At 42.9% G+C, this 144,179-nt stretch overlaps 1 non-coding gene across 1 annotated transcript; it reads right to left on the bottom strand.

Moving 5' to 3' along the window:
- Window positions 1-17,599: 17,599 nt before the first annotated feature.
- Window positions 17,600-17,671, bottom strand: TRNAD-GUC (transfer RNA aspartic acid (anticodon GUC)). Its single transcript has one exon. It is a non-coding gene; the product is annotated as a tRNA-Asp (tRNA).
- Between the last annotated feature and the right edge of the window lie 126,508 nt (window positions 17,672-144,179).

Raw genomic sequence — 144,179 nt, 5'->3', positions numbered from 1 at the left:
ATAAGTCACTCTGTCTGACTTTTTTGGGTTATCCCAGGTTCTCTACACATATGCTGCTATGTATGATAATTCTATGTAACTATATTTGTGTATACCTGAATAAACTTACTTGCTTACTTACTTACCACAGACAGTAGTGGTGCTGAAGAACGACACCAGAGGCAGTAGAGGTGCTGAAGAACGGCACCAGAGGCAGTAGTGGTGCTGAAGAATGGCTCCAGAGACAGTAGTGGTGCTGAAGTACGGCACCAGAGTCAGTAGAGGTGCTGAAAAACGGCACCAGTAGCAGTAGTAGTGCTGAAACAGCACCAGAGGCGGTAGTAATGCTGAGGAATGGCATCAAAGGAGGTAGAGGCGCTGAAGAACGGCACCAGAGGCAGTACTGGTGCTGAAAAAAGGCACCAGAGGCAGTAGTGGTGGTGAAGAACGGCACCAGAGGCAGTAGTGGTGCTGAAGAACGGCACCAGAAGCAGTAGTAATGCTGAGGAACGGCACCAGAGGCGGTAGTGGTACTGAGGAACGGCACCAGAGGCGGTAGTAATGCTGAGGAACGGCACCAGAGGCGGTAGTGGTACTGAGGAACGACATCAGAGGCGGTAGTAATGCTGAGGAACGGCACCAGAGGAGGTAGAGGTGCTGAAAAAAGGTACCAGAAGCAGTAGTGGTGGTGAAGAACGGCAGCAGAGGCAGTAGTGGTGCTGAAGAACGGCAGCAGAGACAGTAGAGATGCTGAAGAACGGCTCCAGAGACAGTAGTGGTGCTGAAGTACGGCACCAGAGTCAGTAGAGGTGCTGACGAACGGCACCAGTGGCAGTAGTAGTGCTGAGGAACAGAACTAGAGGCAGTAGTAATGCTGAGGAACGGCATCAAAGGAGGTAGAGGTGCTGAAGAACGGCACCAGAGGCAGTACTGGTGCTGAAAAAAGCCACCAGAAGCAGTAGTGGTGGTGAAGAACGCCACCATAGGCAGTAGTGGTGCTGAAAAACGGCACCAGAGGCAGTAGTGGTGCTGAAAAACGGCACCAGAGGCGGTAGTAATGGTGAGGAAAGGAACAAGAGGCGGTAGTAGTGCTGAGGAACGGCACCAGAGGCAGTAGTACTGCTGAGGAACGGCACCAGAGGAGGTAGAAGTGCTGAAGCACGGCATCAGAGGCAGTATTGGTGCTGAAAAACGGTACCAGAGGCAGTAGAGGTGCTGAAAAACGGCACCAGAGGCAGTATTGATGCTGAAGAATAGTGCCAGAGACAGTAGTGGGTGTCATGAGAGGTTGCAGTGGTAGAGGAGGATGGCACTAGAAGTACTAGAACTGGTGGTGTATGGCACTAGAAGTACTAGAACTGGTGGTGGATGGCACTAGAAGTACTAGAACTGGTGGTGGATGGCACTAGAAGTACTAGAACTGGTGGTGGATGGCACTAGAAGTACTAGGACTGGTAGTGCATGGCACTTGAGGTAGGAGAGGTGGAGGAGGTTAGCACTAGAGATAGTTAAGGTGGTGGAGGATCGCTGTATACAAATTCTTGGCACACTTTATTGAAGGTTAGTCTCTCTCCTCGTTTACTCTCTCTCTCTCTCTCTCTCTCTCTCTCTCTCTCTCTCTCTCTCTCTCTCTCTCTCTCTCTCTCTCTCTCTCTCTCTCTCTCTCTCTCTCTCTCTCTCTCTCTCTCTCTCTCTCTCTCTCTCTCTCTCTCTCTCTCTCTCTCTCTCTCTCTCTCTGTCTGTCTCTGTCTCTGTCTCTTTGTCTCTCTGTCTTTCTCTCTCTCTCTCTCTCTCTCTCCCTTTTTTTTTTTTTTTTTTTTTTTTTTTTTTTTTTTTTTTTTTTCTTACACAGGGTTTGACAAGGTTAAGGATCCCTAGCTTTATTGACAGCTATTTACAGGTTAAGGATTCCTAACTTTATTGGCAAGCTAAGAGCTGTTACCTACATCAGCTCATTTGAAAGCATTTCATTGTTATAGACATACAATACGGAACAGGATGAAGTTGGAGCCATCTGTGGGCCAGCATTTTCATTTGATCAACTGACTTTATCTCGTTGACATCATTATGCTGTACGAATGTGTTCCATACTCGAGTCATCCTGGGTATGTATGATCTCAGATGGAGTGATATTCTGGAGAAGGGTACAGCCAGAGTAAAGTTGCTGCTTTCTGCCCGTCTTGTGGCATAAAAGCTTGTTTCACGCTGTCCTCGAAATGGATCCAAGTGTGGTATTTTGACAATATTGGCCTTGTACATAACAGTAAGGCCACCCACATCCCTCCTATGTTGAAGGCTCTGCTGAAATGACAGATCTATCCAGGATGGGTCCAGGCGAGAGATGAGACGTCTTGCTCTGTTCTCTACTCTGTCAAGCAGTCGCAGATGAGAGGGGGGCAGGCAAACCAAGAAAAGTGGAGCATACTCAAGGTGTGAGCGTACTTGTGCCTCGTACAGGATCTTGCAACCCTTACTGTCAAGTAGATGCGAGATACGGCGAAGTGCTGTAAGCTTCCTGGCTGCCTTGTTTGCAAGATTTACAACATGGTTCTTCATGGTTAGTTTGGAGTCAAATTTCACCCCAAGGATATCAACTTCTTCTCCAGGTGCCAACATCCTCCCATTCATCCTTACTACTGCACCAGCATTACCATCATGGTGCCTAGAGACGATCATCATTTGCGTTTTCTCAGGTGCAAATGTTACTTGCCATCTATTTCCCCAAGCTGATATAGCTCTCAGCTGGTGATTGATGTACCTTAGAGCAGCTGGCATTTCTTCTCTTGGATAAGTGAATGTCAGTGTACAGTCGTCTGCATATGCATGTGATTCTGGGATGAGATGAAGAAGGTCGTTGAAGTAGACATTCCATAACAATGGACCCAGCACGCTTCCTTGTGGAACACTTGCCCCAATAGGATGCCTTGCTGATTCCGCTCCATTGAGGACTACACTTAGAGATCTACCATGAAGGTAATCACTGAGGAGACATAGCGTAGAGCCTGCAATTCCCAGTGCTTGAAGTTTTGCTAAGAGGCCCTGGTGCCACACCCGGTCGAAAGCGCCAGCAATGTCCAGTGCTACCACACAGCTGACTTTGGATTCATCCAGTGACTGGTGTCACTTAGTGGAGAGGTTTAACAACAGATCAGCAGCAGAGTAACCTTTCCTGAAGCCATATTGACGATCACAAAGTAGTGAGTGGTAGTCAAAAAACTCTGTCATTTGTCTTGAGATTATTGTCTCAAGGATCTTACCAGTGATTGACAGGAGTGACACTGGTCTGTAGTTGCTGATTTCTGCTCTGCTCTTCTTTTTGTGAACAGGGACTACATTTGCCTCTTTCCATAGAGAGGCCATTTACACTGTACTACGCAGTGCTGAAAGATGCGAGTTAGAGGTGCTGCTAGCTGGTCTGCACATCTTCTCAACAATCTTGGGTTCAACTTGTCTGGGCCCTACAGCCTTTCTTGGTCAAGCGATTTAAGAAGAAAATGCACCTCCTCCTGCCTTATTGTCACCACTGACAGTTTTGACACAGTTCTTGCAGCTAGCCAAGGAGGATCCCTTGCTGGATCAGGAACTTGCATTTTGGTAGCAAAGTGTTCAGCAAGGAGGTCCGCCTTCTCTTGACTACTAGTAGAGGTGGTCCCATCCTGTCGATTTAGAGGTGGAATAAGTTCATCAGGCAGATAACCTTGTCTGTCCTTGACCAGGGACCACCAAGTTTTGGAGCCTACCCTACCTGATGCTAACTTTCTTTTAGTGTCCACCTCCCATTTAGCAATGGCCCACTTTTGAACATCACCCATATGCCTACAGGCTTGCATGTGCAAGTTCCTGTTATAGGTGGTAGGATGTCTCTTATACCTTCTCTCTCTCTCTCTCTCTCTCTCTCTCTCTCTCTCTCTCTCTCTCTCTCTCTCTCTCTCTCTCTCTCTCTCTCTCTCTCTCTCTCTCTCTCTCTCTCTCTCTCTCTCTCTCTCTCTCTCTCTCTCTCTCTCTCTCTCTCTCTCTCTCTCTCTCTCTCTCTCTCTCTCTCTCACTCTCTCTCTCTCTCTCTCTCTCTCTCTCTCTCTCCTCTCTCTCTCTCTCTCTCTCTCTCTCTCTCTCTCTCTCTCTCTCTCTCTCTCACTCTCTCTCTCTCTCTCTCTCTCTCCCTCTCTCTCTCTCTCTCTCTCTCTCTCTCTCTCTCTCTCTCTCTCTCTCTCTCTCTCTCTCTCTCTCTCTCTCTCTCTCTCTCTCTCTCTCTCTCTCTCTCTCTCTCTCTCTCTCTCTCTCTCTCTCTCTCTCTCTCTCTCTCTCTCTCTCTCTCTCTCTCTCTCACTCTCTCTCTCTCTCTCTCTCTCTCTCTCTCTCTCTCTCTCTCTCTCTCTCTCTCTCTCTCTCTCTCTCTCTCTCTCTCTCTCTCTGTCTCACGCATTATATTTACAAAATATTTACGACAAAGTAACATTACAGCAGGCCTATTGGTCTATCTCTCACCCACCCACACCCACTCTCACCCACCCACACCCATTCATGCACCCGTCCATCCTATATTTAAAGCTACAAAACGTTCTTCTTTTAATGACTCTACCAGAGTGCTTGTCCCATCCACCTACAATTCTGTTGTCAAACTAGTACTTCCCTAAATCCTTTCTAAATGTAAATTTATCCAACTTGAATACATTGCTGCGAGTCCTGTCTTGGTTAGGTATTTTCAAATAACTATTTATATCCCATTTATGTATTCCTCTGATCTGTTTGTACACTGAAATTATATTTCCCCTAATTCAACTCCTTTCCAGAGACAGTGTAAGCTCAGTACCTTCAGCTTAATTTTTTCCACAAATAAATTTTACAGTTATTCTCCCTCAGCTCATTTCAACGCCCAGCTTTATCTCAGCTAAACTACACGCCATTCCCACGCGCCCTCCTAGGGCGGGGAAAGTGCCAGAGCTTGCTATCACCTGCATCTCAAAAGACTGCTATTCCCACGAGCGTCCCTGGGGCAGGGAAGATGGCAGACCAGAGGCTAGATTCTCCTTATGAGCCCCGTGATGGCGGGGTATGGGGCTAGGCCTGGGGACGTTGGTCCCAGAAGATGAGGAGGTATTTGTACCTTCTCCCATGGCAGACATAGGTCTCAGACACTCCCAAGACAGGGAACCACGGCCGGGTCACCATCTGGAAAAGATCCGGCCGGGAGAGTACTGGCAAATCAAGAAGATAAGCTAAACTACCACCCCAAGGAAGCCACCCACAACAGTCGACTAACACCCAGTTATCTACTCACTGGTAGGTGAGCAGTCGCTGGTGTAAGGTAACATGTCCATTGTTTCCACCCGTGCCAGGGATCGAACCATGAACGCTCAACATGTGAGGTGAGCGCATTGCCAGCCGAGCCTGGAATATACCTGGGGAGGGTTTTGGGGGTCAAGGCCCCCAGCGGCCCGGTCTGTGACCAGGCCTCGCGGTGGATCAGAACCTGATCAACCAGGCTGTTACCGCTGGCCACACGCAAACCGACGTACAAACCATAGCTCGGCTAGTCAGGTGCCGACTTTACGTGCCTGTCCAGCGCCTTCTTGAAGACAGCCAGGGGTTTATTGGTAATCCCCCTTTTGTATGCTGGGAGGCAGTCGAACAGTCTTGGGCCCCTGACACTTATTGTGTAGTTTCTTAGCATACTCGTGGTGACCCTGCTTTTTATTGGGGGAATGTTGCATCTCCTGCCGAGTCTTTTGCTTTCGTAGGGAACGATTCTTGAATGCAAATTTGGGATTAGTTCCTCTAGGATTTTCCAAGCGTATATTATCATGTATCTTTCTTGCCTTCGTTCCAGGGAATACAAATCAAAGGACTTCAACCGTTCCCAGTAATTTAGATGCTTTATCGTACTTATACGTGCCGTGAAAGTTCTCTGTATATTCTCCAGGTCTGCAATTTTTCCTGAGTTGAAAGGGGCCGTTTGTGTACAACAGTATTCAGCCTGGTGAGAATAAGCGATATGAAGAGACTCATCATGGGCTTGGCATCCTTAGTTTTGAAGGTTCTCATTATCTATACTACATTTTTCTAGCAGATGTGGAAGATACACTGTTGTGAACTTTGAAATCGAGATCCTTCGATGTTAACTTTCCCAGGTGTTTTACGTTAGTTTTTCGCTCTATTGTATGGTTGGAGTTTTTATATTCCGATACAGTTTTAATTTCCTGGAGTTTTCCACAGCTGAGTAACTAAAATTTGTCTTCACTGAATTTCATTTTGTTTTCTGCCGCCAATTTAAAGATTTGATTTATGTCCGCTTTGATACTTGCAGTGTCTTTGATGGATGACACTGTCATGCAGATTCGGATGTCATCCGCAAAGGAAGACACGGCTTACATCCCTGTCTATCTCAGATATGATGATGAGGAACAGGATGGGAGCGAGTACTGTACCTTGTGGAACGGAGTTTGTCTCTGTAGCCGCCTCTCACTTTACTCTATTTACTATTACTCTTTGTGTTCTGTTTGTTAGGAAGTCATAGATCCATCTACCAACTTTTCCTGTTACACCGTGGTCGCACTTGTCGAAGGCTTTCGCAAAGTCTGTGTATACTACATCTGTATTTTGTTTGTCCTCCTTAGCGTCCAAGACCATAGTCATAGTGGTCCAGTAGTTGTGAGAGGCAGGAGCGACCTGCTCTTTAAGCTCTTGTTGCCCTGCGTTGTGTGACTGATGGATATTTAAGAAGGTGGCGATCTTGCCCGGATATAAACCATACCACGGGCGGGCATAGAACCCGCGATCAGAGAGTCTCAAAACTCCAGACCGTCGCGTTAGCCACTGGACCAGCTAGCAACAATAAGATTCGTCTAACTAGGTATATTTCTACACCATAGGAAGGTTAGCATAGGCTTTGAGGGGACTTGAGCTAGAGTTCGTCACGGCCACGCAAGCTGGAGATTCGTCTGTAAAAACTTGCATTTGTGGTCACAGTGGGGCCTATGCTAACCTTCCTATGGTGTAGAAATATACCTAGTTGGACGAATCTTATTGTGGCTAGCTGGTCCAGTGGCTAACGCGACGGTCTGGAGTTTTGAGACTCTCTGATCGCGGGTTCTATCCCCGCCCGTGGTATGGTTTGTTTGCAATCGTGTCATTACGATTTCGTGAGTCATCTTGCCCGGATATTTTCGTAGGAAAGGTTTTGTGCATATGTAATCAACTTCGCCATCCTTCTCTGTATATTTTCCAGTGCGTTCATGTCCATCTATTAATATAAACACCAGGGCTAAATAGACATGTAAAGTCGAAGTGCAACGTCACGACTAATATTATTTATACTTCTTAATATAAATCCAAGAATTGTATTACCTTCACTGCGAACACTTATGCACTCTTGTCTTAAATTTAAATTTCCGCTAATTAGAACACCTAAATCTTATTCGCATTCACTTTGACTAAGATATATATCTTTCACTTCATAATTATTTTCTTAATATTAAAACCTTCTACTTGTTTGCACTGCATCTGTCACTTCTCCGACCAAAACATTAACCTATTCAGGTCATCTTGCATATTTCTAGTTTTTTTCACCAGAAATTATTTGACGGCCTATTTTAGTGTCACTGGCAAACCTATTTATGTTGCTAACTGTTTATTCCTTCATCAATGTCGTTTATGTAGATTGTGAACAACAAGGAGTCCCAGTACTGACCCCGTGGACCTGTACTCGTAACAGATCCCCATTCTGATTTCTCCCAGTTAATGTAGACTTTACGATATCTATTGGTTAGCCATGTCTCCACCCAGGAGATAATTTCTCCTCTTATTCTAGGTACCACTGCTTTCTGAACGAGTCTTTTGTGTGGAACTTTATCAAAGACTTTACTAAGGCCCATATACACAATTTAGTATTCTTTATCTTGATCTACCCCCTCAAATACCGTAATGAAAAAAATAGGGTAGTAAAAACGCTATGCAAGAACTCCTTTGTAATAAACCGTGCCGAGATTCGTTGATCTAAATATATATTTCAGGTTGGCTTACAGTTAAATCGACATTTACTGATTACATCAATTTCCCCACAACTGAGTTTAGTATAACTGGTCTGTAATTTGAAGATAAGGGTCTATCTCCTGCTATGTATGGATACTACCAATACTTCTTAAAATATGGGGAATTCAAAAATAGCCTTTGTCATATTGGACCATAAGAAACACTGGATGTATATACCAAGAGATGCACTTCTCTCAGAGTATATACACTGAGTTTAGTTTAAGTAATCAATATAATAATAGGATTAGGGTATTCTTGTCTGAGGGGTGAAGAGGTTAGGTGGAGCCTTAAGAAATGTTGAGTACTTGATAGGCTTTAAACCACGTTAACCACTCATCCATAAGACACAAAACACTGAGGTGTAGGTCTCTCAGTACATATATGCCACGAGTTTACAGTAATGTTTACTTCAGGTTGTATGGTGATCAGTTTTATACATTGTGACGCCTTTCAAGTATGCGTGTGTATGTGTGTGTGTGTGTGTGTGTGTATAGTGTGATTGGTATTATTATGAGGAATCGGTATTTGTGGTTGGTGATTATTACATCCCAGGAGTCCCAAAGGCCTGTTATCCTGGGTGTAAAGGGAGCAAAATAAACACAACAGAAAAACTTTTGACTTGTATTATCCTTCACCAATTTAGAACAGAAGTATGTACACTATATACACTATGTACAGCAATAGGTATTAGTGCACTCCACGGTAAGCAAGGCAGAAGAGAAGCCACTAGAGAGCAGACCGTGCTTCAACCAGCTCTAGAATGGGAATAACAAGGGCAGACAGGTGAGTGGTACCCACAACACCTCTGCAATTGCCAAAACCATCTTCTCATTGGCTGGAGCCTGGGTACTGATTGAACGACGGGGCCCCATCATCAACCCTTAGTACCTGGTTCGCTGGTTGGGGGAGACAGCTTTTCAATGAGGGTGTGTACATGCGCCGAGTAAAGGTTACGTAATCTTTGTATGCTACAGTGATTTTGTTATTTACGTGTACTATGTATAGCTGGATATTCAACCAGCATGTTCCTTGCTTTGTTTGAAAAGTGTGACACATACGGAATGGCTTTTGTTAGTTAGCATGTTATTTAGAGACACATGGTGCCAAATATATATATATATATATATATATATATATATATATATATATATATATATATATATATATATATATATATATATATGCAATAAGATCACAGTAAACAGGTGATTTCAAAATATGCAAAACAACCACTCTGAAAGAATAGAGAAATTCCAAGCACTTTCGTGACTACTCACATTATCAAGGAACTATGAAAGTAAAGCATCCAAGGAAGCTATATAAGGGGTCTGGCCAACACCTCACTATCAGATCCCACAACGGTTAAACACCTGACGCGCGCCGACCCAACTTACCTGGAGGTTACCTGGAGGTTATTCCGGGGATCAACGCCCCCGCGGCCAGGTCCACGACCAGGCCTCCCGATGGATCAGGGCCTGATCAACTAGGCTGTTACTGCTGGCCGCACGCAGTCCGACGTACGAGCCACAGCCCGGCTGATCCGGCACTGACTTTAGGTATCTGTCCAGCTCTCTCTTGAAGGCAGCCAGGGGTTTATTGGCAATTCCCCTAATGCCTGATGGGAGGCTGTTGAACAGTTTTGGGCCCCGGACACTTATGGTGTTTTCTCTTAGTGTACCAATGGCGCCCCTACTTTTTATTGGCGGCATTTTGCATCGCCTGCCCAGTCTTTTACTTTCGTAGGGAGTGATTTCTGTGTGCAGATTTGGGACCATTCCTTCCAAGATTTTCCAAGTGTAGATTATGATATATCTCTCCCTCCTGCGTTCCAACGAGTACAAGTCAAGTGCTTTCAAGCGTTCCCAGTAGTTAAGGTGCTTGACAGAACTTATACGTGCAGTAAAGGATCTCTGTACACTCTCTAGATCTGCGATTTCACCTGCTTTGTATGGAGATGTTAATGTACAGCAGTATTCCAGCCTAGAGAGAACAAGTGATTTGAAAAGGATCATCATGGGCTTGGCATCTCTCGTTTTGAAAGTTCTCATTATCCATCCTATCATTTTCTTTGCACGTGCGATCGTGGCACTGTTGTGATCCTTGAAAGTGAGATCCTCAGACATTACTACTCCCAGGTCCCTTACATTATTTTTCCGCTCTATTGTATGGCCGGAGTCAGTAGTATACTCTGTTCTAGTTATTATCTCCTCCAGTTTTCCATAACGGAGTAGTTGGAATTTGTCCTCATTGAACAACATATTGTTTACCGTTGCCCACTGGAAAACTTTGTTTATATCTTCTTGGAGGTTAACCGCGTCCTCAGCAGATGACAGCCTCATGCAGATCCTAGTATCATCCGCAAAGGATGATACGGTGCTGTGGTGTATATCTCTGTTTATGTCTGATATGAGGATAAGAAATAAGATGGGGGCGAGTACTGTGCCTTGTGGAACAGAGCTCTTCACTATGGCAGCCTCCGATTTAACTCTGTTGACCACTACTCTTTGTGTTCGATTTGTTAGGAAGTTGAAGATCCATCTCCCCACTTTCCCAGTTATTCCTTTAGCACGTATTTTATGGGCTATTACGCCATGATCGCATTTGTCAAATGCTTTTGCAAAGTCTGTGTATATTACATCTGCATTCTGATTTTCTTCCAGTGCATCCAAGGCCATGTCATAGTGATCCAGTAGTTGTGAGAGGCAGGAGCGACCTGCCCTGAACCCATGTTGCCCTGGATTGTGCAGATTTTGGGAATCCAGGTGATTTGCAATCCTGCTTCTTAGCACTCTTTCAAAGATTTTTATGATGTGGGACGTCAGAGCTATTGGTCTATAGTTCTTAGCTAATGCTTTGCTGCCACCTTTATGGAGCGGGGCTATATCCGTTGTTTTAAGTGACTGTGGAATTTCACCCATGTCCAAGCTCCTCCTCCATAGTGTACTTAGGGCACGCGAGAGGGGTTTCTTGCAGTTCTTAATGAAAACAGAGTTCCACGAGTCTGGGCCCGGGGCTGAGTGCATAGGCATGTTGTCAATGGCTTTTTCGAAATCTATCGGAGTTAGGGTAATGTCGGAAATCTGGCATACATTTATGGAGTTTTGAGGCTCATTCATGAAGAAATCATTTGGGTCGTCGATCCTCAGACCGATTAGTGGTTCACTAAACACAGAGTCGTACTGGGATTTCAATATTTCACTCATTTCCTTGTTGTCGTCTGTGTAAGTCCCATCCTGTCTGAGTAAGGGCCCGATACTAGATGTGGTATTTGCCTTGTTTTTGGCATATGAAAAGAAATATTTTGAATTTCTTTCAATTTCACTAATAGCTTTAAGCTCCTCCTGCCTCTCCTGGTTCCTGTAAGAGTCATTTAGCTTAAGTTCGATAGTTTCCACTTCCCTGGTCAGCGCCTCCTTTCGTGTATCAGATATTCTAGCACTCCTGAGGAGCTCAGTGACTCTTCGTCGTCTTCTGTAGAGGGAGCGTCTTTTTCTCTCCAGTTTACTCCTGCTCTTCTTCTTTCTTAGGGGAATATGCCTAGAACATGCTTCGGCTACCAGGAAGTTGATCCTTTCAAGGCACTGGTTTGGGTCCATGTCATTTAAGACATCTTCCCAACATGTTTCGTTTAGGACATGGTTTACCTGGTCCCAGTTGATGTTCTTGTTGTTGAAATTGTATTTTGTGAAGACACCTTCACAGGTACATGCATTCTGCTGTTCAGGACCCCTATGCATGTACGTCTGGACTTCGATTAGATTGTGATCGGAATTAGTTGTTTTTGATATTCTTATGTCTCTTATCAGGTCCTCATTATTTGTGAAGATAAGGTCAAGTGTGTTTTCTAGTCTTGTTGGCTCCACTATCTGCTGGCTTAAGGTGTGTTTTTCGCAGAGACTTAGTAGCTCATGTGTGTGTGATCTTTCATCTGCACTACCTCCGGGGATTGTTTCAGCTATAACATTATTTGCTACATTTTTCCATTTTGTATGCCTTAGGTTGAAATCACCAAGCAGTAAGATGTTTGGGGATGGAGCTGGAAGGTTTTCAAACAGTAATCGATTTTCAGTAGCTGTTCCTTGAACTGTTGGGAGGTTGTATCTGGTGGCTTGTATACAACCACAATGACTAGGTTTTGGTTCTCGATCTTTATTGATAGAACTTCAACTACCTCATTTGTGGTGTTCAGCAACTCCGTGCAGATAAGGGACTCTTTGACATACAGCCCAACCCCCCCTTGTTGCCTGTTTTTTCTGTCGCATCTAAAAAGGTTGTAACCACTTATCCATATTTCACTGTCAAAGTGATCTTTTGTGTGAGTCTCTGTGAAGGCTGCAAACATTGCATTAGACTCCACTAGAAGTCCACTGATAAAAGGTATTTTGTTGTTGGTGGATGGCTTAAGGCCCTGTATATTAGCAAATATGAACGAGGTTGTATTCTGTGTTTGTTGGGGGGATTTTGTTATTGGCATCAGTAGTTGTAATTCTGGAGGGCCATGGGTGGCCACTGGCTGTGCCTCCAGTCCAACAAGGCTCCAAGGTGGTGGACTATTTTTGTTATTTCCTTCCATTTTCTTTTTTCGTTTCCTGCCACTAAAAAATCACCTGGAGTTGGGTAGTCGTAGCTACTATTGTTTGTCCTGTGGGGTCTGTGCCTCCTGGTCCCTTTTAGATGGTATGCAGGGCACTCGATGTTGTAACACTGCTTCTGGAGGACCGAGGAGTGGCACATTTTTGGGTGAAAGAAAGTACAGGAAGAAGAGCGACACACTCCTTTAGACAGGAGGTCGCTACATTTTTTTGGGATGGTCAAAGTTGCATGTCCCATTTTTTTCCCCTGTTATTCCATGCTTACAGATGCCCCAAGCATAATATTTGCACAAATTCACCTTTGGTTGAGAATTGTTGGGAGGTGTGTTGTCAATTTCTGCAGGTTCTGGGACTGCACTATAATCCTCAATATCCAAGCCAGGGCCACCCCGTCCTGGATTCCATCTACTTTCCCCAGTAGAGGAAGGAGGAGACTCCTCTCCAACATCTGTACTGTGGGCCACGGTCTTGTGCAATGATGGTTGTATATTTACTGTTTTTGTGGTGGTTTGGGTAGTGTCCCTAGGAGAGTCTGGGCTGGCAGTAAGGCTGGGGGCTGGGTCTGGGTCAGCACTGGGGCTAGGGGGTGGGGCTGGGGCTATGACTGTGATGGTTGCAGAAGAGTCTACTCGAGAGGAGGGCTCCTCTACTACATCTGTACTAGGGGATATGGCATTGGTAGCTGTGGAGGAGTCTTTAACTGAATCCAGATTTTCACAATGGCTGGGGGCTGGGTCTGGGTCAGCCCTAAGGCTGGGCACTGAACTAGCTGTTGTTTTTGTTTCCCGTGTTTTTTCTAGTGTGTATCTGCTTATTTTTGGGTCAGTTGTTGTAGACTGGGCATTCTCTGTGTTAGACTTTACTCCTCTCCTATCTTCCCATGCTCTATATATTCCAGGTAGACTATTCAATAGTTCCTCCTTTTTCTCGTGTTTATTGTTTATTAACCTCCTGAGTGTTTTCCTGATATCTATCCATAGTTCCACATCCCTGTTGCAGATCCAGAAACACCTATCTAGATAGATGTCATTTTTGGTTGCAGTGTTTATTCTTGCACAGGTAACATGATGTTTTGAAAAGCAAAGGTTGCATGTGATTCTAGATTGTTTCCCAAGAGCCTTTCCACATGTCCCACAGGTATACTGTACTGCCATCCTGCCTGTATCCTATTTGCAACTGGGTACCACAAGAGCTTGATCTTCACTTTACCTTTCAGCTCTGCACGCAGGTGTGGGTGTTATAGGTCAATACATGGGTATGTGGGATGTAATTAGCATGGAGACTTATTACCCATTAAAAACTTTTATGTTGTATAACATCATATATCATACATCCTACAGCATCTGATTCCTGTCATGATCACTGCTGTTTATCTTGTCCTGGACAGTTATATGTAGTGGTGGTGGCTGGGTTTCGGTGATGAAAGGTAGTTCGGTGGTCAGGAGAATGGGGTATGGGTGCCAGTAGGGGGGGTGAGGACCATCCCTTCTGGTTGGGGTGTCGGAGGGGGAGGGTTGCGAGAGGATTTGGTGGTGGTTTATCCTTTTCCACTATCCAGTCACTGTATGTTCACTGTTTCCCTGCACATCAATCAACTATCTCTTATTTTATTATTTCTACTATGGCTTAATACTTATCCAGTTTGTATCCCCACGTCTCCACTTTGCTTGGTTTGGTGATAAGTGGATAGGTCCTTTGCACAACTCACCCACAAACTATTCTACCCAAGAAAATTTAAAAATTATTATTTGTCCAGTGTATTATTAAATTCTTCCCAAATTCTATTAAATCCATTTATAATTAATAGAATTTGGGAAGAATTTAATAATACACTGGACAAATAATAATTTTTAAATTTTCTTGGGTAGAATAGTTTGTGGGTGAGTTGTGCAAAGGACCTATCCAAGTTGGGTCGGCGCGCGTCAGGTGTTTAACCGTTGTGGGATCTGATAGTGAGGTGCTGGCCAGACTCCTTATATAGCTTCCTTGGATGCTTTACTTTCATAGTTCCTTGATAATGTGAGTAGTCACGAAAGCGCTTGGAATTTCTCTATTCTTTCAGAGTGGTTGTTTTGCATATTTTTAAATCACCTGTTTACTGTGATCTTATTGCATATATATATATATATATATATATATATATATATATATATATATATATATATATATATATATATATATATATATATATATATATATATATATATACATATATATATATATATATATATATATATATATATATATATATATATATATATATATATATATATATATATATATATATATTTTGGCACCATGTGTCTCTAAATAACATGCTAACTAACAAAAGCCATTCCGTATGTGTCACACTTTTCAAACAAAGCAAGGAACATGCTGGTTGAATATCCAGCTATACATAGTACACGTAAATAACAAAATCACTGTGGCATACAAAGATTACGTAACCTTTACTCGGCGCATGTACACACCCTCATTGAAAGGCTGTCTCCCCCAACCAGCGAACCAGGTACTAAGGGTTGATGATGGGGCCCCGTCGTTCAATCAGTACCCAGGTTCCAGCCAATGAGAGGTGGTTTTGGCAATTGCAGAGGTGTTGTGGGTACCACTCACCTGTCTGCCCTTGTTATTCCCATTCTAGAGCTGGTTGAAGCACGGTCTGCTCTCTAGTGGCTTCTCTTCTGCCTTGCTTACCGTGGAATGCACTAATACCTATTTATATATATATATATATATATATATATATATATATATATATATATATATATATATATATATATATATATATATATATATATATATATATATATATATATATTGTTCTGCCTTTTTGAGGTAGAGGCGTTTATGTTTGTATGTTTCATTTACTAAGCTTTGTTTTAATTAAAATATAAAAAAAAATGTTTACTTCAGGAATTAAAGTATTCTTAGTCGATGGTGAACAGGTGATATACAGCTTAAATGATGTCGTGAAGTCGATAGGCTTCAAGCCCCATTAACTAGCCAACACAAGAATAAATGGACCACTACTGTAGGCTACAGCACAACAGGTGTCAGGCCCTGCCAACACTCTTCAATTTTTTAAGACATGCGTCTGGCTTACATAGACATGCATCTGGCTAACCTCATTTTAGACCTTGCGAAGGTACTGCCTTCAATGATTCTGCTAAACGAACGTCGGTCGGGAGTTTTGTGACTCTGATCACGGGTTCTAACCCCGCCCATGGTATTTTTCCTTTTTCCGATATTTGCTTTTATTTGAAACTACTGTTGAGAATTCTCCTGTGATTTAACATTAGCACCTAAATTTCAAACGTTTCACGTCTCATTATTCGTTTTTCAAGACAGGTGAACGTTTGTAGTCTATTTTTGTACGAAAACAAAGTCACGTTTGTCTCTATTCCTGTTACATGTTATTTCTGAAGACTCTCTTTTATCTGTCTCTCAGATATTTTTCCATCAAGAAAACAGTTATCAGATAGCCATACTACCTTCATGGAAGAAACCATAAGACAGCCATGCTGCCATTATGGAGGGAGCTATCAGACAGCCATGCTACCATTATGGAGGGAGCTATAAGACAGACATGCTACCATTATGGAGGGAGCTATCAGACATGCTACCATTATGGAGGAAACCATAAGACAGCCATGCTACCATTATGGAAGGAACTATCAGACAGCCATGCCACCATTATGGAGGGAGCTATAAGACAGACATGCTACCATTATGGAGGAAGCTATAAGACTCATGCTGCCATTATGGAGGGAGCTATCAGACATGCTACCATTATGGAGGAAACCATAAGACAGCCATGCTACCATTATGGAGGGAGCTATCAGACAGCCATGCTACCATTATGGAGGGAGCTATAAGACAGACATGCTACCATTATGGAGGGAGCTATCAGACATGCTACCATTATGGAGGAAACCATAAGACAGCCATGCTACCATTATGGAAGGAACTATCAGACAGCCATGTCACCATTATGGAGGGAACTATCAGACAGCCATGCTACCATTATGGAGGGAGCTATCAGACATGCTACCATTATGGAGGAAGCTATCAGACAGCCATGCTACCAATATGGAGGAAGCTATCAGACAGCCATGCTACCATTATGGAGGGAGCTATAAGACAGACATGCTACCATTATGGAGGGAGCTATCAGACATGCTACCATTATGGAGGAAGCTATCAGACAACCATGCTACCATTATGGAGGGAGCTATCAGACAGCCATGCTACCATTATGGAGGGAGCTATAAGACAGACATGCTACCATTATGGAGGGAGCTATCAGACAGCCATGCTACCATTATGGAGGAAACTATCAGACAGCCATGCTACCATTATGGAGGAATCTATCAGACAGCCATGCTACCATTATGGAGGAAACTATCAGACAGCCATGCTACCATTATGGAGGAATCTATCAGACAGTCATGCTACTATTATGGAGGAAACTATCAGACAGCCATGCTACCATTATGGAGGAATCTATCAGACAGCCATGCTACCATTATGGAGGAAACTATCAGACAGCCATGCTACCATTATGGAGGAATCTATCAGACAGCCATGCTACCATTATGGAGGAAACTATCAGACAGCCATGCTACCATTATGGAGGAATCTATCAGACAGCCATGCTACCATTATGGAGGAAACTATCAGACAGCCATGCTACCATTATGGAGGAATCTATCAGACAGCCATGCTACCATTATGGAGGAAACTATCAGATAGCCATGTGCAAATAATACAATAATAATTATGTGAGGGATACCAGTAATAACACGAATAATTCAAGAGGGATACCAGCAAAAATACTTAAACGCTCAGGGAATTCCAGATATTAATTGAATAATAATTATATTTTTACGTGATAATAAAAACAGGCTAAATTTTGACAGCATATTTAATACTTACTACCACATACATAAAAGATAAACATTAACATGATGAAAGGCCAAAAAAAAAAAATAAAAAGCCATCTCCCCGGCGGGGAATCGAACCCCGGTCTCCCGCGTGACAGGCGGGGATACTTACCACTATACTACCGAGGAATGTTGTAGAAGAAGTCTTGTAGCAAACTCTTGAGTGGATAGCAGCTGCCCAGGGTACCCAGCTGCCCAGGGTACCCAGCGGGTGCGTGATAATAAGTAAGTTTATTTACGTTCTGGTATATATAAATACAGTTACATAAATTATCATACATAACAGCACGTGTGTAGATTACCTGAGATATCTCAGGTAGTAGGTTGGTAGACAGCAACCACCCAGGGAAGTACTACCGTCCTGCCAGATGACTGTGAAACAAAAACCTGTAACTGTTTTGCATGATGGTAGGATTGCTGGTTTCTTTTTCTGTCTCATAAACACGCTAAGATAACAGGGATATCTTGCTACTCCTACTTACACTTTGGTCACACTTCATAGACACGCACATGCATATATATATATATACATACATCTAGGTTTTTCTCCTTTTTCTAAATAGCTCTTGTTCTTTTTATTTCTTCTATTGTCCATGGGGAAGTGGAAAAGAATCTTTCCTCCGTAAGCCATGCGTGTCGTATGAGGCGACTAAAATGCCGGGAGCAATGGGCTAGTAACCCCTTCTCCTGTATACAATTACTAAAAAAGAGAAGAAGAAAAACTTTATAAAACTGGGTTGCTTAAATGTGCGTGGATGTAGTGCGGATGACAAGAAACAGATGATTGCTGATGTTATGAATGAAAAGAAGTTGGATGTCCTGGCCCTAAGCGAAACAAAGCTGAAGGGGGTAGGAGAGTTTCAGTGGGGGGAAATAAATGGGATTAAATCTGGAGTATCTGAGAGAGTTAGAGCAAAGGAAGGGGTAGCAGTAATGTTAAATGATCAGTTATGGAAGGAGAAAAGAGAATATGAATGTGTAAATTCAAGAATTATGTGGATTAAAGTAAAGGTTGGATGCGAGAAGTGGGTCATAATAAGCGTGTATGCACCTGGAGAAGAGAGGAATGCAGAGGAGAGAGAGAGATTTTGGGAGATGTTAAGTGAATGTATAGGAGCCTTTGAACCAAGTGAGAGAGTAATTGTGGTAGGGGACTTGAATGCTAAAGTAGGAGAAACTTTTAGAGAGGGTGTGGTAGGTAAGTTTGGGGTGCCAGGTGTAAATGATAATGGGAGCCCTTTGATTGAACTTTGTATAGAAAGGGGTTTAGTTATAGGTAATACATATTTTAAGAAAAAGAGGATAAATAAGTATACACGATATGATGTAGGGCGAAATGACAGTAGTTTGTTGGATTATGTATTGGTAGATAAAAGACTGTTGAGTAGACTTCAGGATGTACATGTTTATAGAGGGGCCACAGATATATCAGATCACTTTCTAGTTGTAGCTACACTGAGAGTAAAAGGTAGATGGGATACAAGGAGAATAGAAGCATCAGGGAAGAGAGAGGTAAAGGTTTATAAACTAAAAGAGGAGGCAGTTAGGGTAAGATATAAACAGCTATTGGAGGATAGATGGGCTAATGAGAGCATAGGCAATGGGGTCGAAGAGGTATGGGGTAGGTTTAAAAATGTAGTGTTAGAGTGTTCAGCAGAAGTTTGTGGTTACAGGAAAGTGGGTGCAGGAGGGAAGAGGAGCGATTGGTGGAATGATGATGTAAAGAGAGTAGTAAGGGAGAAAAAGTTAGCATATGAGAAGTTTTTACAAAGTAGAAGTGATGCAAGGAGGGAAGAGTATATGGAGAAAAAGAGAGAAGTTAAGAGAGTGGTGAAGCAATGTAAAAAGAGAGCAAATGAGAGAGTGGGTGAGATGTTATCAACAAATTTTGTTGAAAATAAGAAAAAGTTTTGGAGTGAGATTAACAAGTTAAGAAAGCCTAGAGAACAAATGGATTTGTCAGTTAAAAATAGGAGAGGAGAGTTATTAAATGGAGAGTTAGAGGTATTGGGAAGATGGAAGGAATATTTTGAGGAATTGTTAAATGTTGATGAAGATAGGGAAGCTGTGATTTCGTGTATAGGGCAAGGAGGAATAACATCTTGTAGGAGTGAGGAAGAGTCAGTTGTGAGTGTGGGGGAAGTTCGTGAGGCAGTAGGTAAAATGAAAGGGGGTAAGGCAGCCGGGATTGATGGGATAAAGATAGAAATGTTAAAAGCAGGTGGGGATATAGTTTTGGAGTGGTTGGTGCAATTATTTAATAAATGTATGGAAGAGGGTAAGGTACCTAGGGATTGGCAGAGAGCATGCATAGTTCCTTTGTATAAAGGCAAAGGGGATAAAAGAGAGTGCAAAAATTATAGGGGGATAAGTCTGTTGAGTGTACCTGGTAAAGTGTATGGTAGAGTTATAATTGAAAGAATTAAGAGTAAGACGGAGAATAGGATAGCAGATGAACAAGGAGGCTTTAGGAAAGGTAGGGGGTGTGTGGACCAGGTGTTTACAGTGAAACATATAAGTGAACAGTATTTAGATAAGGCTAAAGAGGTCTTTGTGGCATTTATGGATTTGGAAAAGGCGTATGACAGGGTGGATAGGGGGGCAATGTGGCAGATGTTGCAAGTGTATGGTGTAGGAGGTAGGTTACTGAAAGCAGTGAAGAGTTTTTACGAGGATAGTGAGGCTCAAGTTAGAGTATGTAAGAAAGAGGGGAATTTTTTTCCCAGTAAAAGTAGGCCTTAGACAAGGATGTGTGATGTCACCGTGGTTGTTTAATATATTTATAGATGGGGTTGTAAGAGAAGTAAATGCGAGGGTCTTGGCAAGAGGCGTGGAGTTAAAAGATAAAGAATCACACACAAAGTGGGAGTTGTCACAGCTGCTCTTTGCTGATGACACTGTGCTCTTGGGAGATTCTGAAGAGAAGTTGCAGAGATTGGTGGATGAATTTGGTAGGGTGTGCAAAAGAAGAAAATTAAAGGTGAATACAGGAAAGAGTAAGGTTATGAGGATAACAAAAAGATTAGGTGATGAAAGATTGAATATCAGATTGGAGGGAGAGAGTATGGAGGAGGTGAACGTATTCAGATATTTGGGAGTGGACGTGTCAGCGGATGGGTCTATGAAAGATGAGGTGAATCATAGAATTGATGAGGGAAAAAGAGTGAGTGGTGCACTTAGGAGTCTGTGGAGACAAAGAACTTTGTCCTTGGAGGCAAAGAGGGGAATGTATGAGAGTATAGTTTTACCAACGCTCTTATATGGGTGTGAAGCGTGGGTGATGAATGTTGCAGCGAGGAGAAGGCTGGAGGCAGTGGAGATGTCATGTCTGAGGGCAATGTGTGGTGTGAATATAATGCAGAGAATTCGTAGTTTGGAAGTTAGGAGGAGGTGCGGGATTACCAAAACTGTTGTCCAGAGGGCTGAGGAAGGGTTGTTGAGGTGGTTCGGACATGTAGAGAGAATGGAGCGAAACAGAATGACTTCAAGAGTGTATCAGTCTGTAGTGGAAGGAAGGCGGGGTAGGGGTCGGCCTAGGAAGGGTTGGAGGGAGGGGGTAAAGGAGGTTTTGTGTGCGAGGGGCTTGGACTTCCAGCAGGCATGCGTGAGCGTGTTTGATAGGAGTGAATGGAGACAAATGGTTTTTAATACTTGACGTGCTGTTGGAGTGTGAGCAAAGTAACATTTATGAAGGGATTCAGGGAAACCGGCAGGCCGGACTTGAGTCCTGGAGATGGGAAGTACAGTGCCTGCACTCTGAAGGAGGGGTGTTAATGTTGCAGTTTAAAAACTGTAGTGTAAAGCACCCTTCTGGCAAGACAGTGATGGAGTGAATGATGGTGAAAGTTTTTCTTTTTCGGGCCACCCTGCCTTGGTGGGAATCGGCCGGTGTGATAATAAATAAAAAAATAAATAATCTCAAAAAACAAGTCAAAGTGACTTATTTAAATTGGGATCCTTGGAAATAATAATAATAATAATAATAATAATAATCTTTATTTCTACTAGTACATGAACAACGTATATAGAAACCCCTGGTTATGCCGAACATTCAGGCAAATTAGGTCAACTGAGTCCCCAGGATGCGACCCACACCAGTCGGCTAACACCCAGATACCTATTTTATTGCTAGGTGAACAGGGACATCAAGTGTCTTAAGTAAACACGTCCTAATGTTTTCACCCGTAGCGAGGCTTGAGTTCCATTAACCTCTCTTCATAGGACATTCTCATCAATGCAGTATAATGTGATCCTTTATTGATAACGTTTCGCCCACACAGTGGGCTTTATCAAATCACAAACAGATCTGTCTGGTGAATGGTTTTGAAAACCGACAAGTTGAAGAATTGAGACACTTGTGCAACACATGGGAATCTTTATTGAAGAAACCTTTCGCCACACAGTGGCTTCATCAGTCCAATACAAAGTAGAAATGGGTAAGGAGAGGAGGAGTTCGAGGTAATCAGTCCCTCAACCTGGAATCGATGTGTTCAGTCCATTACTCTTGTAGGAAGTGCAGCATAGGGCCAGAGAGGTGACTTATATACTGCAGCCAGATGAGTTGAAGCAGGAGGAGGCGGGATCACAGTGGGACCTGCCACTTGTGTAAGTAGGTCGTCGTCCAAAGGTTGGGCAAGCGTTGAAGTCTTTGTACCAAGATCCTATGATGTTGCAGTGTCTGACGGATGTGATGAATGGTTTTGAAAACCGACAAGTTGAAGAATTGAGGCACTTGTGCAACACATGGGAATCTTTATTGAAGAAACGTTTCGCCACACAGTGGCTTCATCAGTCCAATACAAAGTAGAAATGGGTAAGGAGAGGAGGAGTTCGAGGTAATCAGTCCCCATCCACCATCAACAAACACAAACCTTAGTCACCGTCTAAGGAGCGCAGGAAAAGAAGCCGTTCTCTCTTGACTACAGACACAGCGAGGCCACGACCCTCATACGCGCATTAAACACTGGAAAGCAATGGGCTCTTACCCTCTGTCCTCCGCAAACCTTACTGCATAAATTGAGCTCCTTCGCCGGAAATCCAGTGAAAGTTCGTCTGACACAATATAGAGGCTCTCAACAGGGGTAATATGGAATGCACCCATGCAAAGCAATGTTACTAGGTGTTGAACTGGGAAGAGCTGGCCGAGGAGTACACCTAACAGCCATACTCAAACCTGCAATGGCACAAGTCCACATACAGGCGAAGAATGTTTTGTTATTGGTTCGGGTTTATGAATTAGACACTTGTGTGCATCTTTACTGTGAAAACTTTTCGCCATCCTGTGACTTCCTCAGTCCAATACAGAGAAGAATAGTTGAAGATCAGGAGTTTGAGACAGTGTGTCTCTCAGACTGGAGTCGATGTGACCAGTCCACCAGTCTTGAGGAGTACAGCGTATGCAGGAAGGAGCTTTTGTACTGCAGACAGTTGAGGCGAAGCAGTCGTAAGCGGCGTCACGCTGGACAAATGATATCTACTGCTAACAGAGAATGACCACACCAAGGATTAGCACACGAAGACTAGGTTGTTGAACTTGGGACTGAGAAAAAATATGCAGCCACCATCTTTCAAGTTGAAAACCAGTAACGACATGTGTAGCACTAGGAATCTCTATTAACGAAACGTTTCACCTGCGCTGCAGGCTTCATCAGTCGGTGAAAGATGAAGTGGAAAGTTAGATGATGTTATTAGTCCATTACTCTTGGAGAAAGATAATTAGTCTTTTAGCCTAAAGCAGAAGTGGCCAGAGGCCACTAAAAGACCGATTATCTCCACGCTGCAAGTGGCTTTTGGCCACCTGCAGCATGGAGATGAGGTCTTCGGTGAGCTGGGTCCAAATGGGAATAGATTTCACGCTCTTTTTGAAGTAAAATTGGCAGATGTGCTCCAATACACTTGAATTCCACTCTCCTCCGGTGTTGAAATAAGAAACAACATTTTTTAACGTTTGAAGCTACGCCACAAAGAATTTTGGAAGTTATCAGATCCAATGCAGGATACTGCTGGTAATAGGATCAACAATTTTTGTCATAAGACACCTGCATATACCAACTGTTCCTAGAATCTTACCAATAGGATAAGGTCTTGGAGTGTAACGAGTGATTTAAAAACTAAAAACACGGTGAAGAGAAGAGTTTAGGCACCCAATTAAAGGTCGTCCTTCTGGGATACCTTAGAAAATACTAGATGTATTTTAATCGAAGTATCCAAGAAAGGTATCCCCAGTATCCCATAAGACCAGTCCTTTCCACCTCAAGCAATGCAAAAGGACTAGAATGGAGTGCAGCTTAACTTTGTAATACAACCAAATAAATGAATAATTTGATGGTCAAGGTCAACCTCTCAAAGAGCTCCATGAGCTAGAGCTTACCGCCCTTAAGTGGGCCATGAACTGGATCTCAACACAATCCAAATTGACCTCATCGCTTTATTGCCGTGAGGTTGTGCTGCGCACACGCTCCTGGTTGAGAGGCCTTCCTGCGCAGATTGATTTTCACAAGATGGCGCAGACTATCAGAAGGCGCGTCAACACTGTGTGCTTTGATTTAGTGCGGGGTGTAGTTACGCCTCAGTCCGCACAGGTGCTTCTACCTTTGATTATTCGCGACACATACGGCATTGCTGATCAAGATTTGTATGGAGTATCGCTCAACGGGGCTTACCGAATATTCGTTAAGCTACGATCGACGGCAGTGTATGAGCGCCTGGTGGAGCAGTATCAAGATGGCTGTGTGGACGTAAACTCGGCAATACGAGTTCGTTTAATTGACGTGTCGCGACACTACACTTGGGTGAAGGTACGCAACGTGCCTTTCGAAGCTGACGAGGCAGATATACGGAACGTTTTTGAACGTTATGGTACTGTGCATCTGGCAACGGCAGGTACCTGGGTGGATGGGGCGTACGCCGGCTGGCCGGAGGGTACGTTCAACCTAAAGATGACGCTGAGGCATCCCATCCCGTCGTTTGTCATCCTGGACGACTTTAGGACGCAAGTGATGGTGTATTACGCAGGGCAGCGCAAGACCTGCAGGCTATGTGGTGCTTATGACCATATGGCAGCACAGTGTGAGAGGCAGCAGCAACGACAGGTTGCAGACAGAAGGACGGAGCGAGGGCCTGACCCGAAGGCGGGGCCTGCCAGCGGGACGCCTGTAAAGGGCCATAGTTCGTCTTGGAGCGAGGAGGTGGAGAGAGAGTTCCCGACGGTGGGGTCGAGCCCATCAATGCCTGTAGGATCTACAGTCTCCGCTTTGGTGGAAGGGGAGACCAAGTTGAGTGGAGGAGAACGAGCAGAGGATGTGGCTTTGGAGCAGTTGACGGAAAAGTTTTTGGAGACGAAGAGAGCTGGAGATGATGTACAATCGGTGGTGGGACCTGAGGAGAGTGAGGACGAGAGGAGAGACAGCCAGCTGACTGCAGGTGCCTCTTCTACGGGAATGGTGACCGTGGTCGAGGTGGCGGCGGAGGTGCATTGTGAGGCATCCCCCGACCAGACCATGGATGCAGAGAGTGTTCGGCGGAAGAGGGCGGCAACGCACTCTGATTCCGATGATGTCTTGACCCCGGCGCAAAGACCGGGGAAGAAACCGTGGGCTGATGTGGTGAGTGGAGGCGCCACAGGTGTGTCCGGTCAGGTGTTCGACCGGGGAGGGAATAGAGCTCACTGTGGTGAGCATGGTGGGAAAAATAGGAAGGCTGGTGACGTGTCTATGAAAGGAGTTACAGGGCAGCGTGTAAAACCCTTCAAGAAGGTTTCAGGTGTATGACTGTGAATGTAAATGGGTTGTGTATGAATGTGAAGCGTTTGTGGCTCCAGGGGTTTCTGAGGCGTCATGCCATAGATATTGTATTCATGCAGGAGCATAACTTTAAGGCGGGTCGGGATTTGAATGTGGACGGATATCGTGTGTTTGTGGCATATTCGGACCGTTTGAAAGGTGGGGTTGGAATTCTGATTCGGGAGACAAGCCCGTTTGTTGTAATTAGATGTGAGGGAGGGGAGGAGGGTAGGGTACTCCGGGTAGATGGATGGTGGAGAGGTGAGCGACTGGCAGTGGTTTGTGTGTATGCGCCGGCGGAGCGTGATGTACGGGTGAAGAATGAATTTGTGCGTGATGTTTTGGTTTATTATTTGAGATCTCTTCCCTCGGTAACAATCGTGGGCGGTGATTGGAATTGTATAGTACGTAGAAAGGATGTGGAGCCACGGGGGGCAGGGTGTTTTTTGGTTAGCCTAAGGGATCTTTTGCTGGGCGTGGGGTTAAGGGATGTTATTGGAGGTGGGGACCTAATGGTTGAGCATACGTTTCATAGACAGGGATACGCGGCCAGGCTCGATAGGTTATATGTGACGAGAAGTGTGCGAGTGATGTGTGTGCGTACGGTGGAAGCTGTTTACACGGATCATAGAGCTGTTTATACGGACTTGACTTGGGCCAGCTTACCTAAGAGGTATCCAGGGTATTGGAAGTTAAATGTGAGACTTCTTGGGGTGGAGGAGGCGGGGTTAGATTTTAGGACAATGTGGGAGAATTTGTGGGGAGAGGGTAGGGATGTGGGTGACTTGCTGGGGTGGTGGGATGGGGTAGCTAAGGAGAGGATCCGGCGGTTTTATGTGCGATGGGGAAAGTACCAGGGTTGGATGACGTACGGGTTGCAGCAGTATTTCGAGGGTAGGTTGCAAAGTTGTTATGAGAGGGGCGTGCAGGCAGGGCAGTATCCCATGGAGGAAATCGAGTTGTTAAAAGGAAGGATTCGTGATTTGCAGAATGATAGATTTGATGCGGTGAGAGTGCAGGGTGGAATTGAAGAGGCGGTGTGGGGTGACCGACCATCGGCCTGTGTGTTAAGGGGACAGAGGCAGCGACGTATGGCTATGGAAATTGATAGGCTGGTGGTACATGAGGACTTAGGTGGATATAGGGCGGGACATGAGTTAAGAACAACGGAGGCAATGAGTGATTACGTGGATAGGTGGTTTGGAAAAAATTTACTGAGTGTAGGGGTGGATGGGGAGGCTTTCGGGAGGTTGGGGGAGAATGTATCTTGTGTGCTAAGTAGCAGTGATCGCATGGCGTTGGGGGGGGATATTGAAGAAGGGGAGGTGTGGAGGGCTTTGGAGGGGATGGCACGTGGTAAGGCTCCAGGTCTGGATGGCTTGCCCTGCGAGTTTTATGTGAGCCATTGGAATGTGTTGAAGTCCTTCTTAGTAGAACTAATGAATACGATGAAAAGGGAGGGGAGGATGGGCAGGTTGCAAGGAACTGCGGTTGTGGTTTTAGTGCCAAAAGGTAAGAAACAGGACACGGTGCGGGACTTTAGGATAATATCATTGCTGTGTGCTGATTATAAGATTTTTGCAAAAATTTTAGGAAATAGGATGAAGTGTGTGGTGGATAGAGTGGTTGCGAGAGGACAATATGGTGTGTCTGGGAGGACGATGTATGACGGGCATAGTATTATAAAGAATTTTGTGGAAGGGTCGGGAGGGGAGCAGGGGGGGGGTGTCTTAGCGTTAGATTGGCAGGCGGCATATGATAGTGTAGAACGTGAGGTATTGTGGTACATATTAAGGAGGCAGGGTTTTGGGGAGGAGGTGGTGCGTTGGGCAGAGACATTGTATACAGGTGTGGGAGTGTGTGTACAGGTAAATGGGAAGTTGGGGGAGTGGGTATCCATGGGTCGGGGTATTAGGCAGGGTTGTCCCCTGTCTCAATTGTTGTTTGCCTGTTTAACAGACCCTTTCTATAGAAAGGTGGAAGCGTGTATGGAGGTGGATTGGGGAGTAGGAAGTGGAGTGCAGGGAATAATAGGGTATGTGGATGACACGACAATACTCGTGCGAACGCAGAGGAGTTTACGTGCGGTTGGAGATGTTATTGATAATTTCGCGGGGGTTACCGGGTTAAGAGTTAATGTGGAAAAATCAAAATTACTGGTCTTAGGAGATTGGGTGGGAAGAGAGAGTTGGGGAAGGAATGTACGTTGGAATATGGTGGACAGGATAAAAGTGTGTGGAATAGTGTATATGCGTAGTGCGAGAGAGGCGAGGATGGTTAATTCTGGACTTGTTGTGGATCGAATGGTGGGGCGATTGGATGGGTTGAGACCAACTCATTTGACAGTACATCAGCGTGCGATTGTTGTGAATGTGTTGTTATACAGTAAAGTCTGGCACGTGGCTGCGGTATATCCGTTAGCAGGTCCGGATGTTACGAGGCTGTTAAAGAGGGTTTTCCATTTTCTTTGGGGTTCCGGGTGTGAATGGTTGAGTAGGAGTGTGGTTACTTTACCGGTCAACAGAGGAGGATTGGGGTTGATTGATTTACGGTTAAGAGTCAAGTGCATTTATTTGAAGTGGGGGTTACGCCGTGTGCGGGGTCATGCAGGGAGGGGCGTGAATGGCTTGCATGAAGAGGTGCGAATGTGGTGGGGAGGGTCGGAGATGAAAGTGTGTGAAGACGTGTTGCGGGCGTTGCTGCATGTACGGGACCCTAATAAAGTTCGAGTGGGTGTTTTAGAGCGTGTTGTAAGGGCGAAGGTAGTCGTGAAGGCTGAGAGTATCTACCCTATGTATGCGTGGAAGGATATATGGGAAAGATTACGGTTGATGCGCGTGCGTCCAAATGTGCGAGAGGTATTTTTCCGTTTTCTCCATGGTATACTGCCGTCGGGTGCTGCACTTAAGGAAAGAGGGTTGATGGTGGAGGGCGCGTGTCGGGTGTGCGGGGATGAGGAGACTGCGTTTCATGTAGTGTATTTTTGTGATAATTTGGGGAGTATCAGGGAATGGATGGGTAAGGTTCTGAGGACAGTGGGAGGAGGCGGGATATTAGTATTGAGGGCGTTAAGTTTGGACGTGGGAGGCGTCGAGGCGCCTGTGCAACGTGCAATCACGTATATAATTGCGGATTTTGTTTTTGTATCCTGGGCAATGAGAAGGAATGGGGATTGGGAGGTGCGCAAAAGGGTGTTGGCGGGGACCATTTATAGAACGTTGTGTTATAATCGGGAAATATATGGAAGTCGCTGGGACCAGGCTTTTTCAGCAGGGTACCGTAGTATGAGTGTGAGAGCATTGTTAACGTTGTGAAAGGGGGGGGGAGTGAATTTCAGGGGATGGAACGGGCTTGTCTCCGGGGTTGGGTATGCACAACAGCTGGTTTACTGTGTGTATCTGTGTAATGCGTGGTTGAGGAAAATGTGGTTGTGTGAGTGGATGTGGTGGTGAAGTTATATGTGTTATAGATGTCTTAAGTCAGAGTCTACTGCCTTCTTTCTTTGTTGAAGTACTTGATGTACCTTTCGGCTATGGCCTGGCAAACGGGGTTTTATGTGTTTGTACTGAGCATTTTATTGCTATATTATATAATGTGTATAGCCTGTAGATGAGTGCGGAATGCTTATGGCTATTCTAGTTTTGTGGCTGACTCGTAAGACTTGTGGTAAGGCGAGTATGTGTGACTGTAGGGAACTTATGTACTGGGAGTTAGGTGAGTAAGAGTATGTACTTTGTTTTATCATGAGATTGTGATGTAGGTTCTTTCGGTTATCGATTATTTGTGTTGGATGTGAGTAACCGATATATTTATATATTTATCATAATATTCTTCTTATTGTATTGTATAGTGCATTGGCAATATGTCCCAGTATATTATGTAAATAGTGTATACCCGAAGGGATTATGGTTTTATTTATATTATTGAACCTGCTACAGGGGTCACCTACATGTTATGTTCTTGTTGTTGTTCTTGTGTACATAGGGTTAAGATTGCCCATCTTCTTAATGTTATGTTTTGTCACAAGCGATATTTTCTAGTATAATTGTGTAACCTCTTGTGTTTGTTAATATTGTGTTTGTTATTTGCTATTGTACGTTCTGAGAGATTGTGTTTCAAAATGTGTTTATATACAATGTGTATCAACCCTAGTTTAAGGGGTTTTTATGTTAAGCTATGTATTGTATTTTAAATAAAATAAAAAAAAAAAAACGACTTCCTGCTGAGGTTACTGATAATAATGAACTGGGGAATGAATTAAGTTATTATTCTTGACCTCCGCTGGAAGGTTCTATTAATGTGTTTCGGTTCTCACTAAAATTGTCTGTGATTCGGTATATTTTTTCGATCCTTCCTTTCACACACACAACAGTTTATAGTGCATATCTTTTTGACGATTTTCTGAGTTGAATAAATTTAGAAAATTGTTTGGGGGCACAAACAGCATTGGTTTACTATCGCTTTATAACGATTTCGTTAGTCATAAAGCATTGGTTAGGTTTGGAAGATATTAAATTCTTCGTACTTCTAGCGTGATAATCTGTTATAAGCCATAAATGTATCCAGCATGTCTCTTGTAGCCATGTATTTATGTAGCATGACTACACGAGGCATGTCTGAGGAGTGGTACTTAGCGTTATTAATACTAATAATAGGCGGAAAGTAACAAGAGAGAGGTCGAAGTCTCGACTCGAGATTCATGAAAATCTTTGGAGCTCCGAAGCGAAACTTGTCAGAGGTACTTGTTGTCAGTATGTCAGGCAGCCCAGTTACTGACCAAGGGTTGTCAGTGTGTCAGGCAGCCCAGCCACTGACCCAGGGTTGTCGGTGTGTCAGGCAGCCCAGCCACTGACCCAGGGTTGTCGGTGTGTCAGGCAGCCCAGCCACTGACCCAGGGTTGTCAGTGTCAGCCAGACAAGCCAGTGAACCAGGATTGTCAGTGCGTCAGCCAGACCAGCCACTGACTCACGGTTGTCAGTGTGTCAGGCAGCCCAGTTACTGACCAAGGGTTGTCAGTGTGTCAGGCAGCCCAGTTACTGACCAAGGGTTGTCAGTGTGTCAGGCAGCCCAGCCACTGACCCAGGGTTGTCAGTGTGTCAGGCTGCCTAGCCACTGACCCAGGGTTGTCGGTGTGTCAGGCAGCCTAGCCACTGACCCAGGGTTGTCAGTGTGTCAGCCAGACAAGCCAGTGAACCAGGATTGTCAGTGCGTCAGCCAGACCAGCCACTGACTCACGGTTGTCAGTGTGTCAGCCAGACCAGCCACTGAACCAGGGCTGTCAGTGTATCAGCCAGACCATCCATTGAACCAGGATTGTCAGTGTATCAGCCAGACCATCCATTGAACCAGGGCTGTCAGTGTGTCAGCCAAACCAGCTACTGAACCAGTGCCATCAGGTCACTCTGATCTACATTAACAATTAATGTTACGTACAACAAGACGTGTATATCGTCTGAACGTATATACAGAGAGGTGTGTGTATCACTATGTACACTGAGAGGTGTATATCTGTGAATATATATTTACATGCAACGCTGTATCTCTGAATATACAGAGATGGGTGTTTATATATATACATTGAGAGTTTAATTCCCATTTCACTGATAAAAGCATCCTTGACCAGTGGTGTTAGTGTGACACATAGCCTTAATGACCCTCGTGTAGTCGATAGCCTTTAGCCTAATGATCCAATTAGCAAGCAAGACTAGTTTATTTCCTTTAACAGTGATTCAAGTGTTGATGAACCTCCTCTCTAGACTAATTATATGTGTAGTGAAGGTGATGTTTATAAGTGTTGGTGTTATCAAAGTTGTTATACGTTAAGTGTTTTTAAGCGTTGGAAACTAAGTAGTGTCGTAAAGTGTATATAAAAATTCATCATTGTCGTAAAGTGTTGATAAGAAATCATCGGTGTGGTAAAGTTTGTACACAAATTCATCAGTGTCGCAGAATGTTCATAAATATTCATCAGTGCTCGTAACAGTTGTGTTCATCAGCTACCATCATGAGAAGGCGAGTTGTAATGTTGAGAGTTGTAATGTTGAGAGTTGTAATGTTGAGAGTTGTAATGTTGAGAGTTGTAATGTTGAGAGTTGTAATGTTGAGAGTTGTAATGTTGAGAGTTGTAATGTTGAGAGTTGTAATGTTGAGAGTTGTAATGTTGAGAGTTGTAATGTTGAGAGTTGTAATGTTGAGAGTTGTAATGTTGAGAGTTGTAATGTTGGGAGTTGTAATGTTGGGAGTTGTAATGTTGGGAGTTGTAATGTTGGGAGTTGTAATGTTGGGAGTTGTAATGTTGAGAGTTGTAATGTTGAGAGTTGTAATGTTGAGAGTTGTAATGTTGAGAGTTGTAATGTTGAGAGTTGTAATGTTGAGAGTTGTAATGTTGAGAGTTGTAATGTTGAGAGTTGTAATGTTGAGAGTTGTAATGTTGAGAGTTGTAATGTTGAGAGTTGTAATGTTGAGAGTTGTAATGTTGGGAGTTGTAATGTTGGGAGTTGTAATGTTGGGAGTTGTAATGTTGGGAGTTGTAATGTTGGGAGTTGTAATGTTGGGAGTTGTAATGTTGAGAACCTCACTGACCACCCACACACACACAGAACGACACAGATACAGAGACAGACAGAGATGCACACAGAAAAATACACAGAGACACAGAAAGACACACAGACACATACAGAGACAGATGCACAAAGAGAGCGAGAGACGGGGAGAGCGAGCGAGAGACGGGGAGAGGGAAAGAGAGACGGGGAGAGGGAAAGAGAGACGGGGAGAGGGAAAGAGAGACGGGGAGAGGGAAAGAGAGACGGAGAGGGAAAGAGACAGAGACGGAGAGACAGAAACAGGCAGACACACAGACACAGCATGTCAGTTAGTTCCAGAGCTAAGGGGAATGTCCTACGAAGAAAAGCTAAGGGAAATTGGCCTGATGACACTGGAGGACAGGAGGGTTATGCGAGACATGATAGCGACATACAAAATACTGCGTGGAATAGACAAGATGGACAGACAGGATATTCTAAGAGTTGGGACACAGAAACAAGGGGTCACAATTGGAAGCTGAAGACTCAGACGAGTCACAGGGATGTTAGGAAGTATTTCTTCAGAGTTGTCAGGTAGTGGAATAGTCTGGGAAGTGATGTAATGGAGGCAGGAACCATGCAAAGTTTTAAGGGAAGGTAGGATAAAGCTCACGGAGCGGGTAGAGTGACTGAGTAGCGGCCAGTGAAGAGGAGGGGCCAGGAGCTATGGCTCTACCCTTGCAACCACAACTAGTCAAGTAGGTGAGTACACACACACACACACACACACATACACACATACACACATACACACACACACATACATACACACATACATACACATACACACATACACACACACACATACACACATACAGACACACACATACACACACACATACACACACACACACATATCGGCCTGACGACACTGGAGGACAGGAGGGTCAGGGGAGACATGATAACGACATATAAAATACTGCGTGGAATAGACAAGGTGGACAAAGACAGGATGTTCCAGGGAGGGGACACAGAAACAAGAGGCCACAATTGGAAGTTGAAGACACAAATGAGTCAGAGAGATAGTAGGAAGTATTTCTTCAGTCATAGAGTTGTAAGGCAGTGGAATAGCCTAGAAAATGACGTAGTGGAGGCAGGAACCATACACAGTTTTAAGACGAGGTTTGATAAAGCTCATGGAGCGGGGAGAGAGAGGACCTAGTAGCAACCGGTGAAGAGGCGGGGCCAGGAGCTAGGACTCGACCCCTGCAACCACAAATAGGTGAGTACAAATAGGTGAGTGTACACATACACACACATACACACACACATACACACATACACACATACACACACACATACACACACACACACACACACACACACACACATACACACATACACACACACACACACACACACACACACACACACACACATACACACACACACACACATACACACACACACATACACACACACACATACACACACACACATACACACACACATACACACACACATACACACACATATACACACACACGCACACAGGAATCGTTCAGGACCCTGTACACCGTGTACGTTAGGCCCATATTGGAGTATGCGGCACCAGTTTGGAACCCACACCTAGCCAAGCACGTAAAGAAACTAGAGAAAGTGCAAAGGTTTGCAACAAGACTAGTCCCAGAGCTAAGAGGTATGTCCTACGAGGAGAGGTTAAGGGAAATCAACCTGACGACACTGGAGGACAGGAGAGATAGGGGGGACATGATAACGACATACAAAATACTGAGAGGAATTGACAAGGTGGACAAAGACAGGATGTTCCAGAGATGGGACACAGCAACAAGGGGACACAGTTGGAAGTTGAAAACACAGATGAATCACAGGGATGTTAGGAAGTATTTCTTCAGCCACAGAGTAGTCAGGAAGTGGAATCGTTTGGGAAGCGATGTAGTGGAGGCAGGATCCATACATAGCTTTAAGCAGAGGGATGATAAAGCTCACGGTTCAGGGAGAGTGACCTAGTAGCGACCAGTGAAGAGGTGGGGCCAGGAGGTTGGACTCAACCCCTGCAACCTCAACTAGGTGAATACACTCTCTCTCTCTCTCTCTCTCTCTAACTTTTTTCTCTCACGTTTATGCGAGACAGAAAGAGTGTATGTGAAACATTGTAACCGAAACATTGTTAAATAATTTAGTTTCTAAATTCAACTTTGACATAGAAAATCCCAGTGTGGGGTATAAAGGAATACTTCATATATGGGAGGAGTAGAGGGAATAACTGGCGTACTTTCAACAGGTTGGGGACTGAAGGGTATACCCAGGGATACTTGCAGAAGGTGGGGGCTTAATGGTATACACAGGGGTACCTGGAGAAGATATAAGCTAGAGGGCATATCCAGGGATACTGTAGAAGGTGAGGGCTGAGAGGTATAACTTGGGATACTTGCAGAAGGTATATGCTGTAGGGTATATCTAAAGATATTTTCAGATGTCGACTGAAAGGTATAATCAGGAATACTTGAAGGAGCTTACTTTCACTTGTAACTAGGGATACTCGCGGATTCAGATGAAGGGTATACCTATAGATCTTACAGAAGGTGCGGGCTTAGGGATGTACCAAGGATACCTACAGTTGTGGGCTGAAGGATTTACCTAGAGACTGAAGGATATACTTAGGGACTGTGGGATATACCTAGGGACTCTGGGATATACCTAGGGACTGAGATATACCTAGGGACTGTGGGATATACCTAGGGACTGTGGGATATACCTAGGGACTGTGGGATATACCTAGGGACTGTGGGATATACCTAGGGACTGTGGGATATACCTAGGGACTGAAGGATATACCTAGGGACTGTGGGATATACCTAGGGACTGTGGGATATACCTAGGGACTGTGGGATATACCTAGGGACTGTGGGATATACCTAGGGACTGAAGGATATACCTAGGGACTGTGGGATATACCTAGGGACTGTGGGATATACCTAGGGACTGAAGGATTGACCTATGGGCATTTATAGAAGGAGCAGGCTGAATGATTTACCTAGGCATACTTACACAAGACGGGGGATACAGGGTATAACTAGAGCTTGGACTCGTGTAATAACAAGTACTGGTGTTCACTTTACAGGTAGGTCAGTGAAGGAAACCTGGCTGCTGTTCGTGGGTCAGATGTCACAGCATCACTAGGTAAGTGTTCCACGCCAGTTCTTATTATCGTTGTTTTCCACAGGAAACGAATTCTCGCAATGAGGATTAAAATGATCAACGAGTCATAGCATTATGAATTCTCAACCTGTGACATCTCAGGATATATACCTGGAGGGTGTTCCAGGGGTCCACGCCCCCGCGACCAGGTCCACGATCGTGCCACCATCCACCTCAGCAAGGTGGATCATACATCATATAAATCGTTAAGGAGGGTCAAAATATTCTTGGCCACCCAAGACATCATTCCTTAATTTGAATTATGTAGTATTTTTTTAAGGTAGCATCCCTGGATAAAAGTGATATATCTCTTTCCACCTTTTAATCATAACATTAAAGCGCCTGTTTCGTGAAAAATGCTCAAGTTACATTTCTAGACATATAAGAACATTAAACACGATCTTGAGCAAGATCAGGGGAGCTCACTCTAGTGTTTACATCAATGATTTTCCCTTTTATCTTGTCCACGACCCAGTATTTGAAATCACATTTGCATGGCATACTAAGTGGTACCTGTATCTACTTAACACCTCAGCAATTTGCTGTTATGCATAGCAATCGACCATGATGGTTACGAGTCTGGAGATTCGTAACCACCGCTACGAATCTCCAGATAAAAGTTAGTGAAACATGCCCCTCTCCTTCCTCCCCTCAATAACTTTAATCAGGAATCATTACTTCGAGATAAATCTCTATCGACTGAGGATCTGTCACACACCCGCGTCACTGTAGCCACCAGTGTACAGGTGTTCCTACCCTGACCTGTGTTGCTTGCAGTGTGCAGGTGTTCCTGCCCTGACCTGTGTTGCTCGCAGTGTGCAGGTGTTCCTGCCCTTGCCTGTTTTGCTCGCAGTGTGCAGGTGTTCCTGCCCTTGCCTGCTTTGCTCGCAGTGTGCAAGAGTTCCTGCCCTTCCCTGTGTTACTCGCAGTGTGCAGGTGTTCCTACCCTGACCTGTGTTGCTCGCAGTGTGCAGGTGTTCTGCCCTTCCCTGTGTTACTCGCAGTGTGCAAGTGTTCCTGCCGTTGCCCGTGTTGCTCGCAGTGTGCAGGTGTTCCTGCCCTTGCCTGTGTTGCTTGCAGTGTGCAGGTGTTCCTGCCCTGACCTGTGTTGTTCAGTGTGCAGGTTACAGTGGAACATTTTATCAGTGTGCCACCTGCTCCGACCATTCTACTCTCGCAATGGTTCTCATAATAACCTGGGCACCTGAAGGGAAATCGTCAACCTTTGAGAACCTTTTATCATTAAAAAAATAAATTGGGTTTTTAAACTGATGCAAGTTATTTTTATTTTGTGTGAGAGTATTTATCTGAGTTGTATGATTTATTCTTGTAATTTTTATAGCTTGCTAATTTTGTTTATTTTCCACGATATATTTCTGTAAAGCATATAGCGTTTAATGATTTAAACAGTGAACACTCTCTTCAGTATCAAAAATATCTACCCTCAGTAACTGGAGTTTGTCAGAATTATTCATAACCTGCTAATGTTTGAATGTGATATATCACTGTCAGGCAAAGCTTCACATTCGGAGAGAGGCGATCTTAACTGTGCAGGACAAGCCACGGGGAGGGGGGAAATCTTTAGCTCAAGTACTTTCACACTTGTCAGTGCGTCATCAGGAGCCATGCAAGGTTGCAACTGAATGAGCGAGGTTAAGTTTTTTTCCTCAGAATAGCGCAGAGTGGGCCTGTCGCCTTCTCCTGGCTCTTAGAATGTGGCCAGCGGACAGCGTCACACCCACTACTGCCACCATCCATCCCCCCATATGGGGTAAGAGGGTTTTGAGGAGTCAAGAATTTTGAAATTAGGTATAATAGTCCACCCTAAGCGTTTTCCAACTATTTAGAACAGATCCTGTGACCACAATTAGGTAAGTATAGATACACACAAACAACCACAAGGGGAAGTTGAATCATAGTTCTAGGCCTTTCGTGCTGCAGACAACACTCAAGAACATTCTATAGTGCAAAGAAGTGGAGAGGATACCAGGTAGGTGTGTCCATGAGGAAGCCTACGAGGTAAGCCGTGGGCAGCAGGCAAGACAGTGACGTGCCAGATTGCCTGATGCCAGGGCCGAGCAGCAGGCAGGGCAGCGAGGTGCCAGACTGGCTGATGCCAGGGTAGGGCAACAGGGAGGACAGTGAGATACCAGACTGCCTGATGCCAGGGCCGAGCAGCAGGCAAGACAGCGAGGTGCCAAACTGCCTGATGCTTGGGCCGGGCAGCAGGCAGGACAGTGAGGGCCAGACTGCCTGATGCCAGGGCCGGGCAGCAGGCAGGACAGCGAGGTGCCAGTCTTCCTGATGCCAGATGTTAAAAGTTAAACAAAGTTTTTGAGAAGCAATAGAAAAAGACAACCCAGGCAATAAGCGTTGATTTTGTAACAGTAAACAGGAAAAAATATATCTTATGACGTATGTAGAACGAACTATCTAACTTCCATACGTTTGTTATAAAGAACCAAAATCTCTTATTACATATGTTTGTCAGGGTATTAGGGTATTTTTTCGGAATGGTTGGTATATTGTCACTGTCGATAAAATGACATTTCTTGAACATGTGTGAGTAAGTTGTCTGTAAACTCATTAATTTGATAATATTCCAGTGTATACTGATCTAAGGTGTGACAATTTATCTGGCAAATTTTATACTTGGCAACGTCACTATTAGTTGGCTGCACAACCTCTCTGAAGTAATTGTAGTCCGGCTGAAGCCGGGAAGTAGTGACATCATTGCGTTTGATGATTTTGTAGGACGTACCATAGATATGTGGCTCCTCCTGCATGATAGAATAATTATAGTTGAACCGACTGATGCAACTCGCCCTGTTGTTTGGGAAGGAATTGGCGTTATCCTTGTCGGTGTCGCCCTCCACTGCTCTAAGAAAAAATGGGATCCATTATTTGTTCTAACACCTCCATCCTCTCTTTCTAATTTTATTTTTTACAAGTGGGCTGCTACTCTACCGAAAGCAGAAGTCTGTGGTTCTGGCTATTTCAGATCCAGATCAGGACTTCAGGGAAGCTGCAATCTACCACTAGGTCTGTGACGAGCTGCATCTGCAAACTGTTGGAGAGGAAGTTGAATGTCTCGTACGGTACTTGCAGATGAAATGCTTAATCTCGTCTGTGCCATTTTACTTCATGTTCCAGTCGATGATTGACCTCTTGTTTACGCTGACTAGTGATATCAAGGTTTGGCCAGACTTCATGTGTTGGCAATGTTCTTTTATGTGAAGGTAGCCTGTGACAAAGTGGAGGCCTGCAGTTCTTCATCACGAAAATCTGAAAATGCGGATTCTGATTTCAATTCCTCCAACAGTTTGTGTATAGAGGATCATTCATTGTGAGTGAAGTCATACTACTCGTGGGCTAGCCATGTAGTAGGACCCGGAGGGCAGTGTACTGCTTAGAATTTACTGGAGTGGCCTCTCAACTGCTTCAGGTGTCAGTGGACAATAATCACAGAGTGAGCTGCTGCTAATGGCTACCGATTTTCCACTGGAAAATGGTGGATGTCCATTTTTTTCAGTCCCTGGCTCAAGGTACTTCAGATGACATTTCTTGGGAGGATGTTTGATCGTCGCCCGATTTAGGCCTCGCATATGAAAAGGCGCAAAGTAGATGCTCTGTAGTTACTAGACATTATTAAGGTGCCCTGCGACCATACCTCGATATAGGAGGAATATGTTCCAACTAAATGCGGTCTTGTGCCATTCGAGGCTAGAGTATGGCTGTCATATCTATTCCTATTCCAACTCCTCTTGTTGAACTTTGTGCATTCCACATTGTACCTGCTGAGAGTTTCTATGCTGAGTTCAGCGAGTTTCCTTTGTATCTGTGCCTTGAGTTGCTACACGTGTATTTCGGCTTCGCTGGCAACTCAGTTTAACAATTTTTGCGGAGGGAAAAGACCGTTGCTCGTCATGTGTTTGGTGCTTGGATGGTGGCTCCTCTCCTGCATTGTGGCCTCGCTACGTTTGCAGAGAGAACAGTTTCTCTCTGCCCTCGTCGGATGGTGCCTGAGGTTCGAATGTATATATGGTGTCGAGCCACGGTGATGACCTTGGATAAATTCTTTGAGTGTGATTTGCTCTCTGACAGGTCAGAGCGGTGTTAACTTTCTATGATCCCTGGTGAGGATTTCTATTGTGCAAAGTTATCAAGTGAATCCCCTGTGTTCACTATGGAGATCCACACAATCCATGCTGCTCTCGTCCTGATAGTTGGATTAGCCCTGATAGCCGGTTCAGCATTTACTCAGATTTCCGGTGTGCTTTGTTTGCCCTTGCCCAGTATACTCCTGTTCACTTTGTGACTCTAAATATTCAGGAGTGGATAGCTCGTCTCCATGTACAGTACAAAGATGTTGAGTTCTGTAGATCCCAGGGTCATGTTGGGGTCTCTGGAAATCATTGAGTTAATGTCGAGGAAAAAGTTGATATAACGACCTCTTTGTATATTGTGACCTTGCTTAACGGTGACTTTGAGCCATGTGGAAAATTTTGATAATTTTCCTGTGATTTGTGTGTGGTAATTGATAGGAAAATTTTATGTAATAGTGTTGGTGTGTAGCTTTAGTTCGACATTGAAAAGGTGTTAAATCCTATTGTAACCTGTTAATGATGTAAAATGTAATTAGTGTAATTTTGAGGAAAGTAATATTCTGATTAGGAAAATCTACTACACACCTGGAAATGTCACTGAATGTAAGTAAATATGTATATAATATAATCGTGAAATAAGTGAATACAACGTGTATCTGGAAGAGTTCAGATATATTGTGACACGGTCATAAGGCATGTACTACAGTGTACTACAGTGTACTACAGTGTACTACAGTGTACTACAGTGTACTACAGTGTACTACAATCTACTACAATCTACTACAATCTACTACAATGTACTACAGTGTACTACAATGTACTACAGTGTACTACAATGTACTACAATGATTGATTTTCCCCTCCCAGTGTGAATTTATTTGCCTGATTATATATCACCAGGACCACAATTTGGTAAGATATATTTATAATGTAACTGAACCACTAATTAGTGTATAATTATTAATGAACAAGAAATTACTTGAGTTAAGTCACATTTTTTAAAAATTATTATACAGTCCACAACCTAAATTGCCAGTGTTACTGACTTAAATTTTCCTAATATTCAGGAACCATGTGTTCCTAATTTAAGATCCCAAAGTGTGAGTCGGGGAGCTGAGACAGTGTGCAGTGAAGGAGAAACAGTCCATACCACGGATGGGGTAGAACCCGCGATCAGTCATAAAACTTCAGACTGACGTGCTAGCCCAGTGGCTAGCACGTCAGTCTGGAGTTTTATGATTTTCTGATAGCAGGTTCTATCCCAGTCCGTGGTATGGTTCGTTTGTAATCGTGTCATTACGATCTCGTGAGCAAGGAATAACAGTGTTGTGACCCGTGGTCACTGAAGTCCCACATGTCTTCGAGGTACATTAATATCAGTACATACAATCTGTTTCAGATGTTCCAGAGTTCTATCCAGTTATATGGATGAAAAGTTAATTTAAAATTGTACTTGTAAAAATTCATCCACAAATTTCCTCACAATTGTGTCTTTTGGAAGTGGAAAGTCAGTTGCGTCTTACAGACGAGACGTGTTTGGCTCGCTCCTTCAGCAGGAGCAGTCACTGAGATGAATCTTTAACTAAGAATCGGGTATACACATTTCACCTATAACCACCTGTTTGCATATACCCCGGCTTCAATTTTTCAATGCTTTTGTATGGTAACAAGGACCACATTGAGGAAAAGGTATGGTGATACCGACAAGATGTGGAAAAAGACACTTATGTACAGTTCAGGACATTTATTAAAGGAAACTGAAGAAGCCACTCGTGGCGAAACGTTTCCTTTAATAAATGTCCTGAACTGTACATAAGTGTCTTTTTCCACACAAGGACCACATTCTATGAAGGAGGTGCGGGGTTAACAAAGATCCTGCGAGCTGAAGCTGGTTCGGACATTTAGAGAGGATGGAACGAAATAAAATGACTTGGAGATATAAATCTGTAGTGGATGGAAGGTGGCGTAGGGGTCGTCGTAGGAAAGGTTGGAGGGAGGGGGTAAAGGAGGTTTTGAGTGCGAGGGGCTTAGACTTCCAGAAAGCGAGCTAGTGTGTGTTAGGAATGAGTGGAGACAAATGGTTTTTATGACTTGAAGTGCTGTTGGAGAGGAAGCAAAGTAACATGAAGGAATTCAGGGAAACCGGTTAGCCGGACTTGTGTTCTGGAGGTGGGACGTACAGTGCCTGCACTCTGAAGGAGTGTAAGCACAAGTATCTGCACGCCTCTGGCATGACAGTAATCGAGTGTGTGACGATCAAAGTGTTTCTTCTTTTTCAGGTCACCTGCCTAGGTTGGAAAGGACCAATATGTAAAAAAAATGAAACTTGTTGTTGACAGTTTCAATGTACCAGAAATATGTCAGCTGCCAGTTACAGATCCGTTACACTTACAAAATATATTTATTGGTTTGTCTGATGTAGACACGAAGAATGATGTGAATAAAATTGGATCTTCCTTAATATTTAGGAGAGCGAGAGCCTATCTCTGTTCTTATGAAAATTATAAAATGAAAATCATATAACACCAAAATATAAGCAAAGTGGGGAATCGAAGATGACGTACAATTTACTTAATGAACAACACACAAACATTTGGTATTTCCTAACTGAATCAAAGCTAAGAAATCCATAAATATAAAAGAGAAGTAAGTAGTATAGATCTGGCCGTGATGCAGCCTGACTCTGATCCATAGTGATCAAGTGTTTCGTAATTACACATTCACAGAATCAGCAGAAGATTGTGAGCATCATACACCCGTGGTATTGAAGGCATGAACCCTAATGAAAGGTGCACGACAATCAACAAGGTGAAGTGTAGTTGAACACAGGCATGAGTGAGCAGTAACATGAAACAGTGAGAAAAGCTGGCTGGAATCTCGGAGGTGACGGGAGGTAAAGAAGAAACAGGTCGCAGGTTGAAACAGCTTCACACATACGATGTAGCCTTACACAAAGGATAAGAGTAAAGTTGAATAGCAACTCACGAACGTTTTTTTTGCCATAGTGAACGCAGCTCCGATAATCCCTGGCAGTCTCGCTGGCCCATCACAACACACGAGCTACCGAACAGAAGCATCACACAGCAGTTACCAACATAACATGTTCATTTACTCGATAAGTTTAGGGTTTTAAATGGCGAATGAGATAAACAGAAATACTCTAACGTTCCACAAATCAAGATAGGCAACAGCTGTAAAAATAAGAAAAATTAAGAGAAGAACGAATATTTATCATCATGGGAGAGCTAGGTAGCAAGTAAGTTTCTAACAAGCACAGCAACACACCTTCCACGCCAGAGTGCCAAGAGGCAGAGAGGCTGCAGTCGTGAATGCCAGTGGCCACCACGTACACAAACAACTCACACCACAGTCGTTCATATATGCACACAGTATTTGCAATTGCATGAACTTTTCCCCCATCAGTGTGTGTGCTCACCTATATGTAGTTAAAGGAGTCGATTCGCAGTTCCTGGTGTGTGTGTGTGTGTGTGTGTGTGTGTATGTGTGTGTGTGTGTTTGTGTGTGTGTGTGTGTGTGTGTCTGTGTCTGTGTCTGTGTCTGTGTCTGTCTGTGTCTGTCTGTCTGTCTGTCTACTCACCAAATTGTACTCACCCACCTAATTGTAGTTGCAGGGGTCGAAACTCGGCTCCTGGCCCCGCCTCTTCACTGAACGCTACTAGGTCTTCTCTCTCCCTGATCCATGAGCTTTATCATACCTCGTCTTAAAGCTATGTATGGTTCCTGCCTCCACTACATTGCTCGCCAGACTGTTCCACTTCCTGACCACTCTATGACTGAAGATCTGCTTCCTAACATCCCTGTGACTCCTCTGAGTCTTCAGCTTCCACGAGTGACCCCTTGTTTCTGTGTCCCATCTCTGGAACATCTTGTCTCTGTCCACCTTGTCTATTCCACGCAGTATTTTGTATGTCGTCATCATGTCTCCCCTATACCTCCTGTCCTCCAGTGTCGTCAGGCCGATTTCCCTCAACCTTCATAGGACATTCCCCTTAGCTCTGGAACTAACCTTGTCGCAAACCTTTGCATTTTCTCCAATTTCTTAACGTGCTTGATTTGGTGCGGGTTCCAAACTGGTGCTGCATACTCCAGTATGGGCCTGACGTACACGGTGTACAGTGTCTTGAAACATTCCTTACTTAGGTATCGGAATGATAATCTCAGGTTTGCCAGGCGCTCATATGCTGGAGCAGTTATCTGGTTGATGTGTGCTTCCGGAGACGTGTTCGGTGTTATACTCACGCCAAGATCCTTGTCCTTGAGCGAGGTTTGCAGTCGTTGGCCACCTAGCCTATACTCTGTTTGCGGTCTTCTTTACCCTTCTCCGATCTTCATGACTTTGCATCTGGCAGGGTTGAATTAGAGAAGCCAGTTGCTGGAGCACGTGTCCAGCCTGTCCAGGTCTCTTTGAAGTCCTACCTGGTCCTCATCTGATTTAATTTTTCTCATTAACTTCACATCATCTGCGAACAGACACCTCTGAGTCTATCCCTTCCATCGTGTCATCCACATATATGAAAAATATCACTGGTCCTAGGACCGACCGCTGTGGGACCCCGCTCGTCACAGGTGCCCAGTGTGTGTGTGTGTGTGTGTGTGTGTGTGTGTGTGTGTGTGTGTGTATGCGTTCATGCGTTCATGCCTGTGTGAGAGTCGGGTATCTGGGATTTGGCACCGACCCACCTCTCTGATGCCAACTCCTTCACCTACACGTACATATGAGTAATTATATACGTTTGTGTACTCATCTGATCGTTTTTTGTGCGTTTATATGAGTATACGAATGTATGTTAGTTACCATTTTGTCCTAGGCACAAGTCGATTAGACACTAGGCCTGTGTGTGTGTGTGTGTGTGTGTGTGTGTGTGTGTGTGTGTGTGTGTGTGTGTGTGCGTGCGCCGATTTTTATTTATATACCAGTATGGGCTCTGGTAAATTAATGTAATGTAAGGCAGTTATCCCTGCCAACCAACATCTTGTGGGTGTTGTTTAGTACAGGTGAAGTTGTTTGTTTCATGTTTACACTCGTCGTTTTAAAGTGTCGAGAGGCTATCTTATATATATATATATATATATATATATATATATATATATATATATATATATATATTAATGTATATACTTATTCTTAAACATTTTTTCTCTCCTCCATTCAACTTTGTTGCCCCGCACTGTGACGATGAAGAAATTTTCATAAAAAATCAATTTTTTCCCTGTGTATGGCAACCTTCCTGAGAACCGTAAAACAAGTCATAGTAATTCCAGCTGTGCTGGAACGAAACCCCTAAATCTGCCGTTGTTGCTGGACTTCCTTAACACTGTAATCATACCTCTACCGAGGTCTTGCAGCTCAGGCTGCCAGGTTCAACACTGTGTGACACACACCCTGTGTGGTAGAATTGTTACTTAGTTTTTATTTGGGCTCTGGATAAACAACATTGGAGAAATGTTGCATCTCCTGCCGAGTCTTTTGCTTTCACAGGAGGCCTGGTCACAGACCGGGCCGCGGGGGCGTTGACCCCCGGAACTCTCTCCAGGTAAACTCCAGGTAGTGATTTTCGTGTACAAGTTTTGTACTAATCTCTCTAGGATTATCCAAGTGTATATTATCATGTATCTTTCTCTCCTGCGTTCCAGGGAATACAAATTAAGGGACTTCAACCGTTCCCAGTAATTTAGGTGCTTTATCTTACGTGTGCCGTGAAAGTTCTCTGTACGTTCTCCAAGTCAGCAATTTCGCCTGACTTGAAAGGGGCAGTTGGTGTACAGCAGTATTCCAGCCTAGAGAGAAGCGATTTGAAGAGTATCATCATGGGCTTGGCATCCCTGGTTTTGAAGGTTCTCATCCATCCAATCAAATTTTTCTAGCAGATTATCACTCCCTGGTCTTTCACATAGTTTTCGTTCTATTGTGTGGGTAGAGTTTGTTGTATACCCTGATACAGTTTTAACTTCCTCAAGCTTTCCATACCTGAATAGTTGAAATTTCTCTTCATTGAATTTCATATTTTCAGTGGCCCATTTGAAGATTTGGATGATGTCCGCTTGGAGTCTTGCGGTGTCTCCCATGGAGGTCACTGTCATGGCAATTCGGGTGTCATCTGCAAAGGAAGACACGAAGCTATGGCTTACATCTCTGGCTATGTTAGATATGAGGATGAGGAATAGGATGGGAACGAGTACTGTGCCTTGTGGAACAGAGCTTTTCACTGTAGCTGCCTCACACTTTATTCTGTTTACTGTTACTTTTTGTTTTATTTGTTAGGAAGTTATAGTTACATCTACCAACTTTTCCTGTTATTCCTTTATCACGCAATTTGTGTGCTATTACACCATAGTCGCACTTGTCAAAGGCTTTCATAAAGTTTGTTCTGTTTATCCTCTAAAGCATCCAAGACCTTATCATAGTGGTCCAGTAGCTGGGACAGGCAGGAGTGACCTGCTCTAAACCCGTGTTGCCCTGGATTGTGTAATTGTTGGATATCTAGGTGGTTGGTGTTCTTGCTTCTTAGTACCCTTTCAAAGGTTTTTATATGGAATGTTAGTGCTATCGGTCTGTTCTTTGCAATTGCTTTACTGCCACCTCTGTAGAATGGGTTATGTCTGTTGTTTTTAGTGAGTGTGGGATGACCCCTGTGTCCATGCTCTCTTCCCATAAAATGGTGAAGGCACGTGACAGGGGCTTCTTGCAGTTCTTGATGAACACGGAGTTCCACGAGTCTGGGCCTTATTCAGACTAAGACCCGCGTCAGGAAACACTTTTCCTGCTTCCTAACTAATCTTACCTAACTTATTAATTTACGTATTTACATACATTAGATGCCAATCATCACATTCCTAATATGTGCAGTGGAAATCAATACAAATACATCTATTAAATCAAGGTTATAATACAACAATACTATAAATGAACTCTCGTGTCATACTGAAGCTTTAGTTCCATTATTAAATTGGTTTATATTTAAACTACTTTTGACACAAACAAGAATTCATTCCAATGCTTATGGCTAAGTAACAGGTGTCTGAGACCTAGCTAACTACTGTGGGAACTACGAAATTTTGTTCACTTTCCCAAGCAAGTTACTCCAAAAACTGGTTGTTAATTTTGTTTATATACAAGGGTAAATTACAGTTGTTTTTCTAGACTGCCACATTAGGCATATAAGTCTAATATAATACAGATTTCATTTTCTCATGGGACAAGGTCCATTATGTATCTCACCATCTTATTTTCGGTAACATGCAGTCTGATTTTCAAGATTTTTGTTAAAGCACCACATCATCAAGAACAAAGATAATCTATATTACGTGGTATAAATGCCAGACATAAACTGTAGCGTGGCTAAACAGGTAGGACCGCGCCCAGTCTAAAGAGGAACTCTAACCTTGGATCTGCTATTTTTACTGCAGTTCACCATCATTTCAGATGACATGCAGCGATATTTCACTAGAATAATACAGTAGTTGCTGTTGAAATGAATTCTCGTTACACAGTACATAAAAATATTAACAACTCTGTTAACATTACCAGCTAAATACAAGACAAATGTTTTTCCTTAGTGTACCGATAGTTACACAACCATTTAATGACAAGCAAATATGGCAAGGTTCTCTTCGTATTCTGTGACTATAATATAGACTAAGGAAGCTTCACATGTAGAGTGTATTTAATTTTGCTCAAAACAATTAAGCTGCGTATCTGGCGAGAGACAACACTGAGGTCGTGTGTTGAAGAAAGTTCAGTACTACCTGTGTTGAGCTAAACGTCTCCTTCAACCTAATGACGTTAGGCAAGAACTCTACCTACACCACCTCAACACTACGATCAATGCAATACTACCATTACTACATCAACAATGCATCATTACCATCTTTCCAGCATCAATGCAACAGTACCATCCTTACACCACCATTCTTACACTACCACTGTAACGATACAATCACGCAACCACCACTGCACACTACCATCCCACAACCACCACTGCAATACTACCATCCCTACACCACCAATGCAACACTACCATCCCACAACCACCACTGCAACACTACCATCCCTACACCAATGCAAAACTACCATCCCTACATCACCACTGCAAGACTACCATCCCTACATCACCACTGCAACGCTACCATCCCTACACAGCCACTGCAACACTACCATCCCTACACAGCCACTGCAACACTACCATCCCTACACCGTCACTGCAACACTACTATCCCTACACCGCCACTGCAACACTACCATCCCTACACCGCCAATGCAACACTGCCATCCCTACATCACCACTGCAACACTACCATCCCTACATCACCACTGCAACACTACCATCCCTACATCACCACTGCAACACTACCATCCCAACATCATCACTGCAACACTACCATCCCTACATCGCTGCAACACTACCATCCCTACATCACCACTGCAACACTACCATCCCTACATCACCACTGCAACACTACCATACCTACACCACCACTGCAACACTACCATCCCTACACCACCACTGCAACACAACCAACCCTACACCACTGCAACACTACCAACCCTACACCACCACTGCAACACTACCAACCCTACACCACCACTGCAACACTACCAACCCTACACCACCACTGCAACACTACCATCCCTACACCACCACTGCAACACTACCATCCCTACATCACCACTGCAACACTACCATCCCTACATCACTGCAACACTACCATCCCTACACCACAACTGCAACACTACCATCCCTACATCACCACTGCAACACTACCATCCCTACATCACCACTGCAACACTACCATCCCTACATCACCACTGCAACACTACCATCCCTACATCACCACTGCAACACTACCATCCCTACATCACTGCAACACTACCATCCCTACATCACCACTGCAACACTACCATCCCTACATCACCACTGCAACACTACCATCCCTACATCACCACTGCAACACTACCATCCCTACATCGCCACTGCAACACTACCATCCCTACAACGCCACTGCAACACTACCATCCCTACATCGCCACTGCAACACTACCATCCCCACGTCACCACTGCAACACTACCATCCCCACGTCACCACTGCAACACTACCATCCCCACGTCACTGCAACACTACCATCCCCACGTCACCACTGCAACACTACCATCCCCACGTCACCACTGCAACCCTACCATCCCCACGTCACCACTGCAACCCTACCATCCCCTCGTCACCACTGCAACCCTACCATCCCCTCGTCACCACTGCAACCCTACCATCCCCTCTTCACCACTGCAACCCTACCATCCCCTCGTCACCACTGCAACCCTACCATCCCCTCGTCACCACTGCAACCCTACCATCCCCTCGTCACCACTGCAACCCTACCATCCCCTCGTCACCACTGCAACCCTACCATCCCCTCGTCTCCACTGCAACCCTACCATCCCTACATCACTGCAACCCTACCATCCCTACATCACCACTGCAACCCTACCATCCCTACATCACCACTGCAACACTACCATCCCTACATCACCACTGCAACACTACCATCCCTACATCACCACTGCAACACTACCATCCCTACATCACCACTGCAACACTACCATCCCTACATCACCACTGCAACACTACCATCCCTACATCACCACTGCAACACTACCATCCCTACATCACCACTGCAACCCTACCATCCCCTCATCACCACTGCAACCCTACCATCCCCTCATCACCACTGCAACCCTACCATCCCCTCATCACCACTGCAACCCTACCATCCCCACATCACCACTGCAACCCTACCATCCCTACATCACTGCAACGCTACCATCCCTACATCACCACTGCAACACTACCATCCCTACATCACCACTGCAACACTACCATCCCCACATCACCACTGCAACCCTACCATCCCCACATCACTGCAACCCTACCATCCCCTCATCACCACTGCAACCCTACCATCCCCTCATCACCACTGCAACCCTACCATCCCTACATCACCACTGCAACCCTACCATCCCCACATCACTGCAACCCTACCATCCCCACATCACTGCAACCCTACCATCCCCTCATCACCACTGCAACCCTACCATCCCCTCATCACCACTGCAACACTACCATCCCCACATCACCACTGCAACACTACCATCCCCACATCACTGCAACCCTACCATCCCCTCATCACCACTGCAACCCTACCATCCCCTCATCACCACTGCAACCCTACCATCCCCTCATCACCACTGCAACCCTACCATCCCCTCATCACCACTGCAACCCTACCATCCCCTCATCACCACTGCAACCCTACCATCCCCTCATCACCACTGCAACCCTACCATCCCCTCATCACCACTGCAACCCTACCATCCCCTCATCACCACTGCAACCCTACCATCCCCACATCACCACTGCAACACTACCATCCCTACATCACCACTGCAACCCTACCATCCCCTCATCACCACTGCAACCCTACCATCCCCTCATCACCACTGCAACCCTACCATCCCCTCATCACCACTGCAACACTACCATCCCCTCATCACCACTGCAACCCTACCATCCCCACATCACCACTGCAACACTACCATCCCTACATCACCACTGCAACACTACCATCCCCTCATCACCACTGCAACCCTACCATCCCCTCATCACCACTGCAACCCTACCATCCCCTCATCACCACTGCAACACTACCATCCCCTCATCACCACTGCAACCCTACCATCCCCACATCACCACTGCAACACTACCATCCCCTCATCACCACTGCAACCCTACCATCCCCACATCACCACTGCAACACTACCATCCCCTCATCACCACTGCAACCCTACCATCCCCACATCACCACTGCAACACCACCATCCCTACATCACCACTGCAACCCTACCATCCCCACATCACCACTGCAACCCTACCATCCCCACATCACCACTGCAACACTACCATCCCCTCATCACCACTGCAACACTACCATCCCCTCATCACCACTGCAACCCTACCATCCCCACATCACCACTGCAACACTACCATCCCCTCATCACCACTGCAACCCTACCATCCCCACATCACCACTGCAACACTACCATCCCCACATCACCACTGCAACACCACCATCCCTACATCACCACTGCAACACTACCATCCCCACATCACCACTGCAACACTACCATCCCCACATCACCACTGCAACACCACCATCCCCACATCACCACTGCAACACTACCATCCCCTCATCACCACTGCAACACTACCATCCCTACATCACCACTGCAACACTACCATCCCCTCATCACCACTGCAACACTACCATCCCTACATCACCACTGCAACACTACCATCCCCTCATCACCACTGCAACCCTACCATCCCCACATCACCACTGCAACACTACCATCCCCTCATCACCACTACAACCCTACCATCCCTACATCACCACTGCAACCCTACCATCCCTACATCACTGCAACACTACCATCCCTGCATCACCACTACAACACTACCATCCCTACATCACCACTACAACACTACCATCCCTACATCACCACTGCAACACTACCATCCCTACATCACCACTGCAACACTACCATCCCTACATCACCACTGCAACACTACCATCCCTACATCACCACTGCAACACTACCATCCCTACATCACCACTGCAACACTACCATCCCTGCATCACCACTGCAACACTACCATCCCTACATCACCACTGCAACACTACCATCCCTACATCACCACTGCAACACTACCATCCCTGCATCACCACTGCAACACTACCATCCCTACATCACCACTGCAACACTACCATCCCTACATCACCACTGCAACACTACCATCCCTACATCACCACTGCAACACTACCATCCCTACATCACCACTGCAACACTACCATCCCTGCATCATCACCACTGCAACACTACCATCCCTACATCACCACTGCAACACTACCATCCCTACATCACCACTGCAACACTACCATCCCTACATCACCACTGCAACACTACCATCCCTACATCACCACTGCAACACTACCATCCCTACATCACCACTGCAACACTACCATCCCTACACCACCACTGCAACACTACCATCCTTACACCACCACTGCAACACTACCAACCCTACACCACCACTGCAACACTACCAACCCTACACCACCACTGCAACACTACCATCCCTACATCACTGCAACACTACCATCCCTACATCACCACTGCAACACTACCATCCCTACATCACTGCAACACTACCATCCCTACATCACTGCAACACTACCATCCCTACATCACCACTACAACACTACCATCCCTACATCACTGCAACACTACCATCCCTACATCACCACTGCAACACTACCATCCCTACATCACTGCAACACTACCATCCCTACATCACCACTGCAACACTACCATCCCTACATCACTGCAACACTACCATCCCTACATCACCACTACTGTCTTATGTTTTCCTGACAACCGAGTTTTATTAATTGAAGAGTATAATTCATTGTTATTTATACCTATTTAAAAATACAATTAACACAAGCATCGTAATTAGTGAAAGTCATATTGAATATCTTCCTAAATTGTTCTCTTTTTTCTATGCTAATCTAGTTTAAAAGTTTCCAATTAAGTTTAAAACGTAGATAAAACTGTTTTATATATTAATCAACTAGTTTATTGTATGTATACCTAACTAACCCCGTCAACACTACCAGTGTTTCTTTTTCTAAACTTGTTATGCAACACTGTGGTGATAACACTGTGATAACACTGTGATAACACTGTTGTGATAACATTGTGATAGCACTGTTGTGATAACATTGTGATAGCACTGTTGTGATAACATTGTGATAGCACTGTTGTGATAACATTGTGATAACACTGTTGTGATAACATTGTGATAGCACTGTTGTGATAACATTGTGATAACACTGTTGTGATAACATTGTGATAACACTGTTGTGATAACATTGTGATAACACTGTTGTGATAACACAACACTGTTGTGATAACACTGTTATGTCCAGTACACACCAACAACTTTGTCACCTTCAACACACAATACATGAACAGAGGAACAATACCGTGACTGGAACAATACATGAACAGAGGAACAATACCGTGACTGGAACAATACATGAACAGAGGAACAATACCGTGACTGGAACAATACATGAACAGAGGAACAATACCGTGACTGGAACAATACATGAACAGAGGAACAATACCGTGACTGGAACAATACATGAACAGAGGAACAATACCGTGACTGGAACAATACATGAACAGAGGAACAATACCGTGACTGGAACAATACATGAACAGAGGAACAATACCGTGACTGGAACAATACATGAACAGAGGAACAATACCGTGACTGGAACAATACACAAATAACCCTCACATAGGAGAGGAAAACTTACGACAAAGTGTGACTCTGTAAATGGTCCAAGTCTGAGCGAAACGTTGCCCTCAGCGTCTCCTATATGCGGGGTATTGCTATAAAACGAGATCCTCTCTAATGAGAAGTTCTGTCTGCTTGGCTGGTGCAAATGTGTTCTGAAATGACAAGGAAAACATTACTATTATAATTATTATTATTATCATCATTATTATTTATTCAGGGAACGTGTGAATGTTGAGCAAACATTATGAAGGAAACATTTGGGGGGATGGACTTTTATGAAAAGCTCCAGTTCCCTGGAACAAGAGCCCGTTACCATCTTTCAGTGTCAAGTAACTCGATCGCTGGCGCACTCATTTCACACACTGAGGTCCGGAGATGTAATACCGGTACGGCTGGAAACAGGACGTGTTTCCAGCCATCCATGTTCACCCATCAGTAAAATGGGTACCTGGGTGTTAGTCGACTGGTGTGGGTCGCATCCTGGGACAATGACCTAATTTGCGAGAAATGCTCAGCATAACTATCGTAAGGGTTCTTTAATGGAGATATCGTAGGATGGTAACTATATTGTCAGACTGAGATGAGGGATGGAGCCCAGTGCCTTGCCTGTCTTCGCCTGGATGGTCTGCCGCCGAGTGAGGCCGGGGCAGAGGTATGAGCCTACACATCTGTATCCCGTGACGTCATACAAAGCCACAGGCCTACAAGGGATCTCGTATCTAAAGCACATGGATGATACTAATATGCTATGCTATATAATACTGGGAATACAGGGATCAGCAACTATGCTGACATAACAAGCGGCTTTCTATATAGTAGGATGTCACTGATGTCAGCTAGGACTGTATACCTTGTACATGTACCTGTAGAAACGGATATCATTATTATTAGTATTGATATGAAGGCAACATACTGGAAAAAGTAGACACCCGGGTCTGGAAGGTGTCACCACCACCACGCCGTCAGTAAAAATACCACCACGCCATCAGTGCCACCATCACGCCATCAGTGCCACCATCACGCCGTCAGTGCCACCACCACCACGCCGTCAGTGGCACAACCATGCCTTCAGTGCCACCAACACAACGCAGTCAGTGCCGCCACCACCACCATGCGGTCAGTGACACCACCACCATGCCGTCAGTGACCCCACCATCATACTTTCAGTGCCACCACAACGCGGTCAGTGCCGCCACCACCACCGCGCCGTCAGTGCCACCACAATCACACCAGTGCCATCACACCGTCAGTGCCACCACCACGACGTTAGTGCCACCACCAGCCGTTACCCAGACTAAGGGTCGACAATCTAAATGAATTCTTTATGAACGAGACCCAAAATTTGGCCATCTCAAAAATCTCTGATATCTTAACACTACAAGACTTTGAAAAGGCAATAAATGATATACCTATGCACTCTGCCCAAGGTCCAGACTCGTGGAACTCCTTGTTCTTCAAGAACTGCAAGAAGCCCCTGTCACGTGCCTTCAGCATTCTATGAAGAGGGAGCATGGACACAGATATAGCCCCACTCTACAAAGGTAATTGCAATGAACCACAGACCAATAGCACAATCATCCCACATCATAAAAATTTTTGAAAGGGTTCTAAGAAGCAAGATCGCCACCTACCTAGATGCCCATCATTTACACAATCCAGGGCAACACGGGTTTAGAGCAGGTCGCTCCTGCCTGTCCCAGCTACTGGACCACTATGACAAGGTCCTGGATGCTGTAAAGGATAAACAAAATGCAGATGTATACACAGACTTTGTAAAAGCCTTAGACAAGTGTGACCATGTTGTAATAGCGCACAAAATGCGTGATAAAGAAATAACAGGAAAAATTAGTAGATGGATCTATAATTTCCTAACTAATAGAACACCAAGAGCAATAGTAAACGGTGAAGTCTGAGGCAGCTACGGTGAAAAGCTCTGTTCCACAAGGCACTGTACTCCCATCCTATTCCTCATCCTCGTATCTGACACAGAGATGTAAGCCATAGCTCCGTGTCTTCCTTTGCGGATGACACCCGAATTGCCATGACAGTGTCCTGCATCTTCAGATGGGCCACTGAAAATAAGATGAAGTTCAATAAAGAGAAATTTCAACTATTCATATATGGAAAACTTGAGGAAATTAAAACTATCAGAGTATACAAGAAATTCTAACCATACAATAGAGCGAAAAAGTAATGTGAAGGACCTGGGAGTCATTATGTCAGTGGATCTCACCTTCAAAGACCACAACAATGTATCTACCGCATCTGCTAGATAAATGATAGGATGGATAATAAGAACCTTCAAAACTAGGGGCGCCAATCTCATAATGATTATTTTAAAATCGCTTGTTCTCTCTAGGTTGGAATGCTGCTGTACACTAACTGCCCTGTTCAAAGCAGGCAAAATTGCTAACCTGGAGAGAGCACAAAGAACTTTCACGGCACATACTATGATAAAGCACCTAAATTACTGGGAACGGTTGAAGTCCCTTGATTTGTATTTCCTGGAATGCAGGCGAGAGAGATGCATGATAATATAGACATGGAAAATCTTGGAGGGATTAGTACCAAACTTGCACACGAAAATCACTTCCCACGAAAGCAAAAGACTCGGCAGACGATGCAACGTTCTTCCAGTGAAAAGCAGGGGCGTCACGAGCACACTGAGAGACAACACAATAAGTGTCAGGAGCCCAAGACTGTTCAACTGCCTCTCAGCATTCATAAGGGGGATTTCCAATAGACCCCTGGCTGTCTGCATGAAGGCGCTGGACAGGCACCTAAAGTCAGTACCTGATCAGCCGTACGTCGGTTTACGTGCGGCCAGTAGTAATAGCCTGGTTGATCAAACCCTGATCCACCACAAGGCCTGGTCTCAGACCGGGCCGAGGGGGCGTTGACCCCCAAAACCATCTCCAGGTACTCCAAATATATCACATCGTCAGTGCCACGACACCAGTGCCACGACACCAGTGCCACGACGCCAGTGCCACGACGCCAGTGCCACCACCACCACGCAGGCGTTCTTGTGAGTCATCTTATCGATTTGTTTTTGAGAGACTCGGCTGAATCCGGATGGGTGGCCCTCGACGTCACGGTGACGTCACCCAGACATTTACTTGCATGTGGAACACAGGTGACGTCAGTAGATGATGAAGAGGATCATTATATTCCCCTGTCCCATGGGTGCGTCTCACCATCCCACGCACCGTGGTATACCTGGAGTATACCTGAAGAGAATTTCGGGGGTCAACGCCCCCGCGACCCGGTCTGTAACCAGGCCTCAATCTAACTTATGTCACTAGTTAAAAACGTTTGTTTTTTTACTAGATTCCCAGCGTCAGTTTCATAAGGTTTCCTGTATCAATTCTAAGGTGGTTAAGGCTAGGTCATGCTAGGTTGAGTTGGGTCTAATTACGTTGAGTAAAGTTAAGTTGGGGTAAGATTACGTTTGATTACGTAGGGTTATGTTAGGTTGGGTAATGTTAGGTTAGACTGGGTAGCACTAAGTTAGGTTAGGTAAGGTGAAGTTAGTTAGGCTTAGGTCAACGTACATTAGGAAAGGTTCTTATGTTAGGCTAAGTTAGATTGAGTAAGGAATTTAGATTGGGTAAGATTGAATTAGACTGGCTTAGGACGGCTATATATAGGCAGGAAGAGGTGGTAGTAGTAGTACAAGAGTTGTATATAATACCGGCAAGATGAAATTAAGACACATGCACAACACCCGGGCATCCCCATCATAGACGTTTCGCCATCCAGCAAGCCACTGGATGGCGAAACGTCCACAACAAAGACAAAAATAGTGTTAGGCTTGCCGACACTAACAGTGCTCTTTTCTGTCACGTCAGAGATCGTAGCCATCCTATTGACTGGTCTTCTGCTAAAACTGTCTTCCCTACTTCCAACTCGAACAGTCGCCGTCTAGTTGAATCCTCTCTAATACACAACTTTCCTTGTAAGAACCTTAGCCCTGGCTTCGTCTCTGTAGATGCCTTCCTCTCCCACTACATTGTAAAATGCTCCAAACTTCAGAACACCCGTGACTTAACCTGAATCCTCATTTTTTCTTTTTCCTTTTCTTCTTCTTCCTCTTCCCCTTCCCCTTTCATCTTTCCTTTTCTCCTCTGGGTTGTCTTTCTCTCTCCTGTCTCGTGTTTCTGTTCCTTCTTCATTTATTTCACCACTTCCCCTTTCACGCACCTCTGTGCTCTTGCTCTCCCTCAGTGGGCACCTAGCTCTCTTGCAGTGCTCCCCTTCCTTTGTATTTGACTGGCTCGTCCTCCTTATTTCCCACTTCTACCACTACCACTACTACTACCTCTTCTACTACTACTACTACTTCTACAACTACTGATGAAATTAAGACACATGTGCGGCGTCTGGTTGTCTTTGTTTTGGACGTTTCGCCATCCAGTGGCTGGCTGGATGGCGAAACGTCTATGATGGGGATGCCCGGGTGTTGTGTATGTGTCTTAATTTCACCTTGGCGGTATTATATACCATTCTTGTACTACTACTACTACTACTACTACTACTACTACTACTACTACTACTACTACCACCACCTCTTCCTGCCTATATATAGCCGTCCTGCTCCACCTCTTCCTTCACCAATTACTCAACTTCACTAACCATAAACACCTAATTTATCTCGGCCCAGACTTCAATACCTTCTTCAATCACACGGGCCAAGGCAAACCAGACATCATTCTGGCAAACCGAGCCAGTTCTCTATTTCAACACTACATCTCACCTGGCCCTATTACAGGCTCTGATCACATCCCAGTCATCTTGCACATCTCCTCCAACCCTATCCTCATTCCAATCACACCTTCCTTCTCCTACAAGAACGCTGACTGGAATGCTTTCAAACAACACATAGACAATATTAACCTCACCTACGACTATAACAACAAACCTATCTCTGACATTGACACTCAACTTGCTCTCATCCAGGACACCATTACACAAGCAGCCAACAACGCAATACCAAAGAAAACTCACACCACTCGTTATTCCTTCAAACCGTCACTCAGAACAAGAAGACTAATTATCTGCTACCACAACCGCTTCCTCTACAACACACACAGATTTAATCAAGTTAGATTAGATCTCACTTACCTTAGAAACAACATTCTACACAGTCTAGACCAAGACCACAACAATCACTGGTCACAACTCATACAACAAGCTGACAAACAGCATATTAAAAACACTAAAGCCTTCTGGAACTTTATCAAAAAAATAAGAGGCACTACTCCCACCAACAAATTCAAACACATCACCCACAACAACACACACATCTCAGACCCGCAGGCTGCTACCAACATCTTCAAACACATCTGGGAGAACATCTTCCACCCTCACCGACCTCACCCAACGTTATTCAACACATTCAGAACATAGAACATTGGAACACTGCACACACACAAGATACAACACCAGATAGCCACATTCATCTAGACTCTCTTACCTCCTCCCAAGAACTCGACACTCCTTTCACCAACACAGACATTAAAACTCTCCTCAGACACCTTCCTCCCAAGGCTCCTGGCGCCTCTGGCCTAAACCATATTATCCTAAAACACCTTCCTGACTCTATCATTACTTCCTACACAAACCTCCTCAATGCCTCCCTTGCCTCTGGATACTTCCCTTCCCTCTTCAAAGCTGCTACTGCTATCCTCCTTCCTAAACCCAAAAAAGACCACTCTGATCCTAGAAATTATCGCCCTATCAGCCTCCTCGAAACTTTAGGTAAACTCTTTGAAAAACTCATCAACCATCGCCTTCGCAGATACCTGGAACACAACTCTCTACTTTCTGATGGTCAGTTTGGCTTCAGAACACACAGATCCACACAAGATGCCATTAACATCATTCTCAACTACATCCACATAAACACAGAACAAAGAAACAGGACAGCCCTGGTTGCAAAAGACGTTGAAAAAGCTTTTGACACTGTCTGGCACCAAGGGCTCAAGTACAAACTCTGCACTAACTTTAACCTGCCTCTCACTACTCGTAAACTCCTCTGCGACTTCCTAGACGGCCGTACCATGAGAATCAGATTCCAAGGCTGTTACTCTGACTACTTCACACTAAATGCCACAGTACCCCAGGGATCTGTCCTCTCCCCTACCCTCTACATTTTATACACTAACGACATTCCAACACCTGTATACCAAAACTCCATCACACTAGCCTATGCAGACGACATTACACAACTTATCACTCATGCCAATATAGATACACTCACACACAAAACAAAATGAGGTCGACAGGAAAGCCATCTGGGAACAAAAATGGAGGATCAAAACCAATGCAGCTAAATCCAGCATTACATATTTTAACTACAGAAAACGTGATCCCCCATTACCTGTCGAGCTCAGAACAGCTGACACCCGCACTTACATCCCCATGACACTATCTGTCACTGTCCTTGGCGTTAATCTTGACTACCTTCTACGCTTACACGGACACATTCACTTAAGGCCCTTGCGGGCCTCTACAAGCTGAAACATGCCTCTCAACGCACCAAACTACACCTCTACAAATCCCTAATACGTCCTCTGATAACTTACTCTCCTCTAGCCCTCTCTCTTGCAGCAAAAACAAACTTACTTAAACTGCAGCGTGTCCAGAACAAGGCGCTGCGCTGGGTGCTTGATGCCAGATGGGAGGACTTCGCCACAAGCGAGTCTCTCTATGCCCAATTAGACATCCCTGCGCTGAATCTGTACTGGAAGACGCTCAGTGACAGACAGATAGACAAACTTGAGATACGACATGACTACTGGACCTCTCTCCTTGACGAAGACATTCGCAGACCCACAAACCAACACAACCTTTTCTACTCCTTGCATGATCCTGCTCCTAACCCTATTTACAAATAACCTTGGATTTGCTGACAGGTACCTTCTATGACAGGTACCATTCTCTGACCCACATTCGCCTTAGCTTTTGGGTTAAGACATGGCCCAGTTCTACACACCTCTAGCTCTAAACACCGCATGTCCCTTCCTTCCCGCTCACCCCACCGGAGTCCCAACAGAAGAGCCTGAATTTCTCTTCTCAATATCTGTCCCACGATCGCCTTCCCTGCTGGGTTAAGCCCTGGCTCTATTTCTACGACTAAGAACACTCCTCTCCAGCACTATTCTTCGTCTGTCCCGTCTTCCCCGCTCATCCCATTTGGGATCTTACCTGAACTTTCGTTCATTCCTTCGTACCTCTGGTTAGTGTGACTTTGTCAATGGTCCAAGTCGGACCGAAACGTCGTCGTAAGCTTCTCTCTTTTATGTGCGGGTTATTTGTGTATCGTTCCAGTCACGGTATTGTGCCTTTTTTGTTATTTTTAGACTGGCTTACGTTAAGTTAGGACGCTGAGGTCAGTGGTCAGTACGCTGAGGCCAGTGGTCAAGTGCGGTCCTACCTGCCTAAGCTCTTGGGAGTTAGCGTGGGCTGTTACCAAGCACCATGGCTTGTTGTAGTGTTTTAGAATCTCAGGTTCAAGCGTTGAAGGAGATTCTACTTCTTCAGGAGGAAAATAGGAGGCTGAAGCTTCGCATAGATGAGTTTGGGAGCGAGTGTGAGAAGGATTTAGCTGGTAAGGGGGAAATGGTCACCAGCAGTGATAGTGGCAGCCGCTTTAAGTGGTAAGTGGTTCACAGCTCAGGAAGAAGGAAGATGAGAGTTAATAGAGAAGATGTGAAGGTAGGAAATCGATTCTCTGTTCTCCAAGACGAGTGTACTTCAGTGGTTAGTGAGGTTGAAGGTACCACTGATTCCCCTGCTAATCAATGTAAGAATATTTTAATAGTAGGCGATTCTCAGGTAAGATGTATGGACCGTACATTTTGTAACAGAGACAGAAAGGTCAGACAGAGAGTGTCTTCCTGGAGCTGGTGTTGGTGACATAGTCAGCAGGTTGGATAATATTATGGCAGGTAATGGGAACAAGCTCATTATCTGTCTTAGTGCTGGGGGTAATGACATTGGGAAGGGCAGGAGAGAGGAGCTGCTGGATAAGTGCAGGTCAGCCGTAGAAGTAGTTAGGTCTAAGGGAGGGATCCCAGTCATGTGTAGCATCTTGCCTAGAAAGGGAGTGGGCAATGAAAGGATGTCTAGGGCAATTGGTATAAATCGCTGGCTAGACAGGTACTGCAAGGAACTTGCAATCCCATTCATTGATAACTGGGACCTATTCTTTGGCAAACGTGATATGTATGCAAGGGATGGGGTTCATCTCTCTGGGGATGGAGTGGTTGCATTAGCCAATTCAATTGAGAGGGTAATTGATGACTTGTCTAGGAATTTAAACTGATAGATTATAGATGTATGGGTGTATGTGGGAAACAATCAGGCTGCAGCATTAGGGTTAAAAACGGCAGTTATTACCGGGATACCTCAACCTCAGGGATATGTTTGAAAGACAATATTCAAAATAAAGTTGCTAGTAATGGCAAATCAATTGATCAACAAAGAGGGATAGCAGAGGGCAACGAGTGACTAGCTCCCTTAAGGTTTACTATACAAATAGTAGGAATCTAAGAAATAAGATAGATGAGCTAAAATTACTTGCAAGTGTAGGTAATATAGATATTATTGTTATAACAGAGACCTGGTTCAACCTGAAAGATAGAGAAATGCCTTCTGAATGCAACATACAGGGTTATAAACTATTCCACACTGATAGGGTCAACAGGAAGGGTGGTGGTGTGGCGATGTATGTCAGAGATAATTTAAATTGTTGTCTTAGACATGATGTAAGATTAGAAACATCGAACACAGAATCGGTTTGGCTTCAGTTTCTCGAGGGTCGTGACAAATTAATTTTGGGTGTGATTTATAGGCTCCCAAACCTTGATAGGGAGTGCAGTAAGCTGTTATGGGACGAAATTCATAAGGCATCTAGATATGAAAATGTTGTGATAATGGGAGATTTTAACTTTAGACAAATTGATTGGAACAATATGACAGGAAATCTTGAGTCTAGTGACTTTCTTGATACGGTTCAGGATTGCTTTTTAGAACATGTTGTGACAGAACCAACTAGAGGAAACAATCTGCTTGACTTGGTTCTCGCCAACAAAGATTCAATAATTAATAATCTTGAGGTTAATGATGAGCTTGGGGAAAGTGATCACAAATCACTTAGTTTCAATATATCATGAAATTACCTAGATAACTGCAATCAAATCTCTGTCCCAGATTTTCACTTGGCCGACTTCATGGGACTGAAAAATTACCTGGGCGGGCTAAATTGGGATGTCCTGACTATGGGTCAGGTAGGTGATCTTGGCTGCCAATATGACGTTTTTCAGAGCTAAGTTCTAGCTGCCCAGACAACTTTTGTTCCGAGTAGGGAAATTAGATCTAACAAAAATGATCCCAAATGGATGAACAATAGATTAAAACATCTCATTGGTCAAAAGAGAAGCATATATAGGCGTATCAAAAGAGGGGATGGGCAGTTAAGAAATCAATATAGAGAGATATAAAAAAAAGGAATAAGAAAAGCAAAAAGAGATTGAGGCTAAGGTTGCAAGGGATTCAAAGACTAACCCAAAAGGGTTCTTTCAGGTATACAGAAGTAAAATTAGGGACAAGATTGACCCACTTAAGAGTAACTCTGGTCAGATCACTGACAGTGATAAGGATATGTGTGAAGTTCTAAATACCTACTTCCTCTCAGTTTTCACCCAGGAAAATACTAGCGATATTCCTGAAATAATAGATTACGTAGAACAGGATGATGATAAACTATGTACGATTGCGGTAACTAGATGGGTACGGTTAAGTTAGGCCGAGAGAGGCTAAATTAAGTTAGGTTAGATACATGAATCAATAAAAAATAATTAAACACAAAAGCATATTAAACAAAAAAAAAGGCCTCTGTCATCGTGGTGACGATGACAAATGAAAGACTTTTTCAACTACACGAGTACCACTAGTGCTGTTTAAATGGCTTCTGATATGTAAATGGTTTACTATTCCAAGTAAGAGGACTTGGAATAGTAAACTTGGAGGGTTAGTAACCCAGGATAACCCGAGAAAGTCAGAGTGTGTGGCTTATTTCCTTAGGATACCTGCTGTTACTGTCCATCTAGCAGCAAGCACCTGGGTGGTAGTCGACTGGTGTGGGTTGCATCCTGGGGACAAAATTAGCCTGTTGCCTGAAATGCTCTTACAACCAGGAGCTTTCTAAAGAGTATGTCACTGAAGTCAGCTAGGTTTGTATAAGTTGTATCGTGTATCTGTAGAATTAAATATTATTGTTATTATAATTAGTTATCTGTTTGCTAGGTAAATATGGGCAGAAGGTTTAAGAGAAACTTGCTAATTTTTCTAAGGTGTCTAAGCTGACCTATGTTAAACTAGTCAAACCTAAACCAGCCTAACATAAACCGACTCATTAGTGTTGAAGACAGTAAAAATCAACTGGGAGATAATCAGTCGTGAACTTTCTTAAATGTGCTGGAAAAGCAATATATGATTAACGTTGCCCTTAACCCGTATTTCAAGATGATAATGATGAGCTCAGTAGCACTAGAAGTATTCTCCAGACACATACCATTAGGAACATGATGATGCAGGTTGGAAAGGAAGAGGTGTTCACTCTACAGGCGAAGAAGACGAATAACAGCTCATATGGAGCAGATTTTCAGAAGAACGAAAAATGACACTGGTTAGAGAAATGGAAAATAATCAAAAAAATTCTCAAATGAAAAATCCTGAGTAAGGTAACATCTAGTATCTGGCCATTGATTAAATGAGATGGAACATAGTGATGATGAGAAAGAAATGAGTGAAATGCTTCTATTAGTGAGCCACTAATCGACCTAAAGATTGACGACCCACGTGAATTCTTCAAAAAATGAGACACAAAATGCCACAGACATCTCCCAGATTTCTGTTATCACCCTCGAAGAAGCCATTGATCATATCCTCGTAAACTCCACCCCAGACCCAAACTCGTAGAACTCCATATTCATCAAGAAGAATGGTGGCAAACTAGCAATTGAAAACTATTATAGACTGATAGCACTCGCATCCCACATTATCAGGACTGTTGAGAGAGTTTTAAGAAGCAAGATTACAAACCATATGGAACAGCAGCAATTGCATAACTCAGACCGACATGGGTTCAGAGCTACTTGCTCAAGACAGCCTGGACAAGAAAAAAAAAAAAGGAAAATTGCAGACATGGTAAAATCCTTCGACATGTGTAACCATGGGTAATTACACACAAAAATGTGTGCTAATGGAATAACTATAATTGTGGGCAGATGGATATTTAACGTCTAATAGAACCCAAAGAGTAATATTAGACAAAGTTAAATCAAGGGTTGCTACACAGTGAAAACTTCTGTGCCTGAAAACATGGTACTCACCCCCATGTCTCTCTCTCATTATCATATCTGACACAGACAACGACATAAACGTGTACATAAACATGTACATAACCTTCACGACTACGACAACTACTACAACTAACCCATCTCTTTGGGAAGGACCTACTTCCACTGGGGAATCCCGCCTACCAGTGACTATGCCCTAGTCTGTTACCCGTCCCATTTCCACCTGACGTTACTATATAAGCGTCAGGCGCCTCGCTTCTGCTTCAGAATCTCCCTTGATGTTGGTGAGGGGCTCTTGATTTAGGGAATTGGATCTGTGCTCCAGTTCCCCGAATTAAGCCTGAATGCCTTCCACATCCCCCCCCCCAGGCGCTGTATAATCCTCCGGGTTTAGCGCTTCCCCCTTGATTATAATAATAATAATAATTCAGAATCTCCACGAGTACGGTGCTCTTCGCACCTACTGCTAGGTTGAGGGACTGATTACCTCATCTTCTGTACATAGTTCTCCTGTCTTCAAGTTATGTCCTGGAATTTGTATTGATAAAGCCACTGGATGGCGAAACGTCTGCAATAAAGATACCCAGATGTTGCACATGTCTCAATTTCATCAAACCCTAGTGCATATCAGTGGTATACAGTACCGACAAGATGATGAATTAGACACCTGTGCAGCATCTGGGTATCTTTATGCTGTAGATATTTCTCCAACCAGTAGCATTATCAATACAATACAGAATGAAGAGGTAAAAGATGTAATCAGTCCCTCAGCCTAGGACTGATTACCTCGTCATCTGCATCTTCAGTGTTCTGTATTTTATTGATCAAGTCACTGGCTGGAGAAACGTCTACAGCATAAAAATACCCAAATGTACATGTGTCTAATTCATCATGAACCAAAATATTACATTATTAGTCTATTGTGAGAGACCTAGAAGTGATAATGTCAGATCTCTCATTCAAGAAACGTGTCTTTCCAGCTGCAAGGAAAATGAATGGCTGGATAACTAGAAGTTATAAACAAGTGATGCTACTCCATTGATGATACTTTTCAGAGCACTTGTTCTCTCTAGGCTGGAATATTCCTGTAAACTAATGACCCATGTCAAGGTAAGCGAAGCTGCAAAACGAAAATGCACAGAACTTTCATACCTCGTATTAACTTAGTCAAACACCTAAATTAATGGGAATGCTTGGAGTCCCTAGAACTGTACTCCTTAGAGAGTATGCGTGAAAGATACATCATAATCTATACCTACAAGATACCGAAGGAATTGGTTCCAAACCCGTACACTACATACGATAAGCTTGGCAGAAAGTGCAGGATACCTCCGGTGAAAAGCAGGGGAGCGATGAACACACTGAGAACTCACTAAGTGTAAAAGGGCCACGACTCTTCAACATCCTCCCCCCTCAAGGAAGGTTCCTTGATGTTGGTGAGGGGCTCTTGATTTAGGGAATTGGATCTGTGCTCCAGTTCCCCGAATTAAGCCTGAATGCCTTCCACATCCCCCCCCACAGGCGCTGTATAATCCTCCAGGTTTAGCGCTTCCCCCTTGATTATAATAATAATTCAACATCCTCCCTTCATGCATAAGAGGAATAGCCAACAAACCCATAGCTGTCTTCAAGAGGGATTAAACAAATTCCTCAAGTCAGTTTCTGATCAGCCAGGTTGTGATGCATATGTTGGACTGAGGACGGGGGGGGGGCACTAATAGCTTGATCCATCAGGCTAACAACCAAGAGGTCTGATCTTGGTCCGGGCCGTGGGGCAGTGACCTCTTAAAATGGGTACAGGTACGCTACAGGTAACGAAATCTAACCTAAACTAACCCAACCAAAATTAACTGATATCTAAACTCTTCTAAATTAACATCACCTTTATCAAGGCTCACCTAACCTAGCATATCCCAGCCTAACCAAAATAAAGCTAACCAAACCTAACATTTCCTAAGCTATCCTAATCTCAACTCATCTTAAGCTAGCCTAATCTAAGCTAATCAACACTAATTCATCAAAAACTTACAAAACGTGAACTAAGGTAATCTAAACTAAGGTAATCTAAACTAATCAGTGTAAACTAACTTAGTTTGACGTATCCTACTCTGTCTAGCCTAAACTAACCCACCCTAAATTATCCTAACAATCTAAGCTAACATAACCTAACTCGGTCAATCCGAAATAACCTTGCCTAACTTAATCTAATTTAACCTAACCCAAATTAGCCTTACCCTAAGCTAATCTAATTAACCTAACTGAACTAAGCTAAACTAAACTGACTGTGGCATGCAAAGAGTATGTTATAATTTATTCAGCGTATGCCACATTCCCATATAGGCTGCCTCCCAACCAGCAAACCAGGTGCTATGGGTTTAACGATCAATAGAGTACCCATCGTTAAATCAGTACCTTGGTTCATTGACCAATCACAAAGCTGAAGCAACGTGGTTCACATGCGGTAAGCATTGGCAGACTTGCCTACCTACTGGTTGAATGCAGTGCACTCTGACATTTTGCCATCTATCTCAGTGGTGTACACTAATTCTATCTGTACATATTGTACATAGTGTACATATCTGCATATAGAGGGTGAAGGCAAAATATACATTACAGTCTATTGCTGAGTTTGTTTGCTCCAATTCCCATTACGACCAGGTCTCACAGGTCATTCTTTACCTGTGTTCGTAATACTGACCTAATTTAATATAACCTAGTATAATGAATTAGACACCTGTGCACTGTCTGATTCCCAGACGTTGCACAGGTGTCTAATTCGTCATCCTGTCAGTACCTTTGATACAAATCTAGCATAACCTAATCGAAACTGAACTACCCTCACCTACCTGACCTAAACTATCCTAACTCGAAGATTATTAGCTCAAATTCAACCAAAAGGAGGAAAAAATCTTCGTAACTTGCTAATTTTAAGATTCACTGAGAGTGACCATTGAATACCAGTCCAAAATTTCCCTGGAATACCAGACCAAGGAAAACTTAAAATCCAAGATGTCCACCGTAATGAAGATTCGTACAAATATTGAAAGCTTTCTAACTCCGCATCAGGTGATCAAATTGTGTTGAGTACCTGGGTATATGTAGAGTTTAAAGCTTGTAGGATTCACTTAGGAACACGAAAATTTCCCGGACATTTTAAGGGGGCAATTGAGAGAAATGTCATTTTTTTGGTGTAATATATATATTTTTTTTTCGCTAAAGTAAATTAATAGCTGACACATTGTTCAAATAGAAAAAAAATAATTAGTTAATGAACAGCAGGTAAAATGCTAAGTAATTATAATTTTATAAAATGTGGAAATGTGTTGACAACGCCATTATCAAATCAGATGACATCACGAGACTAACACCTTCAATTATCTTCAGTCTTCATCATTGCATAATTGATACGACTCGGTGGACTCGTTTGAATGACATTGTCAGGTGCATAATATCTGCGTATTTCCTAAGACAGCATAGATTACATAACACTTGGTTAATTTTTAAGTACCCGAGTACAATCGGAACCAACTTGGGTGATAGAGCATGTAAGTCCGTGAGGGTGACTGCACATAACTGAGCAGTTTAACCTCACTTGTTTGCTGTTACAAGACCTACCACATCCTGTTTCGCAGCCACTGGCGATCATGTGTAACACACTGGCTGGGGTAACTGCGTATCTGTGTCTGTCTACCAATGTGCCAGTGGCTGTTCTTGTCCTACCCTTTCGAAAACACATTTAATTGGCAATCCACTGTTGCACATTATGATAGGAGCGGTTTGAATGATGTTTGGTAGTTGCTCTTGTAGGCGCCAGTAATTCGATCTTAAACAGAAAGGGCTGATGTAACGTTGTTAATTAAGTGACTTTGCTAAGTTTCTTACATCTCTGGCTTCACTACTAACTCTTGTATCTTTGTGTTGTTGTGTCATGTGTTGTGTCATGGACCCCTGTGAGTACCTCCAGCAAAACAGAGAGGGATACTATAAGGTAAAGCATGCACTCACTCTGTCAAGTTGTCTTTGATTCCTCTATCATGTGTTATGCTCCTGAAGTCTTCAGTAACCGTATTAACAACTGTTCAGTAGTATGATCAGAAGAGTTTCTTCCTCAGAAATGAGTTGAGTGGCAAATAATGAAGTACCGTCTCTCAGTAAACTTTAGGCACTCCTCGGAACTCATCCTCCTGGTCAGGTGAAGTGAAATGGTATAAAATACCTACACGATGGAAAAAAATAGACAAATGCGAGTCTTTATTGACAACGTTTTGCCCACGCAATGAGCTTTATCAGAACTGTTTTTGACTTGGTAAAGGCCAATGTGTGAGCGAAACGTTATTATTGAAGAATCGCATTATATTGCATTTGTCTCCTTTCCATCTTGGTCAGGGTTTCCAAGTCCTACATGTACACTATCATCGGTAGTAAATTCACCTGTCAGACATGCTTGATGTACTTCACGTAGATACATAGCTACCCCATGTCAGTCCCAGCTACACAACCAGAGGTATCCAACCAGAGATGTGCTTGTTGTGTTGTGTATACCAGTAACATACCTCATAGCTGATGGAACTCACGTATGTGGAAATCACCTAATCTTACACACCAGATGGGTCATATCTGGTGAACATGTCACTATCTCAGCTGCCTTGATGCAGAGTGGCTGGTCAAATGTCACCGGGCTTGTAGATTGTACTGGGTTGGCAGGATCTATATTGATGAATGACACTTATAATCCACCTTCTTACATGGTAACCTTTGCTGAGTCATTTACATAAATTCACTCTATAATGTGCCCATCATAGTGAGTTTATGCAAATGACTCTCAGCAAAGGTTACCATGAAAGAAGGTGGATTGTAAGTCTGGCTGGAGTCGTAAAGTGAAGCTATATTGCCACAGATAATGGCTTTGTACATTTTAAGGCAATTCGCTCTTGCTTATCAGGAGGCCACAGAGCTCCGATAGTCACAGATATGATTCCAGGTGAAACTGGTTTCTTGTACTGTTGAATACTGATTTGACCGAACATTCCTGCGAACTCTGTACATGGAATATCTCTGGGGCGATGACCTTTTATGGATGATAATCGTTCCAGAAGTGACGCAGTCTATTCATTCCATGACCTTTACTATAGAAACATTAAAGTCGGCATTAACAAAAATAAACTGTGAATCTTCCCAGACCGTAAACTGATTCTGCTCCCTGGACAAGTGTACTGGTGAGAATATAAAATTTTCTATATTTACTCGAGAACAAACTACTGAGTATTTCAATGAATTCATGAGATGTACGTTTCGTGTGGATATAAATGTTTATTGACAATAGAACTGGTGATACAAACGACCTTGGTCGACAAGCTAATACAATGCTGTGAGTTATTGTAATACATCGGCGACCAACAATCGCGTGTATCAGCCGTTTATTATATTATGCCATGGAGTAAGTGATCAAGACATTCATTTATCATCGATTTACCGTTGTTGAGGTCATGGATATCAGGATACTCTGAGCATTTTACACATAGGTTCTGATTTCCTCGCATTTAAATTTAGGTCTACCATCCCACTTCTTCCTAAGAATTTTATGCCCAGAATCACGAAACCTTGTATATTTTTTTTTAATCTTTGATTGAATCTTTTCCACATCATTACAGTGATTTTGATATATATATCAAGACGCTTAAATGAAGAGTATTGACACTCATAGTTATCTAAACATTCACACATCTTGTCAAAGGCCTCACTTTTCGGTACCAAAGAGTGTACCACTTACACCAGTGTCAGCATAATCCTCCTCCGCCACTCAGTCTAAAATTACCTGTGAATGCAATTTACCCACTGAACCCCATTTATCTCTCATCAGTTTTTTTTTTTAATAGAAGGTGATGCAGATTTTTTTACCTTAATTTATATCTTGCACAACAAGCTTAAAACAGTACATACAGTTTTTAAGTATTCCCTGATGGATGACCTGAAAGTAATTGCCAGAATTTTTTTTTCTATTTTCTTCCTCCAACCTGTTAATTTTATTTCGCTCATATCTCAAAAAATCAACTGATCAAATTTAAATTTTCAATACTTGTGTAAGGAAATGAGGATCAGGTTTCGAAGAACAATTGGCAAGTGCAGATGAAATTTTGAGTCCTATTTAAACATCACTTTGAAAACATATGCATGTTCCTCTTCGGAGTGACTTTAATATTGAATGGCCAGTTTGGAACTCACACCTCCAGTATGGGCCTAACGTACACGGTGTACAGGGTCCTGAACGATTCCTTGTTAAGATGTCGGAATGCTGTTCTTAGGTTTGCCAGGCGCCCATATGCTGCAGCAGTTATTTGGTTGATGTGGGCCTCAGGAGATGTGCCAGGTGTTATACTCACCCCAAGATCCTTTTCCTTGAGTGAGGTTTGTAGTCTTTGATCCCCTACATTGTACTTCGTCTGTGGTCTGCTTTGCCCTTCCCCAATCTTTATGACTTTGCACTTGGTGTGGTTGAACTTCAGGAGCCAGTTGCTGGACTAGGAATGCAGCCTGTCCAGATCCCTTTGTAGTTCTGCTTGTTCCTCGTCCAATTGGATTCTTCTAATCAACTTCACATCATCTGCAAACAGGGATACTTCGGAGTCTATTCCTTCTGTCATGTTCACAAATACCAGAAACAGCACCTGTCATAGGTGCCCGCTCTGACACCTCGCCACGTGTCACGACTCGTTGTCTTACTGACAGGTATTCCCTGATTCACTGAAGCGTCTTCCCTGTTATCCCTGCCTGGTCCTCCAGCTTCTGCACTAATCGCCTTCTTGCAGTCCAAGAAAATGCAATCTACCCACCCCTCCCTCTATCTTACTACTGTCACCCTGTCACAGAACTCCAGCAGGTTTGTGACAGGATTTCCCGTCCCTAGAACAGTGTGTGTACTCACCTATTTGTGCTCACCTATTTGTGGTTGCAAGGGTCGATTCATAGCTCCTGGCCCCGCCTCTTCGCTGATTGCTACTAGGTCCTCTCTCTCCCTGCCCCATGAGCTTTATCATACCTCGCCTTAAAACTATGTATGGTTACGTCACTTTCTAGGCTATTCCACGGCCTGACTACTCTATGACTGAAGAAATACTTCCTAACATCCCTTTGATTCATCTGAGTCTTCAACTTCCAATTGTGACCTCTTGTGTCTGTGTCCCATCTCTGGAACATCCCGTCTTTGTCCACCTTGTCTATTCCGTGCAGTATTTTATATGTCGTTATCGTGTCTCCCCTGACCCTCCTGTCCTCAAGTGACAAATACCATGCCTCTCGGTCATTCCTTGTGAATTCCCCATCACCCTTCCTCAGTCTGATTACCCGGTCCTTGACTGTTGTTTTCCTCCTGATGTGGCTGTACAACAGCTTCGGGTCAGTCTTGACTTTCGATGCTATGTCATTTTCAAATTGTCGCTGAGCCTCCCTTCTTATCTGTGCATATTCGTTTCTGGCTCTTCGGCTAATCTCTGAGTTCTCTGTCTTCTGTACCTTTTCCATTCTCTAGTACACCTAGTTTTTGCCTCCGTACACCTTTGGGTGAACCAAGGACTCGTTCTGTTCTTCCCATTATTTCTGTTTCTCTTGGGAACAAACCTCTCCTCTGCCTCCTTGCATTTTGTTGCCACATAGTCCATCATTTCTTGTACTGGTTTTCCTGTCAGTTCCCTCTCCCTCTGAATGTCTTGAAGGAAGTTCGTCATGCCTGAGTAGTTCCCCGTTTTGTAGTTTGGTTTATCCCATCCTATTCCTGCTACTCTCTCCACTTGGAGCTCAACTATGTAGTCGAAGTACAGAACCACATGATCACTAGCTCCCAGGGGCCTTTCGTACATGATATCCTCGATGTCCGAACTACTCAAGGTGAATACAAGGTCCAGTCTTGCTGGTTCATCCTCTCCTCTCTCTGGTAGTGTCTCTAACATGTTGATGCATAAGGTTTTGCAGTACCACATCTATCATCTTGGCTCTCCATGTTTCGGAACCCCCATGGGGCTCCAGGTTTTCCCAGTCAATCTCCTTGTGATTGAAATCACCCATAACTAGTAACTTTGCTCCCCCCATGTGTGCTCTCCTGGCCACCTCGGCTAGTGTGTCGACCACTGCTCTGTTGCTCTCATCGTATTCTTCTCTTGGCCTCCTGCAGTTCTGTGGTGAGTTGTACATTACTGCAATTATCACCTTATGTCCCTCTGACTGGATTGTTCCTACTAAGTAATCCCTTTCGCCCGTGCCATCCATTCCTTCCATTTTCTCCAAACCCCACTGGTTTTTAATGAGCAGTGCAACTCCTCCTCCCCCTCTCCTCCCTCTGTCTTTCCTGAGGATTTGATATCCGGATGGAGAGGTTGAATCTGTTATTATTCTGGTGAGTTTTGTTTCTGTGAGTGCTATTATGTCTGGGGATGTCTCCTTGATTCTTTCGTGCCACTCCTCATACTTATTTGTTATTCCATCTGCATTTGTATACCACACCTTCAACTTCTTTTCTAAGACTGTGGTCTGGGAGGTATATTGGGGTTGGGGAAGTGGGAGACCTGATAAGGAACTATGGGTTGTTGCTGTGGGGGTGGAGTTTGTAATGCAGTGGGTGGGGGCATTGGATGTGGCATGAGTGTTTTGGTTTAGAGTGTTTGGTTGCACTGATGTGTGTGTGTGTGTGTGTGTGTGTGTGTGTGTGTGTGTGTGTGTGTGTGTGTGTGTGTGTGTGTGTGAACATCGAGAAAGTATTCATAAGGCTACAACAAAGATTTAATCCTAAATATATTTTACGGCTTATTTTAATGTGTCCCAAAAATAATAACTTTCTCTGCTATGTAATGAATTCCTCCCAGAAAATAAAGTAACTTAATATGAACACTTATACTAATAAAAATGATATATGCAAGTGATTTTGTTTCAGCATTTCTTCACACCACACTTGCCAGTAAAAAAAATCATAGTGAGGTGTAAGGAGATATAATCCACAGTGTTGCATCATCATCGTATCCGTGTAGTGAAGGTTCCCAGGGCATCTCTAGAAACCTGGCAGGCAGTATAACCTTGTATGTAGGTCAGTTTAGAATCATTCATGCAGTCGTCATAACCTTATATGTAAGTCAGTTTAGTATCATTCGGGTATTCAGCATGACCTCATACGTTGATCATAAGAACATAAGAAAGAAGGAACACTGCAGCAGGCCTACTGGCCCATGCGAGGCAGGTTCAAGTCACCTTCCCGCTTAAACCTATGATCCACCTACTCAGGTCAGGTCACATCCACTTGCGCAAGGGGCATGGCATCAGATCTGTTAGCGCAAGCTAGTCAGGTCCAACTCACACCCACTCATGTATTTATCTAAATTATTTTTAAAACTACACAACGTCTTAGCTTCTATGACGGTACTCAGAACTTTGTTCCAATCATCCACAACTCTATTACCAAACCTGCACTTTCCTATATCCTTTCTTTTATCCAGTTATTATTATGATTCATGCATTAGACATATGTGCAACACTTGGGTATCTTTACCGAGGAAACGTTTCGTCACACAGTGCCTTCATCAGTCCATACAAAGAAGAATGGTAAAGAACAAGAGGAGTTTGAGGTAATCAGTCCCTCAGCCTTGAGTCGATGTAATCAGTCCATCAATCTTGAAAAGAATACATCATATGCACGAAGAAGTGGCTTGTATATTGTAGGCAGGTGAAGTGAAGCAGTCGTAGGTGGCATCACCCTTGACAAATCCAAATGTGGAAGTAGGTCATGCCTAAAGGTTAGGCAAGTGTATTAAGATACCAAGATGTTGCTGTGTCAGACAGGAATGTAGATAAATGGTTCAGAGAACCGACAAGTTGATAAATTAGACACATATGCAACACTTGGGTATCTTTATTGAGGAAGGATGGGACAGAAGGAAATGTCAACAGTAAGTAAAAGAAAGGTGAATGTTTACAAACTAATGGAGGAGGAAGTTAGTGCAAGATATAAGCAACTATTGGCAGATAGGTGGGGGGGGGGGGGGTTGAAGAGGGATCGGTTATTTTTAAAAATGATGCCGTATTAGAATGTGGGGCAGAAATTTGTAGCTATCGGAGGGTGGGTGCAGGAGGCAATAGTGATTGATGGAATGATGAGTTAAAGGGTGCGATAAAAGAGAAAAAGGTAGCTTATGAGAGGTTTTTATAAAGCAGAAGTGATATAAGAAGGACAGAGCATATGGAAAGTAAAAGAAACGTAAAGAGAGTGGTGAGAGGGAGTGCAAAAGAAGAGCAGATGATACAGTGAGGGAGGCACAGTCAAGAAATTTTGCTGAGAATAAGAAAAAACTTTGGAGTGAGATAAGTTAAGAAAACCTAGGAAATGGATGGATTTGTCAGTCAAAAACAGAGTAGGGGAGTTAGTAGATGGGAAGATGGAGGTATTTGGTAGATGGCAGGAATATTTCGAGGAACTTTTAAATGTCGATTAAGGAAGGGAGGCGGTAATTTCATGCACTGGCCAGGGAGGTATATCTTTTAGGAGTGAAGAAGAACAGGATGCGAGTGTGGGGGAGGTACGTGAGGCATTACGTAGAATGACAGGGGGTAAAGCAGCTGGGACTGACGGGATCATGACATAAATGTTAAAAGCAGGGGGGGGGGGGAATATAGTGTTGGAGTGGTTCGTATTTTTGTTTAATAAATATATGAAAGAGGGGAAGTGTACGGTAGGGTTATCGAAAGAATTAGAGGTAAGACACAGAGTAGGATTGCAGATGAGCAAGGAGGCTTTAGAGTGGGTAGGGGATGTGTAGATTAAGTATTTACATTGAAGCATATATGTGAACAGTATTTAGATAAAGGTAGGAAAGTTTTCATTGCATTTATGGATTTAGAAAAGGCATATGATAGAGTGGATAGGGGAGCAATGTGGCAGATGTTGCAAGTTTATGGAATAGGATAGTGAGGCTCAGGTTAGGGTGTATAGGAGAGGGAGAATACTTCCCGGTAAAAGTAGGTCTTAGACAGGGATGTGTAATGTCACAATGGTTGTTTAATATATTTATAGATAGGGTTGTAAAAGAAGTAAATGCTAGGGTGTTCGGGAGAGGGGTGGGATTAAATTATGGGGAATCAAATACAAAATGGGAGTTGACAGTTACTATTTGCTGATGATACTGTGCTTATGGGAGACTTTTAAAAAAAGTTGCAAAGGTTAGTGGACGAGACTGGGAGGGTGTGTAAAGGTAGAAAGTTGAAAGTGAACATAGATACGAGTAAGGTGATGAGGGTATCAAACGATTTAGATAAAGAAAAACTTGATGTCACATTGGAGGGAGGAAGTATGGAAGAAGCGAATGTTTATGGATATTTCGGAGTTGACTTAGCAGTGGATGGGTTTATGAAAGATGAGGTTAACCATAAAATTGATGAAGGGAAAAAGATGAGTGGTGCGTTGAGGTATCTGTGGAGACAAAGATCGTTATCCATGGAGGCAAAGAAGGGAATGAACAAGAGTATAGTAGTACCAACACTCATATATGTGTGTGAAGCATGTGCTGTAAATGCTGCAGCATGGAGGTAGTAGAGATGTCGCATCTAAGGGCAATGTGTGGTGTAAATATTTTGCAGAGAATTCGTGGTGTGAAAATTAGGATTAGATGTGGATCAGGGGGGCTGAAAAGGGGCTGTTGAGGTGGTTTGGTCATTTAGAGAGAATGGAACAAAGTAGAAAGAGTTTTAGAGCGTGTGAATCTGTAGGGCAAGGAAGGCGGGGGTTTTGTGGGCCAGGGGCATGGACTTCCAGCAAGAGTGTGTGAGCGAGTTAGATAAGAGTGAATGAGGACGAATGGTTTTTGGGACCTGACGAGCTGTTGGAGTCTGAGCAGGGTAATATTTAGTGAAGGGATTCCGGGAAACCGGTAATTTTTATGTAGCCAGAATTAAGTACTGGAAATGGGAAGTACAATGCCTGCACTTTAAAATAGGAGTTTGCGATATTGGCAGTTTGAAGGGGTAAGTTTTATATATATATATATATATATATATATATATATATATATATATATATATATATATATATATATATATATAATACTTCTCAACTGTTGTATCTGGGCGCCGTTGCGAAGACAGTGATTGTGTGAGGTGAAAGTGTTGTGTATGTGTGTGTGTGTGTGTGTGTGTACTCACCTAGTTGTACTCACCTAGTTGAGGTTGCAGGGGTCGAGTCCAAGCTCCTGGCCCCACCTCTTCACTGGTCGCTACTAGGTCACACTCCCTGAACCATGAGCTTTATCGTACCTCTGCTTAAAGCTATGTATGGATCCTGCCTCCACTACATCGCTTCCCAAACTATTCCACTTCCTGACTACTCTGTGGCTGAAGAAATACTTCCTAACATCCCTTTGATTTATCTGTGTCTTCAGCTTCCAACTGTGTCCCCGTGTTGCTGTGTCCAGTCTCTGGAACATCCTGTCTTTGTCCACCTTGTCAATTCCTCTCAGTATTTTGTAATTCGTTATCATGTCCCCCCTATCTCTCCTGTCCTCCAGTGTCGTCAGGTTGATTTCCCTTAACCTCTCCTCACAGGACATACCTCTTAACTCTGGGACTAGTCTTGTTGCAAACCTTTGCACTTTCTCTAGTTTTTTTACATGCTTGGTTAGGTGTGGGTTCGAAACTGGTGCTGCATACTCCAATATGGGCCTAACGTACACGGTGTACAGGGTCCTGAATGATTCCTTATTAAGATGTCGGAATGCTGTTCTGAGGTTTGCTAGGCGCCCATATGCTGCAGTAGTTATTTGGTTGATGTGCGCTTCAGGAGATGTGCCTGGTGTTATACTCACCCCAAGATCTTTTTCCTTGTGATGTTTGTAGTCTCTGGCCCCCTAGACTGTACTCCGTCTGCGGTCTTCTTTGCCCTTCCCCAATCCTCATGACTTTGCACTTGGTGGGATTGAACTCCAGGAGCCAGTTGCTGGACCAGGTCTGCAGCCTGTCCAGATCCCTTTGTAGTTCTGCCTGGTCTTCGATCGAATGAATTCTTCTCATCAACTTCACGTCATCTGCAAACAGGGACACCTCCGAGTTTATTCCTTCCGTCATGTCGTTCACAAATACCAGAAACAGCACTGGTCCTAGGACTGACCCCTGTGGGACCCCGCTGGTCACAGGTGCCCACTCTGACACCTCGCCACGTACCATGACTCGCTGCTGTCTTCCTGACAAGTATTCCTTGATCCATTGTAGTGCCTTCCCTGTTATCCCTGCTTGGTCCTCCAGTTTTTGCACCAATCTCTTGTGTGGAACTGTGTCAAACGCCTTCTTGCAGTCCAAGAAAATGCAATCCACCCACCCCTCTCTCTCTTGTCTTACTGCTGTCACCATGTCATAGAACTCCAGTAGGTTTGTGACACAGGATTTCCCATCTCTGAAACCATGTTGGCTAAATAAATAACAAAAAGGCACAATACCGTGACTGGAACGATACACAAATAACCCGCACATAAAAGACAGAAGCTTACGACGACGTTTCGGTCCGACTTGGACCATTGACAAAGTCACACTAACAGAGGAAATCATAGAGATCATAGCCATCCTATTGACTGGTCTTCTGCTAAAACTGTCTTCCCTACTTCCAACTCGAACAGTCGCCGTTTAGTTGAATCCTCTCTAATACACAACTTTCCTTGTATGAACCTTAGCCCTGGCTTCGTCTCTGTAGATGCCTTCCTCTCCCACTACATTGTAAAATGCTCCAAACTTCAGAACACCCGTGACTTAACCTGAATCCTCACTTTTTCTTCCCCATTTTTTTTTTTTTTTTTTTTTTTTTTTTTTTTTCTTCTTCTTTTTCTTCTTCCTCTTCCCCTTTCCTCTCTCCTTTTCTCCTCTGGGTTGTCTTTCTCTCTCCTGTCTCGTGTTTCTGTTCCTTCTTTATTTTATTTCACCACTTCCCCTTTCACGCACCTCGGTGCGCTTGCTCTCCCTCTGTGGGTTTCTAGCTCTCTTGCAGTGCTCCCCTTCCTTTGTATTTGACGGGCTCGTCTTCCTTATTTCCCACTTCTACCACTACCACTACTACTACCTCCTCTTCTTCTACTACAACTACTGATGAAATTAAGACACATGTGCGGCGTCTGGTTGTCTTTGTTGTGGACGTTTCCCCATCCAGTGGCTGGCTGGATGGCGAAACGTCTACGGTGGGGATGCCTATATATAGCCGTCCTGCTCCTCCTCTGTTAGTGTGACTTTGTCAATGGTCCAAGTCGGACCGAAACGTCGTCGTAAGCTTCTGTCTTTTATGTGCGGGTTATTTGTGTATTGTGTACCATGTTGGCTGCTGTTGATGAGATCATTCCTTTCTAGATGTTCCACCATTCTTCTCCTGATAATCTCCATGACTTTACATGCTATACATGCCAGTGACACTGGTCTGTAGTTTAATGCTTCATGTCTGTCTCCTTTTTTAAAGATTGGGACTACATTTGCTGTCTTCCATGCCTCAGGCAATCTCCCTGTTTCAATAGATGTATTGAATATTGTTGTGTGTGTGTGTGCGTATGTATATAATATATATATATATATATATATATATATATATATATATATATATATATATATATATATATATATATATATATATATATATATATATATATATGTCGTGCCGAATATGTAAAACTGGTCAATTAGCAAGAACTCATTTAAAATTAAGTCCTTTCTAAAATTTTCTCTTAAACGTTTAAAGATATATTTTTTTCATTAATGTTGATGAAAATTTTTTAAATTTTGCACCAAAGGAATCTTAGAAAACTTACCTAACCTTATTATAAGAAGAACAATTTATTTTAGCCTAACCCAACTAAATATATTTTAGATTTGTTTACAATAATTTAATACTAAACAAACACAGTGAAATATATTTTTTTCGTTACGTTCAGAATGATTTTGGCGAAATTATTGCATACACAAATTTTCGCTTGTCCTATATGGCAAGACGAGCGTTGTTATTTAAGCCAAGATCGCAAGTTCTGCCTATTCGGCACGACATATATATATATATATATATATATATATATATATATATATATATATATATATATATATATATATATATAATAATCAATAGCAACACTGCACTAGCCAAGGACTCGAACCCATGCTGCTTTGGCCTGCCTCATGGTGAGCAAAAACACATGACGCCCTAATCCACTGGACCATACGATCCTTAAGAATAGGGCATCCAGCAGAACTGGATGTTGTACTCCCTACCCAAGGACACACGATGGTGTGGATGACTCTAGGCTAATTTCATTCTAGTCCCTGTTTGGTGTACTAGTTCAACGAGCAGTATTTTATATTATTGTGACCACGAATGAGTGGTATTGATCAATAACAACACTGCACTAGCCAAGGACTCGAACCCATGCTGCTTTGGCCTGCCTCATGGTGGGCCATATGAAATTAGCCTGGAGTCATTCACACCATCGTGTGGATGACTCTAGGCTAAGTGGAAGCCCTACTCGTAAGGATCGTATGGTCCAGTGGATTAGGGCGTCATGCGTTTTCGCCCACCATGAGGCAGGCCAAAGCAGCATGGGTTCGAGTCCTTGGCTAGTGCAGTGTTGTTATTGATCAATACCGCTCGTTCTTGGTCACAATAATATTAATATATATATATATATATATATATATATATATATATATATATATATATATATATATATGTTTGTGTGTATGTGTTTAACAGTTCGCAAACAAGCGAAATTATATACAAACATTAATGTTGGCGTGAATCGAGAGATCATATATATAATATGCAATGAGATATCTGAGCTGGGGTTGTGCAGTGCTGGGATAACTCTCGCATCGCACATCGACCGAAATACATCTATTTTTTTATGTTTTTCTGTTGTATTCAGTTTTCGTATATTCATTATTTTATGACTGAATTTGTAATATGGGAAGTACGTCAGAATTTTTTCATTGTATCTTTCTTCTCAAATAAGGTAGATCTAATCAGCCATATAAACTGTATTTCTCCAGTGCTAAATCTAGATTTTTTCTTCCTGAAGTCTGACAGGGGAAAAAAAAAAGTTATGTATGCTATCTTTTCATGAATTAGAAGATATTAGGAAGACATGACTGTGTTTTTATCTCTATCTTTAATCTTTGGCTATCTTACTTCATGTTGCTTCCTTTTGCTATCTTTACGCTTGATACTTCTATTTTATCCTATTTATGTTTGCTGACTTTGATCGTATCTTGCTCTCATTCTGCTACTGACTTTTAAGTAAAATATCTTTACTTGGTTTTTCACTCTTTCAGGTTTGCTGTTTATTTACTATCTCATTATCTGTTGTTTTCTCTCTCATTTCTCATTTTATTGCATTTTTTAAGTTATCTGTGTGATATATACGTTGTCATCTCATGGATGGATGATGCCTTCTGAGTTACGTTATCATGTTTACGACATGCTGTCTTATGGTATATTAATTTCACCTGTGTTTTGCTGTGCCTTTTTTCATTCTATGTTGATTTTTTCTTGAGATTTGCTCCATGTTAACATTTCTCATCTAATGTACACTATCATGTGTAGTTTTTATATTTGATTATGTCATTTCAGTTCTATGTTGTGATAGACTTTATTCTTTGTAATGTATTATGGATTTACCGGATAATAACCCATATGGAAGCAGGAACTCAGAGGATTGATTGATCTGTATATATCGAACCCCTTCTGTGATCCTGCTGAAGAATATCCCAGAAGGGGTCAAAATATTCAGATCAATTAATCTTCTGGGCTTTTGTCTCCATTTGGGTTTTTAATAGTGACAAGTGTTCATTACACACTAGTTATCTATTAGAGATTTATTTAGGATTAGGACTCATAATGATGTTATGGTAAGAATGTAGCTTCGAGCCAGGTGCTCGACTGCACGCAGAGACCAAGTCAGGAATTCTAAGACTCAGTGATCGAGACAAGGGCTCGAATAACCCATAACAAACCAGGGACTTTTACGTCGTTTGAAACCATCCACGGGCTCGGGGAGACCATCCACGGGCTCGGGGAGACCATCCACGGGCTCGGGGAGACCATCCACGGGCTCGGGGAGACCATCCACGGGCTCGGGGAGACCATCCACGAGCTCGGGGAGACCATCCACGAGCTCGGGGAGACCATCCACGGGCTCGGGGAGACCATCCACGGGCTCGGGGAGACCATCCACGAGCTCGGGGAGACCATCCACGGGCTCGGGGAGACCATCCACGGGCTCGGGGAGACCATCCACGGGCTCGGGGAGACAGTGGTGGAACACAAGAAATAAATATATATCAGGAAGCTCCAAATCATCTGTGTCTGTTCTTTCATGTTGGATTAGGGAGTCGTTATGTATTGTACAGGAATACTTGGAGCAATAATGAAGACTTAGGTCACCTATGAAATTGACAAAGGTGGTACTGCAGAAGGTATGATCCACCCGAATAATCTTTTTATTCCTCTTTAAATTTTTTAAATTTGTTATAATTTTACCATTTTCGTATCCTTTAATATGTATGTATTATTACTATTCTTGTGATTCCAAATTTTGATACCGTAGTATCGTTATGTCCGACTTATTCTTGGCAATGAGTAGCCTCTGGGGTGAGGGGAGGCGCAGTGCTGGATAATTAATTATACGAGTTTTTAGGAATACAGTCAAGTACCATTATAGGTCTCCCGTAATTTTACGTGCATTTCTGAATTGAAGGTTAAGACACTTGTGCAACATCTGCTTATCTTTATTGTAGACGTTTCGCCATCCAGTGGCTTTATCAATACAAATTCTTGGACATAATTAGAAAACAGAAGAACTATATACAAAAGATGAGGTAATCAGTCCCTCAGCCTTGGAGGTGGTGTTTACGACACCGTGGTTGTAGAGATTCTGAAGCACAGGTAAGGAGACTGGCGCTTATATAGGCGTCAGAGGACATCTACATGACCTTCTTCACGACTTCTACAACTAGCCCATCAATTTGGGAAGGACCTACTTCCACTGGGGAATCCCGCCTACCAGTGACTATGCCCTCGTCTGCTACACGTCTCTCTTCACTGACGCCTATATAAGCGCCAGTCTCCTTACCTGTGCTTCAGAATCTCTACAACCACGGTGTTGTAAACACCACCTCCAAGGCTGGGGGACTGATTACCTCATCTTTTGTATATAGTTCTTCTGTTTTCTAATTATGTCCAAGAATTTGTATTGATAAAGCCACTGGATGGCGAAACGTCTACAGTAAAGATAACCAGATGTTGCACAAGTGTCTTAACTTTCATCTTGTCGGTATTGTATACCTGTCTTGCACCACATTTCTGAATTGCATTAGTATATTGTGCTGCTATTATCTGGTCGATATTTGTATGGAGAAAGTAATTATCTACTTCTTGTCTGATGTTTTTTTTTTTTACGTATTTCTGGAATATATAATTATATTGCTTGTTGAAGTTATTTATAGATGAGGTTGTACGAGAAGTGAATGCTAGGGTCTACCTGGAGGGTATTCCGGGGATCAGCGCCCCCGCGGCCCGGTCCACGACCAGGACTCCCGGTGGGTCATGGGCCTGATCAACAAGGCTGTTACTGCTGGCCTCACGTAGTCCAATGTACGAACCACAGCCTGGCTGATCTGGCATTGACTTGAGCCCTTCAGAAGGCCTATTGATAATTCCCCTTAAGGCTTGTGGGAGGCTGTTAAACAGTCTTAGTGTACCAGTGACGCCCCTACTTTTCACTGAGGGTAAGTTGCATCGCCTGCCAAGTCTTTTGCTTTCGTAGGTAGTGATTTCTGTGTGCAGATTAGGGACCAGTCCCTCCAGAATCTTCCAGGCGTAGATTATGATACATCTCTCGCCTGCGCTCCAATGAGTACAAGTCATGTGCTTCCAGGCGCTCCCAGTAGTTAAGGTGTTTGATGGAACTTATACGTGCAGTAAAGGTTCTCTATACATTCTCTATATCTGCAATTTCACCTGCCTTGAATAGGGATGTTAATGTACAGCAGTATTCCAGCCTAGAGAGAACAAGTGATTTAAAAGGGATCATCACTAGCTTAGCATATCTTGTATTGAATGTTCTCATTATCCATCCTATCAGTTTCCTCGCAGATGTGATAGTGGCACTGTTGTGGTCCTTGAAGGTGAGATCTTAGGACATTACCACACCCAGGTCCTTCACATTACTTTTCCGCTCTCTTGTGAGATAGAGTTTGTAGTATACTCAGTCCTAGCTATTATTTCCTCTAGTTTTCCGTAACGGAGTAGTTGGAATTTTTCTTCATCCAACATCATATTCTTCTCCGTTGCCCATTGGAAAATTTAGTAAATCTCCAAGTAGAAATAAACAGTGTCCTCAATGGATGACATTCTCATGATGATCCTAGTATCGTCTGCAAAAGATAATACAGTGCTATGGTTTCCATCTCTGTCTGATATGAGAATGAGGAACAGGATAGGGGTAAGTACTGTGCCTTGTGGAACAGAGCTCTTCACTATTGCAGCTTGCGATTTAACTCTGTTTACCACTACTCTTTGTGTTCAATTGGTTAGAAAGTTGAAGATCCATCTAACTACTTTGCTAGTTATCTCATTAGCACTGTGTGTACTACATCTGCATTCTGTTTGTTTTCCAGTTCATCTAAGACCATATCATAGTGGTCCAATAGTTGCGAGAGGCAGGAGCGACCTGCTCTGGAACCATTTTGCCCTGGATTGTGCAATTTTTGGAAGTCAAAGTGGTTTGCTATCCTGCTTCTTAGATCTCTTTCAAAGGTTTTTATGATGTGGGACGCTAAAGCTATTGGTCTATAGTTCTTAGCTACTGCTTTGCTGCCACCTTTATGGAGTGGGTCTGTATCTGTTGATTTTAGTGACTGTGGAATCTCACCTGTGTCTAGCATAGCATATGTTGAGAGATGGGTTATCAGCTAAGTCTAAATATAGGGAAAACTTAACTTAGACAACTCATCGCCTGCACAGCCGCCCCTGCAGACGAGGTCTTGAGAAGCTGTCGAAGTCATTCCTCAACGGGCTGAAATGAGTTATAATTTGTAAGATTATAAATTACCCCTAGGGGGTGTTATGTCAACATATTTAATACACTGATTGCTGACAAACTTACGTGTGTGGACTCAAAGGTCCGCATATCACCGGGGTTTATGATAAGTGACTAACTCATGACTTTATACTCAACTGCGCAGTCAATAGTAGCACATCACTAGTTAGAACACTTACCTGGGTATATGTATCTGACCCGTAATTACGCCCGGATATCCGTTGAGTTGATTGAAGAATAGTGTTCTTTGAAGAATGTCGCACTAAGCTCTTTTAGATCGCAACACTCGTTGTTAAACTGTTCATCAATAATTGTTCACACAATATCACTAAGAAGTTGATCACACTTCTCTGTAAGTGTTTATGAGACACTTTGTTCACACTAACGCACAGAGCGTTCTTTGTTGGTTATCCTGGCGTCAGTGTCACTCTCAGTAGAGTCAAAAGTAATCTGAAGACGCCACAACGCCCCACGCCATCACTACCCCCAGCACAAAGGAAAAGCTGACCTAGTACTTTTTGCTTCCTTGCCACTTCCTCCATGAAGCAAAGCAGAATGCTTGATTCTTGCTGTCTTAAGCATAGACAACAATGTACACTATCTTTACCATGGTAATAAAGTGGGAGCAGGATTTTCCTTAATTGTCCTGCTAAGGTAAGAGATGGACTGTCTCTTATTAAAATACACTTTACAACACTGGAGTCTGCAAGGAGCATCGGTCGAAGCGACCACGTCCCATACTCGTACTGCATCTGCGATCAATTACTGCTGTAGCAGTAAACAAGACGTTTGCCCCTTCTGAGAGGGCTGGGCCCCTCAGGGCTGAAAGGGCTAAAGGGGGCTGATACCCCCTCCTGGAGAAAATTTCTCCACAGCATACTTAGCACAAGTGAGAGGGGCTTCTTGCAGTTCTTAATGAACACAGAGTTCCACGAGTCTGGGCCTGGGGCTGAGTGTAAGGGCATGTCGTCGATGGTTTTCTCAGTCTAGTGAGTTAGGGTAATGTCAGAAATTTGGCATGCATTAGCAGGGTTTTGAGGCTCATTCATGAAAAAAATGTTTGGATTATCTACGTTTAGACTGCTTAGTGGCTCGCTGAACAGTCATATTGAAATTTCAGTGTCTCACTCATTTCTTTGTTGTCATCTGTGTAGGATCCGTCTTGTCTGAGCAGGGGTCATATACTTAAGTGGTTTTTGCCTCGTTTTTGGCATATGAAAAGAAATATTTCGAATTTCTTTTAATTTCACTAATCGCTTTAAGCTCCTCTTGTCTCTCCTGGACCCTGTGTGAGTCCTTTAACTTTAGCTCAATATTTTCCGCTTTCGTGTTTAGCGCTTCCTTCCATGTTTCAGATAATCTGGCATTCTTGAGAAGCTCAGTGATTCTTCACCTTCTCCTGTAGAGGGAGTCTCTCTCTCTTTCCAGTTTACTTCTTTTCTTTTTTCTTAGGGGAATATACCTTGAACATACCTCAGCTACCAGTAGGTTGATCTTTTCAAGGCACTGGTTAGGATCCACGTGATTTAAGATATCTTCCCAACATGTTTCAATTAGGGCATAGTTTACCTGGTCCAAGTTGATGTTCTTGTTGAAGTTGAATTTGGTAAAGGGACCCTCATAGCTGTATGCATTTTGCTGATCAGGACTCCTGGGAATGTAAGTCTGGACTTCGATAAGACTGTGATCAGAATTAGTTGTTTTTTGTATTATATTTCTTACCAGGTCCTTATTATTTATGAAAATAAAGTCTAGTATGTTCTCCAGTCTTGTTGGCTCCACTGTCTGCTGACTTAGGATGTGTTTATTGCAGAAATTCAGCAGCTCATGTGTGTGTGTGACATTTTCATCTGAGCTGCCTCTAGGGATTATTTCTGCTACAACGTTATTTGCTATATTTTTCCATTTTGTATGTCTTAGAATGAAGTTACCCAGCAGGTAGATATTTGGAGCTGGGGCTGGGAGGTTTTCCAGACAGGAGTCAATTTTTAATAGCTGTTCCTTGAACTGTTGGGAAGTTGCATCTAGCAGCTTATATACAAGCACAATGACCAAGTTGTGGTTCTCGGTTTTTATTGTTAGAACTTCAACTACATCATTTGTGGGTATCTCCGTGCAAATGAGCGACTCTTTGAAATACATTCAGTCACTGTGTCAGTCACTGTGTCACACACTGGTGTCAGTCACTGTGTCACACACTGGTGTCAGTCACTGTGTCACACACTGGTGTCAGTCACTGTGTCACACACTGGTGTCAGTCACTGTGTCACACACTGGTGTCAGTCACTGTGTCATACACTGGTGTCAGTCACTGTGTCATACACTGGTGTCAGTCACTGTGTCATACACTGGTGTCAGTCACTGTGTCATACACTGGTGTCAGTCACTGTGTCATACACTGGTGTCAGTCACTGTGTCATACACTGGTGTCAGTCACTGTGTCATACACTGGTGTCAGTCACTGTCATACACTGGTGTCAGTCACTGACATACACTGGTGTCAGTCACTGTCATACACTGGTGTCAGCCACTGTCATACACTGGTGTCAGCCACTGTCATACACTGGTGTCAGCCACTGTGTCATACACTGGTATCAGCCACTGTCATACACTGGTATCAGCCACTGTGTCATACACTGGTATCAGCCACTATGTCATACACTGGTATCAGCCACTATGTCATACACTGGTATCAGCCACTGTGTCATACACAGGTATCAGCCACTGTCATACACTGGTATCAGCCACTGTGTCATACACTGGTGTCAGTCACTGTCATACACTGGTGTCAGACATGAGTAAGTATAGTAGAATTTTGCCTCCATAAGCAATGCGTGTGATCAAAGGCGAGTGAAATATAGTGAGCTAGAAGCTAATAACCATTACTACAGTATGTAATAGAAAAAGGATGCAGTACAAATACGAAAAAACTGATTAATATTATGAATGAGAAGCTGGATGTCATAGCACTAAGGGAAACAAAGCAAAAGGGGCTGGGAGAATATCAGTGGAGAAGAATAAATGGAGCTAAATTGAGTGTTTCTAAGGAAACTAGAGCCAGGAGAGGAGAGGTAATTGTGATATAATATGATACTCTATTGAAGAAGTGTAGGTGTTTAAATTCAAGAAATACGAGAATCAGAATAAGGGTGGGATGTGAGAAATGGGTTTTAGTTAGTGTTCATGCGTTTGGGAAAGAAAGGCGAGTAAAGGTGAAACAAAAATTTTTTAGAAGATGCTCAGAGAGTGTTTTAGAGAGTTTAAAACCAAGTGAAAAAAATAAATAATTGTTGAAGGGATTTAAAATGCAAAAGGGGAGAAACTGTCGAAGGTAAGTTTGGAGTTCCTGAGGTAAATAATAAATGGGGAGGCCTCTAATTTAATTACGTAGAGAAAGAAGTTTGGAAATATGCACTACTTATTTTAAGAAAAAGAATATCAATACACGAGATATTATGCAAGTCAGAATAACAGTAATTTCTTTGACTACGTATTAGATAAATTGTGAATGAATAGACTTCTGAATGGGGATTTTTTCTAGAGGGTCGATAGATATTTCGGATCATTATTTAGTTACAGCCAGAATGAGAATATAAGGTAGATGTGGAAGAAGGAGAATGCCAACAATAGGTAAGAATGAAGTAATAGTGAATAAATTACTGGAAAGAGTAAAAATATAAGCAACTACCGGAAGAAAGGCTGGCTAGAGAGAGAGAGAAAACAGGCAATGAGAAGGACATAGAAGAGGTAAGGCTTAAATTTTAGAATGTACTGTTAAAGTGTGCAGTACAAGCTTATGGGAATAAGCGGGTGGGTACAGGATGAAAGAGAAGAGATTGGTGGAATGATGGCTATGGTAAACTCACATCTAATTTCATTTTGGTATTACAAACGAGGGCAGAATGAAATTAGTTCTGAGCTTACCCCAGTCACATATGTGCTCGCTTCAGGAAACATGCCCAGTGCTACTGGGTATCTGATGTTTATAGCATTGATAGCTCAGTGGTTAGAGCGTCGTGGATTTTGGTTAGCTTCCCACAAGGTGGGTTAAAATACTGTTAGTTGCAGTATTATATATATATATATATATATATATATATATATATATATATATATATATATATATATATATATATATATATATATATATATACATATATATCGTGCCGAATAAGCAGAACTTGCGATCTTGGCTTAAATAGCAACGCTCATCTTGCCATATAGGACAAGTGAAAATTTGTGTATGCAATAATTTCGCCAAAATCATTGTGAACCTAACGAAAAAAATATATTTCACCGTGTTTGTTTAGTATTAAATTATTGTAAAAAAATCTAAAATATATTTAGTTGGGTTAGGCTAAAATGCACTTGTTATAATAAGGTTAGGTAAGTTTTCTAAGTTCCTTTTGGTGCAAAATTATAAATTTTTACATCAACATTAATGAAAAAAATATATCTTTAATTGTATAAGAGAAAATTTTAGAAAGGACTTAATTTTAAATGAGTTCTTGCTAATTGACCAGTTTTACATATTCGGCACGACATATATATATATATATATATTGTTTAATATATTTATAGATGGGGTTGTAAGAGAAGTAAATGCGAGGGTCTTGGCAAGAGGCGTGGAGTTAAAAGATAAAGAATCACACACAAAGTGGGAGTTGTCACAGCTGCTCTTTGCTGATGACACTGTGCTCTTGGGAGATTCTGAAGAGAAGTTGCAGAGATTGGTGGATGAATTTGGTAGGGTGTGCAAAAGAAGAAAATTAAAGGTGAATACAGGAAAGAGTAAGGTTATGAGGATAACAAAAAGATTAGGTGATGAAAGATTGAATATCAGATTGGAGGGAGAGAGTATGGAGGAGGTGAACGTATTCAGATATTTGGGAGTGGACGTGTCAGCGGATGGGTCTATGAAAGATGAGGTGAATCATAGAATTGATGAGGGAAAAAGAGTGAGTGGTGCACTTAGGAGTCTGTGGAGACAAAGAACTTTGTCCTTGGAGGCAAAGAGGGGAATGTATGAGAGTATAGTTTTACCAACGCTCTTATATGGGTGTGAAGCGTGGGTGATGAATGTTGCAGCGAGGAGAAGGCTGGAGGCAGTGGAGATGTCATGTCTGAGGGCAATGTGTGGTGTGAATATAATGCAGAGAATTAGTAGTTTGGAAGTTAGGAGGAGGTGCGGGATTACCAAAACTGTTGTCCAGAGGGCTGAGGAAGGGTTGTTGAGGTGGTTCGGACATGTAGAGAGAATGGAGCGAAACAGAATGACTTCAAGAGTGTATCAGTCTGTAGTGGAAGGAAGGCGGGGTAGGGGTCGGCCTAGGAAGGGTTGGAGGGAGGGGGTAAAGGAGGTTTTGTGTGCGAGGGGCTTGGACTTCCAGCAGGCATGCGTGAGCGTGTTTGATAGGAGTGAATGGAGACAAATGGTTTTTAATACTTGACGTGCTGTTGGAGTGTGAGCAAAGTAACATTTATGAAGGGATTCAGGGAAACCGGCAGGCCGGACTTGAGTTCTGGAGATGGGAAGTACAGTGCCTGCACTCTGAAGGAGGGGTGTTAATGTTGCAGTTTAAAAACTGTAGTGTAAAGCACCCTTCTGGCAAGACAGTGATGGAGTGAATGATGGTGAAAGTTTTTCTTTTTCGGGCCACCCTGCCTTGGTGGGAATCGGCCGGTGTGATAATAAAAAAAAAAATAAAAAAAATATATATATATATATATATATATATATATATATATATAATATATATATATATATATATATATATATATATATATATATATATATATATATATATAAATAATGGGCTGTTGATAAGTAGAGCTTCTGTAAATTTTATCTTCATAACTGAAGGTCATCTAACTAAGATCTTGAATACATTACACGACCTTGTGCATGCGCTTGGTCTTTAATGACAGAAAGTAATAGTTTATCTGGCAGTTGTCCTGTCCTAAACACTTGCCCAGATGTTCAGCAACCAAAACCTCAAGTCCACTTGCCTTTCTAAGTCTCTGTGACTTTTATTTCATATACATATTGATATACTACAGATGACTGCAGACTTTTTGAGATGGAATCTTTGAACGTAGGAAAACTTTGCAAAGTAAAGTTATTCTTCACAAAACTTTGGATAAAATATAATAATGTATTAATTTCTCGTACTACCAGTTGTTTACTGGTAGTACATTATCAATACAATGTCTGACATAGCAACACCACGGTATCGTGGAACAGAGAAAATCTGTACCACATTCTTGTGTGTGAGTAGGGTTGAATATGGTAAAGACCTGCCTAGCATGGGCCAGTAGATCTACTGGTGGACCCCCATTTCCTGTGACTCAGTCTCCAGCCGCCACATCTCACTTCTGGTAAAGTATATGCTATATAACTCCATCAATTTGCCTCTGTTTCAGAGAGATCGACACTAGTGAAGTGAACAACTTCTATCAAAGCTGTGGAACACAACATTTCACTCTCTTCAACAGTCTCCAGTATTTTAGTTATGTCTAGATACGACTGAAGACACTTGTGTAGCATTTGGGAATTCTTATTACGGAAACGTTTCGCCAGCTAATGGCTTCTTCAGTCCATTACAGACAAGAACATTAACGTAATAAACATTCCCAAACATTGGACAAGGGTCTCATTCAGATTTAAAGTTACCAAAGTGTTTGACATGTGTCTTATTCATCTACTTGTCAGTTCTGTATACCATTAATTTAATAATAATACTGTAAATGTGCACCTTTTAAACTGACGTAAATGCACTATATTTTTTCTGATGGTAAAAGGCCGCATGAAAGCTGTTCACCACCATATAAAAATACTTTAATCCCAAATATACACTACGTGCAAATGCACTGTTGTGTTGTATTCACTTCGCACCCATCAACAAATATACATTATACTCATCAGAATGTATAAAAAGTGCATTTAGTATATTATTGTGTTGGTACTTGTATCGGTAAACTGCTAAACAAACTTTTAGCATGATCTAAATGACTTTTGTCCTACAGATGGTGTCTTGTAGGAGAAAAAAAGTATACAGTTGAACTAATTACTGTCCAACAAAGAAATTACATGAACGGGATGCTTACGTCGTCACTTCAATAGTTGGCAGCTACAAACTTGTTATGGGGACCCAACGACGTGTGTAAATTTAGAGGTTTAGTTCCTAATCAGACAACCTCTTTCTCATTCTGTGGTTTTTCCCTGATTTGCTTTTCGTTCATTTCTGCCCGACCTTACATACTAAGTAAATTAAACCATACCATGGATGGGGTTAGAACCCGCGATCACAGACTCCAGTCGCTGGTTCTAACCCCGCCAGTGGTATGGTTTGTCTGTAATCATGTCATTAAGATTTCGTGAATCATGTTAAGTAAATTAAATTTAAGGTATTTCATTAGGCTAGACTAACGCATATTAACCAAAATTTATGTATAATTAACAAAAAATCATGAATTGAATATAAATGTCCAGTTTGTCTATAGCGCGTTCGTTTGCTACCTAAAGTTAAAAGTAGGAGGCTGGGCTGAACCAGTGTATCAGACAGCTTTGCACGAGTACACTCAACACGACTGAAGCAAGCTAGAAAGTACTGAGTAAAATAACAATAAATTAACATGATTATATTAATCTAGAGTACATTGAAGAGTCCCACTAGACAGCACGCAAGGTTCTGCTAACGTAGTGTAATGGAGGTAGTCGACGAGATGAATTCTTAGCAGATCACATGCGACAGACAAGCGGCAGATGTGTGTGTCAGCGTTAGTGGAAGCCACGAGACGAGCAGTTGAGTGCAGAGTCACTGACCTCTAAACTAGCCAGTGATAACACATGTTCTCTGGTGATAGAACGGTGCTTCATGGAGGCAGGCACCGTCCTTAGCACTTCATGAGATGATAGTGGAGTCGAGTAGAGGATGCTGACCCTTTTTCTTTCACGTTGAATTTATAGGTTAAATACTGTTATCCTATTCCAGTTCCTTTACAAACCCAACCCCATCGAAGAAATACACTCTTTATTTCCCAGGAAATGACTCGCAACAGCTGGCTAATACCCAGGTACCTAGTAGGTGAGTCGGGCCAACAGGTGTAGAGAAACATGCCCAGCGTCTTCACCCGCCACAGGATTACAGATGGATACTTTGGATTAGAGCCGAAGGTGCTACTACTGAACTACGAGCCACTGTAAAATCTACCCTGTGGGTCAACTTCTCTCTAACTCCCAGAACTATATCAGTGACTCAGTGAGTAAGAATAGCGTAAATAACCTCAGGATGGTGCACTGAGGTGAATTTAGATGTGTGACACATATATTCAGAATGCACTGAGAAGCTTCTGCCACGGCAAAGAAAATGGGTGGTGGGTTGCCTGCAGTAGTAGTTGTGTATGATGGGTTGCCTGCAGTAGTTGTGTATGATGGTTGCCTACAATATTAGTGCATGATGGGTTGCCTGCAGTAGTAGTGTATGATGGATTGCCTACAGCAGTAGTTGTGTATGATGGATTGCCTACAGCAGTAGTTGTGTATGATGGGTTGCCTACAGCAGTAGTTGTGTATGATGGGTTGCCTGCAGTAGTAGTTGTGTATGATGGGTTGCCTGCAGTAGTAGTTGTGTATGATGGGTTGCCTGCAGCAGTAGTTGTGTATGATGGGTTACCTGCAGTAGAGGTGTGTATGATGGATTGCCTACAGCAGTAGTGTATGATGGGTTGCCTGCAGTAGTAGTTGTGTATGATGGGTTGCCTGCAGTAGTAGTTGTGTATGATGGGTTGCCTGCAGCAGTAGTTGTGTATGATGGGTTGCCTGCAACAGTAGTTGTGTATGATGGGTTGCCGGCAGTAGTAGTTGTGTATGATGGGTTGCCGGCAGTAGTAGTTGTGTATGATGGTTGCCTACAATATTAGTGCATGATGGGTTGCCTGCAGTAGTAGTGTATGATGGATTGCCTACAGCAGTAGTTGTGTATGATGGGTTGCCTGCAGTAGTAGTTGTTTATGATGGGTTGCCTGCAGTAGTAGTTGTTTATGATGGGTTGCCTGCAGTAGTAGCTGTGTATAATGGGTTGCCTGCAGCAGTAGTTATGTATGATGGGTTGCCTGCAGCAGTAGTTATGTATGATGGGTTGCCTGCAGCAGTAGTTGTGTATGATGGGTTGCCTGCAACAGTAGTTGTGTATGATGGGTTGCCGGCAGTAGTAGTTGTGTATGATGGGTTGCCGGCAGTAGTAGTTGTGTATGATGGTTGCCTACAGTATTAGTGCATGATGGGTTGCCTGCAGTAGTAGTGTATGATGGATTGCCTACAGCAGTAGTTGTGTATGATGGGTTGCCTGCAGTAGTAGTTGTTTATGATGGGTTGCCTGCAGTAGTAGTTGTTTATGATGGGTTGCCTGCAGTAGTAGCTGTGTATAATGGGTTGCCTGCAGCAGTAGTTATGTATGATGGGTTGCCTGCAGCAGTAGTTATGTATGATGGGTTGCCTGCAGCAGTAGTTATGTATGATGGGTTGCCTGCAGCAGTAGCTGTGTATAATGGGTTGCCTGCAGCAGTAGTTATGTATGATGGGTTGCCTGCAGCTGTAGCTATGTATGATGGGTTGCCTGCAGCTGTAGCTATGTATGATGGGTTGCCTGCAGCAGTATTGCATGATGGGGTTGCCTGTAGCAGTAGTTGTGTATGATTAGTCACCTACGGCAGTAGTGCATGTTGGGTTGCCTGCAGCAACAGTGCATGATGGGTTGCCTGCAGTAGTAGCTGTTTATGATGGGTTGCCTGCAGCAGTAGCTGTGTATAATGGGTTGCCTGCAGCAGTAGTTATGTATGATGGGTTGCCTGCAGCAGTAGCTGTGTATGATGGGTTGCCTGCTGGAGAAGTTGTGTATGATAGGGTTGCCTGCAGCAGTAATTGTGTATGATAGGGTTGAATGCAGCAATAGTTGTGTATGATAGGGTTCAATGCAGCAGTAGTTGTGTATGATAGGGTTCAGTGCAGCAGTAGTTGTGTATGATAGGGTTGCCTGCAGCAGTAGTTGTGTATGATAGGGTTGCCTGCAGCAGTAGTTGTGTATGATAGGGTTGCCTGCAGCAGTAGTTGTGTATGATAGGGTTGCCTGCAGTAGTAGTTGTGTATGATGGGTTGCCTGCAGTAGTAGTTGTGTATGATGGGTTGCCTGCAGTAGTAGTTGTTTATGATGGGTTGCCTGCAGCAGTAGCTGTGTATAATGGGTTGCCTGCAGCAGTAGTTATGTATGATGGGTTGCCTGCAGCAGTAGTTATGTATGATGGGTTGCCTGCAGCAGTAGCTGTGTATGATGGGTTGCCTGCTGGAGAAGTTGTGTATGATAGGGTTGCCTGCAGCAGTAATTGTGTATGATAGGGTTCAATGCAGCAGTAGTTGTGTATGATAGGGTTGCCTGCAGCAGTAGTTGTGTATGATAGGGTTGCCTGCAGCAGTAGTTGTGTATGATAGGGTTGCCTGCAGCAGTAGTTGTGTATGATAGGGTTGCCTGCAGCAGTAGTTGTGTATGATAGGGTTGCCTGCAGCAGTAGTTGTGTATGATAGGGTTGTCTGCAGCAGTAGCTGTTTGTGAATAATCGTTACCTGCCGCAGTAGTGCATGATGGGTTGCCTGCAGCAGTAGTGCATTATACGTTGCCTGCATCAGTAGAGGTGTATGATGGGTTGCCTGCAGCAGTAATTGTTTATGATAGCTGTTGCTGCAGGCAACACTGTTTGTGTATAATCGTTACCTGCGCCAGTACTTTTGTATGTTGGGTTGCCTGCAGCAGTAGTTGTATATGATGAGTTGCCTGCAATAGTAATTATGTATGATAGGATTGGCTGCAGCAGTAACTGTGTATGATAGGGTTGCCTGCAGCAGCAGTTGTGTATGATGGGATTGCCTGCAGTAGTAGTGCATGATGAGTTGCCTGTAATAGGAGTGCATGATGGGTTCCCTGCTGCAGAAGTTGTGTATGATGGGTGTCCTGCAGCAGTAGTTGTGAATGATGGGTTGCCTGCTGTGGAGAAAATTCTCCAGCAAAGGGATTATCTCAGCCCCCTCAGCCTGAGGAACTTAGCCCCGTTACAACGGACTGATGAATTCTTCCTCCCACAACAGTTTTATGAGGAACATAAGTGTACCAGGCATCTCCATGCATGGCTCTCTCCTTGCTAGACGTCCTGATCAACTACACAATGAGGATTAAACGAGAGTAATTACTCTTTTGCCCATAGGAAAATTTAGAGAAAACCTGCGCCCCACTTGGTCTACAAGTCAGGAACATAATGATTTCTAGCCTACAGCTAATAACAAGAAACTTATCCTCTTGTGATCTGATTGCACAGACTAGAAACGAGTGGATATAGAGCTGAACTCAGCAATTCTTTTGTGGGCACGATGGTGGGTGCTGGGCACAGCGACAAGTTAGGTTGAATTCAAAGATCAGAGTAAGAACACTTCACAAATCTCCCACTGAGAACAAAGAAAATAATGACTTTGTGCGGTAAACTCTGAAATATTTTCAGTCTTCGCTAGGCAGTTTAACAGTGCAAGCACAAACGTACATTTGATCTAGTTTCGCACATAGCTGGTGTGAGACTGGATTCAATAATACATGTTACTTGTGTAAAAAATGATAAAGTTAGACTTACAGTATATTCTCGTATGTCACAACAGTAGGTTGCACTTTATACACTCACATAGGCATGGCCTTCCGACCAGTAAACCTGGTACTAACTCAGTACTAAGCAGGGGCCCCCTTGTTATGCTAGCACCTTGGTTCAACCAACCAGTCACAAGGAAACTCACCAAAGTTGTAGAGAGATTTGGTACACTCGAATCAACAGTGGCAAACTTATCTCCCAGTCTGGTCGCAACGACTCTCACCATCTCTTACTTGCATTGCCTGATTACTATTTGGTGAAGGAAATATGAGTATTTACTCTCTTTGCTGCCTTTTTGCTCGTTCCTACGTTTTAATCATGCAACAACCAGGTGTGCAGGCCATTAGACTACACTTGTGTTCGTAATAGTAACTATAATCACGTGTCATGTATTCAGTATTGTGATTGGCACACTTTATTCCTATTGTGGAAGGGAGATATCTGTAGGAATAAGAGCACACCTAGATTCTTTATATTTTATTAACACATCGGCCGTTTCCCACCAAGGCAGGGTGGCCTGAAAAAGGAAAACTTTCACAATCATTCACTCCATCAATTTCTTCCCAGAGGCGCGCTTACACTACAGTTATAAAACTGCAACATTAACACTCCACCTTCAGAGCGCAGACACTGTACTTCCCATCTCCAGAACTCAAGTCCGGCCTTCCAGTTTCCTTGAATCCTTTCATAAATATTACACTGCTCACACTCCAACAGCATGTCAAGTCCTAAAAACAATGTCTCAATTTGCTCCCATCTAACACGTTCATGCATGGTTGCTGGAAGTCCAAGTCCCTCGCACACAAAACCTCCTTTACCCTTTCCCTCCGACCTTTCCTAAGCCGACCTCTACCCTGCCTTTCCACCACTACAGATTTATTCACTACTGAAGTCATTCTGTTTTGTTCCTCCCCGTCTACATGTCCGAACGACCTCAACTCCTCATCAGCCCTCTGAATAATAGTTTTGGTAATCCTGCACCTCCTAATTTCCATACTACAAATTCTCTGCATTATATTCACACCACACATTGCCCTCAGACATGACATCTCCACTGCCTCCAGCCTTCTCCTTGTTGCAACATTCACCACCCATGCTTAACACCTATATAAGAGTGTTGGTATAACTGTTCTCATACATTCCCCTCTTTGCTTCCATGAATAATGTTCTGTTTTCACAAACTCTTCAGTGCACCACTCGCCTTTTTTCCCTCGTCAGTTTTATGATTCGCCTCATCTTTCATAGACCCATCTGCTGATACGTCCACTCCTAAATATCAGAATACATTCACCTCCTCCATACTCTCTCCCTCCAACCTGATATCCAATCTTTCGTTACCTAATTTTTTTGTTATCCTCATCACCTTACTCTTTCCTGTACTCACTTTCAATTTTCTTTTTATTTCGCCCCAAAATGTGTCACTTGTCACTCCATGAGAGAAAATGCTGCAACGCATTCTGCCAGGCACATGATCTAAAGGAGATACGACACAGACCAGCCAGACTATCGGAAACAAAAGAGGAGAGCCATAACCATTCCAGGAAAAGAGGTTTTTAGGGCCAGGCGGGAAAAAAGACTGGTACTGGCAAGAAATGACAATCTTACACCAACTGAAAACACCTCTGGAGCAGAGGCACAGTCATTGGCTTCCACTCCAGAACAACAGATATTATAGCCAGCAAACAACACCCCTCCCCAAATTCCATCAATATAACGACATTTGTTTTTGCAAACATACAGGGTCCGAAGCTGTCAACAAAGTTCCTTACATCAAGGGACTGCTCACGAAGTCAAATGCAAAGTTTGCAGCATTCATAGAGACCCACATTAAGGATCAATTCGACAACGAAATATGGATCCCAAGTTATTACCTATTCAGATGCGACAGACTAAACAGGCAACAAAGGGGGGTTGACGTGTATGCCAGAGTCGCTCATTTGCTCAGAACTACTAACACCTTAAATGATGTAGTTGAAGTTTTGGGGGTAAAGATTGAAAACCAATATCTTGTCATTGTGGTGGTATACAAGCCTCCGGATGCAACTTCCCAGCAATTACAGGAACAGCTTTTGAAAATTGACCACTGTCTGGAAAATCTTTCAACCCCTGCCCCAAACATCTTGCTACCGGAAGATTTCAACTTGAGATACCTATACTGGAGGAATGTAGCAAATAATATTTTAGCAGAGATCACCCCTGGAGGCAGCTCAGATGAAAATTCACAAGTTATTAAATCTCTGCACCAAATTCACCTTAAACCAGCAAATATTAGATCCTACAAGACTAGAAAATACACTGGACCTAATCTTCACTAACAACGACGATCTGATATGTAATATAACCGTATCAAAGACAATACACTCAGATCACAACATTATAGATTTACAGACATGTATGCACAGGGCTCCTGACCAGTAAAATGTGATCAGTCATGAAGGCCTCTTCACAAATTCACTTTCAATAACAAAAACATACAATGGGAACAAGTCAACCAGGTCCTAAATGAAACAAGCTGGGAAGATATTCTCAACAACACTGATCCGAACCTTTGCCTAGAACAAATAAACTGTGTGGTTCTTGAGACCTGCTCAAGGCACATTCCACTGAGAAATTGAAAGAGAAGATGAAAACTAGGAAGTGAGTGATACTCCCTATACAGACGAAGGCGAAGAGTCAGAGCTGCTGAGTGGGGCCAATATATCTGAAATACGAAGGGAGGCACTAGTCAATGAAATTGCAAATATTGAACTTTAACTGAAGGAATCTTAAAAAAGACAAGAATCGCAGGAGGAACTAAAAGCCAAAAAGAAAATTGAAAACAAATATCAGGAATACTTCTTATGCCAAATCTAAGGTAAAAACAACATCCAATATTGGGCCGCTGCTTAGGCGAGATGGGACATACACAGATCACAGCCATGAAATGAGTGAGATACTAAAGTCCCAGTGCGACTCAGTGTTCAGCGAGCCACTGCCCAGACTAAGGGTCGACAATCCAAAAGAATTCTTTATGAACGAGACCCAAAATTTGGTCATCTTAAAAATATAAGATATTCTAGCACCACAAGACACTGAAAAGGCAATAAATGATATGCCCATGCACTCTGCCCCAGGCCCAGACTCGTGGAACTCCGTGTTCATCAAGAACTGCAAGAAGCCCCCGTCGCGTGCCTTCAACATTCTATGGAGAGGGAGCATAGACACAGGGGTCATCACATACTCACTAAAAGCAACAGACATAGCCCCACTTCAAAAAGGTGGCAGAAAAACAGCTGCAAAGAACTACAGACCGATAGCACTAACATCCCATATAAAATTCTTTGAAAGACTTCTAAGAAACAAGATCGCCAACCACCCAGATACCCATCAGTTACACAACCCAGGGCAACACGGGTTTAGATGAGGTCGCTCCTGCCTGTCTCAGCTACTGGACCACTATGACAAGCTCCTGGATGCTGTAGAGGATAAACAAAATGCAGATGTAGCATACACAGAGTTTGCAAAAGCTCTCAACAAGTGTGACGATGGTGTAATAGCGCACAAAAAGTGTGATAAAGGAATAACGGGAAAATTTGGTAGATCGATCTATAACTTCCAGACAAACAGAACACAAACAGTAATAGTAAACAGAGTAAAGTCTGAGGCAGCTACAAGGAAAAGCTCTGTTCCACAAGGCACAGTACTCGCACCCATCCTATTCCCCATCCTCATATCTAACATAGAGATGTAAGCCATAGCTCCGTCTCTTCCTTTGCGTATGTCACCCGGATTGCCATGACAGTGACCTTCATCGAAGATACTGCAAGACTCCACGCGTACAGGGTATACGACAAATTCTAGACATACAATAGAGCGAAAAAATAATGTGAAGAACCTGGGAGTGATGATAAATGTCAGAGGATCTCGACTTCAAAGACCACAACAATGTATCTACCGCATCTGCTAGGAAAATGATAGGATGGACAATGAGAACCTTTAAAACTTGAGACGCCAAGCACATGATTCACTTCAAATCGCTTGTTCACTCTAGGCTGGAATACTGTTGTACACTAACTGCTCCCTTCAAGGCAGGCGAAATTGCTAACCTAGAATGTGTACAAAGAACTTTTACGATAAGGGACCTAAATTACTAGGAACTGTTGAAGGTTCTTGATTTGTATTCCCTGGAACGCAGGCAAGAGAGATGCATGAAAATATACACTTAGAAAATCCTAGAGGGATTAGTACCAAATTTGCACACGAAAATCACTCCCAACCTCTGCAACTTCTCTTCAGAATCTCCCAAAAGCACAGTGTCATCAGCAATGAGCAACTGTGACAACTCTCCCTTTGCTAGATTCTTTATCTTTTAACCCTACACCTCTTGCCAACACCCGAGCATTCACTTCTCTTACAGCCCCATCTACAAATATATTAAACAACCATGGTGACATCACACATCCTTGTCTAAGGCCTACTTTTACTGGGAAATAATCTCCCTCTCTCCTACATACTCTAACCTGAGCCTCACTATCCTCGTAAAAACTCTTCACTCTTTTCAATAAGCTGCCTTCTATTGCAACATCTGCCACATTGCCCCCCTATCCACCTTGTCGTACGCCTTTTCTAAATCCATAAATGCCACAAAAACTTCTTTAGCCTTATCTAAATGCTCTTCACCTATGTTTCACTGTAAACACCTGGTCCACACACCCCCTACCTTTCCTAAAGCCTCCTTGTTCATCTGCTATCCTACTCTCTGTCTTACTCTTAATTCTTTCAATAATAACTTTACCATACACTTTACCCGGTATACTCAACATACTTATTCCCATATTATTGTTGCACTCTCTTTTGTCCCCTTTGCCTTTATACAAAGGAACTATATCCCCACCTGCTTTTAACATTTCTATCTTGATCCCATCAATCCCGGCTGCCTTAGCTACCCTTTCATTCCCCCACACCCACATTTCGCCCCTCCTCACTCCCACAAGATGTTATTTAGTATATTAATGTTATATTTTTATATTCACGGTGTATACCTAATATACCAGATATACATTAAAATATACTTCTTTGTAACTGTACTTGACAGCCAATATTTCTGAGTGTTATTATAATGTATATTTAACTAAGTGGTAGATTATTCTTAACTTTTAATAGTTACCTCCGATATTCTATTATTTTATAGAATTATATTCTTTTCATAAACTTAGTGATAACTTTTTATTCATTATTTTTATTATTAAATATTCGCCGGTATTCTCCCGGCCCGGGCCTTTTCCAAGTGGTGGCCCGGCCTTGGCTCCCTCTCTAGGGAGTGTCTGAGACCTAAGTCTCCCATGGGAGGAGGCACAACTACCTCCTCATCTTTGGGACCAACTTCCCCAGGCCTAGCCACAAGCTAGGCCTCTCTGGTCTGCCATCCCCGCCCCAAGGGGGATAATGGGAATGACAGTCTTATGAGGTAAAGGCTCGGGCTCAGGCACCTACCCTACCCTAGAAGGGTTAGGCAGGGTATAGATGATACAACTTTTTATTCATTATTTTTACAGCTTGTACCTTAATATTATATATTTAAGTTGCTTTAAATAATTATATAAGTGCTTTATTTTTACAAAGTATTTTGATGAATTTATTTCCTGCAGCTTTATTATTTTATTTTATTGACTTTAAATTTATATAGACCAAATTATGGTCATAATTCTAACTATAATTTTTAAAGGGGTGGAAGGGTAAGCCAGTTGAAGGCCTCGGTCAGATGACCAAAAGCTCCAGCTGCGGGTCATCAGATGACTGAGACCCGCGTCAGGAAACGCTTGTCCTGTTTCCTGACCGAACCTTCCGTAGACCATTCTGTGAGTAGTTTGGGCTCTTATCACGACTCACAGACCCAAGTCTGTGAGAAACTTAGTCTCTGATATAGACTATATTCTAAAAAGAAAATCGTTGCCAAAGATATTTGAATGTATTTAGGATATTTTTGGGGTCGCTGGATTCGAAAATGGCAGTAGGTTTTCCAGAGTGACACTGGTTAGTGAGATATTGCATACTTACCTTTAATTAACAAGTATGTATACCTAGAGTATACCTGGAGAGACTTTCGGGGGTCAACGCCCCCGCGGCCCTGTCTGAGACCAGGCCTCGTTTAGTAACAATTTGTATATAAAAATAGTTTTAATAAGAATTAGAATTTTATTTTTAAATGATTTAATATTTAATGACGAGAGTTGTATCACCAAGAACCACGTGACAATATTTTAACGAAGTTAAACCTGAGTCTTAACGAAGAACCTGATTAAATTATCCCAGTTCATTTTGCTACATTTGTGACGAATGATATTTGCAAAAACAAATTAAAAGCATCGCAGATTTTTGTAAAACAAACTTATATTGCTTATAGCTACGGTATGGGCAGGAATTGAACTCGCGGTTAGTGAGTCGTAAAACTCCAGACTGGCCCGTTTGCAATCACGTCATTACGATGTCGTGAGTTATACTACTAATTTTGGAGTGGCGGTTGAAGAAAAAGACAAGTCTTGGGCTCCACATGTGTTCTGCAAAACCTATGTAGAGTGCTTAAGACAGTGTAGAAATAAACGGTTTGACTTCCATGATCTAAAAAATAATTTCAATGTGATTTGTAAGCCCCGCCTGATCAAAATGTTTTTCACTTCTTTCATGGTTTTCATTGGGATACCAAATCTATCATAAACTAGAGCCAATTAAGCAAAACCGATAACATATTCGGAATCAAGACTACAAACTTACCCTAAAATCGGTATAATATCATTGGCCAGAAAATGAATATTGACCAATGTAATGTTTTACTGTAATAGTAAACGGGAGATTATTCCTGATTTAGACAAATTTTAAGTTGGTATCGTAACAGTAACTTCCGCCCAGAGGATAGATTACGGATGTAACACATTTTTTGTTCCTGGCAAGTGTTATTTTCTAACTCCTTTTATTGAAAAACAATAGAAAATGCCCATTATACCTTTTAAACTTTGCTTTTGTGGCTTACAGGATGAATTTTTGACAAAAAAAATGGCTAATTTGCAATATTTTCTGCTAGTTCTGGATGTAAAACAAAAACTTAAAATAAATAAAGTTTACATAAAATAAAGTTTACACATTTTATTTAAAACTTTCTGAAACATATTTACAAAGTTAAAAATGAGCAGTTTTTCTAGATTTGCGAACATGTAACAAATCACTGCCGTTTAAGGCTCCAAGTGTAGTTTCCCATCATGTTTCCATTATAAGATCCCTGATATCTGTGTTCAAAGTCCATTATATCTTGGAGAAGTGTAGATGAATGGTTCAGAGAACCGGCAACACTTGGGTATCTTTAATGATGGAACGTTTCGCCACACAATGGCTTCATCAGTCCATACAAAGGAGAATGGTGAAGAACAGGAGGAGTTTGAGATAATCAGTCCCTCAGCCTTGAGCCGATGTGGTCAGTCCACCAATCTTGAATAGAATATAGTATATGTGCCGAGAAGTAGCTTATATACCGTAGGCAGAAGAGGTACAGCAATCGTAGGTGGTATCACATTTCTCCAATGTGGAAGTAGGTTCTGCACAAGGGTTAGGCAAGTGAAGAATTCCCTGTATTAGGATCCCAAGATGTTTCTGTGTCAGACAGGAATGTGATTTGTTAGGAAGTATTTTTTAGTCATAGAGTTGTCAGGAAGTGGAATAATCTGGTAAGTGATGTATTGCAGGCAGGAACCATACATAGTTTTTAGATGAGGTATGATAAAGCTCGTGGAGCAGGGAGAGAGAGGAATTAGTAGCGATCAGTGAAGAAGTGGGGCCAGGAGCTATGTCTTGACCCCTGCAATCACAAATAGGTGAGAACAAATAGGTTAGGTGAGTGAGTACCCCTCCCCCCCACACAGAAGCAAATAAGCTTATAAACGACAACCAGCACGGTTTCAGGGAAGGGAAATCCTGTCACAAACCTACTGGAGTTTTATGACCCGGTAACGGATGTAAGACATGAGAGAGAGGGGTGGATAGATTGTATTTTCTTGGACTGCAAGAAGGCCTTTGACACAGTTCCTTACAAAAGATTAGTGCAAAAGCTTAAGGATCAGGCATGCATAACAGGAAAGGCACTGCAATGGATCAGAGAATACCTGACAGGGAGGCAACAACGAGTCATGGTACATGAGGTGTCAGAATGGGCCCATGTGACGAGCGGGTTCCATAGGGGTCAGCCCTAGGACCAATGATGTTTTTGGTGTACGTGAATGACATGACGGAAGGTATAGACTTACAAGTTTCCCTGTTTGCAGATGAGGAGAATTAAATCGGATGAGGATCAGGCAGGACTACATAGGGACCTGGACGGGCTCGAAGCATGGTCCAAAAACTGGCTCCTTGAATTTAACCCTACCAAATTCAAAGTCAGAAAGATCGGGGGAGGGCAAAGAAGACTGCAGACAGAGTATGGGTTAGGTGGCCAAAAACTGTAAGCCTCACTCAAAGAAAAGGATCTTTGTGTAAGTATAATACCGAGCACATCTCCTGAGGCGCACATCAACCAGATAACTGCTGCTGCATATGGGCGCCTGGCAAACCTATGAATAGCGTTCCGACACCTCTGTACACCGTGTTCATCAGGCCCGTATTGGAGTACGTAGCACAAGTCTGGAATCCACACCTGGTCAAACACATCAAGAAATTAGAAAAAGTGAAAAGGTTAGCAACAAGGCCAGGTTAAGAGAAATCGGCCTGACGACACTGGAGGACAGGAGAGTTAGAGAAGACGTGATAATGATATACAAAATACTGCGAGGAACTGACAAGGTGGACAGAGACAGGATGTTTCAGAGATGGGACATAGAAACAAGGGGCCACAATTGGAAGTTGACGACTCGGTTAATTCAAAGGGATGTTAGGAAGTATTTCTTCATTGTCCTCTTCGCTTTCGGGCTGAGTGGACGCACTGCGCAAACAGCTCTTGCTTTCTCTGGTGCGCAACTTCCTGTTTTCACCAAGATGGCTGCCAGCTACCGCAGGAGGAGCAACACCGTGTGTGTTGACCTTGTTAAAGGGGCAATATACCCCACGAATGCCCCTGTTTTATTACCAACGATTATACGGGACACGTTTGGCATTGATGTTGAAGACTTACACGGAATAGCACTTAATGGATCATCACGAATCTTCATAAAGTTCTGCACAGTGGAGGCATATGAAAGGACGGTGACTCAGTACCAGGAGAAGAACATCACCGTATCATCTGGTCTGGAGGTACGCCTGCGGGATGCCTCAAAATACTACACCTGGGTGAGGATCCGCAACGTTCCTTTCGAGGCAGACGATGTAGATATCAGAGAGACATTTCAAAGATATGGTGAGGTGCATGACATTACTTTAGTTCGATGGACGGAGGGAATCTATGAAGGGTTGCCGGCTGGATCTTACACCGTCAAGATGTCTTTAAGAAGACCTATTCCATCGTATGTTGTCCTGGAGGATTTTAGGACACAGCTGTACGTGACCTACGCGGGACAACGAAAGACGTGTCGCCTGTGCGGCGCTTTTGACCACATGGCGGCCGGATGTGGTAGAGCAGCAGCGCCGCGGCCTTGGGAGCGGCAAGTAGCCACGGAGTCTCAGGCGGAACCTCTACCGAAGAATTTGAGTGCGGCAGGCAAAGGTAATTGGGCGGACGAAGTGGAGGGCGTGTTGGAGAATTGTGTGACACTACCAGTGGCTTCGGATATTCCCCCGCAAGCGGGCCCGGGAGTTGAGCAGCAGCCTGTGGGGGTGGGAGAGACCGGTGCTCCACAGGAGTTATCTACGCCCCTACAGGAGATGATTAAGTCTTTCCTGGACGTGCCTGCGGAGGAGAACCCAGCTACAGACAGGAGCATTCTGACGGTTGAGAAGGACTTGATTGAGCAGATTCCAGAGCCTCTGGGGTCAGAGCCTGGCATGTTGCAGTTGATACAGGTGGAAGCTGAGGTGCACAAGGGCAATGGAAATACTGATATGGAAATTGAGAGCACATCTAGAAAGAGGGCTGGAGGCTCGTCGGATGAGGAGGTTATAACACCAGCTCAGCGTACAGGGACGAAGACGTGGGCAGGAGTGATTAAGAAAGGGCGGAGTAGTGTACAGGGGGGGGAGGGGGTACAGGCGGGAAAGAGTGTACGAGAAAAGACAGAAGCAGCAAAAAGTGGAACAGACAGGACACAGAGACATAGAGGAAAGCCACCCTTTCTGAATCTTTAAGTGTCTAACGATAAACGTGAATGGCCTTAGAGCTGACGGTAAACGAGTATGGTTGGAGGATGTTTTGCGGCGTTTTAATATTGATGTGTGTTTTATTCAAGAACACAATTTCAAGTATGGCAGAGAGTTGAGGCTGAACGGTTTTAGGATGTATGTTGGTAGTTCAGGGAAATTAAAGGGTGGGGTGGCAGTGGCAGTGAGGGAGTCCAGCCCATTCCACATGCTCAAGTGGGAAGAGGGAGGGGAGGGGAGGGTGGTGAGGGTGGAAGGGATATGGGGCGAGATTAGAGTATGTTTTCTGGGGATATATATGCCGGCAGATAGTAACATACGGGTTAAGGTGAATTTTGTAAGGGAGGTTTTGCTTTTCTACATGCGGGGTTTACCAATGGTTTCTATAATAGGTGGGGATTGGAATTGTGTAATCAGGAATAAGGATGTGGAACCGAGAGGGGCAGGGTGTGTGCTTGGGGTATTGAGGGATTTGTTGAGGGATGCAGGGGTTTATGACATAGTCAGGGGCGATGGGTGGAAAGTAGAGCACACGTTTCTGCGGAGGGGTTATGCTGCCAGGTTGGATCGTATATATATAACTCGAGATATAACAGTAGAACGTGTAATGACGATAGATTTAGGTTTTTCGGACCATCGTGCCGTTTTGGCAGAGATGGCATGGGAAGGGATGGTTCGTAGGTATGTGGGTTATTGGAAAATGAATGTGAGGCTACTCCAGGGAGAGGAGGAGGGGTTGTTTTTTAGGGAATGGTGGAAGCAACTATGGGAGGCTCGCAACGAAGAGGAGGATGTTTTGGAATGGTGGGAGAAGCACGCTAAATTGCAGATTAGGGACTATTACCAGCATAGAGGAAGGGATGAGGCGAGGTGGAGGTATGGTTTACAGAAATATTTAGAGGGGCAGCTAAATGATTGTTATGAAGGGGGAGGGGGGGCTAGACATGGAGAAATAGAGGTTTTAAGGGGAAGATTGAGGGATATACAAAACTCTCGTTTTGATGCGATACGTGTGAGGGAAGGTTTAGAGGAGGTTCTATGGGGTGACAAACCGTCAGGATGTGTTTTGAGGAGATTTAGGAATAGGCAACAGATGACCACGATTATGGGATTAGAGGTGTGTAAAGGGGTGGGGGGATATAGGGTGGGGCAGGTACTTAGTACCACCGATGGAATGAGCAATTATGCTGATTATTGATTTAGGGAGAATTTTAAGCAGAGGGAGGGTGGAGAGAGGGAGGGAGAGATTCTGGGAGAAGGAATTCGAGGTTTTTTAGGGGAGGAGGAGAGGGCGGTAATAGAGGGTAGGATCAGTGAGGAGGAGGTGGAGGAGGCGATAATGGGCTTGAGTAGGGGAAAAGCGCCGGGCATTGATGGAATTCCTAATGATTTCTATATTACACATTGGGATTGTATGAAGGAATGTCTGGTCCGGTTGTTTAACTGTATGAAGGAAAGGGGAGTGTTGGGGGAATCGCAGGGCACGGGGGTAGTAGTTTTGGTCTATAAGGGAGGGGGGGGGAAGACCTTGGGTGCTTTTAGGGCGATCTCCCTCATGTGTGCAGATTATAAAGTTTTTGCGAAGGTTTTAGGTAACCGTATGAAAAAGGTGCTTGACCGAGTCCTACATAGAGGACAGTGTGGGATTCCAGGTCGAAGTATGCGTGAGGGGCATGGAAGAATTAAGGATTTTGTGGAGGGAAGACAACGGGGGGGGATCTTGGGGATTGATTGGAAGCAGGCTTATGACAGTGTAGATAGACATATGTTGTGGTGTATTTTGAAAAAACAGGGTTTTGGTGATGAGATTGTGCGCTGGGCGACTACTTTGTATACGCCTGCAACGGTCAGGGTTCAGGTTAATGGGAAGTTAGGGTTGCCAGTGCAGATGGGGATGGGTTTGCGACAGGGTTGCCCCTTGTCTCAAATCCTCTTTGCATGCATGCAGGACCCTTTTTATAGGCTTATAGAGGAAGGAGTGTGGGAACAGGGAGAGGTGGGTCCTGGGAGATGTGGTATTGTGGGGTATGTGGATGACACCACAGTTTTGGTTGGAGGGGAAATAGGATTGGGGAATGTGGGACGTATAATAGAGATTTTTGGTGGGGCGACAGGGATGAGGGTTAATGGAGCAAAGTCAAAGTTATTAGAAGTAGGCACGTGGGTGGGGGGGGGTTTGGGGGAACAGTATGGGTGGAACGTAGTGGATAGAATTAAGATATGTGGGGTTGTGTATATGGCGGACGCTGGGGAGGCACAGAGAATAAATTCCAAAGAAGTAGTGAGTAGAGCGATGGGTAGGATGCGCGGGTGGAGGGCTGGGGATATAACATTGCAGCAGAGGGTGGTGGTAGTAAATACACTTGTGTACAGTAAAGTGTGGGGCGTGGCAGAAATATATCCCCTGAGGTCGTGTGATATTCAGGAACTGGAGAGGGTGGTTTTGAGGTATGTGTGGGGTTATGGGAAGCCATGGCTACGGAAGGAGGTGGTGACGATGGGCGTGCGGCAGGGTGGGCTGGGTCTTATACCTTTGGACACACGAGTGAAGGCAGTGTATGTGAAGCAGCGATACTTGAGGGTGGGAGGGGAGAGGGGTAGAAGGGTGGGAGAGGTCATGAAGGATGTGCGAAAATGGTGGAAGGGAAAGGAACTACTGGAGTGTGAAGATATGGTGCGAAATTTGTTGGCAGTAAGGGAAGCAAAAAAAGTAAGGGTAAGTAGGCTTGGGAGGATAGGTAGGCAGGGTACAGTGATACAGGGAGTAGCTACATACCCAATGTATGATTGGAGGGGCATTTGGGAAGACTTTCGGAAGATCAGATTAAAGCCAAGGGTTCGTGAAGTGGTTTATAGATTCTTTATGGGAATTCTAGCTACAAGGTCAGTGTTATATAGAATGGGTTATGTAGGTGCTGGCACTTGTTTGCATTGTGAGGAAGAGGAGACGGCTTTTCATGCCATATATTTTTGTGAAACCTTGGGTTTTGTAAGGGCATGGTTAGCGAGAGTTCTGGGTATAGTGGCGGGAGGGGGAAGAAACATTTCGACTTTGAGGGCTTTGCATTTCGATGTGGGAGGGGTTTCCAAGGACATTCGGAGGGCAGTGATGTATATAGTGGCAGATTTTTTGTATGTGTCTTGGTGCATGCGGGAGGTGGGGGGTGAATATAGGGTGCGGGCGCTTGCGGCGAGTGTGTATCGTACAGTATGCAGAAATAGGCTACTATATGGGAGGTTGTGGGTAAATAGTTTTCCCTTGGGTTATCGTAATCTATCGGTAGGTGTAATGTTAGGGTTGGGTGTAGTTTAGAGCTGGATTGGGCTGGTTCTCCCTAAACTGGCATTTTTGTTCTTTTTTGAGATTAGTGGAGGATGGAAGGTGGAATAAAAGTGTGTGGTAGTGGAGCATATGGGTGTAAAGTCGTTAGGAAAGGGGGGGGCTTAGGGGGGGTGAACTGGTGGCATTTGGTTGAGACGGGTTTTATGACTTTCGACGTCAGGTACGAATTTGAGCATGGAAGGGAACGTGAGTTTGGGTTTTTTTTTTAATACAGATAGCATGGGGTCAGGGGATGGCAGGGGGTGGCTTTCTGAAGTGTCTTTTGCCAGGTTGGTTTTGTTCATGATTGAGGTAGTACTGCCCGGTACATGTTTTATTAGGAGCCATAAGTTATATTGTGTAACTTAGTGCATGACAGAGTAAGTCTGATATTGCTCTGGAACATTGTTTAAATGGCTTTAGATTTAAAGGCATAATACATCTATAAGTTTGCATGAAGTGTATATATTAGACTTAGTACTGAATCTAACATTGTATAAAACTTTTATATTTAGCATAAGATGTTTTTGACGTTTTGTATTGTGTAAAAGTTATTGTTGGTCCATTTATTTGAACAATTTTTCATATTTTGTTAGTTGTTTGTTAGTTTTTATTTATATATAACTTTTATAAAATGTAAGCTAGTAAATGCTAAGATCTGTTAGTTTGTATGTACTAACTGTCAAAAAATAACATGATTCTTTTTGATTTAGGTTATACACTTTTGTCATGTCATGTGTATATATGCACATTGTTTCAGGCTAAGTACATGAAAAGGGGGGTTACCACTATTATGTGGCTGCAAGGGTTTATCATCCTGCACATTAAAAGGGATTGAGAGAGAGATACTATAGTGTAAGGGTTTAGTTCAATGGATTAGGTATATTTTGTGGTGAGATTATAAATTGTGTAAGTTTTGTTTTCTTGTCTTTTGACAAAAACAGTTTTTATGTCTATTTTTGGTACCATGTAAGTTTTCAATAAAATATAAAAAAAAAAAACACATCAAGAAATTAGAAAAAGTGAAAAGGTTAGCAACAAGGCCAGGTTAAGAGAAATCGGCCTGACGACACTGGAGGACAGGAGAGTTAGAGAAGACGTGATAATGATATACAAAATACTGCGAGGAACTGACAAGGTGGACAGAGACAGGATGTTTCAGAGATGGGACATAGAAACAAGGGGCCACAATTGGAAGTTGACGACTCGGTTAATTCAAAGGGATGTTAGGAAGTATTTCTTCAGCCATAGAGTTGTCAGGAAGTGGAATAGTCTGGAAAGTGACGTAGGGGAGGTAGAAATCGGTGGCTCGGTGGCCTGGTGGCTAAAGCTCCCGCTTCACACACGGAGGGCCCGGGTTCGATTCCCGGCGGGTGGAAACATTTCGACACGTTTCCTTACACCTGTTGTCCTGTTCACCTAGCAGCAAATAGGTACCTGGGTGTTAGTCGACTGGTGTGGGTCGCATCCTGGGGGACAAGATTAAGGACCCCAATGGAAATAAGTTAGACAGTCCTCGATGACGCACTGACTTTCTTGGGTTATCCTGGGTGGCTAACCCTCCGGGGTTAAAAATCCGAACGAAATGTTATCTTATCTTATCTTAACATCGCCTTCATCTTCTATAGTGGGGTTTCCCTTCTTAAATGTCATTTTCTACTTAGAGTTAGAATAAAGAAAACGTTTCTGAAACCATGACTATAATTAAACCATGCCACGGCCGGGATTGAACCCGCGGTCAGAGAGTTTCAAAACTCCAGACCGTCGCGTTAGCCACTAGACCAGCTAGCCACAATAAGATTCTTCCAACTAGGTATATTTCTACACCATAGGAAGGTTAGCATAGGCACCACTGTGACCACAAATGCAAGTTTTTACAGACGAATCTCCAGCTAGCGTGGCCGTGACGAACTCTAGCTCAAGTCCCTTCACTGCCGTCAACATGACTCACTAAATCGTAATGACACGATTGCAAACCAACCATACAGCGGGTTCAATCCCGGCCGGGGTATGGTTTGTTTGCAATCGTGTCATTAAGATTTCGTGAGTCATGACTATAATTAATCCAGAAAGTTTGTTAGTATATGTTGCGGCCTCCTACCAAGCTGTTTGTTAGATAGTTAACCTGCTGGCCGGCAGTACCACTGGGTACGTCATCTTTATTTTTATTTTATTTTATTTGATTTTATTTAGAAATTTAGCACACATACAGAGGTACAAAAAATACAGGTAAGAGCAGCAAGCCAAAGCCACTTATATGCATAGCATTACGGGCTGGCTTAAAATTAACTTAAGATTAACTTTTTTTTTTTATATTTTTATTTAAAACAACACAATACATTAAATAAATAAAAGAACACAGTATCAGTTCTTACTCAAAATTATAAATCTCATTGTCTAAATGAACACAGACGATTAACGTTGTGTTGTCACACCTGTCCATCATCCCATATACATTACATCCAATGTAACTATGTTAAGTAAGATTACATCATTATTATTATAACCAAGGAAAACCCAAACCTACAATCTGCATTATTTTTTCCACTTTGTTATTTATATATTATTAATCCACATAATCTTCAAACTCCTTTACAATACTCATTATTGCCAGTGCCGACACAGCTGACACTTCTACCCCCCCCCCCTCATTATTGTCAGTGCCGACACAGCTGACACTTCTACCCCCCCCCCCCCGTATGTACAGTCCCCATTCTAAATAACATACATTAATTTCCTAATGAATGGTCATTGAAAACAATTTCTACTAAAATAACCCAACCCAGCAGACTTCCAAACAAAAACAGTCAGGGTCATTATAAGACATGTAGGAACGAGTCCTGCAATCATATATGTATACATATACGCATGCATATACACATACGTGTATGTGCACTTATTCATAAGAACAAACTAAATCATACATAGAAATAAATCGCTAAATGACTTGTGTGCAAATAAACTAAATATTACAATCTATGATAGAACTATACAAAGACATTGGTTCCCCCAAACACACCTACATACACAAAGTTAATGTTACTGATTAACAATCAATATATAATAGGACCTTCCATACAAAATAAGGGGATATATAAACCCCATCAAATACTTATATATTTTCGTACATAGTGCATAATGTACATATTCAATACAATAATAAAAAAAAAAGAGGTGTATGACAAGGCTAAATCTATCTTCAGATTAAAAACATACAAGACATAACCTCACATTATACATATAAATATAAACCTTCCTATATAAAATGATTCTTATAACAATAAGGGAAAACCGAAAATCACATACAACTTTTGACTCTGTGATTTTACAAAAATTCATAAGGTCTACATACTCCTACAATAAACTTTACCCACATCAACCACCATGCAAACTAATCAACCATACCTCACCAGGCTTCCAATCACACCAAGAGGGCGCACCACTGAAGAGACCAACCCCTTGCCTCTCACCCCATACTCAAACGGAGTAAACGTTCAACAGTAAGTCCACGATATCCCTCCGGAAAACTAATTACCCACCTTCCCCCATATAATTGTTTGTTCCTACATGCTGTCCTATAAAAACTCGCCGCCAACGCTTTTATCCTAATGTTCCCCTCCACCTCCCTCATCCCCCAAGAAACATACAAGTAATCAACTATTACATATCTGATAGCCCTTCCCACCTCTTTGGGTACCCCTTCCATATCTAACATTAAAGCCCTAAGGGGTGATATCTTTCCCCCCCCCAATAAAAAGAAAACCCTCTTCAACCACAATCTTACCACCTCCAATGCAGAACAAAAATATACTACATGAAAAGCCGTTTCAACTTCCCCACAAAAAGCGCATGACGCCTCTTTCACAAAACCCATTCGTCTTAGCACCTCTTTCGATGCTAACGTCCCCATAAGAAATCTATATACTAATTCCCTCGCTCTTGCCGGTATTCTTAATTTACTAAATTCCACCCATATCCCTCTCCAATCATATGTGGGATACACTGCCATCCCTTGCATTAATTCCTGACGACGACCCACACCCACTAACCGTTTTACCTTGAGTTTTTTAACATTGCATACCTTTAACATAAACCGCAACATGTCTTCACACTCCACTAAGTCCCTGCCACCCCACCATTTGCGGATATCCCCCATCACCTCCCCCACCCGAAGACCCCTTTCCCCCGCTGCCCGAATATACCTCTGCTTCACATATAGCGCCTTCACCCTAGACCCTAATGCAATCAATCCCAGTCCTCCCTGCCTTACCGCAGTCATTACTACATCTTTGCCCAACCACGCCCTCCCATAGCCCCACACATACCTTAAGACCCTTCTTTGCATTTCCATAATATCCTGACTTCTTAATGGGTAAATTTCCGCCACTCCCCACACCTTACTATAAATCAGCGTATTTACCACCACAACCCTTTGATGCAAGGTTACATCCCCGGCCCTTAGACCCCTCAGCCTACTCAAAGCTCTGTCCATTACCATTTCTGAATTAACCCTCCTGCTCTCCTGTGCATCTGCCAAAAACAAAATCCCACAAATCTTTAGCCTATCTACAGTTATCCAACCAAACTCCTCCCCCAAGGTCCCTCCTACCCAAGCGCCTACCTCCAACAACCGTGATTTCTGCTTATTAACCCTCATCCCAGTAGCATTCCCAAAAATCTCAATTACCCTTCCCACTTTTCTTAAATCTTCAATCCCATTAAGTAAAACAGTTGTATCATCTACATAACCAACAATATTCCCACAATATCCTCCACTCTCCCCCAACCTTCCCATCCCACCATCAACCAGAACATAGAAAGGATTCTGCATACATGCAAAGAGTATTTGGGAGAGTGGACACCCCTGCCTTAAACCCCTTCCCATGCTTACTGAACTACCCAACCTCCCATTTACCTGTACTCTCATTGATGCATTCTCATACAAAGTCCTCACCCATCCAACCACCCTCCCTCCAAAACCCATTCTCACCATACTCTCAATCAAAAATTCCCTATCCACATAATCATAAGCTTTCTCCCAATCCAGACCTAGAATACCTCCCTTATTACTACCCTCAAGGAAATCCCGAATACGACCATGACCTACCCGCATACTCCTCCCCGGGATACCAAACTGTCCCCCATGTATCACCGACCCCATGACCTTCTTCAGTCTATTACCCAAAATTTTCGCAAAAACCTTGTAATCAGCGCACATCAAAGATATTGCACGGTAAGCACTCAACTCTCTACCCCCCCCCCCTTCTTTGGCACCAAAACTATGACACCCGTACTTTGCGATATGCCCAACTTCCCACTAGTTAACATATGGTCCAATAGCCTAACAAAACACTGCCTAATACACCCCCAATGTGCTCTATAAAAATCATTTGGTATACCGTCTATCCCTGGTGTTTTCCCGGTACTCATCCCGAAAACTGCCTCTTCCACCTCAACCTCACTTATACCAACCTCCAACCCCACTCTATCCTGCTCACTTAAAACGCTATGAAACCCCCCTTCAAAAATACCCTCCCAGGAACCCCCCTCCCTCCAACTCCATTTCTCTCTAAACCAACTATCAGCATAGAGACTCATACTTTCCGTATTGGATAGGACTCGACCCACTGGATACCCTCCCACCCCAGGGCTTGTCTCCAATTGTAGAATGGTGGTTACACTCTGTCGGTCCCGAATTTTACGTAAAACATACCCAGACGGCTTATCACCCCACAAAACATCCTCTAACCCCGCCCTAACCCTAATTGCATCAAACCTATCATTGTGTAATTCAGCTATTCTACTCCGCAGTCTGTCCATATCATCCCTCCTACCACCTCCCCCAACATAACAATCTTGCAACTGTCCCTCCAGATAATTTTGCAACCCAAAACGCCACCTCGCCTCCTCTCGTCCCCTAGCCTTAAAAAAATTCGCTATTCCAGGTTTTGCCTGCATTTCCCACCAATCTAACAGATCTATCTCCCTGTTCCTAGCCTCCCAAAAAGGCAACCACCAATCACTGAAAAAAGGCCCCTCCCCCTCCTCCTTAAGAAGCCTTACATTTAATTTCCAGTACCCAGAATAAATACGCACCACTCCATCCCACATCAAATCTGCTATTACCGCTCTGTGATCAGAAAACCCCACATCGAAGGTTTGCACCCTCACAACATCTATACCCTGCTTAATATAAATTCTGTCTAATCGCGCTTCATATCCCCTACGGACGAAGGTATGCTCCACTAGGTAACCCCCCCTCCCCACCACATCAACAACCCCAATATCTCGCAATACATCCCTCAGCACACTCAGCACACAACCCGCCCCTCTCGGTTCGACATCACCACTCCTAATCACACAATTCCAATCACCTCCTATTACTGTTATAGCAGGCAAACCTCTCAAGTGATACAGCAATACCTCTCTGACAAAATCTACTTTTACCCTGATATTACTAGTTGCTGGCATGTAAACTCCCACGAAACTAACTCGACTCTCACCCCAGACGCCATCCACCCTCACGATCCTCCCACCCCCCCCTTCTTCCCAACCGATGACACGCAAGGGGCTGGTCTCCTTTACCGCAACTGCTACCCCACCTTTCAATTGCAAACCACTGGTTACATACATCCGATATCCTTTCACCCTCAACACACTACCAGCCCTGTGATTATGCTCTTGCAAAAAGCATATGTCAACATCAAACCGCCTTAAAAACCACTCCAACCAAACTTTCTTGACCTCAGTCTTAAGTCCATTAACATTAAGCGTGACACATCTGAAAATTACAGAAGGGGCGGCTTTCCCCTATGCCTCTGGGATTTACCCACTGCACTTTTCATATTACGTGTTCCTTTGCCACTCGAGTTTTCCTGTGCAGTCCCCTCCCCCCTCCCTTTCCCAATTTGCAACTCAGGCACACCTCTACCACTATGTGTCCTCGGCTCCACAACCGCTGCCCATGACTTCTTCCCCGGCCTCTGCCCTGGGGTAATGACCTCATCTATCTCTGATGCCGCAGTTCGTTTCCTAGAACTCACACTTACACACATATCACCCTCAGACAAATCCTCCTGGTGTACCTCCACGGCCACCACATGCTCCCGCCCAATCGTACTCAAGTCTTCCTCAACAATTTGTTGTCCCTCCAAAGTTCCAGCTTCACATGAACTGAGGACACCTTTTGCACAGGGTTCCTCCTCATCCAAAAAATCCTTGATCACATCTGCCAATAACCCATCCTGGGTTGAAGCTTCCTGGACGAAAGTCTCCTCAGATGTCACCTTCAACTCCCCCGACGCCCCTGGGAGAGTGACACATGTCTCCGCCGCCGCCACCTCCCGGTCGACCTCTTCGCTCCATAGGTCATTCCTCCGGCCTCCCGAGGCATCAGAGCCAGGCACCAAATTACACGACTGTTGAATCACAATTGGAGTGTCGAGAATTCGAGAAGCCCGCCTCCTAGGACACTGGGCTGCCATGTGCTCATAAGAGCTACATAGACGACATGTTTTCCGTTGCCCAGCATAGTACACATAAACCTGTGTTCTACAACCGATCATCGTAACATAGGATGGTATAGGCCTTGTTAAGGTCATTTTAAGGGTGTAAGAACCTTCCGGCATTCCTTCATATGGACCATCCCTCCACACCCCCATTGTTGCAGAATGCACTGTCCCATAACTTCGAAAAAACTCCTGCAGGCCATAAGCCGTAGCCTCGAAGGGTACATTCCGTACCTTCACCCATGTGAAGTACTTAGAGACGTCATGTAAAACAACATCCATCGTTGAATTCACACTCATGCGTTGTTCCTGGTAATGCTCGACAATTCTTGTGTAGTAATCGACTCGTAGAAATTTCACAAAGATTCTTGTTAAACCATTAAGGGCGACGCCATACAGTTCCTCGTTGGGAATACCATATGTATCCCTGATGATGTTAGGGAGAAGGACGTTCATCGTATCTCCACTTAACGTACCACGAACCAGCTCTATGCAGATAGTATTCACTCTCCGTACTGTATGTTCCGCCATGTTGATATCCCAATGAGCAGCGCACGTCCTCACTACTCAATGGTTGTTGCTGAACTAAGGTAGCTCGCCTGAAGACAGCAGAGGGGTGCCGAGACAACCTCATTCCACCGTGGTCAGGCAGCGAATGTATTAAGATTAACTAAGCAATGATGTAATCAGTGATAAAACATTATTGTAAACAGATAACTATAAAATACAAATGAGTATTACAAAGACAGGTCCTATGGTTGCATGCATTGTTGTACATTCAGTAGAATGGAGTATTCTGTTAGGTAGTGTATTTAAAAAAAATAACAAAGTTAGGTTTAACATTTGTGTGATATAATTGTGAGTAACATTTAGGATATACAATTTATATGGTTCAGTTATTCAGTATTTATTTGGTTTTGAGTGAGTAAGTGAACTTTGAGAAGAGACTTGAATTTATAAACAGGTAGTGTTTCTTTTATATTTACAGGTAATGAATTCCAGATTTTAGGGCCTTTTATGTGCATTGAGTTTTTGCATAGCGTGAGATGGACACGAGGAACATCAAAGAGTGATCTGTGCCTTGAATTATGGTCATGTGTTCTGTTGAGGTTGGCAAGGAGATGTTTGAGGGGAGGGTTAATATCAGAGTTAAGTGTTCTATGTATGTAATAAGTGCAATAATAAGTATGGATGTTTTGTATGGTGAGTAGGTTGAGTGTTTTGAATATTGGTGGAGTGTGCTGCCTGTATTGAGAATTTATCATTCTAACTGCAGCCTTTTGTTGGGTAATTAGTGGTCTGAGATGGTTAGTTGTTGTTGAGCCCCATGCACAAATTCCATAGGTAAGATAGGGGTAAATAAGAGAGTGATAGAGGGCTAGGAGGGCTGACTGTGGAACATAGTACCGTATCTTCGATAGTATGCCTACAGTCTTGGAAATTTTCTTAGAAATTTGTTGTATATGTGTATGAAATTTGAGTCTGTTATCAAGGTGGATTCCTAAGAATTTTCCCTCTGTTAGCTTTGTGATAGTTGATCTGTTTATCGTTATGTTAAGAGGTACATCTGTAGCTCTGTTACCAAACTGAATGAAGTAGGTTTTGTCAATGTTTAGTGTAAGTTTGTTAGTCCTCATCCAGGTAGATATTTTCTGTAATTCGGTGTTTACAGTATTGGCTAGCATGACTGGGCTCGGGCGAGAGAAGATGTATTTGGTGTTATTTGCAAAAAGTGTGGGTTTGAGTAATTGCGAAGCATTTGGTAGGTCATTTATGTATAGGAGAAAGAGAAGAGGTCCAAGGACACTTCCCTGTGGGACACCAACTGTAATTGGTTGTGCGGAAGAGCTTGCCCCATTTGCGTACACATACTGGCTTCTGTTGCTGAGGTAAGACTTGAGGTAGTTGAGGGAGTGCCCTCTAATACCATAGTGTGACAACTTTACGTGGAGCAAGTCATGGTCAACTGTATCAAAAGCTTTACGTAAGTCAATGAAGATCCCCAGAGGGGCTTCTTTTTTCTCTATTGCAGTGTATATATGTTCTAGCATGTGTATAATAGCATCATTAGTATTTTTATTAGGCCTGAATCCAAATTGGCAGGGGTTGAGAATGTTATGGGAGATAAGGTAGGAGTAGATTCGTTTATGAATTAATTTCTCGAAGATTTTTGAGAGAGGGTGTAAGTTGGATATTGGCCTATAGTTATTCAACTCTGTTTGGTCTCCTTTGTGGATCGGGGTGACCCTTGCTATTTTGAGAACTGTAGGGAAGGTGGAGGATTCAATGGATTTGTTAAAGAGTGTTGCAATGATTGGTGATAGTACTTGTGACGCTTTTTTGTATATAAAGGGTGGTAAGGTATTTAAATCTCCTGCCTTGTTTTTCAGTGCGTTGATAATAAAGGAGACTTCGTATGGGTTAGTCGGAGCTAGGAACAGTGTGTTCGGGTAGTTGCCAGTGAGGTAGTCATTTAGTGGGGTATCTGAGCTTGGGATATTATTGGCAAGGTTTTGACCTATAGTGGAGAAGAAATCATTGAGTCTGTTTGCTGTTTCTGTTGGTGGGAGTTGGGGTTCATCTGATTTTGCTAATTTTATTTCGCTATGTCGTGATATCTTTTTTGTTCCCAGAATTTCTGATAGGGTCTTCCAGGTCTTTTTTATATCACCTCGTAAGTTGGATAATCTGTTCTCATAATACAATTTTTTTGCCCTTATCAGGCTGGTTAGGATTGACGAGTAACGTTTTGTTTGGTCTCTGGTTATGTGACCCTTTCTGTACTGTTTTTCATATCGGTGTTTTGTATTTATGGATTTGAGAATGCTGGGTGTTAGCCAGGGACTGTTCAGTCTCTTAGCTGTTATCTGTTTAGTTTTTTTTAGGGCAGTGCTTGTTATAAAGGTATTGGGTCTTTTTTAGAAAATTATTAAAACATTCGTCAATATCTGTATAGATTTCTAGCTCAGTGTGCCAGTCAATGTTTGTTACTGCTGTTGTGAAGTTATTAATGGCTGCCTCATTGTGAAGTCTGAAGGTGACTTTAGTAGTGTCTTGGGGTATTTTACCAAGAGTTGTTATGAGGAAAGTAGGGTAGTGGTCTGTGGTATTATCTGTAATTATGCCTGATTTTAAAGGGGATATGGTGTTGGTCCAGATGTGGTCAAGTAGGGAAACACTAGTCTCTGTAACTCTTGTAGGTTTTGTTACTGTTGGTAGCAACATGCAGTTACTCATTGTGTTAGTGAATTCAGTAACGTGTGGGTCCTGGTCTTGCAGGAGATTTATATTGAAGTCACCTGAGAGTAGTAAGTGATCTTTGTTCATGCGTGCATCAGTTATCATACTTCCTAGGTTTTGACTAAATTAGCTAATGTTTGATTGTGGAATTCTGTAGATGTTTATCACTGTGAGAGGTTTTTGTAGGTATTTGGATTTGAATTTAGCTATTATATATTCCCCATGTTCATCCCTTGTGCAAGTATTAGTGATACATTCTAGTTGGTCTGAGTAGTATATAGCTGTGCCACCCCCTTGTTGGTCTGGCCTACAGTTGTGTATGGCTGTGTAACCAGGAATGGCATAGACATCTGTAGTATCAGGCTTTAGCCAGGTTTCAGTTAGTGTAATGATGGACATATTGGCATGCAAGGAATTTAGTAATGCTAGGAGGTCATCATAATGCTTGCTTAAAGATCTGATATTGTAGTTAAAGATAGTTATGTTGTTGTTGGCTCTGAGAAGTGCCTTTGATTGTTCTGCTGTGTAGTAATTACAGTAACTGTTTGAATCATTTAAGTCATTAAATAAGAGGTTGGTATCAGGATCAATGCTTGTAATCATAAGTTTTGTAGTGAATCTATAGTTAGAATTAAGTAAAAAATAAAGTAAATATTCTAAAGCTAAAAAAAAATAGCACCTGAATTATTTAACAAATGTAAATAATAATGAGCTAAGGTAATTTTTTAAAGCTAAAATAAAGGAGACAATATAAAAGGGACTAAAATAATTTGTGGTGAACAAATAAAGTGATGATCAAATAATGGAGCTTGGGAATATGATAGTAGGTAGTACTTTAAAGGTAATTCTTTAAAGTTAGAATTATAATATAAGGTTATAATATAAAAGGGACTAATATAAGTTGTGGTGAACAATAAAGTGGTAATCAAATAAATGAGCTTTTTAGTATAATGGCAAAATAGTGAACTTATTAACTTTAGCACCTGAGAATAGCACCTTGATTAGTTTAACAATTGCGAATATATGATCTAAGGTAGTTATATAAAGCTAAAATAAAGGACAAAAAAATATATAAGGGACTACAATTAAGTAATGGTAAACAAGTTAAATGGACAGATAGTCACTATGAAATAATATTGGTTTAGGAGTAAGATCTGACTTGTAATATTAAATAAGTTGAGCAGTTTATTGCACAATAAAAAGTAAAAAAAAAATGAGGTAGTTGGTACTAGCTAGCAAAAGATAGTTTTGGTACTTGCAAAAAAGTAATTGGAATATACACTAATTGCACACACAATAAAAAGTGACTAAAAAAACAAGTAGTGGTAAACAAAATTAAATGGACAGGTAAGAACAATGAATAATGGTAATGTCTTGGTTATAATATGATAGTAAGATGGTAGACAGGTACAAAGGATAATATAAAGGTTGGAGTTGAATATACAAACTTGAAAATTTGGCAACAAAATGTTATGGGAAGTATAAAATAATGTTTAATGTACAAAAGTAAAATTGACTGGTAGTAAATATGGTGTTTAATCAAATTTTAGTAAGTAATAATGATTACAAAAAAAGTGAAAAAGTAATGTTTATTTCATTCAATATTGAACTAGTAAATCACAAAATGAGGTAGTTGATTATTTAAATACTAAGAGATTGCACAATGAAATTTGAACAATAATGGAGCAAAACATACACTACACTACGTAGGCTTTTAAGTTGGACATTGTTTAGTTGTTCTCTGTAAGATTAGTATCCCTGAGAAATCGTGATAGATCATTCTCGTTCGTGATTGTGTACAGTTGACCTACATTTGTTTTCCTAACAAGAATTTTCCCATCCCGTGTGAAGCATTGGTGTATTGTGCCGTTATTCTCCCGCTTAAGTTTTCTGACTCTATACAGGAGGTTCTGACGTTTTTTGGTAAGACACTCGTTTATGTATACCTCTTTCTTTACTTTAATAGATGCAATAATTAAGTCTTTTTTCCTGTCATGTGAGTGGAATCTAAGCATAACACTTTTTCTACCATGGGATCCTAGTAACCTGGCTTCTTTTATTTCAGACTCTGGTACAATAACACTTGTTTAGTCCTTTATGATCTGCAGAGTAATTTCTTTACTGTTTGTTTGGTTCATATCACTGGGAAAAAGTGGACTGTTAACTATTACTGCGTCCGATAGTTTATCTTGCTCAGTTTTATCTTCTTGGAGAGCAAAGTAGTCGCTGAACTGGTTATCTAAGTTGTTCTTCCATTCTTTTACTGCTTCTTCAACCTTTGTATTAAGAGATATTATTTGTTGGGTATGGCTATCTATGACTGTCTGGATGGTCTTGCCACAGTTAGTCATTCCTGGTGTTGATAACTTTTGTTCAAGACTGAGGATTTTGTTCTCGAGTTGTCATCCTGGTGTCTAGTTTTGTTAGCGTCTCTCGAAGATTCATATTTTCAATAACTAAGTTGGAGATGCATGACTTTAGGGTATCTGGATCGTTGGTCATACCTGAGAGACTACTTGGTAGGTTGAATCCGGGGAAGAGAGGGGAGGATGGGCTGGTGGCAGCCATATTTGTTGTTATTGTTGTGGTGTCGCCTTGAATGGTGGTGAGTGGGGTGGTTGCTGGGCCGGCGTCCTCCTGACTACACTTGTTGAATAGTTGATTTTTCGGCGTTTTCTTGCTGGCCTTGGTGCTGTTTCCTCTTAGATTGCGCCTCATAATACTACAGGAATTGTTGTAGTTAAGAAGAAGTTGTAGTTATACAAAGTTTAGGGTTACGTTGTTCGGCTGGCAGCGGGGTGTTGCTTTCGGTTTGTGGGGAGTCTTCCTTTGATCTCTATGTTCGATTTGTAGGTTTCACTGTTGGTAATCTTTGGTCATTCTGGGTGCTACGTTGGGTAGTGCAGTTTTGCATGTAACTAGGTCATCATAGGAGCATTGGTAGCTCTGATAGTTGGAGAAAAGTACGGAGCTTGGAGGTCGCTGCTGTTGCTGAGCCGGCCTTACTGAGTGTTCACTAGACTGCCTCGTAATGACCCTCATATTGTAGATAGTCTTTTTAGTATAACAATATGTTATCTTCATTATAGAATAACAAGAAAATATTATAGCCTTTATATTATAATAATAAGGTAAATAAGTCACTCTGACTTTTTTGGGTTATCCCAGGTTCTCTACACATATGCTATGTATGATAATCTATGTAACTGTATTTGTGTATATCTGAATAAACTAATGGTGACATCTACTGGCCTTACTGAGAGTGTTCGCTAGACTGCCACACGGAGTACACTTGCAGGTGACACCTGCTGACTTAGGCTTCTGTAGCAGACCTCGGGGACCTGTGGGTCTCTCACCTCAGTCTGTTGACTTCAGTTCCTCGCTGGCTTCTGTTACCTGCGAGCCTCACCCTGTTGACTAAGTTACCGTTAACTTCAGTTATGTGTAGTACTAAGAGTCGTAACAAGTATTGTCGGGTGACTCAACTAGTGAGTGTTGTTAGGTGACACGGTGACAAGGAAGCGTTGTGGAACGTAAGGGTGTTGTAACCCGGTGAGCGTTGAAGTGTCAAATGACGCAGTGAAAGGGAGTACAGAGACTGTCATGACACGGAGTAAAGGCAGTATCGTGGATGTACCACGGAGATGGTGTCATGGGACACTATGGAGTATCATGACACTGAGATTGGTAGTGTCGTGAGACACCAGAACACGGGAGTGACATATGACTGAGGCATTATAGGGTCATGGCGATTTACTTCATAATTATTTGTGATTGTGTATGTGATACATCTTTACCAAAGATAAGAGCAGGAATCGACTTATTTTGATACCAAATATTTTTATAGTAAAGATTATAAATATTAGTGTTTATTTTGTAACCCCGAGCTCCCCCATGTTACTACACTGGTACCAGGACAGTTAAATGACAATAAATTTCTTAACTACTTGCGTGGATATGATGTTAGAGACACCGGTATTTTGTAATATTATTTAATTTTTATTTCTGCAAGTAAATGTACAAGATAACAGGCCTAGCTGACAACAGTGATACACTATATAGAAAGCCCCTTGTTATGCAGAGCATTTTGGACGAATTAGGTCACTTTTGACACAGGATGTGACGCACACCAGTCGAATAATACCCAGGTATCTATTTTACTGCTAAGTGAACATGGGCAGCAGGTGTCTTAAGGAAACGCGTACCGGGGATCGAACCCCAGACCTGAGTGCATGAGTTGGATGTACCAGCAATCGAGCTACGAGACAACATAAAGTATGTAGTAACTTTGTTTAGACACAGGTACACATAAGTACAATTATCATACATGTGTAAATTACCTAGGATTACCCAGAAAACTCAGGCAAAGTAGCTATTTCCACTGAATTAGACAAGATTTGTTCGGATTTTAACCCAGGTTAATCATGCAGGATAACCCAACAAAGTGAGTATTCTGGAAATTTATGGACCAAAAATTCCGCCGACCAGATTTGTTTGTGAATAAGTTAATGCGGCAGTCGCAGGAACCCTTAACACCTACCCAAACAACAAACTAGCATGGAAATTGTAAGAATACTCAGAGAAATCGTAAGATTACATATACTAGTTGAAAGATTCACGCTTAAGGATGAATTATGGTATAAACCTTGGTAATAAATACCGACAAGTTGGTTTAGAAAGACACGTAAGTAAACACTATAACATATTTATTAGAAAACGTTTCGGTCCTGGGACCTTGATCACTTCTAGTGATCACTTCTAGTGATCAAGGTCCCAGGACCGAAACGTTTTCTAATAAATATGTTAGTGTTTGCTTACGTGTCTTTCTAAACCAAGAATGAATTATGTAGGGTTAACTTGATAGCTAAGATCTTGAGGTTAGTGTCGCACCTGTCTTAAAAATACCGCCTGGTGACTAAATTATTATAATCACAGGGAAGCGCTAAACCCGTAGGATTATACAGCGCATGTGGGGGGATGGAAGGTATTCAGACTCAATTCAGGGAACTGGAACACAGGTCCAGTTCCCTAGATCAAGAGCCCCTCACCAGCATCAGTGCCCAACCACAAGTGCGTGAGATTCTTGAGTAACTCCCTTAAAATATCAGTCCAGAAGCTAGTATCCCACTGTGTGCATAAATTTTGATTAGGGAATACCCACTGAATTCAGGGACCTTCAAGGTGCAGGCTGGGGATACTAGATTGCTTGGGTAGAATCAGGGGATTTCTAGTTAGCATAGCCTCCACAACCTAGTATGTCAGTTCTAGTTTCGGTATGTAGATAAGAATTTCTTGCAAGTTATAATTCTCATAAGGAAGTGTTCGCCATGTTTCGTAAGATTTGTTGTGAATGTTGCGACTCATTTTTTTTTTTTTGAGTGTGAATGTTATAAGTTGTAATATAAAGTTGGTAATGGAAAAGTGTTAGGTTATGATTTGTTGTGAATTATTGTGAGTGGAACTTGTGAAGTTGGTAGTGAAAAATTATTATCACGTGAGTGGTTAAAAAAATTGTTGTGTGTTGTAAATATTGTCAGTGAATGCTGAGAGTTGTGTGTTGTGAATGTTGTTGTTGTTCATGAGAGTTACAAGTTGTAATAACATGTTAGTATTGTGAATGTTGATGATATTGTGAAAATGATTGTGAATTATAGGCGTTGTAAGGGATGTGTTGTGACTTGTGAAAGTGTTGTCTATTGTTTTGAAGTGTCGTGACTAAAAAAAAATTGGTGTTGGTGTTATGTGAACATAGTGAATGTTGAGTGAATGTTTAGTGAATGTTTAGTGAATGTTTAGTGAATGTTGAGTGAGTGTTGAGTGAGTGTTGAGTGAATGTTGAGTGAATGTTGAGTGAATGTTGAGTGAATGTTGAGTGAATATTTAGTGAATGTTGAGTGAATGTTGAGTGAATGTTGAGTGAATGTTGAGTGATTGTTGAGTGATTGTTGAGTGATTGTTGAGTGATTGTTGAGTGATTGTTGAGTGATTGTTGAGTGATTGTTGAGTGATTGTTGAGTGATTGTTGAGTGTGTGTTGAGTGATTGTTGAGTGATTGTTGAGTGTGTGTTGAGTGATTGTTGAGTGATTGTTGAGTGATTGTTGAGTGATTGTTGAGTGATTGTTGAGTGATTGTTGAGTGAATATTTAGTGAATGTTGAGTGAATGTTGAGTGAAAAAGACTGAGTGCCTGAATGTTGCAATAACTCGGAATAATGTGAGTTGTTAATGAGAATGAAAATTGTTTTCCTGAGCAAATTGTTTCATTTCTTGGTTAGTTTGTTGGCTTAAATTAATGAAGTGTGGAAAATTTGGATTACCCTGTTGTTGTTAGGTAAGATTACCCTGGGTTAAACATTAGGTGTTATTGGGAGCTATAGCTCGACTTGGTGATAAACAATATCAGGTTCAGGAGATGTAACCCAGGAGTTAGAGGGTGATGTTACGTGAAGGTGCTCTTGAACCAAGGAAATGGAGTGGGGATGCTAGCTGAGGAGGGTGTTTATGATCCAAGGAGATGGAGCAAAGATGCTGGGGAGATGGAAATGGACTGGGGAGGTGTTGGGGAGAGGGAAAGTCTTGATCCAAGGAATTGGAGCATGGGTGATCCAAGGAGATGGAACAGGGATGTTGAGCATAGACTGTAGGAGAGATGGGAGGGTGATCTTGATCTGAGTAAATGGAGCGTGGGTGAGAGACTGTTCCCCCTGTGATGTATTAGGTAGAAAAAATTGTGAAAAATTGAGACACTTATGCAACATACGGGAATCTTTACTTAAGAAACGTTTCGCCACACAGTGGCTTCATCAGTCCAATACAAAGTGATGGACTGAACACATCGATTCCAGGTTGAGGGACTGATTACCTCACTCTCCTCCTCTCCTTACCCATTTCTACTTTGCATTGGACTGATGAAACCACTGTGTGGCGAAACGTTTCTTCAGTAAAGATTCCCATGTGTTGCACAAGTGTCTCAATTCTTCAAGTTGTCGGTTTTTTAAACCATTCATCACACAAAAAATTGTTCGATATTGTAATTGTATTAGTTATAAGTGTATTGTATAATGTATAAATAAAAGTTGTATAAATAAATTTGTGTTGATTCACCATTTGTATTGCCACTTGTATTGCCACTTGTATTGCCACTTGTATTGCCACTTGTATTGCCACTTGTATTGCCACTTGTATTGCCACTTGTATTGCCACTTGTATTGCCACTTGTAGTGCTACTTGTATTGCCACTTGTATTGCTACTTGTATTGCCACTTGTATTGCTACTTGTATTGCCACTTGTATTGCCACTTGTATTGCCACTTGTATTGCCACTTGTATTGCTACTTGTATTGCCACATGTATTGCCACTTGTATTGCCACTTGTATTGCCACTTGTATTGCCACTTGTATTGCCACTTGTATTGCCACTTGTAGTGCTACTTGTATTGCCACTTGTATTGCTACTTGTATTGCTACTTGTATTGCCACTTGTATTGCCACTTGTATTGCCACTTGTATTGCCACTTGTATTGCCACTTGTATTGCCACTTGTATTGCTACTTGTATTGCCACATGTATTGCCACTTGTATTGCCACTTGTATTGCCACTTGTATTGCCACTTGTATTGCCACTTGTATTGCCACTTGTATTGCCACATGTATTGCCACTTGTATTGCCACTTGTATTGCCACTTGTATTGCCACTTGTATTGCCACTTGTATTGCCACTTGTATTGCCACTTGTATTGCCACTTGTATTGCCACATATATTGCCACTTGTATTGCCACTTGTATTGCCACTTGTATTGCCACTTGTATTGCCACTTGTATTGCCACTTGTATTGCCACTTGTATTGCCACTTGTATTGCTACTTGTATTGCCACTTGTTTTGCCACTTGACTGGATATACTTACCTCTTACTTCATGCACCTCTATATTGAATCACCTGTGTACTGAATGTTAATGTTAGTTAAAAACAGGTGTGTTTACTAGTAACAAAATTATCTCGTCCATGTTTAGGTGGTAAAATATACCAGGAGTACTAATGTCATCCCACTTACATGGTACCAGGAGCTAGAGCTCATGTATATTAATGGGAATATTATACCATAGCGTGAAAAATAAATTCGAAAAAAAATCGAAAAATTCAAGAAGTGGTTGGAGGGGTGGCTCAGGAGCTGGAGCTCTTGCAATAAGATCACAGTAAACAGGTGATTTCAGAATATGCAACCCCACACGGAATTCAAATTCAAAGTTTATTCTCTATAAGGATTACAATGCTGAGTTTACAGAAATTTGGTTATTGTTTGGTCTACATGTAGTAAAATTGTGATTACAGAGTGTACCACTAGAACGCTTAGCATGGCTAGGCATTTCGGGCAGACTTAGTTTTATTCTTAATTGTAAAATATTACAAATTATGAGGTAAGTTGGTATTATGGCTAAGTGACTAAATACTAGTTTGTGAGTTTAGCAATATGAATGCTTTTGTTTTGGCACAGTACATAGTTTCAGTATTGGAGTATCACAGGATTCATTATTTTAAGACTGAGATTAATATTTCTGTTTATGGTCAAATGAGTGAGTGTAAGTGTGAACCACCAGGTGGTATTCGTGTAGTTAGTTGACGGGGTGTATCAGGGAGATAAGATGTTTTCTAATGGTAGTTTTGAAGGTGATGAATGTGTCTGCAGTTCTAGAGTTCTCAGGTAGGGTATTCCAGATTTTAGGGCCTTTGACATACATTGAATTTTTGTAAAGGTTTAGTCGGACACGGGGAATGTCGTAGAGATGTTTGTGTCTGGTGTTTTGCCTGTGGGTTCTGTCACAACTATCAAGAAAGCGTTTTAGGTCAAGGTTGATATTAGAGTTTAAGGCCCTGTAGATATAGATTGCACAGTAGTAAGTGTGGATGTACTGAACTGGGAGCAAGTTTAGATCTATGAAGAGTGGGGGGGGTGTGTTGCCAGAGATGGGATTTAGTGATTATTCTTACTGCAGCTTTTTGTTGGGTTATTGGCTTTAGGTGTGTTGCTGCAGTTGATCCCCAAGCACAAATAGCATAGGTGAGGTATGGATAAATAAGTGAGTGGTATAGTGTGAGAAGGGCATTTTGCGGCACGTAGTATCGTATCTTGGAGAGGATCCCAACCGTTTTGGATACTTTTTTGGCTATATGCTGGATATGGGTGCTGAAATTCAGGTTGTTGTCAAGGTATAAGCCTAGGAATTTTCCCCCATTATTTCTGGTAATTAGTGTTGTCAATCTTAATGTTAATTTGTGCATCTCCTGCTCTGCTACCAAACATAATATAGTAGGTTTTGTCAGTGTTAAGCGTAAGTTTATTGGCTGTCATCCAAGTCGATATTTTACTCAGCTCCTCATTCACAATGGTGTTGAGGGTGGCAAGATTAGGGTGAGAGATGACATAAGTCGTGTCATCAGCAAAGAGAATGGGTTTCAGGTGTTGGGATACGTTTGGAAGGTCATTGATGTATATGAGGAAGAGCAGGGGACCAAGGACACTTCCCTGCGGAACTCCAGTATCAAGTGGCCGTGTTGCTGATGCTGTGTCTTTAATGGTGACGTACTGTTGTTGGTGAGGGGCTCTTGATTTAGGGAATTGGATCTGTGCTCCAGTTCCCCGAATTAAACCTGAATACCTTCCACATCCACCCCCAGGCGCTGTATAATCCTACGGGTTTAGCGCTTCCCCTTGATTATAATAATAATCAGAATATGCAAAGCAACCACTGTGAAAGGATAGTGAAATTCCGAGCGCTTTCGTGACTTCTCGCATTATCAAGGAACAATAAAAGTAATGCATCAAAGGAAGGCATATAAAGGGTCTAGACCACACCTCACCATCACATCCCACAACAAAAACGAATTTTTAACTTGTGGGACTTGATCAGTGCAGAAGAAAACTGGGAAACAAAAGAAATATGATTAGGAAAACTTATCGAGAACATTTTGAAAAGTCGTGTGGTATCCATTAATGCAACAAGATCACAGTAAACAGGTGATTTCAGAATATGCAAACAACCACTGTGAAAGAATAGTGAAATTCCAAGTGATTTCGTGACTTCTTACATTAACCGTGTCCTCAATAGATGACAGTCTCGTGCAGATCCTAGTATCGTCTGCAATGAATGACACGGTGCTGTGGATTACATCCCTGTCTGTGTCTGATATGAGGATGAGTAAAACTTTCCATAAACATTACAAGTTTGTGTATATGTGTGGTCTCCCTCACTTATTCTCTTTCTCCTTAACTTCCTCCCTCCCTATCTTAGTCACTGTACATTCTCCCTTTATCTATCTCACTCTCTCTTAGTGCTTGGCTCACTTACAGTAATTAACAACAGACATTTAATTAATTAACACAGGTGAGACTGAATATTAAGAGAGTGAAGCAGGGAGGGTGGGGGTAGTAGATGGGGGCACTACCCCCCTTCCCCCTCCCTACCGGCGCCATTTTTAAATGTATTGCTCTCATAATAAAATATCATTTGTTGATGTTATTCTTCTTGCTCTTGTGTTTATGTGGAGGTTATTTCATGGTGATTGGCTCATTCTTTAGATTTTATACATATTTACATCTCAATTTCCAGCTGTATTTCCAATACAGTAATATTTGTGTATAATAAGAGGCAGTTATCTTTTGAAGTAATTTTAGAGGTGTAACTTAAAAAGTCTTGGTGGTACTTTAATGAGACAGAAAGAGGCAGCAGTAGCAGGTGAGAGAGAGTCAGTATAATTAATTAACAGATTGAAAGACAGAGGGAGGGAGGCACTAGTTAGTAGAAGCAACAATAAGAGGCAGCCAGCAGATACAAATATAAATTTAATTGATTCAACATCAGGTTGTCAAACTTACCTGGAGAAGACTTAGAATTCCGGGAGAGGGAAGGGGGGGGGGGTTGACTTACAAGACTTATAAAGAATTACATAAATACTAAAAGCCTAATTCATAACTATCTTCCTACCTCCCTCCCTTTCTCTCTCTCTCTGCCTCTCTCTCTCTGCCTCTCTCTCTCTCTCTGCCTCTCTCTCTCTGCCTCTCTCTGCCTCTCTCTCTCTGCCTCTCTCTCTCTGCCTCTCTCTCTCTGCCTCTCTCTCTCTGCCTCTCTCTCTCTGCCTCTCTCTCTCTGCCTCTCTCTCTCTCTGCCTCTCTCTCTCTGCCTCTCTCTCTCTGCCTCTCTCTCTCTGCCTCTCTCTCTCTGCCTCTCTCTCTCTGCCTCTCTCTCTCTGCCTCTCTCTCTCTGCCTCTCTCTCTCTGCCTCTCTCTCTCTCTCTCTCTCTCTCTCTCTGCCTCTCTCTCTCTGCCTCTCTCTCTCTGCCTCTCTCTCTCTGCCTCTCTCTCTCTGCCTCTCTCTCTCTGCCTCTCTCTCTCTGCCTCTTTTTTTTTTTTTTTTTACACAGGGTTTGACAAGGTTAAGGATCCCTAGCTTTATTGACAGCTATTTACAGGTTAAGGATTCCTAACTTTATTGGCAAGCTAAGAGCTGTTACCTACATCAGCTCATTTGAAAGCATTTTTGTTATGAGACATACAAGTAGGGAACAGGATGAAGTTGGAGCCATCTGTGGGCCAGCATTTTCATTTGATCAACTGACGTTATCTCGTTGACATCATTATGCTGTACGAATGTGTTCCATACTCGAGTCATCCTGGGTATGTATGATCTCAGATGGAGATCTCTCTCTCTCCCCCTCCCTCCCTCCCTCCCTCCCTCCCTACCTCTCCTTCTACCGACAAGAATTACGAAGATGTTAAAAGCCTAATCCATACCTACCTTCCTGCCTCATGTCCTACCTTCATCCCTCTCTCTCCCTACCTCCCTACAGAAAACAATTTCAAAGATACTTTAAAGGTTCCTCCATAACTACCTTCCTACCTCCCTCTCTCTCCCTAGTTCTCTCCCTTCCTATCGATAAGAATTACAAAGATACTAAATATCTCCTGGATACCTCCCTACCATCCTCCCTCTCTCGCTACATCCCTCCCTACATTCAAAGAATATACAAATATTAAAAATTCAATTCATACTTATGTTCCTGTCTCTCTCTCTCTCTCTCTCTCTCTCTGTCTCTCTCTCTCTCTCTCTCTCTCTCTCTCTCTCTCTCTCTCTCTCTCTCTCTCTCTCCCTCTCCCTCCACCTCTTCCTACCTTCCTATCAACAGGAATTATAAAGATGCTAAAAGGCTCTCCGTAACTACCATCCTACCTCCATCTCTCCCTCCCACTCTCTCTACCTCTCTACACCTCTCCCTACCTTCCTACCTCCGTCCCACTCTCCCTACACCTCTCCCTACTTTCCTACCAACAAGAATTACAAAGTCTCTAAAAGCCTCCTCCATTCCTACCTTCCTACCTCTCTCCCCGTCATTCCCTGCATTTCTTCCGAAAAGAATTAGGAAAATACTCAGATTCCTACATTACTACATTCCTACTTAACTCCATCCAACACTCTCTCCATACCTTCCTACCGACAAGAATTACAAAGATACTGAACGTCTCCTCCATACCTGCCTTCCTACCCCTCTCTCTACCACCCTTTTTACCAACACGAATTGCAAAGATATAAAAACAATTCTCCATACTTACCTTCCTATATCCATCCCTCTCTCTCCCAACCTTCCTACCAACAAGTATTACGAAGATGCTACAAGATTCTTCCATTCTACCTTCGCTACTAACTCCCTCCCTCCCACTCTCTATCTCCCTTCTTTCCTACAGACAACAATTACAAAGATACTGCAAGTCTTCTTACTACCTCTTTACTTAGCTATCTACATAGCTCACTCCATACATTCTTACCTAGAAGACTTTCAAGAATCAGGAGAATATCCCTGTCCTACCTACCTAATAGGTAAGAGTGACACTAAGAAGCTATTCCTTATGCACCAGAAATACCAAGAAAACTCTCTTCTCGTCTGCTACATTACAAACTACTACCATCAGAGACTGCCATACATTATTATTGCTTATAACTATATCTATATAAAACCTAACTTGTTGTAAGACTTAGGTTAATTTGCATAAAATATTATCAAACAAAAAAAATACATACATACTTACCTGTTAATGCCAGAAACTCGATCCGGAAACTGTAACTTGTGAACAAACATAAGAAAGAAAAGATTATTCACATGTACCCAAAAATATTTCCTGGAACTAGTATTAAGCCAAACTTTCCATAAATATTACAAGTTTATGTGTACTTATGGTCTCCTTCCATTATTCTCTCTCTCCTCTCCTTACCTCTCTCCCTCCCTACCTTATCTCACTCTCTCTTAGTGCTTGGCTCACTTATAGTAATTAACAACAGGCATTTAATTAACACAGGTGAGATTGAATATTAAGAAAGAAGCAGGGAGGGTGTGGGTAGTGGTGGGGGTCCTCCCCCCCTTCCCCCCTCGCTGCCGGCGCCATTTTTAAATGATTTGTTCTGATCATAAGATATAATATATCTTAAAATATATTTCTTTTAAACCTTTACTTTGCAGGATTCCATGGTTACTTCCAATATGTCAAAACACAGAGTAAATTTTTTTTCATATTAAAGTCGAGAGTTTATTCCCCGGAGCTCAGCAATGAGAGTCGCTCCTCTCACCGCTGGACAACGGCCACAAATATACAAGTTTTAGAGAAATATATGCATTTAAGCCTATAAATGAAAATGTGATGCATTTGATGGCAGAAAAGTTAAAATTTCTGCTATAGTGGGCGATTATATCGAGGTCGGCGGCGAAAAAATAAAAAAAATAGTGTATATTAATGTGTGTTTCATGAATATGTATTATGTTTGTTTCTGTTAATAATTGATATAAAGAGCTGCAAGATGTTTTACTTTTTCCACGATGTATTAGAGTTAACTAAATATCTCCTTTCTGTCTGTCTGAACTCACCTAAACGTGCTTGCAAGGTTCCAGTCACATTTCCTGACTACTGTGTGTGTGTGTGTGCGCATATCTCTGTATATGTCTAATCACTGTATGTATTTAATGGTGGAAGTGATGGTATTTCTTTGTATTATTTAATGAGAAAAAATATGAACGTTTCCTCTGTGTCTTTGTATGTTAGTAGCAGGGCAGTTGTGTGTGTGTGTGTGTGTGTGTGTGTGTGTGTGTGTGTGTGTGTGTGTGTATGTGTGTGACTTATACACAGTGGGTATATGTTCCATGCCCTCTCTGCATGTATGTGCTTATGTAATGTTTCAAATGGTGGCATTTCTATCGGACAAGCAGAAAACAAACGTTCTCCTAACTCTGTCTTACTGTGTGTGTGTGTGTGTGTGTGTGTGTGTGTGTGTACTCACCTATTTGTACTCACCTATTTGTGGTTGCAGGGGTCGAGTCCTAGCTCCTGGCCCCGCCTCTTCACCGGTTGCTACTAGGCCCTCTCTCTCCCCGCTCCATGAGCTTTATCAAACCTCGTCTTAAAACTGTGTATGGTTCCTGCCTCCACTACGTCATTTTCTAGGCTATTCCACTGCCTTACAACTCTATGACTGAAGAAATACTTCCTACTATCTCTCTGACTCATTTGTGTCTTCAACTTCCAATTGTGGCCTCTTGTTTCTGTGTCCCCTCCCTGGAACATCCTGTCTTTGTCCACCTTGTCTATTCCACGCAGTATTTTATATGTCGTTATCATGTCTCCCCTGACCCTCCTGTCCTCCAGTGTCGTCAGGCCTATTTCCCTTAATCTTTCTTCATAGGACATTCCCCTTAGCTCTGGAACTAACCTTGTTGCAAACCTTTGTACTTTCTCTAGTTTCTTGACGTGCTTTATCAAGTGCGGGTTCCAAACAGGTGCTGCATACTCCAGTATGGGCCTGACATACACGGTGTACAGTGTCTTGAATGATTCCTTACTAAGGTGTCGGAATGCTGTTCTCAGGTTTGCCAGGCGCCCATATGCTGCAGCAGTTATCTGATTGATGTGTGCTTCCGGAGACATGCTCGGTGTTATACTCACCCCAAGATCTTTCTCCTTGAGTGAGGTTTGCAGTCTTTGGCCACCTAGCCTATACTCTGTCTGTGGTCTTCTGTGCCCTTCCCCTATCTTCATGACTTTGCATTTGGCAGGATTAAATTCGAGAAGCCATTTGCTGGACCAGGTGTCCAGTCTGTCCAGGTCTCTTTGAAGTCCTGCCTGGTCCTCATCAGATTTAATTCTCCTCATTAACTTCACATCATCTGCAAACAGGGACACTTCTGAGTCTAACCCTTCCGTCATGTCGTTCACATATACCAAAAATAGCACTGGTCCTAGGACCGACCCCTGTGGGACCCCGCTCGTCACAGGTGCCCACTGTGATACATCATTACGTACCATGACTCGTTGTTGCCTCCCTGTCAGGTATTCTCTGATCCATTGCAGTGCCCTTCCTGTTATATGCGCCTGATGCTCTAGCTTCTGCACTAATCTCTTGTGAGGAACTGTGTCAAAGGCCTTCTTGCAGTCCAAGAAGATGCAATCAACCCACCCCTCTCTCTCTTGTCTTACTTCTGTTATTTTATCATAAAACTCCAGAAGGTTTGTGACACAGGATTTGCCTTCCGTGAATCCGTGCTGGTTGGCATTTATACTCCTGTTCCGTTCCAGGTGCTCCACCACTCTCCTCCTGATAATCTTCTCCATAATTTTGCATACTATACACGTCAATGACACAGGTCTATAGTTTAGTGCCTCTTTTCTGTCTCCGTTTTTGAAAATGGGAACTACATTTGCCGTCTTCCACACCTCAGGTAGTTGCCCAGTTTCCAGGGATGTGTTGAAGATTGTGGTAAGTGGTACGCACAACATATCTGCTCCCTCTCTAAGGACCCACGGAGAGATGTTGTCCGGTCCCATTGCCTTTGAGGTATCGATGTCCCTTAGCAGTTTCTTCACCTCCTCCTCATCTGTATGTATGTCGTCCAACACTTGTTGGTGTATTCCTTGTTGGTGTCCCCATCTGGTCTGTCCCCCCAGAGTCCTTCCTGTCTCTACTGTAAATACTTCCTTAAATCTCGTGTTGAGCTCCTCACATACCTCTTGATCGTTTCTTGTGAGTTCTCCACCTTCTTTCCTCAGCCTTATCACCTGGTCCTTGACTGTTGTCTTCCTCCTAATGTGGCTATACAGCAGTTTTGGGTCAGATTTGACTTTCGATGCTATGTCGTTTTCATACTGTCGCTGGGCCTCCCTCCTTATCTGCGCATACTCGTTTCTGGCTCTTCTACTAATCTCCTTGTTTTCCTGGGTTCTATGCCTCCTGTACCTTTTCCATTCTCTGTTGCACTTAGTTTTTGCCTCCCTACACCTTCGGGTAAACCGAGGACTCGTTTTGGTCTTCCTATTATTTGTTTCCCTTGGGAACAAAACTTTCCTCTGCCTCCTTGCAGTGTGTGTGTGTGTGTGCAGTGTGTGTGTGTGTGTGTGTGTGTGTGTGTGTGTGTGTGTGTTAGAAACAATGAGAAGTTTAATGACTTTGGTGATAAAGGTGAAGGACTGGTGGTGATGGTGACGGACTGGTGGTGAGGATTATGGACTGGTGGTGAAGGTGATGGACTGGTGGTGAGGCTGAACCAGTGGTGTCGGTGATGAACTGGAAGTGTGAAAAATGGACTGATGGTGAGGGTAATTGTGATGGACAGGTGGTAAGGATGATTGTGATGGACTGCTAGTGAGGGTGATGGACGGGGGATGAGGGTGACTGATTGGTGTTGAGAGTGTTGGACTGGTGGTGAGGGTGATGGACTAGTGGTGAGGGTGGTGGACTAGTGGTGAGGGTGATGGACTGGTGGTGAGGGTGGTGGACTAGTGGTGAGGGTGATGGACTAGTGGTGAGGGTGATGGACTGGTGGTGAGGGTGATGGACTAGTGGTGAGGGTGATGGACTAGTGGTGAGGGTGATGGACTAGTGGTGAGGATGATGGACTGGTGGTGAGGTTGTTGGACTTGTGGTGATGGAGATGCACAGGTCATGAAGGTGGACTTGTGGTGAGGGTGATGGTGATGGACTGGTGGTGAAATTGATGGTAATGGGTTGGGAGTGAGGGTGATTGTCTGGTGGTAGGTGTGATGAACTGGTGGAGGCGGGGACTGGTGGTGATGGCGATGGACAGGGGGGTGATGGTTATGGACTTGTGGTGAGTGGTGGACTGGTGATGAGGGTGACTGGCTGGTGGTGAGAGTGTTGGAATATTGGTGAGGGTGAGGGACTGGTGGTTTGGGTGACGAACTGGTGGTGAGGGTGGTGAATTTGTGATGAGGGTGGAATGGTGGTGAGGGTGACGAACTGTAGATGAGGGTGATGTACTAGTGATGAGGGTCATGGACAGGTGGTGGTGGTGGTGGTGAAGGACTGGTGGGGGGGGGTTCACTTATGGTGAGAGTGATGAGCTAGTGGTGTGGGTAATGAACTAGAAGTGTGAAAGGTGGATTGGTGGTAAGGGTGATGGCGTGGGGGTGAGGTTTATGGACTTTTGGTGAGGGTGATGGATTGGTCGTGAGGGTGACGAACTGTTGTGAGGGTGATGAACTGTTGTGAGGGTGATGAACTGTTGTGAGGGTGATGAACTGGTGGTGAGAATGATGAACTAGTGGTGAGGGTGATGAACTGGTGGTGAATGTGGACTGGTGGTGAGGGTGACGAACTGTTGTGAGGGTGATGAACTGGTGGTGAGGGTGATGAACTGGTGGTGAGGGTGATACTGTTGTGAGGGTGATGAACTGGTGGCGAGGGTGGACCGGTGGTGATGATGGACTGGTGGTGATGGACTAGTGGTGAGGGTGATGGATTAGTGGTGAGGGTGATGGACTGATGGGGAGGGTGATGGACTGGTGGTGAGGGTGATGGACTGGTGGTGAGGGTGATGGACTGGTGGTGAGGGGGATGAACTGGTGGTGAAGGTGATGGACTGGTGGTGAGGGTGATGGACTGGTGGTGAGGGTGATGGACTGATGGGGAGGGTGATGGACTGGTGGTGAGGGTGATGGACTGGTGGTGAGGGTGATGGACTGGTGGTGAGGGTGATGGACTGGTGATGAGGGGGATGAACTGGTGGTGAAGGTGATGGACTGGTGGTGAGGGGGATGGACTGGTGGTGAGGGGAATGGACTGGTGGTGAGGGGAATGGACTGGTGGTGAGGGTGATGTTTTTGAAATTTTTGAAGGTCGTGATATTCTTGAATGTCTTGATGTTCTTGCAGGTCTTCATGTTCTTGATATTCTTGAAGTTCTGAAAGGGATCACATAGTAATGAATTCCTCACTGAGGTCCATGTCTTCAGGTGGCCATCATTGTCCCCTCAGATATTCACCATTCACCACTTCCCTGAGGTCAGCAACACAAGGATTAGACAACAACACAAAGACCAGACAACATTACAACACAAGGACAACTAAAAGACGAGAGAACAACACAAGGACAGGAAAACAACCGAAGCACAAGACAACAACCCAAGAGAATAACGAGAACAGTTAGATGTTATTACTGGGAAGGACACTAATCTGCTCCCAGTAATAACATTCTCCTGGACAGCCAAGACGTGTACACTACCTACCAGACACACGTCACTCACCCGGTTAGCCCACAAAGTTCTGGACACTTAGTAAAAATTTGAGACTTTTATATTTCTTATTACATCCATGTTATTATTTTATTCGATTATTTAGCTGTGTGAGCATATTTGTGAACGTTTTCTGGTATATAAATTAGTGTCCTTGAGTAAACCTTGAGTAAACCTGCAATTGTTATCACTTATCATTTTTCTTGTTATTTGTCTCATGTTTCTGCATGATACACGAAGATTCACAAATGCATAATTGTGTGTGTGTGTGCGTGCGTGCGTGTACATCTACCACCACTACACTACTCATTTTATTCTATGTATGATTTATGTTGTTTTTATACATTGATGGGTCCCTTGCACTTCACTCAGATGGTAGATATAGGAGTAGGTTACTTAAGTCTTCATTGTCTTGTTCTTTGTATGATTTAGCCATTGATGGGTCCTCCCCAAGCTTGCGGGACATTCCCAGGTCCATCAGATGTGCAACGTATTTGTTATCAACTTTTTCGATGAGAATGTTGCCGGGATGGAGATCTTGGTGTGAGAAACCCTTCCTATGAAACTCTGTCACTGCATTCCTTACGGCTTCATATGCTTTCTTGCATTCACCAACTGGGTTGCTTTCGAAGAAGTTGTCTAAGGGCTGTCCTGGGCAGAGCTCCATGATGATTGCAGAATGAAGCCCTTTAGCAATCCCAAGGAATTTTGGGGCTCCTCCAGCTCTTGCAGCAGCTTTCAGCAGTCTAGCTTCTGTCATGTCATATTAGTAGCTATGGAAGATTTTCACAGCAGCAGTGATGATCGAGCTATCATTCATTGTCACATTGCCTTTGAGTCTTAGCGAAAGCTCCTTCCCCAATTTCACTCTTAAGTGAAATTTGTGACCAGGAAATCTTGCAACAAGTTTTCTTAAACTTGTGAGGAAGGTGTGAGGCACCACACTCACTATTACAAACTTTTACCTTTTTGCTATTTGGTCCAGATGGTGAGGAAGAAAGAAGCCGCTTCTCAGGAAAGCCAGCCATTCCTTCACTTGCCATCCCTTGAGAAATTTTAAGTGCCAGGTTCAGGATTCGAACCTGAGACCCAAGTTTTGAGAGGCGTAACTCTCTTCACTGGGCTGTCGTGGTTGGGTATACAAATGTTAGTGAAAAACTTCTATTTAACAATATTAATTTATGTATTTAATCTATATCAAGAAGGAAGACATGATTTGGTAAAAGATGTACAGTGTTTTTGTGAAAGATATGTATTGTAGGGATTTTAGATGTATTAATTAGTGGTGGTAGATTGATAGTGTTGTGATCATAGATATAGATTGTAGTGATTGATTTGTAGTGTAGTGATGGTAGAAGTGTACTGTATTGATGGTAGATGTGTAGGGTATTGAGAGATGATGTTTAGTATAGAGGTTCTAAGATAAGTAGTGCAGAGTTGGCAGGTGTGTTGTCAAGTGATGGTACATCTGTAGTGATGGTCGATGTAGATGTGCAGTGTAGTGCAGTGTTGTGTAGTGTGGTGCTGTGTTGAGTAGTGCAGTGTTATGTAGTGCAGTGTTATGTAGGGTAGTGCAGTGTTGTGTAGTGTTATGTAGTGCAGTGTTATGTAGGGTAGTGCAGTGTAGTGTAGTGCAGTGTTGTGTAGTGCAGTGTTATGTAGTGTAGTGCAGTGTAGTGAAGTGTTATGTAGTGCAGTGTTGTGCAGTGTTGTGTAGTGTGGTGCTGTGTTGAGTAGTGCAGTGTTATGTAGTGCAGTGTTATGTAGGGTAGTGCAGTGTTGTGTAGTGTTATGTAGTGCAGTGTTATGTAGGGTAGTGCAGTGTTGTGTAGTGTTATGTAGTGTGGTTAAGCATTGTGTAGTGCAGTGTTATAGTGCAGTGTTGTGTAGTGTGGTGCTGTGTTGAGTAGTGCAGTGTTATGTAGTGCAGTGTTATGTAGGGTAGTGCAGTGTTGTGTAGTGTTATGTAGTGTAGTGCAGTGTTGTGTAGTGCAGTGTTATGTAGTGCAGTGTTATGTAGTGCAGTGTTATGTAGTGCAGTGTTATGTAGTGCAGTGTTATGTAGTGCAGTGTTATGTAGTGCAGTGTTATGTAGTGCAGTGTTATGTAGTGCAGTGTTATGTAGTGCAGTGTTATGTAGTGCAGTGTTATGTAGTGCAGTGTTATGTAGTGCAGTGTTATGTAGTGCAGTGTTATGTAGTGCAGTGTTATGTAGTGCAGTGTTGTGTAGTGCAGTGTTGTGTAGTGCAGTGTTATGTAGTGCAGTGTTATGTAGTGCAGTGTTATGTAGTGCAGTGTTATGTAGTGCAGTGTTATGTAGTGCAGTGTTATGTAGTGCAGTGTTATGTAGTGCAGTGTTATGTAGTGCAGTGTTATGTAGTGCAGTGTTATGTAGTGCAGTGTTATGTAGTGCAGTGTTATGTAGTGCAGTGTTATGTAGTGCAGTGTTGTGTAGTGCTGTGTTGTGTAGTGCAGTGTTGTGTAGTGCAGTGTTATGTAGGGTAGTGCAGTGTTGTGTAGTGCAGTGTTATGTAGTGCAGTGTTATGTAGTGCAGTGTTGTGTAGTGCAGTGTTATGTAGTGCAGTGTTATGTAGTGCAGTGTTATGTAGTGCAGTGTTATGTAGTGCAGTGTTATGTAGTGCAGTGTTGTGTAGTGCAGTGTTATGTAGGGTAGTGCAGTGTTATGTAGTGCAGTGTTATGTAGTGCAGTGTTATGTAGTGCAGTGTTATGTAGTGCAGTGTTATGTAGTGCAGTGTTATGTAGTGCAGTGTTATGTAGGGTAGTCCAGTGTTGTGTAGGGTAGTCCAGTGTTGTGTAGTGCAGTGTTATGTAGTGCAGTTTTATGTAGTGCAGTGTTATGTAGTGCAGTGTTGTGTAGTGCAGTGTTATGTAGTGCAGTGTTATGTAGTGCAGTGTTATGTAGTGCAGTGTTATGTAGTGCAGTGTTATGTAGTGCAGTGTTGTGTAGTGCAGTGTTATGTAGTGCAGTGTTATGTAGTGCAGTGTTATGTAGTGCAGTGTTGTGTAGTGCAGTGTTATGTAGGGTAGTGTTATGTAGTGCAGTGTTATGTAGTGCAGTGTTATGTAGTGCAGTGTTATGTAGTGCAGTGTTATGTAGTGCAGTGTTATGTACTGCAGTGTTATGTAGTGCAGTGTTATGTAGTGCAGTGTTATGTAGGGTAGTGTTATGTAGTGCAGTGTTATGTAGTGCAGTGTTATGTAGTGCAGTGTTATGTAGTGCAGTGTTATGTAGTGCAGTGTTATGTAGTGCAGTGTTATGTAGTGCAGTGTTATGTAGTGCAGTGTTATGTAGTGCAGTGTTATGTAGTGCAGTGTTATGTAGTGCAGTGTTGTGTAGTGCAGTGTTATGTAGGGTAGTGCAGTGTTATGTAGTGCAGTGTTATGTAGTGCAGTGTTATGTAGTGCAGTGTTATGTAGTGCAGTGTTATGTAGTGCAGTGTTATGTAGTGCAGTGTTATGTAGTGCAGTGTTATGTAGAGCAGTGTTGTGTAGTGCAGTGTTATGTAGTGCAGTGTTATGTAGTGCAGTGTTATGTAGTGCAGTGTTATGTAGTGCAGTGTTATGTAGTGCAGTGTTATGTAGTGCAGTGTTATGTAGTGCAGTGTTATGTAGTGCAGTGTTATGTAGTGCAGTGTTATGTAGTGCAGTGTTATGTAGTGCAGTGTTATGTAGTGCAGTGTTATGTAGTGCAGTTTTATGTAGTGCAGTGTTATGTAGTGCAGTGTTGTGAAGTGCAGTGTTATGTAGTGCAGTGTTATGTAGTGCAGTGTTATGTAGTGCAGTGTTATGTAGTGCAGTGTTATGTAGTGCAGTGTTGTGTAGTGCAGTGTTATGTAGTGCAGTGTTATGTAGTGCAGTGTTATGTAGTGCAGTGTTGTGTAGTGCAGTGTTATGTAGGGTAGTGCAGTGTTATGTAGTGCAGTGTTATGTAGTGCAGTGTTATGTAGTGCAGTGTTATGTAGTGCAGTGTTATGTAGTGCAGTGTTATGTAGTGCAGTGTTATGTAGTGCAGTGTTATGTAGTGCAGTGTTATGTACTGCAGTGTTATGTAGTGCAGTGTTATGTAGTGCAGTGTTATGTAGTGCAGTAGTGTTATGTAGTGCAGTGTTATGTAGTGTTATGTAGTGCAGTGTTATGTAGTGCAGTGTTATGTAGTGCAGTGTTATGTAGTGCAGTGTTATGTAGTGCAGTGTTATGTAGTGCAGTGTTATGTAGTGCAGTGTTATGTAGTGCAGTGTTATGTAGTGCAGTGTTATGTAGTGCAGTGTTATGTAGTGCAGTGTTATGTAGTGCAGTGTTATGTAGTGCAGTGTTATGTGTAGTGCAGTGTTATGTAGTGCAGTGTTATGTAGTGCAGTGTTATGTAGTGCAGTGTTATGTAGTGCAGTGTTATGTAGTGCAGTGTTATGTAGTGCAGTGTTATGTAGTGCAGTGTTATGTAGTGCAGTGTTATGTAGTGCAGTGTTATGTAGTGCAGTGTTATGTAGTGCAGTGTTATGTAGTGCAGTGTTATGTAGTGCAGTGTTATGTAGTGCAGTGTTATGTAGTGCAGTGTTATGTAGTGCAGTGTTATGTAGTGCAGTGTTATGTAGTGCAGTGTTATGTAGTGCAGTGTTTTGTAGTGCAGTGTTAGTAGTGCAGTGTTATGTAGTGCAGTGTTATGTAGTGCAGTGTTATGTAGTGCAGTGTTATGTAGTGCAGTGTTATGTAGTGCAGTGTTATGTAGTGCAGTGTTATGTAGTGCAGTGTTATGTAGTGCAGTGTTATGTAGTGCAGTGTTATGTAGTGCAGTGTTATGTAGTGCAGTGTTATGTAGTGCAGTGTTATGTAGTGCAGTGTTATATAGTGCAGTGTTATGTAGTGCAGTGTTATGTAGTGCAGTGTTATGTAGTGCAGTGTTATGTAGTGCAGTGTTATGTAGTGCAGTGTTATGTAGTGCAGTGTTGTGTAGTGTTGTGTAGTGCAGTGTTATGTAGTGCAGTGTTATGTAGTGCAGTGTTATGTAGTGCAGTGTTATGTAGTGCAGTGTTATGTAGTGCAGTGTTATGTAGTGCAGTGTTATGTAGTGCAGTGTTATGTAGTGCAGTGTTATGTAGTGCAGTGTTATGTAGTGCAGTGTTATGTAGTGCAGTGTTATGTAGTGCAGTGTTATGTAGTGCAGTGTTATGTAGTGCAGTGTGGTGTTGTGCAGTGTTATGTTGTGTAGTGCAGTGTTATGTAGTGCAGTGTTATGTAGTGCAGTGTTATGTAGTGCAGTGTTATGTAGTGCAGTGTTATGTAGTGCAGTGTTATGTAGTGCAGTGTTGTGTAGTGCAGTGTTGTGTAGTGCAGTGTTGTGTAGTGCAGTGTTGTGTAGTGCAGTGTTGTGTAGTGCAGTGTTGTGTAGTGCAGTGTTGTGTAGTGCAGTGTTATGTAGTGCAGTGTTATGTAGTGCAGTGTTGTGTAGTGCAGTGTTGTGTAGTGCAGTGTTGTGTAGTGCAGTGTTGTGTAGTGCAGTGTTATGTAGTGCAGTTATGTAGTGCAGTGTTATGTAGTGC

The sequence above is a fragment of the Cherax quadricarinatus genome, chromosome 41 (genome assembly GCF_038502225.1).
Source record: "Cherax quadricarinatus isolate ZL_2023a chromosome 41, ASM3850222v1, whole genome shotgun sequence".
In the NCBI taxonomy this organism is placed as follows: Eukaryota; Metazoa; Arthropoda; class Malacostraca; order Decapoda; family Parastacidae; genus Cherax; species Cherax quadricarinatus.
This window is presented reverse-complemented; position numbering and strand designations above follow the sequence as displayed.